The sequence below is a fragment of the Anabrus simplex genome, chromosome 4 (genome assembly GCF_040414725.1).
Source record: "Anabrus simplex isolate iqAnaSimp1 chromosome 4, ASM4041472v1, whole genome shotgun sequence".
NCBI classification, from domain to species: Eukaryota; Metazoa; Arthropoda; class Insecta; order Orthoptera; family Tettigoniidae; genus Anabrus; species Anabrus simplex.
This window is the reverse complement of record NC_090268.1, coordinates 33,578,334-33,706,422: the sequence shown is the minus strand read 5'-3', so window position 1 is coordinate 33,706,422 and position 128,089 is coordinate 33,578,334. Positions and strand designations below refer to the sequence as shown.

The 128,089-nt window shown below is 40.1% G+C and overlaps 1 long non-coding RNA gene across 1 annotated transcript; it reads right to left on the bottom strand.

Moving 5' to 3' along the window:
• Positions 1 to 8,508: 8,508 nt before the first annotated feature.
• Positions 8,509 to 67,532, bottom strand: LOC137500525 (uncharacterized). Its single transcript, XR_011018062.1, has 3 exons — positions 67,361 to 67,532; positions 24,839 to 24,930; positions 8,509 to 8,777 (listed from the first exon to the last, which is right to left on the bottom strand). It is a non-coding gene; the product is annotated as an uncharacterized lncRNA (long non-coding RNA).
• Between the last annotated feature and the right edge of the window lie 60,557 nt (positions 67,533 to 128,089).

Sequence of the window (128,089 nt, the reverse complement as noted above, 5' to 3'; positions counted from 1 at the left end):
ACTACAGGATTAAGACACCCCTAGGTGAAAATAAAATACAACCCCAGTGTTATATCGCGTTGAATTTATTGACATCTTTGGAAACTTCATAGTGTATTAGATAATAACAAACAGAAAAAAAGCGAACCTATGCAGAGAATATTTTTGTGACACAAAACACCCGTTTCACCTTCAGTTCTTTATTTTTGTCCGGCCATGTGTGATTTGACAACGTTAGACCAACACGGTGAAGGGAAGTAATAAATTTGTCAGCATTGATAGCATTGAAGAGAAGAGTGCCAAAACATGTTAGCTCATAAAAATATCTGAGGAAAGGAAAGGCGAAAGTTCAAATAAACACAGCGCTTAGAAAATGTATGTTAGCATAGGTGTTGTCGGAATGTAATTTTCGCTGGTATCAGGGTACAACAAAGTTAATAAGTCAAAAATAAAATACAGTGGAACCTCGATATCTGGAATCACCTCGAGAGCTAAATTTTATTTCGAGTTATCGAAATTTCAAGGTATGGAGAATACCGTTTTTGAGCGTGCATAACACATAACTTAATTGAATCGTATGTATCTAAGGGCTTATACTGAATGGACTAGTGATTAAGTGGACGCGCATTTCTTTGTCGGGTAGCGAGTTCGCGGTAACTCGAAGCTTGGAACGCCACAGAATATATTTCCCCAAAAGCACAGCTAGGGAATCCCTGGATGGAAAGGAGGGAAAAGTTATCCGCACCACATGTATTTTGTGAGTGGGAGAGGTACACTTTTTAGCATCGCAATATGGGAACCATCTTTAAAACAGCACGACCAACTTCGTTTTCTACATTAAAGGAATTAACTTAACGATTTTAAAAATACTGCATTGTACAATGATTCGAAAGAGCTGTTCGTGATTTGTGGATTTATTTAGTGTGTGTTATGTCCTCTATGGTGATAATCTTCTTTTAAAAGAAGGAATATGTGATTACATAACAGAGGAAAGTTACAGAGGCCATGTCTTGACGCCCACATGACAGGGGGGAACCCCGTGAGCGAGCCGAAATTTGAAGACATTTATTCATTTCAGGGGATTCTGCGATCGGATTTCGTCCGGGTGAGTTTTAATCATATTATAAGATCACTGGTCACCTTATTATCGCACTATTGTGTATCAAATATACCGAGAATATGGTGTATAGGAAATTTGAGAGGGGGAAGCTTCTCAGGACAGTCTGTGTGTTTGTCTCGTGAGAAACAGACGTGTGACCGTCTCTAGTAACAGAGTCCTTTGTATTCCAAGCTTTATTTTAAAGAATAATAGTTAATATCTTAAACGGTGTATGAGGAGAAGTGATATCGGAGATATATGCGAGTGCGCGTTCGGGTTATCTGTCATACTTCTGAGCACGGACTCGAACTGTTATTACTATCATTATTGTCATCGTCATCACTCGAAACAAAGAAGGGACAATACCCTGATAATAACAGTTATAGTGAGCAGAGACACACGGCTTGACACTAAGACGTCACTGCTAAAATAAATTTGGGTGTTTAATTAATAAGCCTGTATGTGTATTTCGATCCCGGGACCTTAATCGAAAATCGGGTCGTAAAGTGCGCGATTGAAGCAGACGTACGTAACGGGCCTAACTATGTGTGTTCTGTGCCATAGACCAAGGAGATTCCAGTGCCAGGGATTATGGAATTTCATTCTAGGAGTTCCAGTTCGGACCTGGTCATCAAAGCAGTCGACATGGAAGCTATGAAGCAATAAATCATTACGATGGACGTTTTATACACGAGGTGTCAGGAGGATGAAGCTAAATCCCCTTATTTTATTAGCATGACTCGTAGTACAACGGAATATCCATTTAAAGTTACCGTAATTAATTTGTAAATAATAAATTAATAGGGTTTCTTTCTTTTAATATGTAAATGTGCTGATTAAGGGCACAGTGTTCAATTAGAAACAAATCTGAGTGAATTAGATTTTGTAACTAGTAGATTTTATTTTATTTATTTTATCCTTCATTTTAAATCATTTTTGAAATTTTCTCGGATTTGCTTTTTTAATTTTTTATTTTTTTACATAGTTTGATTTAGAGTGGAATGGTTAGTGCCAGTAGTGTCCACTGGAATGTTTTTCTTATGTTGATTGGCACTCGGCCAGTGGTATCATCATGCATGCGAGTAGTATTTTGACGCAGTTTAGTCGTCGGTTGGAAGGAGCGCCGGAGTGAGCCGTCGTGAGGTTCGAACTTTGTCCTCCCATGTAGCTAGACGAAGGACAGAGATTTTAAATTCATTCATAAATTAAATAAATGGCTGAGTTGAGAAGGTAGTAATGTCATCCTAAGAACTTAGCAGAGAAGTATTTTAATAGCTAAGGAAGGGGGAGGGAGAGTGTGTGTGTGTGTGTGTGTGTGTGTGTGTGTGTGTGTGTGTGTGTGTGTGTGTGTGTGTGTGTGTGTGTGTGTGTTTTGTGTGAGCCGAAACTATCCAGGGTTTTAGAGAGTTGGGTCCCATCTCCAAGACAAGTGGTTTATGTGTTATTTGACTCATTAATAAATCCATTCTACCACCTATATTGTTTCTTATTCACGTAGTTATGTTGCTGTTTACCCGTCTATATACCCTGGTATTTGTTTCTTTAGATGTTAGTTTTATTTATTGCACTATTTTTCATTTCGAACTTTAACCATGAAGCTCTCTGACGGCGCTGGTATATTTTTCTAGGACGGGAACGGCACAGTACATAGCTCTGAAACATCGGTTTGGTTTTGTCCTGAATGCAAACGAAGCTGAGGATGCACTCAAGATAGCAGTTGTGATACAGACACAGACCGCAACAGACTACTGCTCCTACAAAGAGTACAATGGCGCGTAAAAGTAAAAACACAACCGTTGATTTACGTCAGCTGATAGTTGATCATTTCAAGAAAGGTAAAACATACTGACAGATTAAAGAAATCACGAGAAAATCTATTTCGACAATCCAGTCAATCATCAAGAAATTCAAGAAAGGAAACGGGCTTCAAGGTGAACCAAAATCAGGACGTCCTAGACTATGACTCCAAGAAGTGAGCGATTTATTGTAAATCTATATATATAAAATAAGAGTTTTGTCTGTACATTGCTCAGAATTTGAAAATAATGGTATTTCTGTATCGGTCATGTCCATAGTAACAAGAAAATGCACTTTTTACTTTTCCGTAATGTCTGTCTGTCTGTCTGTCTGTCTGTCTGTCTGTCTGTCTGTCTGTCTGTCTGTCTGTCTGTCTGTCTGTCTGTCTGTCTGTATGTATGTATGTATGTATGTATGTATGTACACGCATCACGAGAAAACGGTTGAAGAGAATTTAATGAAAATCGGTATGTGAAGTCGGGGGATGAGCCTCTACCATCTAGGCTATAAATCATTTTGCTCACGCTGAGTGAAATGGTAGTTTAGGGGAAGGCCTAAAATTGAATTCTCAACTATTTATGTTATTAGTGGTCTAATGAAAATCGGTATGTGAAGTCAGGGGATGAGCCTCTACAATCTAGGCTATAAATCATTTTACTCACGCTGAGTGAATGGTAGTTTAGGGGAAAGCCTAAAATTGAATTCTCAACTATTTATGTTATTAGTGGTCGTATTCTAAAGAAAATGGATATGCAAAGTTGGGGAATAAGTTGCTACAATCTAGGCTATCAATAATTGTATTCACGCTGAGAAAAATGGTAGTTTAGGGGAAGGCCTAAAATTTAATTCTCAAATATAGTTGTTATTAGTAGTCCTATCTTGATGAAAATCGTTATGCAAAGTCAGGAAATAAGTCGCTATAGTCAAGGCTGTAAATTATTTTATTCACGCTGAGTGAAATGGTAGTTTAGGGGAAGGCCTAAAATGTAATTCTCAAATATTTCTTATTAGAGGTGTAATCGATGAATGCTACATAACTAAGGTTATATAGTATCAAATTTCCTATTATTCATGTCTTATACATTGTTACCGTACTGGCTATGATCACAAAGATATTCATGAATTTGGTTTTTTGTTACTAAGTCCATATCAGCGCCGAGTAACGAGAAAATGGGTAAACAGCATTTAATGAAAATCGGTATGTAAAGTCGGAGAATAAGAAACTACAATTTATGGTTTACAAATCACAGAGTCGAAAGAAAACTAAATGTGAAGGCCTACAATATAGAAAGATCATAACATTGATCAACAATAACATTACATTGACCATTGTTTGTCGTGATGTGCTTTGTGTCTTCTGTTGCCCCTCATCTCCGGTAGATAGGATTACTGCTGCGTACAGAGTATTTTTATTTGATTTACGTTACACCGACATAGATAGGTTTTATGGCGACGATAGGATAGGAAAGGGCTAGAAGTGTCTTAGGCCTTAATTAAGGTACAGGCCCAGCATTTGACTGGTGTGAAAGTGGGAAACTACGGAATACCATCTTCAGCGCTGCCGACAATGGGGTTCGAATCCACTATCTCTCGGATGCAAGCTCACAGCTGCGCACCGCTAACCACACGGTCAACTCGCCCAGTCGTACAGAGTGTAACAGCCTGTCTGAATATTGATGGGAAGTAGCTGGAGAGTTAGATAACTTTCTTCTTTAGCATGCCATTCCCCTGGTTTATAAATTTTCTGATACAACTGGTACGTAACACACTGGATCATCATAGCATTCGGGCTATTCAATCCCTACTCTGAGGCACTGATTGGAATGAACAGTGTGCATATTTAGCGGAATAATGGCAGATGAGTGTTCATGGCAATCTGCAGCCTGGTCATCCCAGCTCTGGAACTTTGGACTATTAGATTGGCACCGCACCGCAACCTAACCGCAACTCTGTTCGTTAAAAGTGATAAAACGTGCGGCTTTCCATTTGATCGAGTATTTTATATGATAGCATTCATACTACATTCATACTTACGTTTTTGTAATGACCTATGTTGATTTCAGGTTAGGAAAACCACAAAGTCAGTCTTTCTGTGAATCCCGTAGCGAAGCACGGGTACATCAGCTAGTAAAATATAATAAAATCCAAAAATGAGTCCCCCCCATGATTGCTTCTAGCTGTGACAACAATATTGGTGTAAATGTAAGTGCAGAAACTGTAAGGCGAATGTTAAGGAGGAACAATTATAATGGGAGAGTAACTAGAAAAGAACCGTATATCAGTCAAATAAATCGCGAAAAGAGATTGGCGTTTGCTGTGGAACAAGCAATGAAAACAGAGGACTTTTGGAAGGGCGTTGTATTATTGATGAAAGTAAATTTAACATTTTTGGGTCAGATGGTAGGCAAATAGCATGAAGAAAGGCACATGACGGACTAAGTATCAACAATCTTAGTTCCACTGTGAAGTACGGGGATGGTTCATTACTAGTATGGGGTTGTATGTCTTCCTCTGGTGTTGGAAATCTAGCCTTCATTGAAGGCACGATGGACCAATAAAAGTGCGTAGACATACTGAAGAATAATTTAAAAGAAAGTGCTATAAAAATGGAGATAGAGAGCAGTTTCAAATTCTATCAAGACAATGACCCGAAGCACATGTCATTACTTGCACGAACTTGATTGTTATATAATTGCCCTAAAGTACTGGAAACACTTCCCCAATCGCCGGATATTAATCCTATAGAAAATTTGTGGTTTCACCTTGGGAAACAACTTCGAAAACATTATATTCGAAATGCGACAGAACTTAAAGAAAAACTTCAAGAAGAATGACAGGCTATTTCATCGTCAATAACAAGCAAGTTGGTAAAATCAATGCTTAAACGGATACAAAGTATAATACAACAGAAATGTTGTCCTACCAAGTACTAATTTGTAGAACATTCGTGCTGTATGCATACTTTTGTGATGCGTACGAATACTTTTGTGATAGGTACGAATACGTTTGTGGCACTGTATCGTTATGATTTTGTGATACTCCTTACCATTGTCAGAAATGATTTAAGTTCATATGTACAATCTGTACAATCATAAATAATATCACAATTCAAACATTAAATCTCTTTCATTTATAAATACCCCTAGTGTACGAATACTTTTGTGAGTAACTGTATATAGAATTGTAGAATTTATTGCATGTATTGTTACACCACCGCCGTCTCAATCTCTATATACTGCCTGCTCTGTGCCGCGAGAATTGCGTTTACAGCGACATTGCAGATGGCAGCACTTACCGCACCCAGAGCATATGTTGGTTAAATGAGAGTTGGTCCATGGCCGGACTTTACTAAGGCCGTGACATTGGAGATCCGACAACGTCGCTTGGAGTCAAGCATATGACTTCTGTGTTCGTAATTTGTAAACAAGTCTAACGTGGTGTATCATTATATTTTGTGTTGAGCATGAATTAACTTGATGGCACTGTTTAAAATTCAAAGTATACTGAAGATATTTTATGTGTTATAGTTTAAAAAATTAATCTACACGCTATTTGGCATCCTGGAACGGCATTAATTTACGGCAAGGCGAGGTTTCTCATGTTGCAGTATGTCTAAGAGTGACAATCCACGCCGTTGTTTTAAGCCATTCTGTGTTTGTATTTTTAAAATTGAGTAGTTAGAAACAGCAGAATGATTGTGCTATTTTATTTTACGTTGCACAAGTATGACAATAACAACTAAAGCTAGGCTTAATTTCAGATGCCAAGGCATTGCTGTGTTCCTTCGTGCTCCAGCAACTATAGATGATTCTAATAGACAGTTGTGTGGTGCCAATTATAATGTATCTGTTTTACAGGTTTTTGGAGCTGAGAAGAATATAAGAGTGCAGTGTTTGCTAGGATTAAGGTTTGCAAAATATAAAGAAATATATTTAAGCAAGGACATGTTTGAATTAGATTCCGATTCATTGAACATAACTGACGAAACAGATATATGCATTGAATTTTCCAGTGTGCTAGTGAAAGTAAATGAAATAGAAGTAGACTTTAATAGCATGTTTCCTGTCATTTACATTTCAGGTTATGTAGCTTTTAAGCTAGCCAGTAAACTTAATTGCAGGTACTGTATCTCGAACATAGCAAATGAAACAGTGGAAAATGGCATGTTTAATAGCTTAAACAGAGGTGGGTTATCGGTCACATCAGAATTGCTCTTAAATGTGTGTACAAGTATATATAAGATCATGCAGATTTTAATCTCTGAGGAATATGAAATAGCATTCTTTTAGAGTAAGAATCAGAAATGTGTATTGATTCAGCTTGCTAGGCAAAGTGTAAGTGATACAAGGGAGTGCTGTTCATATTGTGAAAAACCTCTATATTAACTTATCTGCCTATCTTTGCCCTATTTTGCAAATATTTTGATCAACAACTACACGAAACATGTTAATGATGCTGATGCCATGGTTAAGAGTTCTGGCAAGAAAAGGAAACTGATGACCCTGGAGTAATTTGATTCCCAATGTTAGAAATGTATTTTGATGGACATAGGATTGTATTGTTTTTTCTAGTTGTAGCCATATGTTTGTTTATTCTCATCTTTACCTTGACGTATTTATTTCAATTTTCACCTTGTTTTATATGTATCCAATGAAAAGTGCTCTTCCAGCAACGTTTTATTTGAGAAAACATCATTGAAGGTTAACTTCCAATATGTTACAAGTAAGACCCCAAGGAGTAACAGTACAGTGTTGCCAAGTTTCAGTATCACGACCTTTAGTAAAGTCCGGCCATAGTTGGTCCGTAACACCAATGTAAAATGAAAAATAATCCTTAACATGTCACTAATTGAGAAGATAATGTACATACAGAAACTAACATTTCACATTTGAGCTTGGCTTAAGATATAGAAACGTAAAATATATAAAATCTTACCAGTTACAGTAGATATCCCACTGCTGCATGGTACATACAAATTTCAGAATGTTCTTCACCTTTTCAGTCCTTTATTCACTGTTATTTACCAGCAATGGACGAAAAAAAAATTCCTATCACTATTTCGCTGACCTTTTGTTCATGACCAGATTTCAGGATACGTTTTATAGCACATAATGCAGTGCGTGCGTTCGTCATGTCATTAAACCCACCACCCAATCTCACTGAACTAAATAGAGCTTCTATTGCGTCTCCAGAAAATCATCTAGTGAGAACATAAAATAATCGATTTTGTAACAGATAGGACACACATTCCACTGTAGATTTCACAGTTAGCGAGATAGCATCTGCCGTCTCATTAGTCAGACACTTCAGTGTTTCACGTTTTGATTCCAACCGAATTATTTTAACGTAATCGATGAAATCATCATTCAACCATTGTAAGTATTTTATCAGCTGGTGAATAGAAATACACACAATCTGAATTGTTTTTCCGAAAGGCATTACAGTAATAATTTATGAACTAAAAGAGATAGATCGGAGACTCCTAAGCCTTTAACGAGGAAGTAGGCAATTAGGCATACACCTATTTCAGCCAAAATAACAAATTGTTGTTTAAATAAAATTACTCTTGCCATCGTTTGCAACATGTATTTTATTGTGCACAATGATTAAACTACATACAAATATGTGCCATGTTCAATACAGTCACGTAGTTCTAAATATAACCGCTACGTATAAGGGCGTCAGAGGAACAACAAAATGTAATAAATTTTAGGGTCATTTTTCAAAGGTAAATTGCAGTTTCTTAGGTGTATACTTTATATACAGGCGGCTTTCTTTGTTCCGCATGGAACAGTTCTCGTCAGCATCATGCACACCAACCGTAGTGAGAAATAATACACCACTTCCACGGCACTAATTATGCTACAGCCGAGGAAGAAGGCTGCAATACCTCCATACGACACTGAAACAAAGAAATCAACGTACGCCACGATTAATAAGCTGAGATGTGTTAGTGGTGGTGATTACTATTTTAAGAGGAAGTAAAATTGGGCAACCATCCTTTGTTTACGCTAATGAGAGGGAATAAAATGGAATAGGTCTAACACTTCGAGAAATGAAGGTACAGTAGAACCTCATTAAGCCTCAAGCACACGCAACAGATCTTAGGACACAGACACATGCGTGGGGGTGCTTTCCACCCCACATATCATTGTATTGTAAAATATGAATTACTGTATTAATTGGAGATTTTAGGATGGATTATGTAAGAATGACTCTTTCTGGGGGGATCCAGCCAGAAAGGTACAAGAGCGGGGAAAGCACAGAATTTTTTTTATACATTTCACTAGGAAATGAAATGACCTGGGGTGAATTCCACCCTATACGTGTGTGTTTGAGGACTAATCGAGGCTGTAAGTTGTCCGAATGAATGAAAGTCCGGATTAAACAAATAACTTATGAAATGAGCCAAGGTACGTATTTAAACACTCTATTCAATAAAAAGAACATGTTGTAAGTAAGTAAATGCCTTTATTTTCCTCCGATCTACAGCATTGAAGCCTTATTGATCTATTAAGGAGAAAAGTAATAATGCCCAACCTAGGCAGCTTAATCTAACATACACATATAATAATTCCTGTAAAATAAACATATCTGACACCAAAGCAAGGAAAAAAGGCCATATTGATATAAATAATAATAATAAAATGGCAACGAGGCAGAATGGTCTGTTGTCCCTAGTATAAGACAGTATGGCAGTCTGGCAATGGAAAACTAAACTGGTAATTGCTATGTAGAGTACGATGTTGTGTCAGATTTGCATCTGCACTTTAAACAAGACAGTATGACAGTATGGTAATGAGAAGCTAAACTGGTAACATATTGCTATGTAGAGTACGATGTTGTGTCAGATTTGCATCTGCACTTTAAACAAAGAGTATATCACTTCCGGCCGGGTTCGCACTCAGCATATTCTTTCTTGAACACTGACCTCTCTGGGTTTCTACTTAAGTTGCAAACTTGGCTTCGTATTTCCTCCACTGTAGTGCCGGTGTGCAATATTTCACCTTACGTTTCGTTACTGTTGACCACTATTTGAACTCTATTTTCTCACTATATTTATTATCTTTAGAATCCAGACAAATCACCACCTTAACTGAAACCACATTCACTCACCATTAACTTGGACCCTCAGCTCATATACCAACCATCTCCACATATTAGCTTTATCCTTAATACCTATCCAATTTACAATCACTCTTCCTCATTCACTGCACATTTTACCGCCTACGAATTTAACTATTTAATCACTCTTGTCATAGTTACGAGTAACACACGAACTCCGCTATTCTGATGTGTACACCAATTTACTTTCTACTGCAAATTGCCTTTTTTGCTTCTTGTCACTATACCTTCGTCCAATTTGTTCTTCTTACCCCATATCTCCCTTAGGCTCAAACTTCTCCCTTTCGCCAGGGTACCTCTTGCTTCTTCTTCCTGCCTCCCAGCCGTATTTTCACGTCCTTTGTGTGCTCTTGTCACATCTTGTGTTTCCGCCCCCACAATCACCTCCTGTATCTTCCTTTCTTCTCTCCCACAGGCCTTCATCCTCAGCTCCTTAATTAATGCCCTGGTCTCGCTGGTTTCCTTCCTTGTTTCCCTCCTCATCTCAGCTGTTACCTCTCTGGTTCCTTCTTCGATCGATTTATAAATAGCATTCATGTCTTCTTCTGTCAAGTTAATTTATTCTTGCTGCGAGCTTGGGTCCAGTGTCTTATTTTCTCTGGTTCTTTCTTTATCTCGAGGTCCGTCTTCACCCACTTTACTGTCTCTGACTTGTCTTTCTTCCACTCTTTTCCCCACTACCCCTTTGTCCTTCCTATTCTCTTCCATTTCCTGTAATTTCTTCGCTGTCCACACTCTGGTCCATAGTCCATTCGATACTACTAGTTGTTGACCCTTAATGTAGGCTCTTAACCCTTGTATTTTAGCCCTGACTAAATGTTTTTTCAGCGTGTTTATATTCTTTACCCCTTCTCTTCCCATGTCTCTTTTAATCCAAATTGTTGTGCTACGTATATTATCTGCGCCTCTTATCACTACTTCCGCCATCAGGGTGGAAAACAACTTCAGTTTTATCGGCCTATCACCCCGTTTTTTACCTATCCTTTCCACATCATCAATATCAACTTCACTAAAGTTAATTTTCATCATTTTCTGAATAACTTCCACAACTTTGTAGGTTGTCAGCACTTTGTCTTCCCCTTTGTCTTCCGGCACTCCATATATAAATAAGCATTTCTTCCTGCGTTCTCGGTTGCCGTCTTCAATTTCTGTTTTCAGCTTCACACCTCTTCCTCCATCTCCTTTATTTTTGCCTTTAGTGATATCATTTCTCTCTCGTTGATTTCCACTTTGTTCATTGTCTCGTCTGTTTTTCCCTGTATCCAACGCCTCATATGTTCAAATTCCTTCATTTGTTCTTTCATCATATTTTTAATCTGCTCAAACGGACATACTTCTTCTACCACTTCTTTTACCACTCTTCTTATGACCTCCACGTCTTTCCAGTTCATGTTGCCACTGGAAGTCGGGCCGGAGTTCACCTCCACACCTCCTATGGCTAACAGTAGGCCTACCGTAATCACCGCTGCCACCAGTATCATCTCGCCCATCATTCTTGTCTCCACTTTACCTCCTTTATTTCTAACTGTTTCCTTTTTCCATCTTCCCTACCATCTTCCAATAGCTGCACGATATTGATCCACACCAATCATCTTCCTCTTCCCTCCCGTCTTACTTTTCCACTCACCGGTCACACTCCACACCGGCTCTACCGGCACCTCACTCAGCATGCCTGTCACCGAACGCTGACTAGGTTAGACTGAAAAAGAACATGCACAGTACAGCATTTTAAATGTAATAGAATACAGTATTAGGACCTACAAAATACAGAATAAGTATTGCAGTACAGCATTAGAACATGGCAATCAAGGCGCACCTTCATTGACAAACTTGACACACTTACTGGTATGAAGAAACTGCTGATCTTCTGTTGTCTTCCTTTGACATTAACATCTTCAATAAGTAACTCACGCAGATGCCTCAAATGTCAGTTTCTTTCTTTCTTTCTTTCTTTCTTTCTTTCTTTCTTTCTTTCTTTCTTTCTTTCGTTCTTTCTTAATCCGTTTACCCTCCAGGGTTGGGTTTTCCCCCTCGGACTCAGCGAGTGATCCCACCTCTACCGCCTCAAGGGCACTGTCCTGGAGCGTCAGGCTCTGGGTCGGGGGCTACGACTGGTGAGGAGGACCAGTACCTCGTATAAGCGGCCTCACCTGCTATGCTGAACAGGGGCCTTGTGGGGGGATTGGAAACTTGGAATGGATAGACAAGGAAGAGGGAAAGAAGCGACCATGGCCTTAAGTTAGGTACCATCCCGGCATTTGCCAGGAGGAGAAGTGGGAAACCACGGAAAACCACTTCGAGGTTGGCTGACGAGGGAATCGAACCCTCTCTACTCACTTCACCTCCCGAGGCTGAATGGACCCCGTTCCAGCCCTCGCACCTCTTTTCAAATTTCATGGCAGATTCGGCAATCGAACCCGAGCCTCCGAGGGTGGCAGCTAATCACACTAACTATTATACCACCGAGGCGGACTCAAATGTTCGTAATATGCAGATACGTTTTCATCGTTGTTATCTTCAACGTATTTAATGACACTGTTCAGATGTTCTTTAATTTCATCAACTTTTGGCTTAGGGTTAATAATATCACCTGCTTCATCTTGGTCATATTCATTCGTTTCAGGGATTTCTGCGGCGATCACACTTTAAACGAACTCCTTCCCTTTTAAAATGTGATAACCTGGATCACCTCCATCTGCTTCTAGCCACAACTCACTGTTTTCCAGTGTTGCTGAATTTTCAGCACCTTGGTGGAGGTATTGTGAAAATGCTCCAGCCGTATGTGGTTCAACCTCTTTATTTATTAAAAGTTCCTTTCGCGAGTTAATCAAAGTTGATGGTTTTATATCATTGATAACAGACGCGAAATTGAAAATCATGGATCTGAAATTGTACTTGCATTTGTGAAATAATACCGTGCGGGTTAGAAAAGGACAAGAGTTGACCAAGGGAGATCGGTTAGGGAAAATGAAGGAGAGGAGCCTGACAAAAGTAGAAGCAATGCCTGACTCAACTGTAGCTCATTCCACGTTAAGAAAACAGTATTGTTCTTATGGACCTACAAGAGTGAATACACCCCCTCTGAGATACCCATAATTCCTAGTGATTAAGGGATATTATACCGTACTTTGTAATATATTAAGAAAGATGGATTAAAATGATGAGGCATTCTTTTCCCGCGAGTTATTAAAATAACTGCATAATATTTTCTTTTTCATATACATTTGTAGGGAGGAAGCACAATGGCACGAACAGCCGTAGCTTCGTTGCCTTCCTTGATTTTCCTTCTGCTGTGTTGCCTCGTGTAGTCCCTCACTCCATGAACCGCCGGCAGCTCACTTCTGTAGTGAAGTCATCTACAGTGTTAATTTGTTGCTTGTGTGTTTTTAGATTTTAAATTAGTTCGTAATTGTCTTGTGCTGAGTGAGTTATGCGATGAGCCTACGTGTGTGATTTCTTTCTTTAACATTAATACTGTGATCTTTTGTAGAGTTATGTACAGTATTTATTTATTGCGTCGTTTTCTAGCTTTTATTGTCTAGAGAAATTTATTACATGCAATTAAACGCATCCCTCGTCCCTCAAGCCCATAAAAATTATTTGTCTATTTTCTCTTCCAATTTGACGTACACTTCAATGCTGAGTTTTTTATGTGCCGTAGTTTACCTCTGATTCTGTACAAATCAAAAATAGCCCCCGTAAACCCCTCCGTCCCATTTAGTTCTTAAAATTAATTTGTAGCTTACTTTCTTCCACTTATTGTCTTAAACTTAAATACCGAATTTCTTAAATTTACTTGTATGGGCCTCCGTTTTCCCATGATAGTGTTGAGCAGAGCCGTTCGATATGGCAACCCTGTTGTCATACGAGCAATACTGTTTTCTTGACGTGGAATGAGCTTATAGGGCAACCGTAGTCACCAATCCACTCGCAAGTCGACAGCACCTGGGGCCTTTTTAGTCACCTCTTACGACACAGCCGAAAATAAGCTGACAAAAGAAAATCATTTTCAAAAGGAGGCGGTGAACAGATACGACACTGAAAGGCAAGTACTGTATAGAAAGGAAGAAAATGGTGTTGAATTGTGTAAAGTAAAGGAAGAAATGCAGTTTAGGGAATTAGGTAATGAGTTGGAGGTTAAGTTTTATACATCAGTAGGAGTAGAATGCCATACGCTATAATCCGTTGCAATAACAATGATAGCGTCATACCTACAGCATTTTGCATAATTGGTAAAAAACACAAAAGGGAGGGATGTCAGTGGAAATATTTCACGAAGTGGAATAGTCGCTAATTACATTGATATTGCTCCTTCACACAATATGCTCATTTACTGTTGTTGTTTGATTTTTCGTCGGTTCGTTTTAGTCTACTAGGGTCCACGGGGCTCGTCTTATCTCTTAGCTGTGGTCTTCTGCTTTTTCTTGGCCAAGTACGCTTTTATTTTTTGGCCATGTACCTGGTTTCTTCCATCCATCCACTTGGGTTTGGTGGTCCCTGTACTCATTTTGCTTGTGAGGGACAGTGGGAAAACTCCCTGTTCCAGTGGTGACTCTTGATTTCTGGTTTAGGGGATGTACCGAAAAAATAATAATTGCAAACACCAACGCAAATAGACCGTTATTCCAAATACATTTTTCAAGAAAAACCAACAAACAAGGCCAACAGAAAACTTTGTTGAAGATCTCAGATCCACTAATCCAATGACCTATTTCGTAATAAATTATGTTTAAATGACGAACACACGACTTATATTGCGTAGTTTCATTCGGAGTTGGACGCAGTTGTCCTTTACTTATAATTATGCTTTTCTCCAAAAGTATACTAAATGGTTCTCTTAATAATCGTTCGATTACACCATGGTTAAAATTCATTTCGGATTGCGCGGTAGAAACACGTGACCCTGGCGCTTGTACAACCATGCCTGCTGAACTACTCTCTGATCGGTGTAATGTAATTTCAAAATCGCATTTTCTTTGTTTGATATTTACACCAGAAGCACACGAAACTGAATCATTTATATTACTACAACAAACATTTGTCATCATAATTTACAGCACAAGAAAAGAACCGCTCACAAGTAAGAACTCCAGTATTTCACGAAATAACAAATAAATCCCGGCCACATGCGATAACGTACAAGATTCCACTTTGCACCGCCCTCTTGACGTATGTGGCTGTTCGTTTCGCATTCCAACCACACGAAAGACATCAACAACCAACAAGGGTACAATGCTCGTGCTGCCATCTCTGGAGTAGTTTGGCAATAATTAGCAGTCACTACCCAACCGTCCGACTCGTTGGCTGAACGGTCAGCGTACTGGCCTTCGGTTCAGAGGGTCCCGGGTTCGATTCCCGGCTGGGTCGGGGATTTTAACCTTAATTGGTTAATTCCAATGGTCCGGGGGCTGGGTGTATGTGTTGTCTTCATCATCATTTCATCCTCATCACCACGCGCAGGTCGCCTACAGGCGTCAAATAGAAAGACCTGCACCTGGCGAGCCGAACCCGTCCTGGAATCTCCCGGCACTAAAAGCCATACGACATTTCATTTTTTTTCACTACCCAACCAAGCTCGTTTCATCCAAGACCAACTACAATTACATCAGACCGTAATCCAGGAAAAAAACAAAAACATGACGGACATGGGTGTGTGATATGAGAGGTTGAGGGGAAGGTTATGCATGTTTATTCCGAGTCACCTAAAGAAAAGATCACAAGTCGAGGCCGCCTAAAATTTAGTTTTTAAATACCTATCGAAAGGTACTATATAACTAAAGTTACAGATAATACAATTTCCTATCTTTTGTGTCTTATTCTGTTTTACCGTACCGACTGTGATAAGAGTGGTATTTCAGAGTCGGAATAAAACTAAATGTGAAGGCCTATAAAATCTGTTAAGCCATTTTCTCGTGGCTCGGACTTCGTATACCAGTTTGCAATGAGGTAGGACCACTAATAACGTAAATATTTAAGAATTAAATTTTAGGCCTTCTCCTAAACTACCGTTTCACTCGGTGTGAATAAAATTATTTGTAGCGTAAATTGTAGCGACATATTCTCCGACTTCGCATACCAATTTTTATTAAGATAGGACCACTAATAACATACATTTTTTAAAATTAAATTTTAGACCTTCCCCTAAACTACCATTTCCTTCAACGTGAATACAAATTTTTATGGCTTAGATTGTAGCGACTTATTCCCTGACTTTGAATACCGATTTTTATTAAATTCTCTTTAGCCGTTTTCTAGTGATGCGTGTACAGACAGACAGATAGACAGACAGACAGACAGACATTACGGAAAATAAAAAGTGCATGTCCTTGTTACTGTGGACATGGCCGATACAGAAATACCATTATTTTCAAATTCTGAGCAATGTACAGACAAAACTCTTATTTTATATATATAGATTAAACACCAAAATTCGCGTTACCGCGTATTGTAAGTCTAAATGTAACTTCAGAGGGGAAAATAACGAAGGGAGATTATTGTATCAACGTCAGGTTGAAACAGACACAGAGTATAAAAACATTATCATATAGGCCTATGAAACCCCGGTCAGCAAATAAGACATATAGGTGTCAACAAAGAACATTATTACCTTACATGAAATACTATGCAACACCACCATTAACCACAGACCATTATGTAAAACACGCAAACAAATTTCTCCAACAAAATGTCAACCCTCCAAAATCCACCTGTGTAGGTACAAGCGATATTTGTATGATACACTTCACCATCTAAAGCACTCGTCACCTTAAAACTCACCAGAATTGATGGCACAATAGATGGCACTCACGGGATTTGGGGTTAGGTTTAGTTTACGCACGTTCGTTGTAAAACGTTGAAAATTAATTACATTATTCTTGCACCTCCGTTTAAGGTCTCTAAATCATAAATCTTGGTCATCTTGGTCATGATTTTCCTGATCTTTCCGGGACTGATTTTATTTTCTTTGTAGTAAGTACGTTGGCTGATAGGACAAATGCTAGAATAGGCATCATTAGTTTTAACTTTGGAAGTTTGCGCGGCACTCGAATTATATCACCACCTTCTGTGGGTATGTAATATTTTCCCTAACAATAAATTTGATTTCGAAAATGATAAAATGATTAATGCACACAACATTATTAGGCCAATCATTCGGTTCGAAGATTTCCTTACGAATGCTATTAACCTAATTTTGCCTTAATATCAGGTCGTTTGGAAACGGGAACACTGAAACTTGCGCCCTACCTGTTACTTACATCCAGGCACACAGCACATTAAACTGTAAACATACTGCATAGGTTAGGTAACTAAAAATAAAGAAAATACTTTCAGAAAAGAACACGAGAATCAACATTAACCTAATTTGAATAAATAAGCTCAATAAATAAGAACAAACAGCTTCTTACGGCACTGAAAGAGGATCTATAACCTTCTTAAGACCATAAATAAATATAATGTACGATTAATAATATTCAAATTTACGTAAATATTTGGTAACAACACGACTTACACAAATCAAAACAAACGCATGCTAGCACTCCAGATGCCGCAATTACGGGCAGTTTCGATAGGCCGGTCTGAGGTATTGTAGTTGGTCTTGTTTCATCGTTTCATTCCTTTCTAAATATCGATAACTGTGCGATTGAATTTTATACGAATAACTTCCATTAAAATATGAACAATGCATATTTACTTTTGGTTGAAAATGCAAGGAATGTGACACATCAATCGCATGTATGGGAAATTCGCCACTGCGGCCTGTTGGATGGCCTGTCGGTACTGAGATCGGTTCTCTGTGATCTCTAATGGGATCAGTGGTTCCGCTAGGTCTGATTTTACTGAAGTGATCGACTTGGTCTTGGAAACCTTTCCACTAGTTGTCACTGTGAGGATTCTGTAGGTGAGCCTGCAGGGTTTCAGGCGGGTCATGTCCCCGTAGAAGGTCAGTCGCCTTTTCCTCAAACACGTGACTAGGTCTTCCTGATGTTCGTAGAGCTTGTTGTTGTGCCTGATCCTGTGAGTACCATCCTCCTTTCTTATGAGTCCTAGTATCGTCCTCCTGATATTCCTTTCTTTAAGGTCTAGTTTCCTGAGCGGGCCCTTTCGATTCATCAAGAGGCACTCAGAGGAGTGGAGTACAGAGGTTCCTACTACTGAGTTGTAGAGATTCAGCTTCAGGTTCTTGGAGAGGTACTTGGAGGTGCAGATGCTTTTACAGGAAAGACTGTAAAAGCAGTTGGTGAATCTGGTGTCTGTCTAAAGTTTCTCTTTCGCTTGCTGAGATCCATTCTTCTAAGTACTTGAACGCAGGGACTTTACTTATGGTGCTATTTCCTGGTGGGATTGTTTTTATTTTACAGTACATTTACTGGTGTTGTGAGTTACCGAGGCGGTTCCGCTGTCGCATTGTGAAACCAGCCTTGGAGCTGAATACCCAACGTACAATACAACCTCTCCTGGTCCATTTTCAGCATGTGTCCGAAAAACACGCTCCTTCTTTTCCGTATGATGTCGGAGATTTTCTTTATCTTCGTACACAGTTCTTCGTTCGCTCGTCTTCTAAACTGACGGTCTTTTGTTCTTCGCGGTCTCAATATCTTCCTGAGAATCTTTCTTTCCACCATTTGTAATGTTTTAAGTACCCCTGTTCTTACTAGGTTAAGAGTTTTTGCGCTTCAGGGCGGATCACTGGAGCAACTTGAGATAAAGAACCGTAGTCCGGAAACGTTCGAGTCAAAAGTTATTAATAATCCAAGTGTTTTAACAGACGTCGGGGTGTTGGAATTTCGTCCCTCAGTAGTTCTTTAACGTGCCGGAAGCCAACGACATGGGATTGTCACCTTTAAACGCCCTTAAAGCCACCAACCTCAGTCGGGTTTGAACCCGTTAACTTGGGATTGGTAGACCAACGCTGTATTCACTACACCACTGCGATGACGCCATGCCTGCATTGACACAGGGGGATGCCATTTCGAACATTTGTTATACATGGAGCAGCTTGTGAAACTTGTGCAGGTAAACGGACTAAAATGAGTAGAATTTTTTAACTTTTGACTCGATCGTTTCCGGACTACGGTTCCTTATCTCAAATCGATCCTTTTGCCCTCCCCCATCATCCCTGAAAATTTGTAACATCATGACGGATACACCCTGCATAACACTGTTTAACACCTAGGTCCGGTTTCTTCAACTTTGTGTTAAATTTTACTTAACAAAAGTTAACTAACAATTGTTATTAACTTAATACTTCGGTTAAAAGTACCCTGTAACGTTTGTTAGGAAACAATTGTTAAAGACAAATTAACACATTTCCGTGAGATTCCTGAACGCATTCGGCAGTGAGCGTCTTTTGTTTCTTTACATAAAGAGCTCCTAGCGGTATGTTGGAATAGTATTTTGTCACCCATCCTAGCTCAGTCCGGTGGTATTTGAAGGTGCTCAAATACGTCAGCCTTGTATCGGTAGATTTACTGGCATGTAAAAGAACTCCTGTGGTTCTAAATTCCTGCATAGCGGCCTCTCCGAAAACCCTAAAAGTAGTTAGTGGGACGGAAAGCTAATAACATTATTATTGTTATTATAAATTTGAAAGTATGCAAGTGTGCTTGAAAAATGAAAGAACGGACTGTTATATCTCAGCATTCAGTACATTCTTATACGAGTGCAATCTCAGGCTCCTACATCACCGGAAAAATGTGATAATTGATATGTCTTGAATGATTTTCGGGCATTCTTTTACTGCGGGGGAAATAATATAATGCCTTGTTAATGCTGCAATGGCAGCAGGAATTCTTTGCAGAATTCTACACACTCTTGTCTCGCACTCATGAATGTAGTCGCCTGCAATTACATGCAAAGAGTCTGAAGCATAATATCTAAGAACTATAAGCAACTGTTGCACTGGAGACACTGATAAGTTTCATTCTGTGGGAAACTCTAACCTATTTTCAATTTCTTCTAGTACCTTGTTCGTTATGGCTTTGGTATCTTTGTAGAAAACTTTCTTCTGACAACTCTAAAAAGGCGTTTCTCTTAGTATGGGCCGTCCTTTGCCTTCTTCAGTTTATAAATAGTCTTCAAACAGCAGTAAAGCTTCAAAATTACGTCTTCTACATGCTACCATTTTGAAATTTTAACAGCTGCTAAGAGGGCTGCTGCCATGTTAATTTAACAAAAGTATTAACAATTTGTTAGAGTTAACAGTTCTTGATGAGACGACCATTTTGTTAAATTATGTGTTATCTCCGTAACATCAGTGTTAACACTGAACATTTGTTGAAGAAACTGGGTCATAGAACAACAAGTACAAAAACAACGAAGACAATTCGGAGAATGGGTGCAAGTATTTATTAGGCTCAATTATCATGTTTAATGTAGTAACAGACTAAGTAACTCTAATAAGGAAAGCCATGTAAGTATTCAAAAATTTGTTTTACAATTAATGATTACTCTCTCCCCAGTTTCAGATGATCCGGAACTATGGGATGGGATGGTTCGATCCTGGTTCAGTTCGGTGGTATTTGAAGGTGCTCAAATACGTCAGTCTCGTATCGGTAGATTTACTGGCATGTAAAGGAACTCCTGCTGGACTAAATTCGGACACCACAGCGTCCCCGAAAACCGTCAACAAGTAGTTACAAACAATAACATTATTATTATTATTATTATTATTATTATTATTATTATTATTATTATTATTATTATTATTATTATTATTATTATTGTACCGGCTGGTACACCTCTACGCCGCACATTTGAATTTTTCGCCTTAAAGTACTCCTCTACAGGAGAAACTCTGAACTTTAATAACTGGATCAGCTCATTAGTTTCTCAGAAGATGTCACTACAGTAAATTTTGTGATTACGAAGTTGTCGATACTGTGTGGAGTTCAACTTGTTTTGTTTTCCATTGATCAAGAAGTGTGGACATTCTCTTATAGATGTCTCTACTAAAAAACTATGATCATGCACCCTGGTGCGAAGTGAATGAACTTTTCTTGAAGATATTTTGTACTCATAAGTTTCCCTATAACTGAATTTCGTTCTTTCATTTGTGGGTTGGCAATATTAATCTTTTCTTTCCGCCAGTTTTGAAGGTAGCCAATCAATTATTTCTGTAATTAATTTTTGGACAAATCGTGTCTTTCTTCTTCAATTTTGATGTGTAACTTTCAGCCAGCCAATAAAAACCTGTGGGTGTGGCGGTTTTAATAATGAAAGTTCTCGAATTTCCCTCGAGGGTATAAAAACTGCTGATTTTCTTGTCTCTCGGCCACATCATCAACATTTAGCTTAGTGTATGGACATGTAGCGGGAGGCGGGAAGCGCCTCTTTCTTCAAGCAGCAGCTCTTCAATAAGGTAATGGCCGCTTAACATCTTTATTTCTTGCTAGCTCAGCAGTTTAATCCGCGGGGAAGGTCCGAAACCTTTACTATGTAACCTATCTTCAAAAAAAAAAAAAAAATGTAATTTTCCGTCGCTTTTGTAAAACTTCGTGTATCTTTAACTTAAATCGGGGATAGAGAGTGCTTTACCCTCTCGAGCTCCCCTTCATTTTGGATTTGAGGTGACTACGTTTTCGTAACCGTTTTTCTACTCTTCCTTAATGTGTTAAATTTATTCTGTATACGAGTCACCTCCATAGCTTAGGAATAGCCCCTGTTCCATCGGCCTAGTGCCTCTTAGGTTTTAAGAAGTTTCATGTAGGAGTGCAGATTCACGCCTCCATTCAGTTTTGCATTTTGGACCATTAACTTAACCTATTATTTTTTTTACTAAGGCCCATTAGGTTGGGTACAAGATACGCCTGTTTCTATGTAAGTGTGCCTTGAGGGCAGTTAATGGTAAAGTCCGTTGTGGCCTTTGATAGGCTCAGAAAATTGAGACTGGGTCAGCTCTTTTATATGTGGTAAAAGTGCCTCTAGGAGGCCTGATAGGGTTTTTGGAGCCAAGGCTCCTTGAATGAAGGGGTTTTCTGCCCTTTGGTAAACATGTGGTTGTGAGCTGAGAGCTCAGAAATTGTAAAAATTAGGGCTTGATGCCCAGATTGTTAAATTGTCTCTAAATCTTGGCTTTCCTGGTCTTGTGCCTGATTTGACTTGTTGTTATTTGTTGAAATTTTATGTGAAAATTGTTAAGTTTTGATATTTTCGAAAATATAACCTTAATAAAATTTTAATTCATATCTCGGCTTTGTGGATAGACCCATTCCAGCCCGCACCTTCTTTCACCTCTGCATTCCACGGGTAGCCCCGTAACAATTATTACTATTATTATTATTATTATTATTATTATTATTATTATTTTGCACACTTTCGTGGTAATGATATTCGAGCTATTGCACAGATTTTACGAAATTAAAGCACAATAAACAATTTACACTACATTTTATGGTAGAATTTGAACCCATAAATTTTCGAACAATTCCAGTTGTGGCAATGACCACCGCCTTGTGCATGGCCTTGTAGATGTTGGTGTTGACATCCAACTTCTTCAGTCCTTCCACTAGAGTTTTAGGTATAGCAGCTGTACTCGAAAGGAGGATGGGTACAATTATCACCTCTTCATAGTGCCATAGTTTTTACTATATCCTGTTAGTGGTATATACTTGTTGTTTTTCTCGGTATACTTTTTTCATGGAGGTTCCCGGTGTTCCGGACAGCTATGTCGATCAGAACGGCACGTTTTATTCCCTTCTCTAACACCACTACATCCGGTCTGTTGTGGATAGTCCTGTCATCCGTGATAATTGTTCGGTCCCAGTATATTTTAATCTCGTCATTTTCGAGTAGAGTTTGAGGGTTGTACTTAAAATAGGGAAGTTATTATTATTATTATTATTATTATTATTATTATTATTATTATTATTATTATTATTATTATTATTATGGAAATGTTCCCTCCCCATTCATTGTGAGCAGAGTGGATACTACACTAGTGTCCAAAAGTTACGCATAAGTACGAGTAAGCAGGGCAACAGGAAATAGAGCACAAATCGCACTACATATGTACCTACCAACCTTATGTTTTCGCTCTGTATAGGAAAAGAGTGTTCCCTGCTTTGACTAGCGGCGTAACCGCAAGGTAAACACAGCCAGTGCTTGTGTCCCATATTCCGTCAGTTGGGTTTGCCCTGTTATAGTGTGCGGAGTGTAGCCTTGTGGTGAACGTGATAACATAATGGCACAACGACGCAATTTGGACCCCGTTCTGCAGGGTAAAATACTCGGCCGCCTGGAAGCAGGCGTGACACAGACCGAAGTCGCCGTATCCTTGAATGTGCCACAAAGTGTCATTTCCAGGTTTTGAAACAATTTCGAGACACGGGAGATGTTAATCTTAGGCCAGTACCAGGTCGACCAAGGATAACTACCCCACAGCAGGACCGATATCTGGCCTTAACCGCCCGACGAAATCGGAGTGCACCTGCAAGACAATTGTCGGCGGAGCTTGCAGCCGTCTCAGGGGTTCCCGTTTCCCGGCAAACTCTGTACCGGAGGCTCAAAACAGCAGAGCTGTTTGTCCGACGTCCAGCGGTGTGCGTACCGCTCACTCCAGCACAGAGACGGGCCCGTTTACTGTGGAGCCGTCAACATTGAAATTGGACCATGAATGAATGGAGGCATGTGCACTTCACAGATGAATCCCGCTTCAGTTTGCAGAACGATTCCCGTCGCACATTGATCTGGAGAGAACCGGGTAGCCGATACAACCACAGGAACGTCGTGGAACGGGACCAGTATGGTGGTGGCGGCATCATGGTGTGGGGCGTCATCACGTTGAATGCCCGTACGGACTTGCACATCTTCATGGGTGGTCCGAGGAACACTGTTAACGTTCAGAGATACAGGGATGATGTACTGACACCACATGTTCGACTCTTCAGAGGTGCGATTGGTCCAGAGTCCCTCTTAATGGACGATAATGCCCGACCGCATCGCGCTGCTCTGGTAGATGCATTTCTGGCTGGGGAAGATATTCATCGTATGGACTGACCAGCGAGGTCTGCGGATCTGAATCCTATAGAACATGCCTGGGATGCATTTGGGGAGGCGAATTGCATCCCGCAGACTCCACCAAAGACCCTCCAAGACCTTCGTATTGCCCTTTCGGAGGAATGGGATCGACTACCACAAGAGCTCTTGGACCATCTGATAAAGAGCATGCCACGTCGCTGCGAAGCATGTGTGACAGTTAGGGGTAACCATACACCCTATTAACAGCATATTTTCCTGTGGAAGACATTGCCAAGTTTTGTTAGTTGTTGTCAAAGGTGTACCTTAGCTATCAGAACCTTTCTGACACTATTTTTTTTGTACAAGTTGTGTGACATATGGTGTGTGAGTCAGGTTCCGTTTATTCAGCAATCCATCTGACATTCCTATAAGGCGGTACGGCCTCGTTTTGTGATTATGCTTAACTTTTGGACACTAGTGTACATAGGATTGTTCTGTCAGAAGTCGCTCTAAGGTCTCCTCTCAAGCAAAATATGATCACACACTCGCCTCCTACGTGCCGGTTGTCACTACTGTACGTGCAGTAGGTCTTTTTGAGATGCAGCGTGTGTGTAAATTTCATTCAGTGAATGGATGTTACGGGCGTATCCTTTAAGACTGACGTAGATAATTTCTATAGCTCTGATATCGTGATAATAGCTTAGGGTTATCCAATTTTACGTAAGATCCTCACTTGTATATTCGTTTGTTTGGTCGTTTCTAGTGTTTGCTAGAAGAATGGGTTAAAATCTCATTCACAACCATTCAGAGGCAAGTGCAGTTAAAAACAGAATGTGTAGCGTCTAAGTTCGCATAAGTGTCAGTGCATTTGAATATAATTACCAAGTAGGTCTTGAAAACTATAAAGTATTTGCCTCCTGTACTGGGTTACAGGATAAATGGTGACATCCCAGCCGATTACCGTGTCTTCTATGCTGAAAAGATATACAAATATTGAAATTAGTAAATCAATTGATTATTATTTAAATCAATAAACTACAATTATATTATTATTATTATTATTATTATTATTATTATTATTATTATTATTATTATTATTATTATTATTATTATTATTATTATTATTATTAAAATAGCCCCTCCCCATTCTTGGTGAGCAGAGTGGATTGCTCTGTCAGGACTCGCTCTAAGGTCGTGGCTGAAGACCAGATTCTCCGGTATTTTTTTCAAATTTAGCCACGCTGGGCATCTTTGGCATTTGGAGCATGATGGCTGGAGGAAGAGCGAAAATAAACTTGCCTCCTGACCAGAAAGAAACCATGGCTAGGTATTTCCTGTTTAGGATTCTCTGGTCCTTTTAGGGAGTAATATATCATAAATAGTGGCTTGTGCAGCAATGGCTCAGTGGCGGTTCGTGATATTTTACTCTGGCAGGGCTGTGCCGCCATCTCGTCCCTCTCCCCAATCGGTCGAGTTTTCACTGACCAGCACCACGATACTTTTAGATTAACGATACTTTTAGATTAATAATAATAATAATAATAATAATAATAATAATAATAATAATAATAATTCGATGACACTGGCTGAATAGAAATCTATTTTCACTACGTTAATTAATTAATTAGCTACACTATAATGGCATTTATGCACACACATTAATTAACAGGCTAACAGCTAATGCAATCCCGACCATTATAGCACTGAACTGTTTCACTGATCACAATCACAATTGATAATAACAACATTCATGAAAACAAATAAACAGTGCACTCCCGAATTTTAAAGCATGACAACGTATTTAACAATTTAACCACCCTACAAATAGCGCCGTCATGTTATGGTTACGTTTTGAACCTTTATTGTAGCTTTTTTATAGAACTGAATTGTTTAAATAGTCAGTATAATAGAATTCATTGTTTTGTAAAATGTTTTGGAATGAATCTCTAACAACAATTAATATATGACGTAGGGGAAAAAGTCTACGTACATTTTAAAGTGATTGGCAATGTTGCAGAGGGCTCCGCCGTTCAGCGCTTACACCCGCCTGCACTCTTCTTAACGCTGACAAGGACATATCGTTCTTCCAGGCTCCTCCCGCACGCCGCACAATTGCAAACTCTTTGAGGGCTCTGCCGGACAGATCATACCCGCCTGCACTCTTCCTTCCCCTGACAAGCCCACATCGTCTTGCTAGGCTCCTCCCGCACCCCGCACACTAGAGGTGTGACGGTCCAGAAATAATGTGTCACTGCTCCAACTGCTCCAGTGACACGATTGGAGCAGTGACACGTTGCCGGTCCAGTGACAAACCGGTCCAACCACAGATGGAGCTGAGGAGCATGGAATAGCATGCAGAGCGCGGTGACACGCTACCAGTCCAGTGACAAACCGGTCCAGCAACACATGGAGCTGAGGAGCATGGCTCCGCGGTGACACGCTACCGGTCCAGTATAGTTGGGGACAAATCATGACGACCTCGCCTCACACCACTACTTTCCAGCGGCAGCTCGGTGTCTATTAGCGACTAATAGGATTTACTACCTCTACTGCAGCAAGAGTTGCCAAATCGGCTACTGCACTCTACACGAAGAAAGGGTAAATATTACAGGGAATGAGGAAGAAAGTGGTTTGGCAACCTCTCCAAAACAAACAAGGATCACTTAGAGCTCGTTAACTCAGCAGGGTACAGGGTGTGATTGACTACTGGCTTTCAGCTCCCTTCCAGGAACTGAGGTCGTCATGTTTTGTCCCCGACTATAACAACCGGTACAAGCACAAATGGAGCTGGGGAATATAGCATAGTAGGCTTACGTAGTCAGCTGATGCACGATTTGCTCTTTTCTTCGATTATGTCATGATCACGCCTGTCTTATCTGATTCGATAATGGCACACTGGTGGTAGGTTGAAAGTATCGAAAATATTTTTTTATCTTCAATTAATAAATACATACGTAATAATGTTCATTGTTTTACGTCCCAATATGTACATTTACGGTTTTCGGAGACGCCGAGATGCCGAAATTTAGTCCCGCATGAGTTCCTTTACGTGCCTCTAAATCTACCGATACGAGACTGACGTATTTGAACCAAACCAAACATCTTTGACCTCAAACCAATAAATTCCTCAATGATTTTTCCACTACATTCATCCTTCATTTTTCCTAAAACTTTTTTATTTACGCGAGGCATCTCATAAATGTTATTTTCAGGATAGTCGCTTGTGTCAAAATGATTGATCATAGTTTTTACATCTTTGTTAACATCTTCAGTTCTTATGCTGTAACAGAGGGAATCCGTATCTCTATAGCATACTTCAATATTATCGCCGTATTTCGGTTTCATGACGTCGTAATGAAAGTCATACATGAGTGTTTTGGAAATATCCAAGATGCTAATTCCTTCTTGACGTATTTGAGCACCTTCAAATACCACCCGACTGAGCCAGGATCGAACCTGCCAAGTTGGGGTCAGAAGGCCAGCGCTGTACCGATCAAGCTACTCCGCCGGGCACAATTTTATTTCAAGAAGTGACTATTACAAGTATTTTTAAATGTAATCGTTACAAGTAATCCGATTACTTTTACCCAGTTATTTACAACTAGGAAAATGATAATATTTTGTGTGCAATTCTTCCCTAAGATTCTGACATGTGAATGACCTATAATGTTGTTTAGAAATCGCCGATGATCATTTTGAAATATCTGACGTTTTAAAAAGTATTCAGTGTTATGAATATAAAATGTTCATTGATCATATTCGCCAGATTAAATGATTAGTTATAGTATTAAATGTGACGTTTAACTATACAGTATTTTAACTATGTTAAGAAAAACAGTCATTAATAATAATCACAATAATAAAGTATTATTATTATTATTATTATTATTATTATTATTATTATTATTATTATTATTATTATTATTATTATTATTATTATTATTATTATTATTATTATTATTATTATTATTATTTGTAGAAACGTTTTAATGCTGAAGTAGATTACTGTGGATTTCTTTCGTTCACATGAAGTATTGAACACCATACCGGTAGCCATGTCTCCGTCCTGTTCTTGTCACACCTCCCTAACAGTACGGGACGACGACGGCTGTGTCACTGAACCGTTTGCGAATAGCAGTAACAACACTTCCCGGTACAGCAAACTGCCAGTCGCAGCGCAAGACCGTCACAGTTTGGTCACAGTAGCAGACAGCAGTGGACCGGTAGCAGCAAACTGCGAGTCACAGCGCAAGACCGTCACAGTTAGGTCACAGTAGCAGACAGCAATGGACCGGTAGCAGCAAACTGCGAGTCGCATCGCAACAGTGTCACAGTAGCAGTGGACCGGTAGAGAAGAGGATCCTGTAGCAGGTTGTCACTGCTCCATTCGGAGAATAGGTGACGCGTACCGGTACGCCAGTACCGACACACCTCTACCGCACACTATTCTGCGGACCACCTTTTGAGCAGACTAAAGCGGAAGTGACGCCATTGTCTCGTCACACTCGCCGTGGTTGCCAAATGAGCCGGCGCGCGATTCAAAGTTGTACTCCACCTCTATAATACAGCACAGCTCACGGATTGAACCTCGAATGAATTTAAAATAATTAATACATTAACGTATGCGTGTTAGAATCCCATACATTTTTTTAACGGCTTACATCTTTAAACAATTAATTTACTGAATTATATTTTAAATGTGAAAACCTACAATCTGTTTTTCAGTCAATGACCGGGTCAGGGATGGATTAAATGAAGCCCATGTTGCGGCGAGGACAGGAATTGAGCCGGCTGCCGAAGCCTGTTTCACTCATCTGGGGCAATGATTAATGACTGACAGATGAAATTAAATGATACTGGAGAGTGTTGCTGGAATGAAAGATGACAGGGAAAACCGGAGTACCCGGAGAAAAACCTGTCCCGCCTCCGTTTTGTCCAGCACAAATCTCACATGGAGTGACCGGGATTTGAACCACGGAACCCAGCATTGAGAAGCCGACGCGCTGCCACCTGAGCCACGGAGGCTTTCACAATTTTAATGTACTAACTACAATTTTACGCTTAAAGCATTGCGAACGAATTCTTTTGACATAAACAGTAAGCATTACATTCATTAAATTATTATTATTATTATTATTATTATTATTATTATTATTATTATTATTATTATTATTATTATTATTATTATTATTATTATTATTATTCTTTCGAATGGGCCACCAGAGGACCATGTGCCAATTTCAGTTCCTTCTTCTTTGTTCTTTCCTTTTCTTCCAGTACGCTTTCATCTGTTCACTATGTTTCTTCTTTCTGTCTTCAGACCACTTTGAACCAGTCATTTTTACTTTCCTACCTTGGATTCCTTCTATTTTCAATACTTTTTCCCGAAAGCCTTCTCTATTATTTATTTCTTCTGTTGTTATATTGTTTTTTTTTTTAAATCCTTTCTTACTTCATAGACCCAGCTTGTCGTTGATTTCTTACCCCACAAATATCTGAAAATCTTACTGGTTAATCTACTATCTTGCATTCGATATAAATGTCCAAAAAACACAAGTCTCCTTTTCCTCATTACATCTGATATATTTTCTATTTTTTGATATATTTCAGCATTACTTCGTAATTTCCAACCTTCTGCTGTGTTTTGTGGGCCTAATATTTTCCTCATGATTCGCCTTTCTAGTGTTTCTGGTTTATCTAAATTATAGTTTAATGCCAGACATTCGCTTGCATATAGGCATTCTGGCTTCACTACTGTGTTGTAATGCCTTATTTTTGCATTTTTGGATAGGCATCTTTTATTGTAGATATCTTTGGTGACACCATAAGCTCTCTCCATTTTATGTACCCTCTCCTCTACTGCAGATTTTTCTAAACCATTTTCTTGGATTATTTCCCCTAGATATTTGAATTTTTTTACCCTCTCTATTTGGCCAATATCTGTTTTCAGAAATTTTGGTGCATCCCAAATATTTGTTAAAAATTTTGTTTTTTCTGAAGAAATTCTTAAGCCAGTTCTGCTGGCGATTCTTTCCAAGACATTTACTTGGGTTATAGCAGATGTCACATTTTCAGAAAGTATTGCAAAGTCATTATTATTATTATTATTATTATTATTATTATTATTATTATTATTATTATTATCAATATACAGTATATATATAATATTTTATTATTTATTATTCACTATTATTATCTAAATATATGGCCTGATTTCTGATTGAAATGAGCTGCTACTCACGGGCGATTTATGAAAAAGCGAGAGAAGTGAGGATTATGTATGGGCCTACTCGTACTGGAATTAACTTGAAACTGACAGATGAAGTTGGGGATCCAGGAGAAAACCTGTCCCACCTCCGCATTGTGCAGTACAATTTCAATAAATTAGTTATTACTAGGGCCCGGATTTTTAAAAAATGCATATGCGCATATGCAATTGCATATTTTGACATATTTTGAGGGTTAGTGCATATTCTAGACGTAACAGCATATTCCAGTATATAATGTCTAAATTTAAGGATAATTACAAGAACTACTAAAATAAATCTGTTTTGTACATCACTAGCTAGTTGCCTATTTTGTGTGCATCCCTCGCTAGTTGGTATTTTCGACTGTCTGTGTAACGGCACTTTACTTTCACAACTGACAATGGCAACAGATAGCTTAGGTGTGGGAAGGCAGGCTGGACTTCCCTGAATTCCTTGGTCAGGACAGAAGTGTCTTCAGTTTACTAGTTACGTTCCATTTTAATGCCCTGCATCTCATTTCTAAAAGTGTTAGTTTTTCAACAATGCCTCAGGAAAAGAGCAGCAAAAGAGATTTACTAAATCAGTGGGTGTCGGGTAATAGGGACTATTCAACAGATGGTGTCATCTTGTACTGTCAAGTTTGCTCAAAGGAAGTGAAATGTGAAAAGAAATTTCAGCTTGAACAACATTCAAAAACAACTGCACATATTAAAGCAAAGGAGGAGAAGAACAGCACACCACAACAACTACTTCTTACACAGGTAAAGCCCAAGTCCTGTAGTCTTAATACATTTTCAAATGATCTTTGTAGAGCTTTCGTATGCAGCAACATTCCATGGAATAAATTAAACAATCCAGTTCTGCGATCATTTCTCGAGAAATATTGCGTAAATCAAAAAATACCAGATGAAACAACTCTTAGGAAAAATTACCTACCTCCGCTATATGAATCTACCCTGGAATTGATCCGTTCTGATATCGGAAGGAACTGTGTCTGGATATCGGTGGATGAGACAACGGATTCGTGTGGCCGTTACATAGCAAATTTCGTGGTTGGTAGATTACATCCAGACGAACCCGGTAAGCCACATCTTCTTGCTTGTAAAGTACTAGAGAAAACCAACCATAGCACAATAGCAAGATTTGTAAATGATTCTCTGCGACTATTGTGGCCATCTGAAATTGAGACTAATTGTTGTAAAGTGCTTGTACTGCTCACAGATGCAGCTTCGTATATGTTGAAAGCAGCAAAGGCCCTCCAAGTATTTTATCCAGAACTCATACACGTAACCTGTTTAGCGCACGGATTACACCGCATTGCAGAAGAAATACGCTGTTAACAATTTAATTGTATGTGGGAAGAAACTGTTTCTGAAAGCACCAGCTCGAGTCCAGCTCTACAAAGATTGTCTACCTGAAATTCCTTTGCCACCTGAACCTGTCCTGACTAGGTGGGGGACATGGTTATCTGCAGTATCATTTTATCAGGAACATTTTAATTAAGTGAAAGAAGTGGTTAAAAAACTTGAAGATGAACATATTGCGTGTGTCCGTGATGCAAAAGGTGTGTTTGAAACCGCTACTGTTTATCAAGATGTGAATTTCATTCATGCACATTTTTCTAAACTTCCAAAAGCCATTGAGAGCTTAGAATCTTCTGGTACTCCCCTCCATGAATCACTTGATCTCGTTGAAAAAGCTGCATTTTCGTTGAATTACGCTCCAGGCGAAATTGGAGAGAAGATTAAATGCAAGTTAGAAAAGGTGTTGAATTTGAACCTAGGACTGAAGAAGATTAAGTTAATTAGTCAATACTTTAGTGGAACTAGAGTATCCTTGCCAGATGTATGCTCCGAAACGTTGGTGCCCATGTATAAGTACCGTCCAATTACGTCAGTTGATGTAGAACGATCATTTGCAGCCTATAAACTCATTTTGACGGACAACAGACATAGTTTGTCTCCAGAAAACATTGAAAGACTACTAGTTACCTATTGTGATGCTTCTTTTTGCATTAAATGATACCTGTAAATAGGTAAGTGAATAAAATTGCATGTTTTAAGAGCATATTTCCTTATTTTCCGTGCATATATTGTAACTTTTTAGTGCATATTTGCATGCATATTTTCAGGTTTTTAGTGCATATAAATCCGGGCCCTAGTTATTACATATTATTATTATTATTATTATTATTATTATTATTATTATTATTATTATTATTATTATTATTATCATGCAGGAGGTTTCAGCGTCAGCTTACCTTGTGCCGCAGTAATTAATCTGTGTCACTATCGAGTGGCTGTACAAGTCGGAATCAGAACCGGGGTCAGCACACGAGGTAAACTAATCCCGCCGTCAATACTAATCGCTCGGAAATGGTTATAAACAGACAGAATCATATTTCTCTCGCCGGAAGTAAAAATCTTGCGTTTCTTCTTCAACTGATAACAGTCTGGTGAATTTTTGTTCGGATCCATCGCACAATAATAACCAATAACGAGTAAGAAGAAACCTACAAACGTACAAGAGACTACAAGAATTATGAATTAGCACACAATAGGCACATACACTGTTTTTGTAAAAGCGAAGCACACTGATAAAATTCTCTCACTGCTGTTTTAAACAGACTATGATTGAAACTGCACCCACGTAATATTAAAGCCTTTGACGTGTTCAGGACATCCACTAAGTGAGTAAGTATGGCAGCTCCACATTGACTGCACCATTGCCAAAACTCGCTCTGAGTAGCGCACCCCCTTGCCCCCTCACCTGCCGTGTGACAGCACCGTAGTCGCTGCCTCTGTCGCCCGCGCCATCCCCTGGTCTATACACTCACTTCCGCTTTAGTCTGCTCAAAAGGTGGTCCGGAGAATAGCAAAGTGATCGGACCTGCTGAGGGCTCTGCTGCTACCACACTCCGAGCGCCAAGGGAAAACATCGTGCTTGCTGGACAGCAGCCACGGTCGGAAAGCCTTTGTCATTTTCTTGAAAATAGAAAAGTAAAATGTAATAATAAAAAATAACATGGTATACCTGAATATCACACCACATAAGTTCGACTACGCTACATTTGTCCATTTCTTTATGTAATCATTTACAGTGAGAAACAACGTTAAATGTTTTTGAAAAGGCGGCGGGGCGGTGTCCAAAAGCCCTTCATTCACGAACCGCCACTGCAATGGCTGCAACATAAATCACAGTTCCGAGGTAACTGGTTAAACTGCAGTCGGTCTTTATGTCCTAATTGTTGTCCTTGATACTCTCTGGACTCAATTTCCATCAGATTAATATCAGTAGTATCGACCACAACTACGAACACTCCCTGACAGGCATGGCTTTATTTAAATCGATTTGTGAATAAATGTATGTACTGTGTAAGGAAAGTAGCTCTTTAAATCCGTAACAACAACGCTTCAAACCGTAACTCGTGATGAGATCACACTATTTTACAGCTGGTTCACACGTCATTGCTTCACCCGTTACGGCGCTGGTAGCGGTGCTATCAGCCTCAGCTGCCTCACGGTAACTATAGTTCTGTTTCCATGAGTTTCAACTTGACAGTTAACCGGAAGTCGGACATTGGTGCCAAATTGTTACAAGTTCAAAAAGGCTGATTCACGACACATAACACGAACGGAAGTGTATATACTTGAATATGATTAACAGTAACGCACAACATATTTAGGATAAAAATAGATCAATGCTCCAACAGATAAAATGCGAGAAAATGAAATGAAATGAGCTCGCGTTGTTAATAGATTTAATTTCTCCCAAGGAAGGAAAATAGTCTACAAAGGGAATACACCACTCATTTCTATGTGGTGAACACCTTTATGCCCATGCCTCCTGGCTATTTCATCCATCACGTAAGCTGGGTACTAAAACTTGTTTTGTTTCACAAAATGCATGAGATCCCCACCCTTCCTCATGTCATCGCGAACCGAAATATTGCACTCCTTTAACCACTCAATCAACTCATTATTTCTAGCCGCCATTGTTGGTGCTTTGTCAAGAATGACCGAGTGAAGTGACAAAGACCGCCTCTATCGGAGCGATCAGCTGCCTATGATTGGCTGTTTATTAATTCACTTAGCCTTCGCCAAAAAGTAGCGCTCAAATGTGAAGTTGAAACTCATAAGAACTGAACTATAGCCGCCCAACATGGTACCTAGTGGAAGACCTTAGAATAAACTGAACAAAATAATAAAACTATGCAGGGAAACTGGCAATGTTATAGAAACTATTGTTGTTCGGAAGGCCTTCAAATTGTACGCGTTGGAAAAATGAAATGGCGCATGGCTTTTAGTGCCGGGAGTGTCCGAGGACGTGTTCGGCTCGCCAGGTGCAGGTTTTTCGATTTGACTCCCGTAGGCGACCTGCGCGTCGTGATGAGGATGAAAAGATGATGAAGACAACACATACGCGCAGCCCCCGTGCAAGCGAAATTAACCAATGATGGTTAAAATTCCCGATCCTGCCGGGAATCAAACCCGGGACCTCTGTGACCAAAGGCCAGCATGCTAACCATTTAGCCATGGAGCCGGACATTGTACGCGTTAAAATGAGGGATCACACACTGAAATCTGTCCAGCTGTTTTCTCAAGACTTTCATTGGGAAAAAGGCTTATCAAATTATGTGTAAAGATAGATACTAACGTTTGTAATTAGATAAGAAAATAAACATTAACGATTCTAGACCCCATGGGATATGAGAATTGTTCAGTTCCATGCAGGTCTATGCAATATATACAGACGTATTGAGCCGTATCATGCCGGCCCATAAGAGATATTCAGATTATTATTTGACATAATATATAAATTTTATTCATATAAATATCAGTCATATATGGTAGAGTAATGAATCCCAAGATAGCTGAGACTGGAAATCTATGGAGCCATCAAGTCGCTGGATATTGCCCAACATTTCCTCGGGACCGTGAGAATAGCTTAGCATCACCAAGCGTTGGCACAAATTGGCAGTGTACAAGGTGCTGACCAAGCTAAATATTCAGCCAATGAGAACGTGAGGATATGGCAAACATGGAGTCTACATCGCGGGAAGTTATAATCCCAGGTTGACCAACGTGTACAGTTGCTTGAGTTAAATTCTGTCATTTGTCGGATTTCCACAGGTCTATAAGTGAAATATAATCAGGAATACGATATAAAAATTATAGGAAGAGAGTTGATACGATTTGATGGTAACAGGAGAAGAGGATGACAACGGATAGGGTGGATTGATGACATCAAGGAAGCCACGGCTCTCAATTTAGAAAGACTTCGGAAAATAGTATACGACAGGAAGAAATGGCGCACTTTGGTCTATGGGGTCACGGAGAGTCGAAAGCGACTAAACGACTAACAACAACATTATCAACGGCAAGCATTCTGATTGGTGGTTTGTCTAGACAAGCGGGAATTCCATAGTTGAAACGGCGTTACCTAAGCGTCCTGAGCACCCCAAGCTCTGGAGAGCATCATTCTGATCGCGGTAGCCGAGGTGATGTGAAGTTGTTCGGTGTGCTCTGAAAATTATACTTAAAAGTTGCCACGAGTATATATCAGTAACAGTGTGTGGTTTTAAACAGTGTTTCAGTCGTGCAGTTGGATAAAGTAACTGATGCAGAGTTAATTGCAGATCATATTTTCGTGTCGGTCGCGTTTCGCGAGGAACTCTCGATCCGTACCGCGTGCCGCTCTCAATAACTGTGTACATAAACACTTAAGTGTAAAATTTGTAGTGTATTTGTTTTATGTTAGTGTGTTGGCTGAGTGTGTAGCCAAGCAAGGGTTGTTCGGCACGTGCAGAATTGAGCGGTGAAGAGATATTCATCCAAAGCCTTCTGTGTTGCAGTGTTAAATAACTTTCAGCAAGAAGATGGCTTCGCCTATGGAAGAAGGAAGTGTATTTCTACGTGTTGAAGCAGTGATCGACATGGAGTCGAAACCCAATAAGGCAGAGATGTGAGCTGCTGCTATGTATCCAGAGAGTCGTCCAAGTTAAGATAAGACGCATGTGTTAATTATGGAATGTTATATGGGTTATGTTAGAATACTAGTGCAATTTAGAATAGGGATTTTATTTAACGTAAAGTAAGCCTGACGGCATGTGTTTATTTCACTTTGATCTTGTTGTATATACGGATAAGAGAGAAATGCATGTTCTCTATATTTTTATTTATGACTAGATAATTGGGATAATGAGGGATTTGTTAGGATAATTTTGTTGTTCATTTATGCATGATCATTTAATGTAGATTATTCCGATTTTTCCTTGTATATTAGTGCTAGGAGGATTAGATTGACAAGTTCATCCAAGTTCAAAGTTAAATACTTGCTACGTTATTTTATTTTGGTCATTTAGAGAGACAGTAATAGTTAATTGCATGACGCATGGTATTTCAGAAGCTGTACGGTACGTAAGGAGCTGCATAACGACGTTGAAAGAATAGGATCTTCGAATTTAGGTTGGAATCTGTTTTTGCCCAATGATTTGCACGGAAACGAACCGGGTCTCATAATGTAAAAGGCTGATGTGATTTGTGAGATATATGAGAAGTTATGATGCATGCGGAGTTATAATTATGCAGGCCGATTGCATGCCTGATATGTGAAAGAATAATGTGCAGTGGACATGTACATGCTATTGTCTTCTGAGAGAATATTATTATCAGAATTGACGGAATTGATTCCAGACCAATGACTCTGATGTGTGTTAAATTGTCAAAGCATGCTAGGAAGGAATACGATTACACGTGAGTTTGCGTGTCGCTGACGAGAGATGATATCTCGTTGCAAGCTGATAAATTGGCCGTGTTTATTAGACGGCGCGAATGAGATGGTATTTCCGTGTTACAATCTTGGGAGACAGAATCCAAGCCTTAGTACAGTGCTGAGTTCAACATTTCCTTTCAGCTCACAGCCCACTAGGAAATACTTGACGGATGACCGCGATTGAGCGCTCAAATGCAGCAGGAGAAGGCAATGTTGCTCATTGCTTTCTACATGATATTGATGGAGAATTATATGTTTTTCCCTTACAGGATGATGTTTTATGATGTTTCATGTTGTTTGAATATCTTGTCTCGTTGTTAATGGGGAACAGCCCGAGTGCTGAGTTATATTGATGGTCAATCTAGTTCTCACTAGATCCTTTGTGGTGAACCGCGATTCACGTAGAATCTGTGTAGTATGTAAGACACTTTCTCTTTATCCGATGTAAATAGATGTGTTATTTTGCTCATTTTGTTCATTGTAAATATAGCGTAGGTGAATGCCACTAGTATTTTTCATAATTCATATCATGACCCATTGCGTCTTAGTTTTTCTTTTCATCGTAACTTTTCTTTATATTGTAATTTTTCCTTTTAACGTTTAATTTTGTGACGGCTGTCATTCTAAATTAAATTCGTATCCCGTATCGTTGTGATGATTTCAAGGGTGACTCCATTCGGAATAACTACGTATCAGTGTATGCGTACATATGTTACCATATATCATGAACAATGGACAAGCAGAAGAAGATTATTTCTGAAAGTATGCAGGTATTCAATGTTGTGTTTGATACTTCATTTCACTTTTGTTTCTTTGAATAATTAACGTTGTTAATGTCCAGTTATTTCTTTAATTTTGAGATTTTTGTAATGACATTCTATTATTTGATTTATTTGATTTTCGAGTAGTATGATTCGGGGATATTTATGAATAAACTCATCCTACCCCATATTATTGTTTCTCATTCGAGTTATATCTCCATTTTCCTGTCATTTACTTATATTTAAGTGTAGAACTTCGACTTTTAGCCTGACCCAATTGACGACCAACCCACTCTCTGCCCAACCCTGAGTTAGTGGGATGTTCATACAGGAATGGAGGCATCGTCCTAGAGGGTACTTACCCCTGGGTACCGTACAGGATTATTTTAATTATTTACCTTTGGTCGTGGTGAAACTAGGACTCATGATCTTCCCTTACACGTTACATTAGAATATAAGAATGTAAAATATGAAGAAAAACCTTTAAATAATATTACATAAAATGTACAATTTAGGCTATGCTTCAATTTGATGATGCTTGTTGTTTTAAGGGGCCTAACATCGAAGGTCATCGGCCCATGCTTCGTTTTTAATGTTGAAAACATTTCACTACGAAAAACGTAAAATTAAGCAATTTCCCCATTTGTGCCAAAAGTTGGAAGAGCTAAAGGGTCCGGAATAGTTTCAACAGTTCCGAGAAAAAACAGCCTAAATTGCTTGTTTCATTATTAGTTTTCTTTTCGATTCAAATCCCAGTCAAATTAACTTATTTACGTAATTCTCTCTGTGATATGTTCTTTAGTTTTCTTTCTGTAATGTGTTCCTTAGTGCAATACCCTCAGGCGTTTTTGACTTTTAGAAAAATGTCCACACCGAATGTGGTTATAAGGGCTTAAGTAAACTCTGCATTGACAAACATTAGCGCTCGTAGTGGTTCTTAAGTGAAACAATGCATTGACTCACATTGGCGCTCGTGGTGGTAGAAAAAGTCAAACTGCTAATCTAATCGATCGGGTAACGATGATTAAGAAAAGGATTTTAATTTTTACGAATAAATAAAGAATATATTTTCATACTTTTACTATATTTTATTTACCTAAAATTCGTACCTCATATCCCTAGGATGTTGTATGCCTGAAGAGCTAGAACTGTGGATTTTGTTCTAAGAAGACCACTTCCGGAGGTGCACATGACTCTAAGGCTCACGCAGTACGGCCCCGCGGTGTAGGGGGCAACGCGTCCGCCTGTCACGCGGTGGCCTCGGGTTCGATTGCCGGCCGGGTCAGGGGTTTTTAATTGTAAATGATTACTATCCCTGGACTGGGGACTGGGTGTTTGTGTCGTCCTTAACGTTCCTTTCCTCACATTCAACACTCGACAGTTCCTCCATTCCAATTACACGCAGGTTCATATCACATGGTGCAAGTAGGGACAAAATATCTCTATAGGTCGAGGCCCCGAACAAATAGCATTTTTTTTTAAACCGTAGTGTTAAGCACTGGAATTACTTAAGTTGTATGTGCATTTGTACATGATGCTAGATTTAGAATATTAAACTAGTAGTATTTCTTGTAATATTTTCTTTCCGTGGTATTGCTTGTTTAGTCTTGTTGTTGTAGTTGTTGTTTTTGCTGTTGTTGTTTGGTAATTTTGTTTTAGCTTTATTTTTACACTATTGTAAGTGATCATTGCCACGTGATGTCTTTGATAATAATAATAATGATAATACTGCCGTATTCAAGCACTCTATGGTTATTCTCTCTCCTAAATAGTAAGATTCTCAGAGAAAAAAAAAAGAGGTTGCTGAAATTACATTCCGGGACTCCCATGTCTCCAAGAACCCAGGCTTCTTCAGAAATAGTGACCAGCAAAGAAGAGTTTACGGCAAACTCACGCAAGGCCCGCATAGCGAGATGACGGAAAGGACAGATTGTACTCCCCCATTCAAGGGACTATCAAGGAGCTAGCTACCTGGTGGGAGACGGCAGCTTCTCTATCCCACCCTCTGTCCTGTAAGACTCGGTCGTTAATAGAGCTCTGTGCTTGTGCTCGTGTGACACGAACTCGGTGATTGTGATTATAAAGTGCACACTAACAGTCAGTGGCGGTTCGTGGTATGTTGAGAGGGGTGTGCAACATATCTCTCTTTCATATCACGTTCTCTCTCTCTCTCTCTCTCTCTCTATTTATATATATATATATATGATACATTGTCGTGACATCTTTACATAATTTAAGTATGCGAAATAGCGTATGTTTGCGGATGATCTACACGATCATATACATTCTCCTGCAACAGATATCCATGATACTATTCAAAAGGTGAATGAAGACGTTGAAAGATTGTTACAATGGTGGGTTGATCAGAATTTGACTCTTGTTGTTATTGTTGTTTGAATCATCAGTTCGTAGACTGGTTTGATGCAGCTGTCCATGCCACCCTATCCTGTGCTAATACTTTCATTTATACGTAACTACTGCATCCTACATCTGCAATAATCTGCTTGGCATATTCATACCTTGGTCTACCCCTACCGTTCTTACCACCTACACTTCCCTAAAAAATCTACTGAACAGGTCCTCAGTGTCTTCAGATGTGTCCAATCTCTTCTTCGCGTCAAATTTGGTCAAATCGACCTACTTTCACCAATTCTAATTGGTGATTCGATCTATCCATCTCACCTTCAGCATTCTTCTGCAATACGACATTTCAAAAGCTTACATTCTCTTTCTTTCTGAGCTAGTTATCGTCCATATTTCATTTCCATACAATGCCACACTCCAGACGAAAGTTTTCAAAAAATCTTTCTAATTTCTATATCAGTGTTCGAAGTCAGCAAATTTATTTTCTTAAGAAAGGCCTTCTTTGCTTTTGCTAGTCTGCATTTTATGTCCTCCTTACTTTTGCCATCGGTAGTTAGTTTACTACCCAAGTAAGTACATTCATCTACTTCCTTTGATACTTCATTTACTAATCTAATATTTCCTGTATCATCTGACTTCCTTCGACTGCATTCCATTATTTTTGTTTTGGATCTCTCTATTTTGTTTCTTGTACTCCTTCCCCAAGATTATGTCCATACCATTTAGCAATTTCTCCAGATCTTCTGCAGTCTCGGATAAAATAGCAATATCATCGACAAATCTTAGGATTTTTCTTTCCCCTCCTTGGATTGTGATTCCCTTTCCAAATTAGTCTTTGATTCCATTTACCGCCTGACTCTTAATACCTCAAAAACGCAACTCATTCTGATTGGACATCCACCATTTAATCAATTCTGTTGTACGAAACTTACGTCCTGTATCAATCAATAACATTGTTATTCCAGCAGTAGTTCGTTACAAAACCTGGGAATGATAATGGACAGAACTTTCTTGGATTGAACACATCAGGATTGTTGTTAATAAAGCTGTCCCTATTGTTCATCAAGTTAGAGGAAACGTTTCATACATGCCATTAAATACACGAAAGCTACTTGTTCCGTCCCTGTATTAACTGTATTGGAGTATGGCTCAGTAGTATATAACGATATTTCGGAAATCCTTAACATCCAAATTCAACATATAAGCCCTACAGAATTATGTGTTAGATTAATTCTTGACATCCGTAGACAAGATCATGTAACACCTTATTTTATGCAACTTCAGTGGCTTAACACGGGGAAAATAGGCCAATATTCATTCGATTTTATATATGCTACAAACGTTGTTGACAAATGCTACACATATCCCAATATTGGCATGCTTCAGAGCAATCAGAAACAACTTCAATAATGTCAAAATTCTAATTATAACATTTTAAAATAAAATGTTCAAAATTTCCCACCTTTTTAACAACATATCACGGTTTCCTTCATAACTCTCTTACTGATTCACGAATAATTATGATTTTTTCAGAGTTTCCTCCCAATAGTGTTGTACTACAATCTGTACCTCATTCAGATCAATAGGATTTAAATTAGATTTTATATAATATTTTTATTTAAAAAACTATTAATATTTTCTGGTACTCGGAATAAAAACGCGACAAAAAATCCAAATCACAGTCTATGTAAGTGATTGAGGTTCATTTTGTAGCTGGAGGTTTGATACACACTTTAAAAAAGGAAAAGTACGAAAATTCTTATAAACTTGGAATTTATAAGGGAAACAGTGATACATTTTATTTTAAAATATTAAAATTATTAAAATTCTGACATTATTGAAGTTGCTTCTGGTTGCCAGGAAGCATGCCAATACTGGGATATGTGCAGCAATTGTCAACAACAATTGTAGCATATTTAACAATCGAATGAATATTAACCTATTTTTTCTTTGTTAAGCTGGGTCTCCCCCCTTAAATTAAAAGAGAGAATAATAATGATAATAGCGTTATTAACACTAAATATTATAAAACAAAAATCCCCCCTTACAGTAGCGTGACCAGGATCGGCCGATTGGGGGGGGGGGTTATAGTTACAAAATGATGGTAGAACACAATGACTTGTTATTATAAGGACAATGATACAAATGAATTACACATATGTTGGCTCTACAATTATGTATGTTTATATAGTTTATTGTCAGTTTCTGCTTATTTTCCTTTTGTAAAAGTTCCATGCGGGGTGGGGTTCTAACCCCCCAGTACCCCGCCCCCTCACCTGGTTACGCTCCTGCTCCCTTATCCATATTCTGAATTCTCTCGAATGGAAAATGTTCATGATAGGCACAACGTATTCGTACGATATACAATGCAGATACCGCACCGCCGGACGTCAAAGTACAATAAATCTCTTACTTGCTGTGCGGCAGGCATGTACAAAATCTACAATTTATATAATTATGAAACTTTACGCCGTTCAGTCATGTAGTAAGGAATCACCTCAATAATGTTCTACTCTCAGGTTTTGCATGATACCATAATTAAAATTACATTTTGTATTGGTCGAATTGTGTTCTTTTATAGTTTCCTTCTTCCCTTATTACATACCCAATATGTAAGTATGAATTACACATATGTTGGCTCTACAATTATGTATGTTTATATAGTTTATTGTCAGTTTCTGCTTATTTTCCTTTTGTAAAAGTTCCGATATTTATTGAGGAGGTAGTACGCAAGAAATGATGATGATGATGATGATGATGATGCTTGTTGTTTAAAGGGGCCTAACATCGAAGGTCATCGACCCACGCAAGGAATGAACATTGGTTGCAAAGGTACTCTTTTCGGAGTTATGGTCTACTACCACTACTATCAATGATCACCATCGCTTTGATCTACTCTTCACGACATATGCTCGACGTGACCGCCATCCATTGCAGCGTAGCCTTCCACTCAACGTCGCATTGGTTGGGACATCCCTGGCTGTTGCCAGATTGAAGCATAGCCATTGAACACGCGTTCTTGTAGTGTATCCACATCCCCTACGGGGACCACATACACCATGGTCTTTACATGTTCCCTAAAACAAAAATCTAAAGGGTTAAGTTCAGGCGAACGGGCAGGCCAGGTTATTGGCCCTCCTCGACCAAACTATCGCTCATGGAAGACCCGTGTTAGGTATCGCCTAATCCTATGATGAAAATGGGCCGGTGCCTCATCAAGAAGGCCAATGTTTAGGTAGGACCGTATTTCGGTCTTTCGTTACATAGACCCTTCGCAAATTACTCGAACAGTGAGATTAAGTGAGAGTGCATTATGCATGACTTCGGACTATTGTAGGTTGTGTAGCTAGGTTGTTGTACCTTCCCTCACTTTCCCCTTCATGGTTGGATGTACACTTACTAAAGTAATTAATAGCCTAGTGCATAATGGAGTATATCATCTTTATAGTCGGTTTATTTGTTCCAGTCTGAATTGTACTGAACTAATTACATTACTTCCGTTATTTTACTTATGTTTTACGGTACGGTACTGTATTGTAATTAATATTTTACCATCGAGAACAGATTATGTATATTAAATGGGGCTTCATAGCCCTACGTATTGTCCCCTTCAAAATTGGCAAAATCATTTATTGGAAAGCATTTATTTCTACTGTGTGTTAAAATATTATTTTATGAACCAGGAAGGGAGTTTTATCACATCGAGTTGACTGAGCGAGATACGCCAGGTGGCTGGGAATTCCACTCAAGGCCAGGCGAGGGGAGAACGCAGAGACAGCCAGCCAAATAACCTTGGAATCAGCCGTGAATGACACGTGACCAGGCTGAATGTGTGTCAAGTGCTCGATCGATAATTGTGAAGGTGCGTGACGTCTGACTATGGCAGCCAATCAAGCGATTAATTTGGTGCGAAGTTAATAAATTAACCAATCGCTTATGAGGAAAAGACGCACCCCTGTCTTAAGACAGTGAATAATGGATTTTCCTAGGGAAAATGTACTCAAAAATTTCTACCTCTGAACACGTCTTGTGGAGGATTACTCTAGCTTCAACAACGGACGGAAGAAGACGTATTTCGCTTACTGAGAAGAATTACTCTAGCTTCGACTACGGGCAGAAGAAGACGCACTTCGCTTGCCAGGGAACTTCGTCATTCAGAGCCTACAACTTATAACAACTGCAGTTCAGATATTTTCGGATCCCACCTATAATTCAACGGATTTCAAAAGTTAAGTTTCTTTACCATCTTATCAGACATCGGTGTGAGTTTTGGACCTTGTCTTAGACGTGATTTTTAGTTTCAGCTTCACAAGATTTCCAATGAAGAGGTCACCGGTTCGAGTCCGAGTCATCATGTCAGTCTTCTTTCTTCGTGAACGGTGTGATTTCCAGCGCGCCAGCATGTCTCCAATGCACGAGTAAAATGTAAGGCAGTCCAGACGGGCGTGACGAGGATCGATGGTGCGTAAGGTGCTAATGCACTAGGTCATCAGCCCGAGTTCTACAACCGACAGTCACCACCAAGTAATATTTAAACTTTGTTATTCTTTCTTTCCTTTTGTAAAGTAATTGTAATGACATAGCCTCTACTTATTTGTTTAGACATTTTCTATTAGTTAGAATTTTCCCATCTCTTCTTTCTTGGTGATGGTAGATTGAGGATGAGTGAGTATTTGAACCTATTAGTTTGTTTTGAGTGGATGTCTTCGAGAAGTGTTTCGACTGTCCCGAGTTCATTGTGGCAGGAGAAATAAGTGTAAATTGACCCCAACGTTAAACTTGGACTATTTGAATATTTTTGACTTTTAATAAGATCAAATGGGACAGAAATTCCGTGGATTCTATCATGTCAGAGTTCATTCTTCAATTATGCGACATATGGTTGAGTTTTGTGTGCAATAGAGTCATCTGAAATATTATTGTGTAGTAGCTTCCGCACGTATGATCTTGCGCGGCCAGTAATAATAATAATAATAATAATAATATTAAAAATAATTTAACTAAATTACCGCGTAAAAGAACACCTAAGGTCATGAGCATAATATTAGTTATTATTGAAAATGGTTGATGTGCGCTCATTATTGTAATTTAGGCCTGGGAAATGGCAGTATCTGACCGATACAATTTGTTATATATTTGCTGTGCTGTGATGATTAGTTGATTGATTGATGGATATTATTGAATTCAGCAGTCGAGCTGTGCATCCATTAATGAGTCAATGATGGAATAAATATGTTACTTGATGTAATGTCTTCGTTATGAGTGCAGATTAATCGAGAATCACAATTATAGTGGAGAAGTAAAAATAAATGTCGTAGCTCATGAACCGCGTGCGCGGAATGTTTATTCTGGCCTATGTTCAAGCGATTTATCGATGGTTTTTTGGATGATTTTGTGTTCGTAAATTTTCTCTAAACGTTGTCGTATAACTGTGTTCTATAATTAAGTGATAATCCTTGCTCTGTCACATTTCCCAGTTGATGAGAGAAGGTCACCACGATAGTGTCATCGTGAGAATAATTTTCCTAACTTTGTCTAAACATAAAAATTAATAATCAAGGGCTAGCGTTCGTGTAAATATGTATATAATATTTCCGTGTATCTTTGTGTGAGTGTAGTATGTGTGATTTGACTGTGTTTTGCTTAATGTAAGTTTATAATCCATATTTGTGATGATGCTCTTCATTATTTTGTGGAATTTTCGGCCTAATTTACGCCAACTTTAGTGGTTCACCATTTGAATGAATTCAAACCTTTAGTGAATTTTAATCGTTTTTAAGGAGGAATAGGATCTTATTTAACGAATACACATGAATAAGTATAGGCCATGTCAGTGGATTGAACTCACAAAGTCGAAAATTGTAAGAATAATTTAATTAATTGTTTCGAGTAACGGATAAATGTAAATTGACATGAGGTCAAGTTCCGAGCTATTATGTGAGAAGCAACTACTAAATAATTATAAAGTTGAGTTTATTAATTAATTTAAAGGTCAAGGAAGACGACTTAACTATAATTTTATAAGAGAAAATTTTTATTTAATTTTCAAAGAGAGATGAAAATGATCATTTTCAAATTTGTTTAAAATCAAATCCATGAAGGAAGGAAGTTTATTTTCAAATTATTAAATTATAAAAGAGAGAGATCATCTCAAATTAATTATTATTAATTATTTAATTAATTTTTCACTAAAAGTATGAATATTATATTTGCAGATACAGGCATTTCCTGTTTCGTTTACCGATGAAGTATCTATGTGACTACAACATAAAAGAAGACAATCATATAAACAGAATACCTAGATTTTGTTAATTATTGTATAATTTATGAAGAGCAGTAGTTGTAATAAATGTCTAAAACCTATTTAGCTTTCTCTCATTTGCCACTAGTTCATTATCTACCCCTGCACTTTAAAATTTTCGCACAGCCGATAAGCGAACGATCTACACCCTGGAGATCTTCGCTCACCGGCCGAGCTGAGCCCGGCATGACGGGTGCAGGTATAGATTTGGCGCCCAACGTGTTAAGGCCCGATTTATTGGCTGTACCAATAAAAGAACTCGATCTTGTAGTCCAGAATTTGGATGCAAACAAGATGCAGTGGCAAATTAAAAATTTCAGGTTTATTTTGTGACATTTATTAGCCCAAATTTTTGTGGCGAACTACGCTCATGTTAAAGGTTAGGAAGGGCCTTGGTGCTATATTATAAACAAAATCTGGATGATATTTTCAAAATTTATCTTTTGCGGCAGATTTCCGCATAGTTTGGACTTAAATTATAAGATATTATTTATGCGATAATAATCTTCTTTTATGACTGTGAATTCAATCCACACGTGACTGTCGATCTGAACTCGGGTATTAGACCATCGAACCTGGTCCGTCCAATGTCTGAACTGCTAGTTGTCTCAAATTAGAATGGGTACTGTTACTATGGAGGACCTTCGTAGGCTCCTAGAGGTAGTGACCGCGGACTTGAAGGACAGTTTAAAACAAGAGTTAAATGAAAACAGTAATTCATTGAAGCAGGAGCTAAAAGTGGAGCTAAATGAAAATAGTGACTTATTGAAACAGGAATTAAATGAAAACAATAACTTACTGAAACAGGAGTTAAAACGTGAGTTAGGTGAGAACAACGAACTATTAAAACGTGAAATTAGTGAGAATGTGAATGCTCAACTAGAACGCAAATTAACCGAAAATAACACTCAGTTGGAACTTACACTAACAGGAAAACTGAATGCAGGACAGGACAAACTCAAACAAGATCTTAAGGGTGCCCTAGAGGAAATTCAAGCTAGGACGGATGAAAACTTAGGGAAACTGCACATGGACGTTAAATTATTTAACGGAAAACTAGCGTCAGTCCAGAGTGAGTTGGTGTCCGTTAAGCAAAAATTTTCTAACCTGAAAGGGGAAATCCAGGCCGGAATCGATAGCTCCATGTCAGCTATGTCAAATGAGTTTAGCGAAAGGCTAGCCAAAGTACAGACGGGAATACTGCATGGACTAGATCAATACAAGGACGAAGTAAAAGAAAATTTTAGGACCATTGAAGAGAAAATTAGTGACAATGCCGAGGACTTGTCTGCAACTAAAACCGCATGGGGCAGGAAGTTCACCGAAATCTATGAAACAATCGAGGAAACCCAGCGGAGTCTTGAAACAATAAAAACATCCGTGGACAAGGAGATAAGTGAAGTTAGAGCCAGCTCGGAAGTCTACAAACAGGAATTACAGGGAGAAATACAGGAGCTTACCAAGGAACTGAAGCTACTCAAGTTACAAGGAGAGAGTAATAATACTGTAGCTAATTCTCTATTAGAACGGCAGGGACAACTGGAAAAACGGGTATCTGGGGAAGTTCCATTTTCAACTCCCAAGACCGATGAAAGGGTAATTCTAAACGTTCCCGTAAACACCACCAACCCATTTTTAGAGCCTGTTAGAGGGGAAACAAGTCAACTGAACACTTCTGGTCAAACCCAAATCGTAAATATAATACGATTGCATGAGGACCACCCAAAGAAATTCAATAATGTAAAAGGAATAACCCCCAAGAGTTTTATTAACGAATTGCAGGAGTTCTTCCGAGACAATAAAATCCCTGTGGAACGTCAGCTACGAGTAACTGAGAGATACCTGGAAAACTCAGTGTTGACGTGGTTCACAGCCTTCCGATACTCGTTTGACGATTTTGAAGGTTTTAAAAGGGCATTTTTAGAGAAGTACTGGAACTCAGATATTCAGGACCAACTTAAGACAGAACTGTACGCTAAGAAATATGCTCAGTCTACACCCACGCGCTTCTCAGAATTTTTTTCAAGTCAATTACGCAAATTGCGTGAGCTTGACGCGCCACCTACAGAAACTGAGCTCATAAAGGTCATAGTAAGACAGCTGCCTGCGGATATCCAAAGAATTATGATAGCCTCGAACGTCCAGACGGCAATTCAGGCAGAGGCTATTCTCAGACAGTTAGATATGACATCTAGGGAACCGTCTCGGCGAAGTACAAACCCAGAGCAACAGGTGTTCCATGCAACTGTCAATCGATCAGACGACAGGAACCTTACCAGCCAAGGGAGAATCCGGAATCGCGAAAATGAAGAAAGACCGTCTAGGGATCGTTCTCCAAGACCAGGCTATAGGAATGAAAGAGAATGGAATTACTACCGGCGGAACAATCGGAGAAGGCCGTATGAGAATAATAGAGATCGCTGGAGAAGAGAACCCAACGACCGCAGATTCGAAAACCGGAAGAGGAACTGGAGGCAAGAAGAGCGTGAAAAATATCTCCGCGAGCTCCAACAATCCAACCAAGAACGACGCAAATGGCACCGTGCTATCCACGACCAAGACGTCAATCCTGACATGGTCGGCGCCGAGAGCCTAGAATATCAGAGAGCTAAAGAAAAGGAGGAAAGGGAACGTCCTGAAAGGGAAGAACAGAGTCAGGGCGCTATTAAGAAAAAAAAAACAATCCCTGAACTAACGGGAGATAGCCGGAATTCTAGCCCTTGTATTGACAATACGACACGAGAATGGATAATAGTGCAGATTGATTCTTGGATGACAAAGTCGGAGGATTTACTAGAAGAAAATATGGATTCAAGTAGAATTTGTACGAGGACATTGCCAATAATTTTAGCCCGAGTGTGTGGTGTTAGAGTAAAATGTTTGGTCGACACAGGGTCCACCATCAGTGTCATCTCCAATTCGTTTCTAAATGACTTGAACGAAAGATATAACATTCCGATCATTCCTTCTAGGCCAAAACAACTATACGCAATGGACCTATTTGGACCTGCTCCGACATCGAAGCGAGGCAACCGGCATATCATCGTCACCATTGACGTATTTTCAAAATACGTAACTTTGTACCCGATCCAGAAAGCGAACTCGAAATCAATAATTCGGCGCATCACTCGCAATCTGATTCCAGATATGGGCAAACCAGAGACATTACTCACTGATCATGGGTCCCAATTTACATCCACAGAATTCCGTGAAGCCATGGAACAGCTTGGGATTAAGCATATTCTGAATTCTATCCGCCATCCTTCAAGCAACCCGGCAGAAAGGGTGATGCAAGAGCTAGCTAAATTCTGTAGGATTTATTGTGGAAATACACATTGGTTATGGGTTGACGTTCTACCTATAATGATGGAGTGTTTAAACAATACTGTACATGAGGCCACGGCACAAATCCCTGTCAGTCTCCATTTCAATCGATCACCAACTCGACCTTGGGATAGCATCGTTCAATGCCCCGGTAACTTAAGGCCAACACTGGAGGAAAACATTCAAAAGGCTGCTATCTCATTAAGGGAGCAAGCTGATCGCAGACAACGGAGGGTAAGAGAAAAGAAATTCCGTCGACCCCTGAGATTGAATGAATATGTTCTTTTAAAGAAACCAGCCATTTCGGAACCTACCAGCAAGTTCTACGCGAAATTCGCACCTCTTTTCGTGGGTCCCTATAAAATTATCCGAGTATATGGGAATAATGCCTATAAAATTCAAAGTCTTGATAAGAGCTATGAGGGAATTCATAATGCCTCAAATTTACGAAGCTACAACTGCCCTAGACCAGCAAATAATGCCCAAGTCAACACTATAATGAAAGAAGAAACGTCATGGGATACAAGTGAGGATGCAGTGTACCACCATGCATCGACCCAAGTCAACCTGCAAGAAGAAACCTGTGAGGAATGTCAAGCAATGCAGAACACTATAATGAATCAACTTCGACTACTGGGCGCAGCACTAGAAGCGGACAACAGGAGGCTACGTGCCGGAACAAGAGCTGAAAATATGGCTTAGAAGTGTTACACATGTTTGCCATTCAAATTTTTCAGGGAACATGTTAAAAGTCTATTTCCAGCATTAATGATTTCATCTTCCGACTAAATCATTAACCAACCAAGGGAGATGATGTCCCCTTCAAAATTGGCAAAATCATTTATTGGAAAGCATTTATTTCTACTGTGTGTTAAAATATTATTTTATGAACCAGGAAGGGAGTTTTATCACATCGAGTTGACTGAGCGAGATACGCCAGGTGGCTGGGAATTCCACTCAAGGCCAGGCGAGGGGAGAACGCAGAGACAGCCAGCCAAATAACCTTGGAATCAGCCGTGAATGACACGTGACCAGGCTGAATGTGTGTCAAGTGCTCGATCGATAATTGTGAAGGTGCGTGACGTCTGACTATGGCAGCCAATCAAGCGATTAATTTGGTGCGAAGTTAATAAATTAACCAATCGCTTATGAGGAAAAGACGCACCCCTGTCTTAAGACAGTGAATAATGGATTTTCCTAGGGAAAATGTACTCAAAAATTTCTACCTCTGAACACGTCTTGTGGAGGATTACTCTAGCTTCAACAACGGACGGAAGAAGACGTATTTCGCTTACTGAGAAGAATTACTCTAGCTTCGACTACGGGCAGAAGAAGACGCACTTCGCTTGCCAGGGAACTTCGTCATTCAGAGCCTACAACTTATAACAACTGCAGTTCAGATATTTTCGGATCCCACCTATAATTCAACGGATTTCAAAAGTTAAGTTTCTTTACCATCTTATCAGACATCGGTGTGAGTTTTGGACCTTGTCTTAGACGTGATTTTTAGTTTCAGCTTCACAAGATTTCCAATGAAGAGGTCACCGGTTCGAGTCCGAGTCATCATGTCAGTCTTCTTTCTTCGTGAACGGTGTGATTTCCAGCGCGCCAGCATGTCTCCAATGCACGAGTAAAATGTAAGGCAGTCCAGACGGGCGTGACGAGGATCGATGGTGCGTAAGGTGCTAATGCACTAGGTCATCAGCCCGAGTTCTACAACCGACAGTCACCACCAAGTAATATTTAAACTTTGTTATTCTTTCTTTCCTTTTGTAAAGTAATTGTAATGACATAGCCTCTACTTATTTGTTTAGACATTTTCTATTAGTTAGAATTTTCCCATCTCTTCTTTCTTGGTGATGATAGATTGAGGATGAGTGAGTATTTGAACCTATTAGTTTGTTTTGAGTGGATGTCTTCGAGAAGTGTTTCGACTGTCCCGAGTTCATTGTGGCAGGAGAAATAAGTGTAAATTGACCCCAACGTTAAACTTGGACTATTTGAATATTTTTGACTTTTAATAAGATCAAATGGGACAGAAATTCCGTGGATTCTATCATGTCAGAGTTCATTCTTCAATTATGCGACATATTGTTGAGTTTTGTGTGCAATAGAGTCATCTGAAATATTATTGTGTAGTAGCTTCCGCACGTATGATCTTGCGCGGCCAGTAATAATAATAATAATAATAATAATATTAAAAATAATTTAACTAAATTACCGCGTAAAAGAACACCTAAGGTCATGAGCATAATATTAGTTATTATTGAAAATGGTTGATGTGCGCTCATTATTGTAATTTAGGCCTGGGAAATGGCAGTATCTGACCGATACAATTTGTTATATATTTGCTGTGCTGTGATGATTAGTTGATTGATTGATGGATATTATTGAATTCAGCAGTCGAGCTGTGCATCCATTAATGAGTCAATGATGGAATAAATATGTTACTTGATGTAATGTCTTCGTTATGAGTGCAGATTAATCGAGAATCACAATTATAGTGGAGAAGTAAAAATAAATGTCGTAGCTCATGAACCGCGTGCGCGGAATGTTTATTCTGGCCTATGTTCAAGCGATTTATCGATGGTTTTTTGGATGATTTTGTGTTCGTAAATTTTCTCTAAACGTTGTCGTATAACTGTGTTCTATAATTAAGTGATAATCCTTGCTCTGTCACATTTCCCAGTTGATGAGAGAAGGTCACCACGATAGTGTCATCGTGAGAATAATTTTCCTAACTTTGTCTAAACATAAAAATTAATAATCAAGGGCTAGCGTTCGTGTAAATATGTATATAATATTTCCGTGTATCTTTGTGTGAGTGTAGTATGTGTGATTTGACTGTGTTTTGCTTAATGTAAGTTTATAATCCATATTTGTGATGATGCTCTTCATTATTTTGTGGAATTTTCGGCCTAATTTACGCCAACTTTAGTGGTTCACCATTTGAATGAATTCAAACCTTTAGTGAATTTTAATCGTTTTTAAGGAGGAATAGGATCTTATTTAACGAATACACATGAATAAGTATAGGCCATGTCAGTGGATTGAACTCACAAAGTCGAAAATTGTAAGAATAATTTAATTAATTGTTTCGAGTAACGGATAAATGTAAATTGACATGAGGTCAAGTTCCGAGCTATTATGTGAGAAGCAACTACTAAATAATTATAAAGTTGAGTTTATTAATTAATTTAAAGGTCAAGGAAGACGACTTAACTATAATTTTATAAGAGAAAATTTTTATTTAATTTTCAAAGAGAGATGAAAATGATCATTTTCAAATTTGTTTAAAATCAAATCCATGAAGGAAGGAAGTTTATTTTCAAATTATTAAATTATAAAAGAGAGAGATCATCTCAAATTAATTATTATTAATTATTTAATTAATTTTTCACTAAAAATATGAATATTATATTTGCAGATACAGGCATTTCCTGTTTCGTTTACCGATGAAGTATCTATGTGACTACAACATAAAAGAAGACAATCATATAAACAGAATACCTAGATTTTGTTAATTATTGTATAATTTATGAAGAGCAGTAGTTGTAATAAATGTCTAAAACCTATTTAGCTTTCTCTCATTTGCCACTACTTCATTATCTATCCCTGCACTTTAAAATTTTCGCACAGCCGATAAGCGAACGATCTACACCCTGGAGATCTTCGCTCACCGGCCGAGCTGAGCCCGGCATGACGGGTGCAGTATGTAATCTTGAATCAATCAATCAATCAATCAATCAAACCTCGCACATAATTAGAATAGCAGACTTACCCTTCCATCAACCGTTGACACTCCCCCCTCAAACGGTTTAGACCACATAGCGATTAATAAAGCCCATACTACGGTCCCTTTTTGCTGGCAAATTTATCTATTACCGGGAGCGAAGGAGATGAAAACGTGGGCGAGAAGCCGGGCATGATATCGTAACACACCTTTCGCTCAATAGGCCTGGTCTAGCAAGTATGAGAATTGCACCTGACTGGGGTTGAGTGTCTCCAGGAAATGCTGCACGCTGACGTTAGCCCGTGGTGATGAAAGTTCTTCCGATTGTGCGGAGATTTCCTTCACCACCCATTGCAACTAGCAAGAGCGCATGCGCAGTACCTATCGCAATTCATCCCCAAATGCCCTTAACGATATTCCATTCACAATGCAAACGTAACCGTAAACTTAGCGACGTAACGTAACCGTAATTATGTGGTATCCGAAATGGAGGGCCGTAACATGAATATAAAGAGTACACAGCAGCCAATCAAAACACTGCCATGTTATTAAGAGGAAAGTTGACTTTTAGGCTATCTCGTAGTTTTATATTTTAATACCATGATGGAATCAAACAACGTGCTAGCGGAATTCATATTACCTACTTCAAACATCTCTTGCTTTGCTCCTGGGAGCCGTGTACCTAAAAAGGAGAAGTAAACAACGGGGCAGAACATGGGTTCATCTCTTGAATCAAAGAAGGTTATCGCATGACGATTTCGGTAATCTACTGCAAGAAATTACCCTCATCAGGTCATTTTGTACATGCTGATAAAACCTGAACTGTTTGACACTATCTTATGATTTGTGTCCCTGTTTTTAATAAAGAGAAGTGTAAGGTCTCTTTTGCCGACATGTGCCTAGCTATCACACTGCGATAAGATGTTTTTGTATGATATCGTTTGCGGAAACTAGTATTATCCGCACACTTTATCTTGGCGCATTTGTGTACGGGGGTGAAGAGTAAGGAGGGAGCTGTCCCGGTATCGATAGTGCTGCCTGGTGCTGCCAACTGAATGAAAATGAAATCTGAATTAAAGCGAGAATATGAGCGATCGATATGAAATTTCTAAACCGTTATCATCTTAAGCCAACAACTATGTCACATACACATTATATAACAGTATAAAACATTTCTCGATGCGAATCTTGTTCCTAGCATGAATTCTATACTTTGGCTTTGTTGTGTAAACAACAACTGTACTAGTACGTAAAGTGTACGCCAGATGTCACACAACGATGCTTAAGCGATTCATAGTTTGTGTTTCAAAGGTTGCCAGTACGAATCTCGAAGATCGCCGAGGTCGACCGATTCAGCACTAGGGTGTAAATGCACCAAGATAAAGTGTGCAGATAATAGTCTGTCATAATGTTAAGAAACAGACAGGGACATTGCCATTGATGCTTTCACGGCCCATACTATAGACATGATATAGGCTTTTGGGCTTATGCCGTGTCAAGAAAATAAGGTGAAATTCTTTACGTTTCGCAGAGAATGTCTATACTGGGACATTGTTTTTTCTATGACGGTCGCCCAGATGCAAGTATTGCGAGCTTGTCTCCCGCCATTTGCCGTCAGATTTCATTACTACAGCAATTTATTTCCACGTATTCTCTTTCGTACAATGTCTTCGTAATTCCTTTTCCTTTTTATGATACGTACAAAAAAGAAATTGTTTTGAAAGAGAGTTACAAGTTTTAGTTGAAAAAAGTCATTATTTCGCGCACAAAATACAATGTTTACGGCTGCTCTGATTGGGAGGTTCTTAAACTTAACGACAAGAGCTTGGAGTTTGCAATCCCTTAATTTTATGGACTCACAGTTAAGTTTGCGTCGGCGCATTGTGAATGGTTCCATCAGATAACATGGCCGTAAATTTCTAGGTTATCGTTAACTTTAAGTTGACGTTACGTTACGTTACGTTACGTTACGTTTTAATTGTGAATGGGGGCTTTACCCGCTAGCAGCTTTAGCTCCACAAAGACACAGCACCGCTCGCATGAACCCGATCGGAACCTGATATTGCGATTCTGCCAGAAAACACCATGATCGTGAGAGGAGACAAAAGCAGGGGGAAGGGCGCACGTTTAAAACATAGTTTATATGATCACGAACTGAATGTTCTTTACTTTAAAATATATATCATGAGGAAAATTCTTCGTTCAGAAAAAACTGAAGACGGATACAGACTGAAATTCCGTAAAGCAACGGAGAAACTATCAAACCTGGCAGCAGATATAGAAAACGAAGATTGAAATTTTGTGGACACGTTCAAATACTTCCAACAACAAGGCTTACACACAAGATCATGACATACAGCAGAAAAGTGAAGAGTCTATCATGGATCCAAAAAGTCAAAAAGAGGACCTGGAGAAAGCCCAGATAGATACATCAGAAATACTGGACAGAACTCTGTTCCCACAGGTAGGCCATTCCGGGCATGTGTGCTGCCATTGGTCAGCGGCTTGTGACGTCATCGGGAAGAACACATCTGCGCTCTGTAACATTCTCTTGCATTAAATGCTGAATGCAAAGTAATATTTATCGTTTCTTTTGCGCTTTCAAACTGGAATGTTTTTCTTTCTTGACTTGGAACATATACTTAAATCATGAATTTGTTTAACGAATGAGAGAAAAATAGAAAATATTTATCGTAGGGCAAATTATAGTGCATAATGTATGTGCCAGCCTCGTAAACCTAAGTTAAGCACGTTTTTTGTTAATAATCATATTACAATGAATAGGTAGTTCTTAAAATTGTTTTAACATTTTTCTTCTTTATCGGACAAGACAGAAGTGGATTTCGCAAGGCTATCCTTCCACTATCTGCTACGGCGCTCAGTGGGCTGTTTTTGCCACGGTAGGTTTTAAATATCCTTCAAAAGTTGAAGTTAGCGACACTGTCACCGGCTAAAGCTTATTTTTTATGTTAAGGCAGGAAATGTAGTCTATGGCTGTTAAGGAGATACAACCCAGAGTGGGTTCTTCTTTACTGCATTCGCCTTCATTGCTTCCCATTTGGCCTTTTTGTTCAAATGTCTGATACGAATGAAAGTCCTTGTCCTTCCATATAAGGCAATGATTTTCCTATCGACTTCGGGAAATTTCGAGTGTATAGTTGTTTCCATTACTTTGTAGCACATTGAAATACAGTGCCCGTGGAAGGAAGCAAAAAAAAACTTCAAACTCCACTGTCGTAGCCAACCACTCAGGGGAAGAAGAAATGATAGAGATCCGGTCTTGTTCAGAGGATAGTATCGGATCAAGACGATATATATCCGTTTTTGTTCCCAACGAACTGTCAATGTTTTACACTTGTAGGAGACGTAACCTGCCAAGTATTTTAAAGCATCGTCGGTTACATCTTCATTGGGAATCGTTAAACTGCTTAGGTCAGTATCAAGTAGCAAGTTTTCTTCACTTCTATCAAAACTCAAAACATCGGACGGGTTGTCAGTCACTTCGATGCAAAGTTCGCTGGAAAGGAAATTCTGGAATTCTTCTTCAGTTCCTTCGTCAGGTGTCAGAGGGTCAGAAAATGTAGAAAGTTGACTTCTGTCCTGAGCAACAGAGGCTCCACGAGATAGAGGCATGTCGTTCGCGTTCCCAGTTAGTATTAAGAGTCGCATTCTGTTTTTCACTTCGAAAGGAGTGGGATTGTTATAAAATATACCGAGACCCCGAAGTCTAGAAATTAATTTTCCAGACAGTCTGAATCAGTCTGGAAGTCAAAATGTACTTTGCCCTAATGCCTTTCACATAGAGTCCAATAAGGGAGATTATGGATATTAAAAACCCTTTCTGGAACGGAAGGAGACTGCTTCTTTTCCCAAACCGCATACTCGAGCAAATTTCAAAAATCTTTTAAAGTGTTTTCTTGACTTCGATGTTTGAGGCCATAACCACTTCTAAGAGTTTTTTCCGTCGTTAGGGAACCTTGAGTTCAAAACAACGAATACATCATTTATTAATGATGTTTGTGTAGAATATATTTAATTTCTGGTCTTCCATTAATATATCTGGATCAGGAGCGGGTTTTGTGTTGGTTGCCTGGTCTAGTTTCAGTTTCTTCGGAGATAAGGAGTCTAATACTGTTACGGCCCTTTTCCTAACTGATCTCATGTCACCGCAGTGTTCTCCCTCCGTTATAACCTAAACAGAAAAGAAAGGTATTGTGGTTTCTGAGTATGGCACATTTTGTTTTACAATTGGCTTTACGTCGCACCGACACAGATAGGTCTTATGGCGACGATGGAATAGGAAAGGGCTAGGAGTGGGAAGGAAGTAGCCGTGGCCATAATTAAGGTACAGCCCCAGCATTTTCCTGGTGTGAAAATGGGAAACCACGGAAAACCATCTTCACGGCTGCCGACAGTGGGATTCGAACCCAATATCTCCCGGATGCAAGCTCACAGCTGCGCGGCCCTCAACCGCACGGCCAACTCGCCCGGTATATGTTATTATTAATAACAAGCATTTCAAGTCTGAATGTAATTTTAAATTTAAAAACATCAAAATAAAAGCCGAGATTAAGGAAAGTGAATATGACTTACTGCACTAGCCTCAGTTTTATTCTTTCTTCTTTTTAATCCCTTTACCCTCCAGGTTTGGGTTTTACCCTCGGATTCAGCGAGGGATCCCACCTCTATCACCTCAAGGGCAGTGTCCTGGAGCTTCAGACTCTGGGTCGGGGGATACAACTGGGGAGAATGACCAGAACCCCGCCCAGCCGGCCTCACCTGCTATGCTGAACAGGGGCCTTGTGGAGGGATGAGAAGATTGGAAGGGACAGGGAAGGAAGTGGTCGTGGCCTTATGTTAAGTACCATCCCGGCACTTGCCTGGAGGAGAATTTGGAAACCACGGAAAACCACTTCGAGGATGGCTGAGGTGAGAATGGTACACACCTCTATTCAGTTGACCTACCGAGGCTGAATGGACCCCGTCCCATTCCTCGTACCACTTTTCAAATTTCGTGGCAGAGCCAGGAATCGAACCCGGACCTCCGGGGCTGGTAGTTAATCACGCTAACCACTACACCACAGAGGCGGACCTCAGTTTTATTTCCATGCCAATTCGGTAATTTCTAGGATGGAACAGCGTCCGATTTCAATATCTTCCGTATTGGGAGACCCAGTAATTCATTTTTTCAAGTCTCGTTCATAATCATCCGAAAGAAAATGTTCTGAACATACTCTTGCATTATTAATATTTATCTTGTCCATTCGCTTGCACCGAGCTACCCATGTATTTTGGAGTCCCTCATTCTTTGGGAATCGATGGTAAACTATGACCTCAGTTTTGTAACCAATATTATTACACAGAGCAACGGCACAGTTAGTTCTCTTTTTACTCATTTCACTCAAATACGCCTGGTAAATGAGAAACGAACTGTTTACACCGGCAAGGTAGATTTTATAACATAGACTTTACTATTTATCACCCACAAATTCAACACAACCAAGACTTCAAAGCGAGTGGCGAGTTCAAAGCTCACTGTATCTTCCCAGTGACGTCACGTTAGTCTTGACTCATTTGCCACCAAATGCGCGGGAAGCCGGAATACACCCCCCTGTTCTGTTCCGTAAAGAAGTAAACAGATGGGTAATACAGACAGAGAATGAAGTTCCAAGGAGACCAGAAACCAAGCGTACTGAAGAAAGGAAGAAAGCCCACGGAGAAAAATGAAAGCCATATGGAAGACCTGAAAGGCGAATCATAAAAGTGCTGCGTCATCCAACAGGGTCCATTCGTAAATAATAATAATAATAATAATAATAATAATAATAATAATAATAATAATAATAATAATAATAATAATAATAAGTTAAGCAATTCGGGTGTGCCCTTGCGAGTATGCTGACAACCAGAAATCAAACTCTCTAACAGTTATCATTGAGGAACAAGTGTTTACTGTAGAAATGTATGTTTTAAAGAAATCGTACCAGTATGATAGGTGTGTGCGGCACTATTGCAAACGATTTTCGGAAAGTTCTGTATCATCAAAATCATATTTCCGTGCTTTGTTCGAAAAGTGGTGCGCAACTGGGTCCATCTCAACCAAAAAGTAATTTTATTATTAAAGGGGGTATCAGCCGAAGGAAAACTTGAAGATGTGCGAGGCAGACTTCAGGTTAAACCTCGTAAACCGTCTAGCCGTTTAGCATAGGCGTGTGGTATATTTTCCACCTCAGTGCTGAGACAGCTTTAATTTCTGAATATTTTCGCCGTAAGGTTTCCGTAGTGCATAAGTTAAATGTTGCAGATCCTATTGCTCGTGTTAACTTCTGCCTGTGGGTGCTACAATCCATGCATGACAGAAATTTAGATCCTTCGCTTTTTATCATGTCTGAAGAAACGTGGTTTCACCTCAGTGGATACACTAATTCTCACACTCGGCACCGGGGTACTGAAAATCCCCGTGCGATACACGAGGTACATCCTCATGACACGAAAGTGGGTGTATGGTGTGCAGTTAGTGAACGAAGATTAATTGTACCCATAGTTTTTTTTTATGAAACTTGGGCTTCCGAACGACACCTGGACACTATTTTGCACCATTTCTTTAACATGTTGACTGAGGAAGAGAGAGGGACTACGCCTACTTTCATCAACACAGTGCTACGTACCACACTGCATTTAATTCTATGGCTGCAGTTAGAAGTGTGTTCGGTGACCGGATAATTAGTAAGGAATTATGACCAGCTCATTCTTCAGATCTCAGCATAACCTATGTAACTTTCATTTATTGGAAAATTTGAAACAGAGAGTCTATCGGAACAATGCAAGATGAATTACGACGACGTCAACGACATTGAAAATATAGACTGCTAATCTGATGGTCATCTTTGAATCTACTTGAACCACTGGCAGCCATGACACTTAGAAGGCAAAACTTTTTTTCCCCTCTGAATCTGACATAGATAGGATCTGGAGAAGTTGTTGAGTGATGGAGTACGGTCGTTGAGAAGGCATGCAAAGTTAAAATAAATGAATGAATGAATGAATGAATGAATGAATGAATGAATGAATGAATGAATGAATGAATATAGGCTATGAATTCAGTAGAATGAAGTCAGGCGAGGGTTGACCAAGAGAGGACCGATAGAAATATTAATGTGGTGAAGCTGGTAGGATACCGTATGTGGAAGGAATCCTACACTCAGTCAGGGCTCCGGTGGTCTCAAGTTTAGAATCTGGGATTATGCCGTTTAGTGGCCCCTTACGACAGGTAGAGGATGCCGTAGTGAAATTCTACGCCGCAACTAACGGACGTATGTGCAGCTTGTTGTACAGCAGTTCTTAGAAGGTAGCCATAAATAGAAAAAAAAGCTTAAAACCTAACAAACCAGACCAAGAAGTAAAATTCATTTTTTCTTCTTTTTTTTTGCTATTGACTTTACGTCGCACCGACACAGATAGGTCTTACGGCGACGATGGGAGAGGAAAGAGCTAGGACTGGGAAGGAAGCGGCCGTGGCCTTAATTAGGGAACAGCCCCAGCATTTGCCTGGTATGAAAATGGGAAACCACGGAAAACCATCTTCAGGGCTGCCGACAGTGGGGTTCGAACCCACTATCTCCTGAATACTGGATACTGGCCGCACTTAAGCGACTGCAGCTATCGAGCTCGGTAATTCAAAAAATTATATCAGACACTGGCTCTGAAGGTATGTCATGAAAAGGCAGTGGTATCTTTCTCTACGTGTGTGAATTTCTCAGTGAACTGCTGAACGTATAACATGTCTTTATGTTCTGAATGGCTTTATTGTCACTGTATGATGCCGAATTATCCATCCTTCTACATATGTAATTCTTCTTGTAACCAAGCAAATACCTGCCATATTCACTGCGCTTGTTTCATTGTAACATTAATGCAACATTAAAAGTGTTTGAAAATGGAACTATAATTTGCAATAACACATAATCTCATCAACTCATTAAACTGATAACGGTAAGTCCCCAATTATGGCCCCCTTTTTGTTTATCGCACGTATGCGAAGACCTAACCATGATAAAAATTTGAAAACTAAAATACATGCAGTTCGGAAATCACTTTGTCCATAGCTTGTATTGGTTCCATGTTATAAGTAATGTGGAGTAAATCAAGTGTGTTTTTAAAAGATGAGAGATTTCGTTGAACACATAATATTGGCTCCAAATATGGCCCCCACCTAATTCACTCAGGGGGAAGTTATTGGTAAAATATTTAACCAAAACCATATACATAGTGTTACAAATTAATCATTATTTGTGGTGAAATAATCCGTTCGGGTAATATCTCATTGTTTTTCACAAATAGTTCATTTAAATCTTGCTGAGGAAATCCTTTATAGAAACCTCTGTTTTGGGAGTAAATGCACATTTAAATCCCTTTGGTAATATACTCCTGCTGTTGAAAATGTCAAATATTTATTAAAAATGTCTACAAATTCAGCTGTAGCTTCACAGTCTTTAAATAAATCATACCCTGAATTTTTCAAATACCTGAGTGCCTGAGCCATACCGTTGCTCAAAGTTTGGGCTGCTAATTTGACTTTCACCTTCTCCGATTCCCAATTAACATGGCATTTACGAATCTTAGTAGTGCACCCTACGGGTCAGGGTGACAACAGTATTTTCCCAACTAGTCAGTTACATATCTCAGGGTATTCATGCCTCCAGAAAAATGGTTAATTTTTCTATGTTTTGGTTTAACGTGTGTTCAAAGAGAAAGTAACGGCATCATACGCGGTTCAGAATTACGTAATTCAACGCTCAGTAGTGGATTTTGCGAACATAAACATCAGTCAACCTTTCGAAAAACACATCCGCATAACGAGAACCTTACTCACTAAGTACAACTACTGACTACCATTATAAATGAAAACTCATTCCATTCTATAAAAATTAATCAAGAGACACATTTATTAAACTATCAAGATTCGCGAAAGAAATGGTTAATGTCAAATATTGCTCATAATCTTCAAATTATCAACCTAATAAACAAATATTTTAATTACTGAATCAAATATTCTAGGTCAGCGCTGCCTTACTCCTAAACTAAGTTTACATATCTTAACATTCAGGGTCGCGTATTCCTGAAATGAATTGTTGCTTTGTTTCATCTTCCTATTAAAATTTACATCTGGTCACTTAAGTATATATTACATCAAAGTCTTCAGACCACGATCAAAATTCGGTATATCAATAAGTTATTCCATCACTCACGGTGTTAATTATATACCCTCATCAAAAATACAACCATTACATTGTTCAAGTTATCGCGGAAATGAACTGAATTTGAATAAAGTGTCCTGAATACAAATATCAGTGACCTAAGTTACATTGAAAATTATCTGAGTTCGTTGGTGCAGACTACAGTGAAGAAAATGAAATATTGAATGACGCACTAAGTTTCTCGGTCCGATTGCCACTTAAATTACGGCTCCTAACTAAATATTATCTCTAATAATATTTCAGATTAACAAAACATTGATGATATCCTACGTAAATCTCAAATAATTTCCCTACTCTAGCTAGATAATTTCTTATGTAACGTATTCCAGTTCAATATACACATAGTCACTAAGCATTTTTCATATATAGATGTGCAAATGCCTACATAAAGATATTTCAACACTACATTATCACACTAGTTGCATACAAGTTTGATCTTCCACGCAATTACCATTCATTCAGAATATGATACAATCATGTATTCATTTACCCATCACCGGTTGTTATTATTGTCAAACCACTTTCACACTTCATTAAAATATGCGTAATTTTACTGTCCATACCTTGCTATAGTTCCTCCCTGGGGCATACTTATATTCCGTAGTCGCTTTACATGTGCTCCTATATCGCACATTATATATATCATATACGTTTTACTCCCTGTTAATCTGCGCAATATATCATTTGAAATACCATATATACTTCCATTATTTCATTATTAACCTTCAATTCAACCCATATATAATTCATTTAACATCTATAATTACCGCGTTTAACCTCCAATATTAATTAAACACAACGATACGTATCTCTTCAATAGCGCAGAATTCGTTCCTCAAAACGCATTTTGTCATACAATTCAACATATAACCCCAAATTCAGTATCTATTCTTTCAATATATTCACACAGCAAAGAGTATGGTAATTTAACTTAACCAATTCAAACATGCATCCCTCTGAGACGTAAACTGGGTTTGACTGGTATTACATCACTCATGGATCTTTCTAACTAACCGGGTTTCTTTGAAAACAGCTGTTACACTATGTCACATTTTAAATCGTATTCCTTCATCTTTGGATAAGATAATGTAGTAAACACGTTACCATTCTGTCACGAGATATCGTCTTAAATATTTCACACTGCACTTTCTTATATTCACTGCACACTTAATTATCTCACGCTTAGGCTATTCAGATCTATTGCATATACTGGTAATACTCTACATAAGAAATTATACTACTTAATACTATTACTTAGCTCGCCATTCAATATCTCGGCCCTTAGTTGCTCTTCGGTCTGGTCGCAGGCCTTGGATTGAGAACTGGGCAGGCTCTCCACCACTGGAATCTCAGGTAGAGTGACCTCCTCCACACGGGTCGGGTGGTTTTAACAGCCAGGATGACATCTCCCTCCAGGTTGGTCTACGCCGATTTAGCAAGCCATCATCTGTTCAGGAACACAGTAGACAATATGCGTCGATTCTGGAAAATATGAATTCATCATGGTTCTGCGTAGTATATATATATTTTTTATAGTGATTGCTTCTTTATTTAGGCTGTCCTTGCTATTATTTCCACTTAATATAGCTCAACCTCGATCTCTCACGTCTCAATCAACTTCTTGTTTCCAAACGACTTTGCGTCTAAGTATTTGGACGGACTTTTCAAAACTTCTGGATTTTATTCCCTCTTTACGGTATTTCAACGTTTATCTCTTCGTTTCGTTCAATATTTCCGTCCTCTCAGCTTAAAATTTCACGTTAGATATTGCAAATCTTGCTTATTTTTGAGAGCGATGTTCGGGATATCTTGTCCTTCCCACGTCAATTTTTTAAGTCAGTTTTTAAATAATCTGTTTGATCCTTCTTATTTTTTTAAAAACAATTCTATCGATTCTACACCATTGTACACCGCCTTCATAGTGGTAGGTTTAAGTTAGTCATGGCCTTCTAGCATACATCAATATCGATACCCATTTTTAATACGTCCAGTAAATGCATCGGGTACAGTAGCAAGCGTTAATCTCTCTTCTAGTTGTATTTCCACTAGTTTTTCTACTTATGTCCATTTTATGGCATTTCCTTCACTGTAAATTGTGCCCAAAGAAGTCAAAGAATTCCTCACCAATTTCAGCATGTGGCACACATCTAGAAAAATAAACACTGGCTCTTTTGTCATTCTGTGCTCAAATGAGGTTTTCTCATTGGCTTGGCAAATATTCAGGCCCACAAATTTTACCAGTGACAAGTTGCTGGCTGCCCCATCAAACGTTAAACTGACTACATGAATACCAGTGTTATGCAATATGGTCAGAGCAGTGTTAGTAAATTTGCATAATCTTCTCCTGACAAGCTATAGATTAAAAAATAAGCTATGGGAACCTTCCAATGGCCATTGATGGCATTCGCCAGAAACACAAGGGCCTTTCTTGCTTCTGGGAGTGAATCATCATCAACATCGTCCGAATCGTTGGCTGAACGGTCAGTGTACTGGCCTTCGGTTCAGAGGCTCCCGAGGTTCGATTCCCGGCCGGAACGGGGATTTTAACCTTAATTGGTTAATTCCAATGGCGCGGGGGCTGGGTGTATGTGTTGTCTTCATCATCATTTAATCCTCATCACGACGCGCAGGTCGCCTACAGGCGTCAAATAGAAAACCTGCACCTGGCGAGCCGAACCCGTCCTGGGATATCGCGGCACTGAAAGCCATACGACATTTCATTTCATCATCAACATCAGTCCCCATGTCCACATGTGGCCTTTCCATCCCATTCTATCTTATTCCTGATGGACATTTCATCAACGATTAGGCTACGAAGGACTGGTTTATCTGTGACATTACCTTCTTCCACTTTAAGCTTTAGAGCTGTTAGAGCTTCTTTTGTGAAGCCAGGAAGCTATCATCATGTTGGTACCATTTCCTAAGTGTGCGTGGATAAGGCAAGCATACATTGAACATCTTTCTTGCATAGTCGTAAGTGTTTTCGGTGGATGGAGCATGCTGCTCAGTTGAATTATCATTACTAACAATTACCGGAAGTGAAGATGAAGTGCAAGAGGTGTTTCGATTTTTAGGTGGCTTACGAAGCCTGGAATATTTGCTCAGGTGTTCTGGGAATTCAAAAACAGTCGGAACTGATCCTTTCAGAGGAAATGGATGGCCAAACCTCTCTTTGTCGAAGCAGCTAGGTTCAAAATGCTTTGAAAAAAGTTGACTAAATGTTGATGGCTGAAAAACCTCTCTCTTCACATTTATGACCCATTTCTTCAGCAATTTGGGGTCTGAAGGGACACTGAAATAAGTGAATAACATAATCAGTTATGCTTAGAGAGGGTGACATCCAGCAATGTATTCCACACATAACCTATTGTTATTCCCCCTCCCCAAACATTTATATTTTAAGTTAAAAAAATGATGATGTTACTTCATTTGAGTGGCTTGGGACATATTGGCGATCATCCCCTTATGCTCATGTGTTTGTTGAATTTGTCTGATAACCTAGCGTGTTTAACTAGTTTTTAAGGTCTAGAATTCAGGTAGGGGAGGGGGGTGCTTTAAAGATAGTACCACCCCGGCATTTTCCTGGAAGGAGTATTGGAAAACCCGGGGAAAGCCACTACTCTAAGGATGGCCAGTCAGCACCGGGATTCGAACTTTCTATCTCCGAACATCCGGCTCAGCCGCGTAGTGATGGTGCGCGACTTACGGCTTTGCTGTAAGGTCCAGAAATAAATTTATGCTACCAGGAAAAACGAGTATGTCAAAAAAGTTCAAAGTAAGATAGTCTAAGTCCAGGATGTAGTTATAAGTCAGGCCTAATATTTCATTTGGTCCCAACGGTACAAGTAAACAAGTAAACATCTATGGAAGAAGAGTACAAGTCATTTTCTGACTTATACTCGTTTTCCTTGGCAGCCTAGATACTGTATGAAATCAAGACTGTCTTTTCAGTTACAGATTATAAACCTTACCTGTGAAAAGATATCTTACTTCCCTTTTCAAATCTCTGACTTCAATTGTAAGCAGAGCAAGATATGACCATTTTTGCTATATTCTTTCAGACTGGTGTACTTCACTTATCACATCAACGAAAACACGTTTTTTTATGTTTGTAACACGTTAAAATTGCATAGAAAAAGCGTGGTTTGTCGACAATGAATCCTTGAAATCTACGCCGATGGCCCGCGCAATTTACGATAGGTGCCCAACATCAGCTGATTTGTATCTTGGAGCCACGTTCTGCTGGCAGCGCCCCCTCTATCTATATGTATGTTCGAAGATAACGAGATGGTTTTCTATTTCCTTCTTGTTGAAGAGAACAGTGGCAGTCCCCAGTGAGGAGAACCGGTAAGGTTCTAAGGAGATACAGCCTGTTCCCGCCAGCTCGCTAGGCGCCTCACTTGAGTTTGCCTTCATTCTTCTTTGGTGCTCATTGTAGTATCGAATCACTTTCCAGTCACTGGTGGAGGTGTGCAATTTATAAGTGACCACATCTAAACCATCGTTATGTGCTATAAAGATTTCCCTTTCCGTATTTATTAAAACATGGTATTATATCCAAAATGATCTCGTACAAAAATCACTTGATGATTATCAGCTTGATCTTAAGATTATTTTAGTATCTGTCATAATTTCAACATACTTTGATGAGGTGAGTTCTTTTAGACCAGCGAGCAGGTAAGTGACAATATTGCAGGGGTAGAAACAGGAACATGGAATTCTGCGACCTTCTTTATCACTCAGCTTCTGCAGTATTTCTGAATGGTCAGCTAAACACGCCAGTCCTCTAGCATTACATATCTTGTTAATGGGAATTCCTGTTAAACAACAACATATCCGATTAATTTAACTAAGTACATGTTAGACAAGTCTTAACTTAAATACTGAATATTCGAATAACTACAAGAAAGTAAATGTCAAAGCCTCATTGTCAAAAGTTAGAATTAATATAAAATTAACAATTATTTCCAGTAAATAATAGGCTCAGACGAAATATATATTTACATAAGGCTGTTTGCGATATTGACCTGCATACTGCTCTTCAAAGGTTTTGAATTCTCTACACACTGAAACTTAAATACTCTATTATAACACATTGCTAAACATAGAAATTTGATCACTTCTTTAAAGTTCCTTACTACACTGTACGAATGCATAGTGGAATAGTTAAGGGGCTCTTACTGCAATAACATGTCCTGTTTTCATAACAGAGGGCTCCACTCTCAGCCAGATGTTTGGAAAGTGCCAGTGTCAGTAGAAAGGTACGAGTGCCTCGATTCAAAGTGTGTGCGAGGTTGGTTTGTGTGGAGTGTAGTGTTACCAAGTTACAGCACAAGCACTACAGGTGGACCTACAGCAGTCTTCTGGAGCACGAGTTAGTGACCAGACAGTCAGAAACAGGCTTTGAGAGACCAATTTATGATCCCAAAAACTCACTCAGCTACCTGCTAAAAAATCATCTGCACTAGCAGCTAAGACACTGACGTCCCGTGCTCTCTTCGGATGAATCCTATTTCGTGTTATATAGTTCAAATGGTCATCTGGAGAAGATGTGGGAAGCGATTTCATCAGGCAACTCTGTTTCTTATGAAGATGGACCTGTTACGATGTGCGCAGCACTCTTGACACGAAAACCGATCTCCAATCATTCTCATTGGCTCCTTAACTTATCGATGGCACGTTGATGAGTTCTTAGTGTCACACATCCATGTTAATGCATGATAATACTAGAGCATATGATGCTGACATCTTTCGGAGTTCCTGCAAGTGTGCAACGAATGGAGTGGCCATCCAGAGGTCCCGACTTGAATCCGATCGAACTAGTCTAGGACCAACTGGAGCAACGTATCCGAGTGAGAAATCCACCACCTCAAACACTACAAGCTCTTAAAGATGCCATTTTGAAACATGCGGCGCCTTCCAGAAGCATGAGAAGTTGTTATCCATGCAAGGGGTGACAATAATCCTTATTAAGTTGCTTAATTACTACCGGTACATAGCTTGCTCAATAAACGTCGTGCAATGACGTCGTGTATTGAGTGTCCAAACAACACTTATCATTTTAGTTCTAAACTGATGCAAAGAAGAGGGTTTGTTTTATGTAACCTATTAGTATGAAGACCTTTTTGTATTGAGATATCGATTACGGCAAGCATCTTAGCAAGACCAGCTACAATTAGATCAGACCGTAACCCAGAAGAAACATGGCGGACATCGGTGGTTGACATGGGAGGTTGAAGGGAAGATTATGCATCTTCATTCTGAGTCTCCTAAAAAAAGCATCACAAGTCGAACGTCATGAAATGCAACTCACTAGCTCAAAACATGAATACTTATACACAAAAGTAGCGTTATAGCGTAATTCTATTGCAAGTCTAATTGTAATTTCAGTGGGAAAAGAACGAAGAGAGAACTATTTTAACAACGTCAGGTTGAAATAGGCATACATTATAAAAAATTCTCATAAGAAACTATGGCCAGCAAATAAGGTAAATAGACGTCAACAAATAACATTATTAGCCTACCCTACGCCACCATTAACTACAGCTCTCCCGTTATGTAAAACATGCAAAGAGATAAATTTCTTTTTTTTGCTAGCTGCTTTACGTCGCACCGACACAGATAGGTCTTATGGCGACGGTGGGACAGGAAATGGCTGGGAGTGAGAAGGAAGCGGCCGTGGCCTTAATTAAGGTACAGCCCCAGCTGGTGTGAAAATGGGAAACCACGGAAAACCATCTTCAGGGCTGCCGATAGTGGGGTTCGAACCTACTATCTCCCGAATACTGGATACTGGCCGCACTTAAGCGACTGCAGCTATCGAGCTCGGTGAGATAAATGTCAAATTTCCAAAATCCACCCGAATTGTTGAGTAGGTGCAGTGATATTCGCGTGATACACTTGAATATCTAAAGCATTAGTCACTTTTTTTTAGAAGTTGCTTTGCGTCCTACTTACACAGATAGGTCTTATGGCGACGATGGGATAGGAAAAGGCTAGAAGTGGGAAGGAAGCGACCGTGGCCTTAATTAAGGTACAGCATTTGCCTGGTGTGAACATGGGAAACCAGGGAAAACCATCTTCTGGGCTGCCGACAGTGGGGTTCGAACCCACTATCTCCCGAATGCAGGCTCACTATAACCCGCTGTGGATGGGGGCGGTAGAATAACATCCACGGTATCCCCTGCCTGTCGTAAGAGGCGGCTAAAAGGGGCCCCAGGGACTCTGAACTTTGAAACGTGGGTTGGCGACCACGGGGGCCTCAGCTGAGTCCTGACATTGCTTCCACTTACTTGTGCCAAGCTCCTCACTTTCATCTAACCTATCCGACCCCCCTTGGTCAATTCTTGTTCTTTTCCGACCCTGACGCTATTAGGTTTGCGAGGGCTAGGGAGTCTTTCATTTTCACTCCCTTGTCTTTCTTTAGCCGATACCTTCATTTTTCGAAGTGTCGGGCCCCTTCCATATTTCCCCTCTGATTAGTGTTATATAGAGGATGGTTGCCTAGTTGCACTTCCTCTTAAAACAATAATCACCACCATCAAGCTCACTATAGCTCATTCCATGTTAAGAAAAGAGTATTGCTCTTATGGACCTACAAGGAGTGAACACACCCCCTCTTAGACACTAATAGTTCCTTGTGATTAAAGAATATTATAATGTACTTTATATCGTTTTATGAAAGAAAAAATTGATGAGGCATGTTTTTGCCCGTGAGTAAATTATATTTAAATTCTCTGTTTAATAAATACATTTATTTATTTATTTATTTATTAATGCCTTTCTGTACATGGCGGGGCTCAGGCTATGAAGCCTGCTATTATGCCAAACCATATAATTATGCACCTGCATAAACATAATATACTGAACATTATAACTACTTAAAAAATAAGTTAATTATAATTTAAAGTTAATGTGAAATGTAATTTGTATGAAATGTAAAGCATCATAAAAATCATTTTAACATTTTAAAATTAATTTACAATATTTACTATTATTAAAGCTATATCTCGAAAAATATAAACTATAATGTTTCTAACCTTACATTGACGTTTTATTCATTTAACTTAATAATCTAAAATTTAAGGGTACTTCTAAGAGTAAATCAATCTGAGTGTAGGTAAAATTTCCAGCACATTCTTCTGAATAGCTTGAGGTTGCTTATGTCTCTAATTTCAGCCGGGAGAGAATTCCAGGAACGTATGGTCCCCGGTACAAATGACTTGTTATACGTACTACTGTGATGAGTGGGGATGGACAGCAGGGTTTGTACTGATGACCTTGAGGGTGTTCTGCCTGAGGGAGAGAGGTAGTTGAAATCTATTCTCAAATAATGTGGTTTACCTGTTCATAGTATTTTGTGAAGAAGAGAAACAGCATGGTATTTACGTCTATCACATAATCTTAACCAGGACAGCTGATGGAGGAATGGGCTGATGTGGGAATGGAGCGGAACATTTAGAATGAATCGAATGCAGGCATTATGCGCCCGTTGAAGTTTAGAACCAAGTGAACAACTTATGTTATTATAGACTACATCACCATAATCAAATATTGGTAGTATTAGTCCTTGAATGAGCAGTTTCCTGGTTTTGACAGGTAGAAAATCTCTCAGTTTATGTAGTGAGTGTAATGAACCGAATACACGTTGACAAATTTTTGTTACGTGCTCTGACCAACTTAAATACTTATCAAAAATTATTCCAAGGTTCTTAACCGAGTCTTTCAGTGCTATAGGTGTTTCATTGATCTTGACAACCGGTACGTTGATGCTTTCTAACTTGGCATGCGCTTTTCTAGATCCTATTATGATGGCTTGCGATTTTAATGGGTTTACTTTCAGGCAGTGGCTACTAGTCCATTCGCAGGGAGGAAGCACAATGGCGGAAACAGCCATTACTTTGTTGCCTTCCTTCATTTTCCTTCTTCTATGTTGCTCTGGTACATGTAACGCGTAATCCATTACGCTATGAATCGCTTATCAGTGATCACTGTTTATTTATGTCTCTGTTCTAATATTCTTGTAATGTTCAGCAGTTGTTACTGATGATTTTTGATACTGTGGTGTGCAGCGATACATCACGGTATGACTTGTACTGATACAGAAAATTATTATGATTTTTATCTGTGCTGTTTTCTTATTTAGCTTTTGATTCTTAAGCGCATTTTATTTTTGCCACATTTTTACCAATTTTTCACAAGCGCATTTAACTGTTACCATTTATTTCGAGGAGCGATATGACGGCACAGTACTACCTGACGTTGCCTGGGCAATTAACCGCATCCCCCATCCCGAGCCTATAAAAATAATTCATTGTCTATTTTCTTCAGTTTGCCTTCAACTTCAATACTGAGGTTTTGTATGTGCAGTCGTTTACCCTTGTTGCTGTAAAAACGTACATAACCCCTCCCCTGCCCACTTACAACCCTTTTACTTTAGATTTTTAAAAATTGCAGCTTAGTTATTCCTCCTTTTATTTTGAACTTAAACACTGAGTTTCACCAAAATATACGCCACGGTTTTCCTGCGATGCTGTTGAGCAATACTGTTTTCTTAACATGGAATGACCTATAGTCACTTTAAAACTCAACGGAATTGATGGCACATCATCCTCCTGTAATTTATAAAAGAAAGAACGTAATCCCAGTGGCGGCTGGTGCAGAAAATCAGTTGTGTGCTGTAACCCATCCCCCCCCCCCCACCTCCTAAAAGTAAAAATATTTAGAAATATACCGGTATGTGGTTTTCAAGAGGCTCTCCACTCAGTTTTCCAAACTGAACAAACACGCAAACAACTTAACACATATACACATTCCTCATCAAAAGAACTATATAATTAAACACACAATAACACCTGCAATGGCAAAATATTCACGAACTCAAACACTTGGTGTGAGAGCGCAAAAATTGAACTTCCCAGTGTCACCAACATTATTGAAATAAAACCAGCAACATCGTAATGCAAAATTACATGGTATGTTTTTATAGTGACATTTAAAAACTAGCCATTTTAATTAAAGAAAATCACAACATCATGTCCTTATTTTGACAGCGTAAAACGTACAATTTTTATAGTACATCGATTTACAAATGTGGCTATGGAATAGGCAAGTTGGTGTATTCTATCCTCTTTGGTATTAAAAGACCTGGCGCCAACGAGCTAGAAAGAGGACTATAGAGTGGCTAACACGTCTGCTACAGCGCTCTAGGCGGTGCCAAGGCAAAATAGCGACGCCATATTATATCCGCCCGTGTTTTACGGTTTATTCTGGTTATTGTGTGTTCTTATCGTGGTTTATTTGCACTGAATCTGATAAATTAACTGCATAAATTATGCCGCCTATATGTGCAGCAATCAACTGCACGTTCCGTAGAGGCAGCTCAAAGGATATATCATATTTCAGGTAAGTTTTTTTTTAGTAAAGAATGCAATGTTTGGTCATTACCAGAGTATGTTTCCCCGTTGTCAGTGTTTGTAAATCAATCTATGCTTTTCTCTCTAGGTTCCCTCTGAAAGATAAGGAACTCACGAAACAATGGGTAATAAATATGAAACGTGATAAATGGTTTCCGACAAAGCACAGTTTCCTGTGTTCACGACATTTTGAAGAAAAATACATAGTGATCAACAATGATAGAAGACGCTTGCTGTCCAGAGCCATCCCTACAGTTTTTGATTTTCCGAGTCACCTTATGAAAATACAGCGTACTAGACCTCCACCTACGATACGAAACAATATGAGAGCCTCCAGTCCTACGCCGCCACTATTCGAATCTTCGTCCACAAATATGGAATTGAACAATTCAGGTAACTATGCGATTTAACATAATTGACATTAACACAATAATTATTTCAAATGGTTTAAAGTACGAAGTGTTCGGTCTAGGCCTATCATCATTATCGCTATGGGATGGTTTGTTACAGTATTCGGTGTAAAACTTCTATAACCGGTGTGTAAAAGTGAGGTTAGAGATGGCACATGTAACACTCGGCAGGCTTGCCAACTTACACAATCTTAGTGACAAGACCATTGGGCTGGATGGGTTATGTCCGAGGAGCGACAAAACCATTGGTCTGGATTGGATAGGTCCGGCTAGTTACTAGACCATTGGCCGGGGGACGTGCAGGTTAGAGTCACTTACCAGCCCTTAGGCCTTTAGTATCCTGCGTGACACCACCATTGATCTGGATAGGTTACGGTAAGATAGTGACAAAACCATTGGTCTGGATATGTTAGATAAAAATTTCAAGAAGCGAGAGTGAAATTGATGGTTCTCTCACTTTTAGCGAATATGGCAGCCCTGTACTTGCACAAGATGTGAGCTCATCATTACTCCAGCCCGGTTGACAAGACTTTCACACCCGCATAACGACTGTCGTTTGTTTACATGCTCGCGGCCTTCTCAGGAAGGGTGTTGCCAAGCGGTGCTCTGTAGCCTACTGTCAACCTCTGTACTTAGGAACTGATGAGTGAGTGGTGCTTCGATAGCTGGTGGTAGTGATTATTGTTGCACGATTGGTGAGGAGTTGTTCTTGCCGTGCGGACATTAGGATAGGACCTGGACAAAACCAGTGATATAGGGACAGGCAAAGGGGATCTGGGGGGGTTCTTGTGTGCAAGTTTTATTTTTTCATTTTCTTCGTCTCGAAAAGCCAAGGGGGATGTAATACGCGAAGGGGTCTAATACATGAGAAAATACGGTAGGCTAACTATTTTAGTAATTACCAATATGTGGTCCTTTCGTATCATCATGGTTTTAATGTATTGTCTGTTAATACTTTCAAATGCTTTTGTAAAGTCTGAATACTGTATAGCTTTCCTTTAGCATGTTTCAAGTCATCAGAGATGTAGTCTCTCGGAATGCTGCTATATCCAGTAAATTGACAATTTTTTCCTTGTAGAAAGATCTAGTCCTTATTTGTCAATAGTAATGCTACTGGTAACAGTGGATTGTGTTTATTCGTTTGTTTCACTTTTACTTTTTTCTCCTCTTTTCAGGAAGTGCTGAACTGAAGATCATAGGAAATGATCATGCGTACTGTGTCCCTAGTCCACGCAAAATGAAAAGAATGTATGACAATGCAATGGAAGTAAATGCCAATTTAAAGAAAAAAATTAAATGTCTTCAACAGAACATTAATAGAAAGAGGAGTAAAATAATTAATTACCAGCAGCTAATTTCAGGACTTAATAAAAGACTGTGTGAATCTGGCTCTGAAATTTTAGACAAATGTTTTACAGGTGTACTGAAGGAACTTCTAGAACTTCAGATCAAGGGTTGTGGACAGAATTATACTGAGGAGATAAGAAGATTTGCTTTGACGCTACATTTTTATTCCTCACGAGCCTATCAGTACCTCAGGAAACACGTTAAACTTCCTCATCCAAGGACTCTCCGTCGTTGGCCATCAGTTCTGGATGGTAATCCAGGCTTCACAGAGGAAAGTTTCAGGAAAATTACACAGGAGGTAGAGGGAAGTGCCGAGCCTATCCTTGCATCTCTAATGTTTGATGAAATGGCAATAAAGAAAGATCTTGTGTGGGACGGTAATCAAATTTGTGGTTATGTAAATTTAGGACAGGGTTTTATTGGAAGTGATGACTGTCCCTTGGCCAGGGAAGCTCTTGTTTTTATGGTTACGGCTTTAAATCGTAACTGGAAGATACCTGTTGGTTATTGCCTTGTAGATGGCACATCAGCTTCTATGAAAGCTAATTTAATAGAGCAGTATCTTAGGAAACTGCATGAAACAGGAGTCAGTATAGTAAGTGTAGTCTGTGATGGAACACCTACAAATAAATCTGTTATGCAGAAATTAGGTGTAACTTTTTCTGGTGATAACGTACAGTGCTGGTTCCCTCACCCATCTTTTCAGCAGAGAAAAGTGTATTGTATTTTTGACGCTGCACATATGTTAAAGTTAATGCGGAACTTGCTGGCAGAAAGGGAAGTTCTTGTTGATGGCACTATTCAAGGTGGTGACGAAAATAAGATTAAATGGGAGTATTTTTGTAGTCTAGTTACTCTCCAGGAAAACGAGGGTTTACATGCTGCAAATAAACTGAGACGGCGACATATCTACTATGAAACCCAAAAAATGAAAGTTGCCCTTGCTTCTCAGACATTTAGCAGGTCAGTGGGTTGTGCTATGTCTTTCTGTAATGCATTAGGGTTTCAGGAATTTGCAGGATGTGAACCCACTGTTAAATTTGTTAAGATTATTGATTTAATATTTGATATTTTGAATTCCTGTCATCCATTGGGTAAAGGCACAAAATCTCCTATTTCCAGAAAGAACAGAGTAACTGTCTGCAATCAAATTAAGGACTGTATCAATTATCTACAACACCTGAAACTTTCAGATGGAACACTTGTTTGCAACTCAAATAGGAAAATGCCAATTCATGGGCTCATTGTTGATCTTGTGGCTGTTAAGGAGTTGGCTGAGGCATATGTTTGGAATGATGACCCTATTATGAAATATTTTCTGACGCGTAGGTTGAGCCAAGATCATTTGGAATTATTTTTTTCTTCTTTACGCTCTAGAGGTGGGAACAGGAATAATCCAAATGCTTTGCAGTTTAGGTCGGCGTACAGGAAATGTTTGATTGCACGTGTGCAGCCATCTGAAAGTGCAAATTGTGAACTTTCTGACTGTGATGTCCTTGTCCCCGCCAGTGGTATCAGTTCTCTTCAGAATACAATCGACAACAGATTTATGTTAAATGCACTGGAACTGGATCACGACTATTTTAGTCGTAACTATGATTCTATTAGTATATATGTTGATAATGTAGTTGAGTACATTGCAGGGAGTGTAGTTCGTCAGGCATCTAAGAAGTTGAAATGTTTACAATGTTTGGAGGTTCTATTGGCTAATAGCAGTACATACGGAAGCAGATTAGCAGTAGAAAATAATGTGAATGGTTCTCTTGTGAATCCATCTCAGGATGTAGTAAAACTATGTAAAATTGCTGAAAAAGTTTTTAGAAATAATTATGAACTACTGGGAAAGCATGAAAGAAAAGTAATGTTAAAACTTCAGACTGAGGTGTTAAGTTTGTTGCCGAATTGTTTATTTTTTGAATTTGATCATTTGTTCACTGCCGTGGAACCAGGTGAGGAATCTCATTATGCCTCGCTCATTAAATTAATTTTACATCAGTATTTTACCTGTAGACTGCATCATGTTTGTAGAAGCAGATCTGAGAAGGAAGGAGGAAAGCAAGTGAGACAGATGTTTACTAAATTAATATTATTTAAAGGGCAGTAGCTTGGCCTGTACCATGTGAAATGAGAGAGATTTTCTTTTTCTGTAATATCTTCTAGGCTTTTCCAATCTTTGTCAAAATACAGGCAAAGTTTATTAATTCTTTATTAAATAAACTGTTACCAGTCACAAGTTCTACAGAGGGATCCAAAAAAATGTAGACACTTTGATAGTTAATATCTTTGGAACAAATGACATATCATTGCGATTCTTGCACAGTAGCGTAGTCCATTGTATTCTCAACAGAATGGCGCAACAATCTTGGCTTGCGTTTTCCAGCAGATGACAGTGCAGCAATGAATGAAGTAAGATTGTCGTTTGAACAACGCAAAGCCATATTGAAGTGGTACTGGAAGTATGAAAACATGGAGGTACAGCGGCAATGGCGTACTCGGCCACCAACATGTACAGCAATTTATCTTATTTGGGATAAATTTGAAGCCGACGGTACTGTTCAGGATGTGCATAAGAAAAGGTCTGGCTGACCGAAAACATCAACAAATCCAGCTTCCAGCGCTGCTGTGTTGCAACATTTTACCAGATCACGTAAAAAATCTGTGAAGCAGGGTGCACGTGAAGGCAGGGTAAGCCGATTAACCATGCGATGAATTCTGAAGGCTGTAAAGTGGAAAGTGTACGTTCCAAGATCGTTGCACGCTATGAACGAGGACGACCCGGATCGAACGATGGAGTACTGCGAGTGGTTTGAAGGCATGCTTCATGAAGATAAACGGTTTGCAGGGATGATTGTCTTGTCAGATGAGGCGCAATTCAAACTGAACGGTACTGTAAACCGCCACAACTGCGTGTACTGCGCTTCTGAAAATCCTCACGTTCACGTGGACAACATGTTAATCTACCTGGTGTTAATGTGTGGTATGGTCTGTCATTGCGCGGTTTGATTGGCCTGTTCTTCTTTCAACGTACCGTAACTGGTGAGGTGTATCTTCATGTGCTACGAACATCAATTTTGCCTGCCTTCCAAGAGGTGTTTGGAAATGAAAGATATTACCTACAACAAGATGACGCTCCACCTTACTACCACAGAGATGTCAGAGCCTACTTGGAGTATTGAGTACTCACCACGGCCTTCAGACCTTACAACTCTTCTGCATATGGGGGATGTTGAAAAATGAAGTTTATCGATAGAAGCCAACTATACTGAACGAGCTACGAGAAGCCATCGAGGCTTCCTCATCCTGTGTGGCTATCAGACTGGCAACCCTGACGGCCGTAGTTCGGTCAGCAGTTCAGTGGCATCGACGTTGTTTGGCTGGTAATGGGGGTCAATTTGAACCCGGAAAATGAACTTACCTCCATGCAAGGATTGTAAGGTGTGTCATTTTGTTCATTAATATTGACTATCAAAGAGTGTCTACATTTTTCTGGACCCCTCACTCTGAAAAGATTTGCTCAGTCTTTGAAATACATAGGGGAGTAAATCATTTAAGAAAACTTGTGGCTGGAAATAGATTTTATTATTTTATAAGAATAAATTCATGTACAAGGCCTTTCCTAAAAACATGGTTATGTTTATAACATTATTTATCTTTTGAAATACTTTGAATCAATAATGGCTCCATCAATTCAGTAGAGCGAATGTGTTTACTTCTCATGCCCTTTTTTAACAGAGACTCATCTTTTTGCTCACTTTCATCTTTGAATCTGTAGTTTCTTAAACCATACACATTAACACAGTACCTGTTCATTTCCTTGACCGTAATGTGTGTGAAATTAGAAACTGCTCTAGATTTCTAATAGTCAAACTTTGAGATTCAGCTGATTGAGAAACCGATTGTGTGTTTTCTTTGCAACTCTCTTAGCACTTTCATGCACTTTTATTGGCAATGTTTTGCGACTACTTTGGCATGTTTTTGTTATTCCAACAAGTTGATTTTCACACTTAAATTATTGTTGCCTTTGAGAGTTATACGGAGTATTATGCTGAGGATAAGTGGATTTAATTGGCTTTTGAATATATAGGGTGGTTGTTAACAAAGTGAACCAGGTGCATTAGCATTATAGTATTGGCCATACTGATAAATAATTCCATATTCCTCACTGTTGTCAGTTTAGCAGCTGCCGAAATTAGCAAATCAATCACGTCATGGGCAAATTCAAATGGGCTTTAGGAGAAGGTGTTACTAAATCTGCACATGGTTAAGACCAGTTTGACAGCACCAGTTGATGAATCGATGCTGACAGGACGGCGGTCGATACTGACTAGGTTTGCGTTACAGTGCGAGTCCATGTCCACTACTGCTTAATGAACATTTTCTATTGCCCCTCAGGTACCAATGATGAGAAATCATCATCAAAGACACACACACCATGGATTCAGCTGGTGTCACTTTAGCATAGTTGCTATGGTGCGATACTGTCCGCTCAGAATTTCAGGGTCTAATTCCTCCCCTAGCAAATTTTTTTCTTCGATTGGTGCTTTCAAGCAGTATCAAGTTGTGTGGAGATTTAGCGACTCTGCCTCGCATAGCCCATTTGAATTTGCTTGCGAAGTGACCTTCAACAGCTGATAAAAGGACTACGTGAGATACTGAATTACTTTTTTCAAAATATTTATCAGGTTGACCAACATTCAAATGCTCATGTTCCCGGTTCATGTTGTTTTCGACCACCCTATGGTGTATCTCATGTATTTACATCCCATAGGCATTGCCTGGTAGCAGTATAAAGTCTTACCAGAATGCTTGCAGGGAATGAAAAACATTGCACCCATGAGGAGCTGAATAACTGGCTATTGTATGTCTGTCACCACCTGACCTTTTCCTCTTTTTTCGATTGCCTTTGTCACACCTACACAGATAGGCCTTTTGGCGACGATGGGATAGGAAAGGGTAGAGGCACGCGGCTGTGAGCTTGCATCCGGGAGATAGTAGGTTCGAATCCCACTATCGGCAGCCCTGAAGATGGTTTTCCGTGGTTTCCCATTTTCACACCAGGCAAATGCTGGGGCTGTACCTTAATTAAGGCCACGGCCGCTTCCTTCCAACTCCTAGGCCCTTCTCATCCCATCGTCGCCATAAGACCTATCTGTGTCGGTGCGACGTAAAGCCCATAGCAAAAAAAAAAAAAAAGGAAAACAAGAGAAAAACCATCTTGTGGGCTGCCAGCAGTAAAGTTTGAACCCACTACCTCCCAAATGCAAGCTCACAGCTGCGCGCCCCTAACCGCACGGCCAACTTGCTCAGTCCCTTTTTCCTTTTCGTGCTTCCTGTATTAGCTTCACTTATTAAAACAAGAGCAGAAATTTCAAGTAGCCTGGACACCAGGCACGTCATTGCCACAATGTGGTCATCTAATTGCAGTCGAAAAGACTGTTACCTCAAAGCCAAGTGTAACCGAAAACATGCCTGTTTGATTGAAATATTGCCTTTACTTGATTTTCTAGTGAAGAATCATGTTTAAAATCAAAGTAACCTCACAAGTTGAAAGTCCTTAATAAGCTGAAAATAATGCTTGCTGTACATTACTTTTTTTTTTTTCAAATAATATTTTTGGGAGAAAATATTATTTGAATGTTCGCTCCACGTGTGCATTTAACAGTTTGTTATTGGCAGGTGTAATATAATTTTTTGTTTGTAAATTTAGTGTATGTATATTTGAACTTTCATGTTTGCTGTAATATTTTCATTCTCTGTAAATATTGTATTGCTGAATGTACTTAATGCTAGAGTATTCTGTAATTAATTATTATGTATATATATAGTTAACGTCTGTGTAAAAATACACACCAATCAAAAAATATTCAGTATATACCAGATTCTGTTGCTTTCAAGTAGAACCGATATCATATTGCTTCATGTGAAACATAGAATAATAAGTACAATGAAAATATACTCAATAACTTAGGATCCAGTGAAAATTAAAACACTTGGTCTGTAACTAAACCCCACAAATTAAAGATAGTTTTTAATGCATCCACAAGTCAATAGAGTGTTTGTCCTCTACAAACCCTGTGGTACTCTTGAATGCAGCGGGACATGTTCAGTACCAAATTATTGAACATTTCTTGAGGCAAACAATCCCACCTCTTGATGGCAGCATGTTTTATGACCTGAATCGTTAGTGGTGGATGTTGATGGTTTGAAATTCCTACTCTAAGAAGGGATCATGCATGCTTTATGCAGTTCCTGTCCAGGGAAGACGCTGGCCAGTCCATTCTGCCGATCACATATCCTTCCAGCTATGTTCACAGCTGCTGCACGATGTGGACAAGCATTATCGTCTTATAGAGTAAATACATCTCCTACAGTCTCTGCAAAATGACTTGCTATGGGTTGGAGTGTGTTGCATTGTACACATCAGCCGTCACGTAGAACGTGAACCAGCGGTGAAACAATGCCTGTCCAGGATAGCGCCGAACCTCCAAGATGTTGGTGACATTCTACCGAGAATCATTCATTGTAACATTCCTCTCTTGCCCTCCACACACGCGGGGAGGTATCATCAGGGTGTAAACCAATTCTCACTTCATCAGTGAACCACATTCTGGATCATTGATCTCGTGCCCAAGTCTGATGTGCTTTAGCCCATCGAATGCAATCCACCATGTGGAGGAGTCCTGAGGGGGTTATCTTGATTAGTTCCCCACCATGGAGTCTTGTGCACAGTGTGGGTACTTATAATAACTCTTCTGTTGTCTCAAAGCTCGTGTCACAGAGTAGCAGCTGTGTGTATACGGTGTTTCCATGCTTAAATTCATATATATTGCTCTTGAGGTGGTGGTATTTGCATGAATGGCCTGCGCAGTGCCCATCTGTTACTGAATGGGGGTCTTGGAACTTTTCTCGCAACTTGGAACCAACACTTTGATTCATGTCAACAATGTTATCATCAGCTTATCTAGTGTGATACGATCTGCCGTAGACAGTGTAGGATGAGGTATTTCAGTTCATAGAAGCGAGTCACACTGACAAGTTTGCTTGTACGCCACTTCAGTTCTAGTGTACTGGGTTTGTTTACCAATTCTTAGTCAAATGCCCCTAGCTGTGAAGAAGGCAGGGCTGCCATGATTCAGAGGTGCCAACTATTTCGGATTGTCCGTAATTATTACGGATTTCACCTCACAATAACGGAGTTACCGTCAAAGGGGAAATAATTACGGAAAAGCTGACATTATGACGAAAAAATAATTTTTGACGGAAACAAAAGAAAAGGAAAAATTTTGAGTCCTTTCGAGCCTTTCTCCTAAATCGACTTTATTTCAGTGCTTGTGAGTTGGCAACGTTACTTATTCGATCGTGACTTCCTTTTGCTACCCATAAGCGTTGTAAAATTAATTGTGAATGAAGGAGCTCCTCTACAAATCCTTCAGTAATGTTGTATTTGCTGTGTTAAGTGTACCTGACAGTTGACAGAAAGATCTGCACTGCACTGGTATCGCTTATGGTTCAGAAAACGAAAATGTCATCACAGTTGGAAGGATGCTTCAAGAAAAACTACACTGAAAAGCAGCTGCTGCGTGAGAAACAAGCTACAAGGAATGTTTTATCATAGAACCAACAGGTTGCGTGCAAATGTTATTGTGTAATATGATATACTTTTCGATAGATTGCTAGAGGGAAGGGCAAAAGGGGTGTGTCATTATCAAGAAGGAAGGCGTATGCTTTGGACTTGACTCGAAATTTTTCTTGGGGGCGGAGGGAATTACTGATAATCCACTTTAAAGTTGGCACCTCTGATGATTTAAATAATGTACGTTATAATAATAGGGATGTACTGAAACACTACCGATAGATGTCTCACGTGTAGTACCCGGTGTGCGCTTGTCGATCGTCATTTGTTTTTATGTGTTTTTAATGGAAGTTACCTAGTTAAATGCTGAAGTTAAAGATTTAATATATCGTTACGACAACAAAGACGACAAGAAAATTGTGATGCCTGAATGTTGCTGTGTCCCAATACCCCAAAATCTAGGTCGACCGAATTCATACCATCATTTTCCTAAGCAAGATGCTTTCCGTAAAAAGTGGTTGCATGCGATTCGTAGGCAGGACCTGCGTAATAAAAATATAACTCCTAATATCAAAGTCTGCTCGAAACATTTTACAGTTAAAGATTATGTCATTACTGAAACTGGTAAGTCAATTAGTACTAATTAAGAAATAACTTTATAATAAGGTAGTACATTCTGAAAAGTTAATATGACCTATTTCAATAATTTTAGGCGAAAGACGAAGACTTAAAGAGAACGCTGTACCTTCGATATTTGCATGGTGTGGCACAGGTACCTTGGAAATAATTCAGAGAGCAAGAAGATATAGAAGTGGGAAAACAGCTATAAAACCGTGTGCGGTACGGTACCCTGAATCACACAGTGACCTATAATTTGACACTGGAGCACCATCAACTTCAGACTTCCTGAACAGGAAATAACTCATTAATTCCAAATTTGAAATTTTTTACCGGTATTTGCCCTATGGTCCGATACAAGATCCTGAAACTCATGCGCTACACGGAAATTAAGTTCAGTTGTACTGGATGTAGCCCCAGGCACTGCTGTCATAACCAATGTCGTGCCTTATGTACGCCTATAACCGACAAAGAAAAGAAAAAATACCATATTAGGAATGTTTTCAAAATGCTATTTGTACTTTAAGAATTCAATCTTAACAAAAACACTAAAAGGAGTAGTTGCTGCATTTATTCCTTACTGGTACCTTTCAATCAACTCTTGCATTTTTCCGGATATTTTTTCGCCCCTTTTCTTCAATTCTGCATCCAAATGCGCAATCGTCATTGCACCTATACCATTTCCCGTCTTGTTGAAAACAGTATCAGAATATGGTAACTCCATTTTAATGCATTTAAAGCAAAAGTTTCGTTTCGATGATCGCAGATGTAGGAATACTCCATATAAGTCTCATGTAAAACAATCGAGCAGCGGAAAGCGCATACCGGGTACTACCATTACGCTGCCTAGCGGACAAGTTTTGCGTGATACATCCCTATTATGTTGTGTGACCTCCGAAGAGGCCTGATGCAGGTCTTTTAACTTGATGCCTGTTAGGCGATTCGCGTGTCTGCAAGAATGGGGCCTTACCTATGATGAATTCTAATGCTAGAGATGGCACACACATGCCCATCCCCCGAATCATGGGAATTAACTGTTGAAGGTGAACACCCCGGACCCTTTGGACCATGCTAACTATTTAGTCATGGAGCTGGACAATCCATTGCCAGTCACAATTTTTACTGAATCTTCTTCACAATGTATTCCAGTCTAACCATAAATACAGCATAAATTGGTAGGTAAACTGCAAATATCCTTAACATTTTTGATGAGTATATTATGATTTTTTTTCCTTTATGTAATAAGCAATTTTGTATTGTTACTGCTTTCTAAAAATATATTAGAGACTTTACTGTTTTCCTAATGAAGAAAATTTTGTACTGTTCATTTTTCCTGCACCTTGTGTCCTTGATTCATCACCACACCCATTTGTTTTAGGTCCTTAAAATACTGATGAGCCTGTGCGTGTGGGTAGGTTGTCAACTGTTTCACAGTGTCAGAATCAAGATTAAAGTTCATAACCTTCGTTCAGTAGATTCCAGTCATTTTACTACTGTTGTAATTCACATTTTACTTTGAAATAAGTTCACGGTCCAACTAACACCTGTCTTGGTATTTGCAATATGAAGCAAGCAAATATCTTCCTCTTTCTGAAAAGTACTTTTTGCTTGGACATTGACTGTCTCTGTGACATTCTCTATGTAAAACTAGCAGTATCTTGTTGAAGTACTAGATAGGTGTACCAAATAAAACTGCATCTCTTTATTAATATTTATACATACATGCAGACAGATGTGTCAGTTATAAGAACACAAGCTGACTGACTTACTTTCTCCTTAATACATTACATTAAAGCATATTGATCAACACAGAAAATGTAAAAATTTCACAAGACTCTAAATCTCATGATTTCAAGATCATCAAGCTACAGTTTCATTCAAAATCTTGCATGTTACTGGCTCAAGATTTGAAGGGCAGCTGCAAAGGTGAGTGAAAAACTTATGTCAAAACTGAGCCAACAGGCAAGGCTCAAAATGAGCAGCATGTCACTACGATAAACAGTGCCGGTACAAAGCTATAAAATATGAAATTATAAATATGTTACAATTATGGCCATCAGTCTGATGACTTCTGCTTAAGTGGTTTGGTATTTGCAGTTAACTAGGGTAAGTAGTAGGAAGGAAACAGTCAATGTATTAGCAGATTATTATAAAGGCACCATGCTTTCACTGGGGATGAAATTGGAATTCATTCTAATCCATTACATGATGTTATGTGGTCTCTGGAGAGGCCAGAAGCAGGCAGGACTTTCTAGCTTATGCTCATGGGCGACTTGTGCATATGCGTATGACGAAGGTAGGGATAGGATGAAACCCGGTGTTGGCACTTATCTTACTCCTATCAAGGGGTCTGAGCAAGCCTGACATCCCCATCCAACAGATGAGTCACCATCAGCAGAATCATATGCCCTCACTCAACATATAAACTGCTCTAAATGCAAATTAATGATGATTGAAATTAAGGTCTCCACAGCTAGCACACCAGTAGTTGGATTGGTTCATCATGATCTGTATTGCATTGAAATAAATGTAGCCTACTAAAAAGAACTATAGATGAAGGAATTTTTGTTCATGGCTCAAAATGGTTTTACATTGATTTAACATGGTAAAAATGTCATGGTACCTGGGACGTATTTACAGTATGTACTATAGGCCAATATCTGAGATACACTGAGAATCTAACCCCAGATCAGGTTTGGTATTTGTCTGATAGGCATTTGTCTTGTCCATCAGTTCAACATCATCGCTTGTAAGGTTGGTGGTATATAGACAGCACGTGTAGGACTTGGGTAAGCATGGCAAGAGTACCCATTTCTGCTACTGATCATATTCAAATTGTGACACGGATGTGAAAGTGTGTGTCGCTAGTGTTCGAGTGAGTGAGAGTGATTTCTTCAAAATTTTAAAAAGTTTCAGGGAGAAATAAACTGTTGCTGGTCGACAAAGTGAAACAACTCGCTGGAAGAATCGGTATTTGTTGCTTTCAGCATGTCATATGCCCATGCTACTGCCACCATATTCCATCAGGATCATCAGAGATGCACGTGAGTGAAGGTGTTAGATCGCCCAAATGGCAGCTTCCCTATCAATAGTATACCTAGCCATTTGTCCAATGTTTTCAAAAACTTGGAAATTTATTGAACATTTCCCTTTTGCCCGAGTCCTAATGTGCCGCAAATTTCACAACTTTGAATGTATGAGCGACAAAAGGTTGCCTTTGTAATAAACCACCTAAATCATGACCAGGCAATTTATAATGTTTTAAAAGATAGGCCTATGTCTGTTTAATAGAGTTAAATATAAAACCATTTTTCTGGAGAACTTTAAAATGAACATGAAACGCCAGTTTTACTTGCGAAGAAGAAAGTATATTCCATATTTTGTAAAATAAAAATACATTTACGAGTCGGTTATTGACAGGCACGAGGTATCAAGAGGTGTCTTCTTTCTAAATCGTTGGGCTGGCCTAATGTACATTTAATAACGGTAATAGGTTTATTGCGGGGCGCGCGGCTGTGAGCTTGTATCCGGGAGATAGGGGGTTCGAATACCACTGTCAGCAGTCCTGAAGATGGTTTTTCCATGTTCACACTAGGTAAATGCTGGGCTGTACCTTAATTAAGACCACGGCCGCTTCCTTCCAACTCCTAGGCCTTTCCTGTCCCATCGTCGCCATAAGACCTATCTGTGTCGGTGCGACGTAAAGCCACTAGCAAAAAAAGGTTTTATTGCAGCTAATGTACATTTAGAGTTTATCTATTTCGTACCTTCAGTGATTTTTTGTTCTATTATTTTCATTCTCCGTGCGTTGTAATGCTTAATGACAGTGTAGGCCTAATCTGATTCCTATTGTAATTATGGAACCGTACTGGAAATTCATTGATTTCTCTTCTTTGTTTAATGCGTAATTATGTATGCACTTGCAGAATACATTATGCTCCTTTGAGTACTTTCGCAATGAAGAAATTGTGACGATTACTTTTCGTGCACTTTGTGTTCTCAATCACCAACGAGTTGTAGCTCGATCGCCACGCCCACTTGTTTTGATCGCTAATAATATGGCGGACGCGGCGTTCAAGAAGATTCAAATATGGCGGTCGAATAGCCACTCTATAGTCCTCTTTCTAGCTCGTTGCCTGGCGCGAACAGCGCTATAGTATTTTGTTTTCCCGTCTGGTTTGAGCGATCCCCTACCGCTGAGTGAAGAGGGTGCCACCTGCTTGCTATCTGCTCATATCGGTCGTAATACAACAAGGTCTGTCTAGGGAGGTCTGGTCACGCTACCACAATCCTTTGCGGTGGCAGCCATATTGGGTCTCAAATATCGTTGTTATGTGGGTGTGCCCGATGTAATGATGCGAGTTATTAATTGTATTTTGAAGGAAAACGGGATACTGCGCCGCACCAAATTGTCAAAATAAGACAACTGACGGAATTAGTGTTTCGCTTCCCGAGAGATAAGCAGAGGCGTGACAAATGTCAACCTACAGATAATTCTTCTTGTGCTAGGTTAGTGAAGTTATACATTCGTATTACTCCTGAATACTAGTATGTTTGTATCAACGATGTTTTATATTTATAGGTTTTATGTATTAACTTCTAGCATAATTTTGAAGAATCGCAATTTGAACTAAAGAGGGCAGATGGACGGAAAACTACTCAAGTGGAATTCCATCCCAACAATTTTCAACGTCCCTAATCCACGTAAGCCTTTGACATATAATAGGAAACTCCCCAACGAAAGAGAATATTGTCTTTCAAAACAAGCAAGAAAAGTAACAGGAAGTGTGTAATAGTAGTATTGATGTTTATGAAAATTTCATTTTCATGTGCCCGGCTCCATGGCTAAATGGTTAGTGTGCTGGCCTTTGGTCACAGGGGTCCCAGGCTCGATTCCCGGCAGGTTCAGGAATTTAAACCATAATTGGTCAATTTCGCTGGCACGGGGGCTGGGCGTATGTGTCGTGTCGTCTTCATCTTCATTTCGTCCTCATTACGACGCGCAGGTCGCCTACGGGAGTCAGATCAAAAGACCTGCACCTGGCGAGCCGAACTTGTCCTCAGACGCTCCTGGCACTAAAAGCCAAACGCCATTTCATTCCATTCCTTTTCATGTAAACTACAGACAGTATCTTTCTAACCCTACATGCAACGTAGAAATGTTTCACAGATATTTGAAATGCTTGTTCCTGTTCATTTACCAATTATAATCACAACAAAGAATAAGCCGATCACTTCAAACCAACAATTTATGTCCAGCTGGCCATCATTACAACAATTTTATTGATAATAGCAGTCTTATACTGTACTGTAGTTATTATTTACAGCTAAATTTCATTCATCTTAAATGATCTATAGAGTACATTATATGGCTGGACAAATACTTAAAGATCACAACACTCGCTTCACTCGAACTAACCAACTACTGTAATTTAATGTACCGTAGCCTAACATAATATCCTAATGTAATCCCTAAAATAGCATAACCTAGGTTAACTCAACTTAATAGCGACTGAATTTCTATTTCTGATGGAATCGTGTCTACCAATGGCTTTAATTTTCTTAACCATTATTATTATTATTATTATTATTATTATTATTATTATTATTATTATTATTATTATATGCATGAATATTAGGACTCGGCTAAGAGCCCCGTGGTCGACAACCCACGCTCCCTAGTTAGGAGCGCCTGACGCCCCTTTCAGTCTCCTCTTATGACAGGCAGGGGAGACCGTGAGTGTTGTTCTATTGCCCCACCCACGGGGGAAAATCTATTTTGGGTTGTGACTACGAGGCCCTTAGCTGAGTCTTGACATGGCTTTCACTTTTCTAGCCCATCCGACCTCCCCTGGTCAACACTTGTTCTTTTCCGACCGCGACGGCATTAGCGCATTCGAGGCCACGCACTTTGTGGCCTTCATCTTTCTTTTGGCGATACCTTCATTTTTTGAAGTGTTGGTCCCCTTCCATTTGTTTTCTTCTGATTAGTGTTTATAGAGGATGATTGTCCAGTTGTAGTTCCCTTTAAAACAATAATCACCACCACCACTTTGTACTATATAGCTGCATGGGTTATCAATAAACTAGTTAAGAGTAGCTAAGAACATCACTCTTGTTGCATATGTGCAGAATATTTTTGCCTTAGAACCCAAAGAAATACCATATGAATGGATAACAACAGTTACCATACATAATTTAATGCACTCAACTGAAGAGGCATTCAGTTTTGTCAACATACTGGGGTAACCTTTTAGAAACGCAGTAGATATCGGAAATTACTTTCTCAATAAAGAAAACGCTGAAGGTAATTTACTACAACCGTCGTTTAGTACTTTAAATACAGTACTTCAAGTTCAGTATTTCATGTACCGGTAATCATAATATGACACAGGTACTGTACAGATTTCTATGTTTCTGTCAATAAGATTACGTATTTGACAGATGATATTAATAAGAAACACAGTAAGACCAAATTGTAAGGAAGTAAAAGAGAAGAACATGACCTTTTCTGTTGATTCTTGTTTCTCAAAAAAGAATTTCAAGCTCTGTTAATTATCTTCCTATTCAAATAGCTGTGAATATATTCATATCATTTAAGTGTTATACAGTTATATATACATGACCAGTAGATGCCCAATCATATTTATTTAATGAAAAACAGTTGGTTTTTTGTTGTTATTTCAATGTACGGTACCGAAATCCTCTAAATTCGAATACGCTTACCTTTGGTTACGCTCACTTAAAGACCCAATATGGCGGCTCCATAAGTAGCATTCGTGACTTGACCTCCCTAGACAGACCTTGAATACAAGTGTGACTAGTGCTGCCTTTCTGTGGTCGAACGAAGAATTGCTGTGAAGTGATGTCTTGGCTGTTGTTTCCACAGCCTATCGGAAGAGTTGGACACCCATGCGCAAAAGGCAGAGTTCCTGGTTCCTGGCTAAAGGCTCAGGTATTCTTGTCTTGTCTTGTCTTGATAATTTGATGGGCTTCGCTTGGGAGCGGTATACCCAGCCACGTTCCCTTAGATCAAGTATTTTTTTTAAAAAAGATGGCATAGGACAAGGTAATAAAACGTAAGGAGAGAATATGGAATGTAACGATACACCTACAACACAGGAGAAAAACAAGGACACAAGATACTAAGCTTCACGCCATAGCGACCGAAACTTGGGACTTTCTACCAATCACATACAAGACCGGGTCAACACTAAGAGGAATAGAAAGGACCTAACCTACAGGAATATTATGGTAACCGAAAGAAAAATTGGAGAAGGCACCAAAAAAAAAAAAAAAAAAAAAAAAGGAATGAGATCGTATGATTGTGTAACGATATTATTTACCTACTGTGGGCGATTTATCTTTTACTGAAATGGAAGCTGCTACTTGATTTAGGATTGCCAGAAGTTCTTCACGCAACATGCTGAGCATTTTGGACCAATGTGGGTCGTCTTCAGCCGCTCGTACATAGGCAGCGAGTTTGTCAGAAGCGACAGGAATGAGGTTCACAAACGATTGCAAAGCCCGTGACTTGGCAGGCTGCGATGTCCCAGCCGACTCAACTGTTCTGGAAGGAATCGAAACTTTCTGCTCGGATACGGAGACTCTAGGAGCTGTTTTAGGTGGGATCACGAGAGGCATTTTAATAAGTTCACGATAACCCTGAATATCATAACCGGGCGACCTATCCGGACGCGGGGGTGGAGAGGAAACTACCGCCGTAAATTTGCGGTTTCTGGGTAATTAAGGTTGAACAACCTGAGGGGCACTCCGGAGGGGAGGGAATTGTTGTAGAGATAAAAGTGGGCTGAATCTGTTGTTGTTCGAAGTGAAAAAATAATCAGAGGAGAAAGAAACGCCCTCCAAGGCCTGCCTTTTTCCTCAGTTCCTGTTGTCTCTTATGTTCCGGACATTGCAGCGATCCGACTGAATGTTCCCCTGAGCAATTGAGACATAGTTTGGTCGAGGTCTGACAATCGGTTGATTCATGCCCCTGGGCGCAATTAGCGCATCTCGGGTGTTGAGCCCTACAGTTCTTCCTAGTGTGTCCATATCTTTGACATCGCCGGCAGATCGTTGGGGGAAAAACAAATGGTTCCACCGGAGTACGCGCACTATAAATTGAAATGAAAGCCGGTAAGGTCTGACTTTGAAAAGTTAGTTTAATGGTGCCCGTTGGAAGATAAAGAACCTTGCCCTCCTGAACTGCTCGGCGTTTCATGCGCTGAGCTTCTACAATGGGGGTAGTCGATTCAGCTACCTTACAGATTTCCTCCACTGACAAATCCTTATCAACCCCACGGATCACGCCCATCTTAAATAACGCTGCGGAAGGTATAAACGCTTTGAGATGTTTTTCCTTTAGGATCGGGTTGGTGAGGAATTGATTAACTTTATGTCTATTCTGGAATTCAATCTGTATCCTCTGGCGACCACGCCTAGCAATTTGAGTGACACCTTCAAATTTTCGATCATAAAAATTTTTCCCTAACGCCATGGGATGTATGCTACCCAAATTCTTACTGGCATCTAGGGCCTCCACGAAGACAAAATATGGACCTATAAAGTTATCATCATAGAGCTGAGTTGCCGGTTTTAAGGAAAATGACTCAGCATTGATAGTTGAAGCATTTTTACTATTAGTTGGAGGGGGTGCGGGGATCACCAACGTATTTTCCATCGAGAACTCCTGACTATCTACTTCAATTGCTTCCTCCTCCATTCCCAGACCCCCACTAGACTCCGCCATGAGGTCTGTAGGGAGTTGGGAAGTTAAAACATAGAATACTCACAACCGCTCACCGCTCCCAAGGAAACAACGAGAACAACACAAATGAACACGCACACCAAACTGAACCTACGCACGTACGACACTGTATAACGCTAGAGCCGCTCGTCACACGTCCACTCACCACGAGAACGCACGTGAAACTGCAGATCCAGGTATTCCCACTGAGCTGTGATCGCACAGCCACCCGGCGTGGAGCGCATGGGTATTATAGTTACCTGATTGTGAGGGAAGTTCAATAATTTCCTATTCTTTGGCCGAAGTCTTTTTCAATGCACTGTATTTGAATGTAGATAATATTTTTAAAGTAATTTATTTTTCAAATAGGCAATGTGCTGCAGCACTTCAGCACATAAGGTACAGCCGTTACTGCGTAATCCTCATTTTCACTCACGAGAAATGGAGTAATGTTTAGTTTACGCACTTCCGTTGTAAAACACTGAAGATTATTAATTAGCCCACATCACTACCCCTCTAGTTAGACTTACGTCCAGGTACACACCACGTTAAACTATATACATACCACACAGGTAACTGAAAATATCAAAAAAGATCCTTTCAGAGAAGAACACGAGAACCAACAATAACCTTATCACCACCTACATTGCTTAAATAAATAAGTTCCTTAAGAACAAAGATTTGTAGTGAAGTACACAGCACACTGATTCCACCTTAGCTACACTTTAATTTTGCACCACAATTATCGTTACATTACATAATATACAAAAACAGCTCACTCCATCTTTACTTTTTCTGCCGCCTTTCTCCCTCGACAGAGATTGTTTATCTTCGGTCTTTAGTTCAGTCAAAGTCCACTAGGGGCGATCTTCAGTTTCTTATGGCACTAAAACAGGCTCTATAGCCTTTTTGAAGACTACAAGTAAATATAATTTATGATTAATAATTTTCAAATTTAGAGCCTCCGTGGCTCAGGCGGCAGTGCACCGGCCTCTCACCGCTGGACTTCGTGGTTCAAATGCCGGTCACTCCATGTGAGATTTGTGCTGGACAAAGCGGAGGCGGGACAGGTTTTTCTCCGGGTAGTCCGGTTTTCCCTGTCATATTTCATTCCAGCAACACTCTCCAATGTCATTTAATTTCACATATCATTCACTAATCATTGCCCCAGAGGAGTGCGACAGGCTTCGGCAGCCGGCACAATTCCCATCCTCGCCGCTAGATGGGGGCTTCATTCATGACATTCCTGACACGATCGAATAACTGGAAACAGACTGTGGATTTTCAATTTCCATATTTCCTGAAATACCTGGTAACAATACCAGTGGCGGCTCGTGGCTGTAAAGTATGGTCAAGAGCTATTACCCGTTCGGTTTCGAGCGACAGATTTAGGAACTTCTTTCTTTCTTTCTTAATCTGCTTACCATGGGCGCCCGCAGGATCTTTTCCAGGGGGGGCACATTAACAATTTTCTTGAATATAAAAACCAATATAACGTCAGCAACATTACATTATTTACAGAAATTTCTGCTTATAACAGTTCCTAGATGACTGTCAGTAAGTTCAGTTTATGAAATAATCTGGTATGATATTAAACAATTGAACATCAACCATTTTAAAATTCCAGGGGGGGCAAGCGCCCCCCCTTGCGGGCGCCCATGCTGCTTACCCTCCAGGATTGGTTTTTCCCTCGGACTCAGCGAGGGATTCCACCTCTACCGCCTCAAGGACAGTGTCCTGGAGCTTCAGACTCTGGGTCGGGGGATACAACTGGGGAGGATGACCAGTACCTCGCCCAGGCGGCCTCACCTGCTATGCTGAACGGGGGCCTTGGTGGGGGATGGGAAGATTGAAAGGGATAGACAAGGAAGAGGGAAGGAAGCGGCCGTGGCCTTAAAGTTAGGTACCATCCCGGCATTTGCCTGGAGAAGTGGGAAACCACGGAAAACCACTTCCAGGATGGCTGAGGTGGGAATCGAGCCCACCTCTACTCAGCTGATCTCCCGAGGCTGAGTGGACCCCGTTCCAGCCCTTGTACCACTTTTCAAATTTCGTGGCAGAGCCGGGAATCGAACCCGGGCCACACTAACCATTACACCACAGAGGAGGACAAGATTTAGGAACTACGTTTTGTTTTTGGTTGTTTTGTACTCGTACTTCGTACCTGTGACTGGCGGAGGGTCCAGCACGTGACCACGATTTATTGAATTTAATGTTTCATCATGACCACGAAAAGCTAGTTCTTGCTTACTTAAATAGAGCACTGCATCAATTACCAACTGAAGGAAAAGCCTATTTAAATGTACATTTTCACTGAACCGTACAATTACAATATACAGTCTGGCATTTTCCTTCAGGACATTAGAGATCGTATTTTGGTTTGTTTCCAATGTCTTGAAATCTAGCTGCCGTATTTTATGTTCTGCAGAGTCTGAGTGCTTATGTAAAGAACGTGTTATGTTCAAAAGGGCTGAAAATCCTTCTTTATTCCAAACAAGCAGCACAGACGATGCGGTGATTGTGATCACGTCACGACTAAAAATCACAGATACCAGGAAATCACGATATCGCTCATCACTAATAGCGACAGGTACGCTTGGACTCGAATATACATATTCTAAGAGCACCTTAGTCGATTCCATCTCCATCACTACACTATCCTTACGTTTAAATATTCGTACAAGTTCCTTTCGGTGGAACTTACAAAAATTAAACAGAATAGGTGGGGTCTCGCGGTTAGCGGACGCCCTCCTCTACCGTACCACAAATTACTTCAAGGTTAAGAACGTTAATATTTATGCAGGAGCATTTGCCACACCATTCAGAGTGATAATAGCGGGATAGGAAATTTATAGAGAATCCTTCCTCAATTCATCCTAATGCTTCCTCTCTTATATAGCAAAATATTTTTTTCACCATTATATATAGCAAATTTACTCGATGAACATCATATAGTATCGCAGATTTCTAAAATCTAATACACATGCCATCAACACCAACGCTAGAAATCAGGCCATTGTCCCTTACTCAAGGATGAACAAACGAAGCGGTGTGGACAGGACGGCTGTACAGTGTGGCCAAGTCCAGTCCAGCCGCCATGTTTTAGCCAAGTTCTCAATCAGCTGATATAGAAGTTGATAAAGGAGAGTGACATTGTTTCAATAAAGAATAGACTACTTCAACGTTTTAAGATGTTATTTACTTGCTTATACTGTGTCCGTCTTACTAATAAAAAGTCCTTATACAGTTGTTTAACACTTGTATAGTTATACAGTATAATATATATGTATAAGCGTTTTATATTTTTCTTACTAATAAACGTGGTATACGCATTGTATTACTGTACAGTAGGGTTGGGCAGACCGGAACATTCAGTTGTTCCGCAACATTAGGAGCTTGGAGGCGGAGCGTTTCGGTACTGAGTGCCGCAACATGGGACGCGGGACTGTAACAACTGCATAGTAGAGAGAGAGACAACATGACATGCTCCGCGTCAGCTGGGATGTGCCTGTAACGAACGTGCTGTGTCGAAGGCGGCACTAGATAAACTAGTTGGCCTTGGCTGTGTGCAGTGGGCACTTCGGACGCGGGGCTGTAACTACGCACTGCGCAGTAGAGAGAACTTCGAGAGGCAACATTACATGCTCCGGGCCAGCGGGACTATGCCTGTATCAGTGTATCGAACGTGCTGTGTGTAGTTTCTAATGGCCATGGCCAGCATAAAGCTGCACGAAACGCGAACGAACAGTTGGAACACTGAAATTCGCGCACAATAATCTCGTTTAAAGGCTGCGTTTAGGTCAAGATTTTTTCGGTCAATACGAAATACAGATAACACAGTTACAATGGCAGTACAGGTGTTTAAAAGTAACTAATCTAAGGATATTTCCACCAGTTGAATGTATCGGCAGGTATTGTAATTAGGGCCAGGATAAAACTTCACGGCACGTGAAAATCTGAAATATGCACCCAGAAATATCATGTCTAAAATGTTTTTAGGATAAGAATGTCTTCATTCATTCTGAAATACACCTGTCATAATTACACTGGCAGTAGATGTGTTTACAAATGTCACAATGTTATTTTCACTAATTAAACATATACTCGCACAATTAAAGATATATTTACCGAGCTCGATAGCTGCAGTCGCTTAAGTGCGGCCAGTATCCAGTATTCGGGAGATAGTAGATTCGAACCCCACTGTCGGCAGCCCTGAAAATGGTTTTCCGTGGTTTCCCATTTTCACACCAGGCTGTACCTTAATTAAGGCCACGGCCGCTTCCTTCCCACTCTTAGCCCTTCCCTGTCCCATCGTCGCCATAAGACCTATCTATGTCGGTGCGACGTAAAGCCACTAGCAAAATATATATATATATATATATATATATATATTCGTCAGTACCGGTACTCTATTTACGTACACGATATTAAAGCAGAACACTAAAATACAAATTAAACAGTATATACTATACAAGGAGAATACGAAAATAAAAATAAAACACTACATACTGTACAAGGAGAGCACGAAAATAAAAATTAAGTGAAACTACCGACAAATGTTAATCTTCCAATAGGCTACAACACTTTAAATGGTGCTCAAAATGTTCACGGCATATTTTCATTCAGGAACATGATTTTAGAAACTTTGTCACTTTTCAGACGTGTACGGTTTTCTGTGATGGTCTGTCCCTGCTTTGAGAACACTCGTTCACAGGGAACTGATGTCGCCATAATGCAAAGTCTCTTCTTCATTAAGTCGTAGAGGGCTGGCAAGGTATCTTTGTTGTCATTCCACCATTGAAGAGGATTCTCTAACCTATGCAGAAGAGGCATATTTAAATACTTATCAATCTGTATGATACTTACTGTTTTTGGATTAACAGTTGGCGCTTGAACGAGCTCTTCAACGCCTGCATCAAAGTTTTTCCATAGTATGCTCGAAAATGATACTGTAGACCCATATGCCTGACTCTCATTTTATGAGGGCTCTTGTGTTCCACCTGATGTGTTAACAGCTGTCTGTTGGTGTGCAGTGCCAATAACGGTAGCGGCATCATTAATAAGTTTTTCCTTTATTTCTTTAAGTTTGCTTTCATCCTTCATAAAACCATACGTGGATCTAAAAGTGTTGCTTCCCACATTATATTTATATTGTGGTACTTATTGCAAATTTTACTTGTCAGTTCTTCACATATCTTGCCAAGGAGTCGAGAAATGGCCGGACTGTCATATTCCACCTCTCGCAGCTGTTGGTAATGAGTTCGAAGGTTCCTACTCATCAATCCAATTTTTGAAAGGATAACGTGCTTTTCACTGCTGACTTCCCTCGTCATTTCATCGAAGCACCGAAGAATTTCAACTGATTTCTCAGTTATGTACCAGTCTTCATTGTTTAAAACTTCCACAGAATTATTGTTCATTATTGCAAGAGTACTTTGTAGTGGTTCTTTGGTCTGAATCACTCTATTCAACATCTTGTATGTCGAGTTCCACCGTGTTGGACAGTCCTGCTTTAGAGTCAGAACAGGATAACCCATCTGTTTTTGAGTGCTGTGAAGTTTCTCCAAGGATTGTGGGCTCCTTTTAAAGAATTCGACAATACGTTTTACCTTCTCTCTCGTTGGCCTTATTTCTTCCAGGCTTGATTGTGCTACTAGATTCAAACTATGCGCTAAATACGGAACGTGCCACCAGTTGCACTTCTGAACCGCACTAACCATATTTGAAGCATTATCTGTTGTGCAGGCCACGATTTTGTCCTGAAGATCCCATTCTATTACCACTTTCTTGATTTCTTCGGCAATGTTGTCTGCTGTGCGTCTTCCTACAAACTTTGAGCAGGACAGAAGCTTTGAAGAGAGTGTGCCATCACTTTTACATATGAAATGAGCGGTAACTGCTATATAGTTTTCATTTTTCAATGAAATCCACCCATTTGTTGTAAGGGTACATATGAAGCATTTTCTGACATGTTAGCCTTGACATCTTGCAATGTTGTGTCATAGAGTTTATTCAAGAGACTATTCGAAAGTGTTTTACGGCTTGGGATACTATAATTAGGATTCAACATCGATAAAAACTTCTGAAACTCCTCAGCCTCAACTATATTGAAAGGTAAAAAATATTTTGCAATCCATTTCAACAACTGTTCAAGTTTCTCTTTCTTAGTTGTTGACATAGGCCTGGATGAATAGGCTTGTATTCTATTTTGTTTCAATCTTTGTACCTTCCCTCTGCTTAATGTGCTTAACTCGAGTGTATGATCGGACGTACCTGTTGTAGTAGTAGCAGTAGTAGTGTTGGTGGTAGATGATGAAACAGCTTGCATTAGCGACACAGGAAGATAGGTTTGTCCAGTTATTACTTGAACAGATGTGGCAGGCACAGGACTCGAAGCTTCAGTTGTTGCCTTTTCGTCTTCTGAGTCATGAAGCACCGATAAGAAACTACTTTGATAAATGTCTGTTGTGGGATGTTTAAGTCTGAAGTGTCTCGTCATTGTGCCGGTTAATTTAATTTCGTGTGGCTATTTCTAGCCGAGTGCAGCCCTTGTAAGGCAGACCCTCTGATGAGGGTGGGCGGCATCTGCCATGTGTAGGTAACTGCGTGTTATTGTGGTGGAGGATAGTGTTATGTGTGGTGCGTGAGTTGCAAGGATGTTGGGGACAGCACAAACACCCAGCCCCCGGGCCATTGGAATTAACCAATGAAGGTCAAAATCTCTGACCCGGCCGGGAATCGAACCCGGGACCTTCTAAACCGAAGGCCAGTACGCTGACCATTCAGCCAACGAGTCGGACATTGTGCCGGTTGAAGATCCCTTTGCACACAAAATAGAAAAACATATATTGTATTTCACTCTGTCGGGTTTTATTCTAGTAAAAAAGTCCCAAACAGGACTCCGGTGCGACGTCATGGAAAGTTTACCGTCCTTTGTACGGTGTATATTCCTAGGCTTCAATGAAAACACACTTATAGAACAGTTGAACACAAAACAGAACACATTAAGTTATTCGCATGTACCGATTTACTACCGAAGGCCAGTGGCAGGCTGCAACGGAACTCACAGAACAAAGAGGATATGACAGAACACGGAACACTCCAACACGAGCAGCACATGGCGGGACTGGCGGCGGCACGGGCACACTGCACTTCCGTCTAGCGCCTGACACTCAGGAGCCGTCATGAGCCGTCATCGGCTATATCCGCTGTCACTTGACTCATGGTGCCGAACGCATCGTGTCGTCACAGGTCCCGCTTACCTTTGATTACTGCGAATCTCGAAGTGAAACCAATTAAACTAGTGTATTATTTAATTGTAAAATAGCCAAGTATAACTTCGTGTGCCCAGTACGTTGTACCCGTACTTCATTTTATTATACACAAGACTTTCTTTCTTTTCTTTCTTATAGTGTAAGCATTCTCGAAGATCCCGCGTGAAAAGATGCTTCCAATCAGTTAACTGTAGCTTGCGGTAATGAGGTGAAGTTTGTTAAAACGTGGACTTGAGTTTCTTTCTTTCAGAATGTTCAGTGAAATCATCACTTAAGCTAGTGAAGTGTATTATTTAATTCTCTAATAGTTGTGAATAACTTGGTGGGCTCAGTATGTCAGAATGTTCTACATCCTTTAATTATTATAGGAAAACTTGAATTGTCATTTTAAGACGAAACATTCAGGTGAAGAAGTGATATTTACAAGTCATGTAGATGTAAGTGTTTCAGAATAATATTAGCGACTTAGTTTCTCTTTAAGGTGTTAGAAATAATGAATGTGTACCTAGTAGCATTAGAACCGATTACAAATTGGGCAAGCGATAGCATTGTGAGCGTTCAATTATATCACTGAGCCTGTAATTCTGTTCACAATACACTCTGAACTCGAGGAAAGTGAAAATCATAAGTTCTGAAAAGCTCAAGCAGAGGGAGAGTGTGGTGGCTAAATATCCTGCTACGCGATCATGCACAAACTTAGCCGATAAAAATGAAATGGCGTATGGCTTTTAGTGCCGGGAGATCCCAGGACGGGTTCGGCTCGCCAGGTGCAGGTCTTTTGATTTGACTCCCGTAGGCGACCTGCGCGTCGTGATGAGGATGAAATGATGATGAAGACAACACATACATCCAGCCCCCGTGCCAGAGAAATTAACCAATGATGGTTAAAATTCCCGACCCTGCCGGGAATCGAACCCGGGACCCCTGTGACCAAAGGCCAGCACGCTAACTTAGCCGATGACGGTTCCTGAGTGTCAGGCGCTAGAACAAAGTGCACACGGCCGGTATCGACAGTCAGCTAGTAGGCGAAAGGGAAGGGCGCTTCTGACGGGATAGCAAGTCAATATCTCGGTCTCGCTTGAGAATGTTTCGGAGCAATTGACACTCCGTGTTCCGGAACAGCGGAACATAACGGTGCACCGGCACAGTGTCCCGAAACAGGGACATAGTGCCCAACCCTACTGTACAGCACGTATACACCCGTTCCAAGGCGTAGGAATCTCTTTCTGCAGTTCACTGGAGTTTTTCGCACATTCACCGCCTTCAGGGTCGCTTCTGCTGGTTATCTACGAGCAAAACTTTCCGGAAAGTCGCGCAGTAACACGGCATATCGAAAGGCAGTGGCAACACAAAGTGAAACAGCTGGAATTGGCTTATACTGATATCAACATTTCTTCAGCTTGCTTGTGTAATGAACGCCAAAAAATAAATGGAAAAAAGAAAAGATCAATAGCTCCTAACTGGGATAGTACGGAAAACTTAGGCAATTGTAATCGAATCGGCGAGTTGAAAAGGGTACGGTACCTACACATTCCAAAATCCTTACTTTTCAAGAGAAAGAAAAAACTGTTTTGTAGCTTAAAAGAAAGGTTTGATCAAAAGAGTTTCTATTAGGCATTTGTACACCATATTTCTGCGTAGTCAACTACAAAGTATGGATTCCTACGGTTTTCAAGTTATACCAATTTTTATGTCGAGGAATATGTCCCTTGTTATGATACTCAAATTTGATAAAGATCTTTGTAGAGGCAAATAATGTACAATATACTCGCAATTTTAAAAGTCTGTCAAGCAGTAACACATTATTACACAAAAATACGCCCAACCATCATTTCTTTTATCGTTATTTATTGTCATTCCGCGAGACAGCTGGAAATAGGCTTATCTTGATATCAACATTTCTTCAGCTTGCTTGTGTAATGAACGCCAAAAAAGAAATGGAAAAGCTTAAGAAAAGATCAAAAGCTCCTATCTGGGATAATTCGGAAAACGTAAGCAATTGTAATTGAATCGACGAGTTGAAAAGGGTACACATTCCAAAATCCTTACTTTTCAGGAGAAAGGAAAAACTGTTTTGTAGCTTAAAATAAAGGTTTGATGAGAAACGTTTCTATTAGGCACTTATACATCATATTTCTGCGTATTCAACTACAAAGTATGGAAATCATATTACCCACGGTTTTCAAGTTATACAATTTTTTATGTCGAGGAGTATGTCCCTTTTTAGGGTACCGGTACTCAAATTTGATAAAGATCTTTGTAGAGGCAGATAATCTATACCTATATATAAAATAGCAAGGTACCCGTGCTTCGCTACGGTATTATACTGAAATTTATAATTGAATGCTTATTGTTTTAGATATATAATCCGCCGTAATTCGCGATCTGACTCGTTTTCTATTATTTTACGGCACGTTTCCTCCCATTTTTCAATCTTCCTTTCCAGCAATCGATTTCGTACTTCCCGCGCTAGGCTCAGTTATTCCTCCCGGTCAGTTGGGTCCGTAAATCTTTGCCATCTTTTCCTATAATCATTTTTAATATGGATAAAATCCTTCAGGGGATCCGGCGTGGTGTCATATTGGGTGCCTTGGCGGCACTGAACCCGCGGCCGGACTGCATTCTTAGTCATTACCCGTCCAGGAGCCGTTTCCAGCGCGGTCCGCACATTTGACGACGGTCCGGAACATTATTATTATTATTATTATTATTATTATTATTATTATTATTATTATTATTATTATTATTTGTTGCTGGAATGGCTGATGACAGGGAAAACCGGAGTATCCGGAGAAAAACCTGTCCCGCCTCCGTTTTGTCCAGCACGAATGTCACATGGAGTGACCAGGATTTGAACCATTAAACCCAGCTGTGTGAGGCCGGCGTGCTGCCGTCTGAGCAACGGAGGATCCTTATAAGTACATTAATAACAGTAAAATCAATTGGTCTCACCTGCTTCTACACCCCACCGCCGTTAAGTTTATTTACCGCCAACCCCCACCCCCCAAAAAATTAAAAGAAGGGTTGTTTCTTTATGTTTAAGGGAGATTCCAAACACCAATGTTCACGTCTATTACCTTCAGTTTTGAGATATAAGTATCCCCATAAAAATAATTTACTTTTTTCACTTCATTTCACACTACTACCCCCCCCCCCCCAAGTGAATTTTCCCGCAAAAAATACTTGTTTCTTTAATAGTACAGGATCCTCTAAATACCAACTATCACGACTTTATCTTCTTCAGTTTTTGATTTATGTGTCCTCATGAAAGGAATTCAACTCTTTACACTCCCGCCCTCCAAGATGGTTTCCCCTCCAAAACGCGTTTTTTTTTTGTTTTTTTGTTTTTAAAGGAGATCCAAATACGAATTTTCACGTCTGTAACAACTTTAGTTTTTATTAGATGTATGTATTCTCAGACAATTAAGTCAATTAATTTTTCAATTCTTTCGCCCCCCCCCCCCCCCCGCCACTTCATTGCATTTTCCGAGAATACGTTTCTTTACTTTTAAAGCAGATTGCAAATATCAAATTTCACGTCTGTAAAATCTTCATTTTTGAGATATCAGTAGCCTAATTAAAATAATTCAACACCATTTTCAGTCACTTTTACCCCCCCCCCCCCTCCACCCAAGTGGTATTTACGAAAACTAAAAATACACGTTTCTTTATGTTTAATAGAGATAAAAAATACCATTTTTTACTTCTGTAACATGTTAAGTTTTTTTTAGATATACTGTAAAAATTCTCATTTTAAAATTTCACCCCTTTTGAGTTCCCCTTATGTGGAGTTTCCAGAAACAAATCACCTATGTTTCTTTACATTTACAGGAGATTCCAAACACCCACTTTTTACGTCTGTAACATTTTACGTTTCCAAGATATTCTGTAGATATAGTCTTTCAAAAAATTCACCCCAATTTGTCACTCCTGTTTAACCGCCATTAATTGGATTTTCCAAAAACTAAAAAATACGCGTTTCTTTATTTTTAAAGGTGAATCCATATACAAATTTTCAGTTCTGTAATATCTTTCGTTTCTGAGATATATGTATCCTCATTAAAGGCATTCAACCCATTTTCACAATTTACCCCTCCTATTGGGATTTACAGGAAACAAAAAATACGTGTTCCTTTATTTTTAGGGGAGATTCTAACTACCAATTTTTACATCTGTAAATTTTAAAGTTTTAAGACGTAGACACACTCATTTTAAAAATTTCATCCCCCCTTTTCACCCCCCAATATTTGGATTTTCCAAAAACGAAAAAATACGTGTTTCTTTACTTTTAAAGTAGATCCCAAATACCAATTTTCAGGTCTGTAATATCTTCAGGTTCTGAAATATAAGTAGCCTCATTAAAGGCATTCAACCCATTATTCACCCTTTTAACACCCTTCCCTCTTGGGATTTTCCGAAAACAAAATAGTACGTGTTCCTTTATTTTTTAAAGGAGATTCTAAATACCAATTTTTACATCTATAAACTTTAAAAGTTTTGAGATATAGATACACTCATTTTAAAAAATCACCCCTTTTCATCCCCCATTAATGGGATTTTCCAAAAACAAAAAAATACGCGTTTCTTTATTTTTAAAGGAGATCCCAAACAGCAATTTTCAGGTCTGTAATATCTTCAGGTTCTGAAATATAAGTAGACGCATGCAAGGCATTCGACCCCTTTTTCAACCTTTTCCACCCTTCCTATTAGGATTTTCCGAAAACAAAATATAAGTGTTTCTTTATTTTTAAAGAAGATTCTAAATACCAATTTTCTTATCTATAACCTGCCTCTGTGGATCCGTGGTAGAGTGTCGGCCTCCGGATCCCAAGATAGCGGGTTCAAACCCGGCAGAGGTAGTCGGATTTTTGAAGGGCGGAAAAAAGTCCATTCGACACTCCATGTCGTACGATGTCGGCATGTAAAAGAACTCTGGTGATACATTTGGTATTTACCCGACAAAATTAATTAAATCTCAGCCATAGACGCCCAAGAGAGATCCGGTTTACTCTAGGTCCGCTAGATGGCAGACAGAGTAAACCGGAACGTCGAAATTGACGAGCAGACAGCCAGATGGCGTCAAATCGAAATGTCTGCAAACGGTAGCTGAGGCCATACGATTATTATTATTATATCTATAACCTTTAACAGTTTCGAGATATAGATACACACATTTTAAAATATTATCCCCTTTTCACCCCCCCCCCCTTAATTGGATTTTCCAGAAACAAAAAAATAGGTGTTTCTTTATTTTTAAAGGAGATCCCAAACACCAAATTTCAGGTCTGTAATATCTTCAGTTTCTGAGATATAAGTAGCCTCATTAAAGGCATTCAACCCTTTTTCACCCCTTTTCACTCCCCCTATTGCGATTTTCCGAAAACAAAAAAATACGTATTTCTTTATTTTTAATGAAGATTCTAAATATCAATTTTTACATCTGCACACTTTAAGAGTTTGGAGATATAGATTCACTCATTTTAAAAATTAACCCCCCTTTTCACCCTCCGATTAATTGGATTTTCCAAAAACAAAAATATATGTGTTTCTTTATTTTTTAAAGAGATCAAATGTACCAATTTTCAGGTCTGTAATATCTTCAGTTTCTGAGATATAAGTACCGGTATCCTGATTAAAGGCATTCAACCCATTTTTCCTCATTTTCACCCTTTTTCACCCCTCCTGTTGGGATTTTATGAAAACAAAAAAATACGTGTTTCCTTATTTTTAAAGAAGATTCTAAATGCCAATTTTTACATCTGTACACTTTTAAAGTTTTGAGATATAGGTACACTCATTTTAAAATTTCACCCCCCCCTTTTCACCCCCTTAACGACGGAATATCCAAAAATCCTCTCTTAGCGAGCACCTACATCTTAATCTGAATGTATCCACAAAATTTCATTCCTTTATGTCCAGTAGTTTTGGCTCGGCGATGATGAATCAGTCAGTCAGTCAGTCAGGACAAGTTATTTTATATATATACTAGCAAGATACCCGTGCTTCGCTACGGTATTATACTGAAATTTATAATTGAATGCTTATTGTTTTAGATATATAATCCGCCGAAATTCGCGATCTGACTCGTTTTCTGCGAGAATCCTCCAAAACTCCCGATCTGACTCGTTTTCTATTATTTTACAGCACGTTTCCTCCCATTTTTCAATATTCCTTTCCAGCAATCGATTTCGTACTTCCCGGGCTAGGCTCAGGTATTCCTCCTGGTCAGTTGGGTCCGTAAATCTTTGCCATCTTTTCCTTTAATCATTTTTAATATGGATAAAATCCTTCAGGAGATCCGGCGTGGTGTCATATTGGGTGATTTGGCGGCAATGAACCCGCGGCCGGACTGCATTCTTAGTCATTACCCGTCCAGGAGCCGTTGCCAGCGCGGCATCCTCCTGTCCACATATTTTTTCGGTTGGGTGGTGCTCCTCTCATCGCCGATTTTTGCTCTCTCAACCGGCCCAAACAACACGAACTGGGCAGACGCCTCGTTGGCTGTCGCCTCCCCTCATCATGTCTGCTTCCTCTTGTTTGATCAAGAATGTGGACAATGCCTTCTCTCCGGACAATATCAGCACCTGGTTGTGTCAAGATGGTGTCTACACCCGCCTGGTTCTTCGTCTTCAAGATGCCCTATCCGGTCAACCCTCTCCGGACGTTGTGGTCTTCTTCCGTTCTGCTGCCACTGCCGAAGCCGTCCTTGCTGACGGCGAGATCTCCCTCTTTCGTCGCTCCTATGTAGTCCTCCCTACTCCTGACCATATTTTACGCACGCTGGCCGCTGATCCTGCTTTCCCTATTCGCCTTAATGACTTACACTCTCGCTCCATTCCCTCTCCCGTAACTACAACCACCGTCACTACTGCCCTTACCACCACATCCACTACTGTCGCTCTTAGTTCTCCCTACCTTTCTACGACTCTTTTGACGTCCAGTCATCCTTCTCCGTTACCTTCCACTCCTCCCACCTCTCTCCTTACCACGGTCCCGAGTTCCCCGCTACCCCCTGCCGACTCTCTCAATACTACTCCGCCAGTCTCCATCCAGGCGTCTGGGGCTTCTACGGCTTCTCCCCTGCCTACAACCTTCAGTTGTGTACTTCGTGGTGTTGATCCTGTCATCGCAGAACAAGACCTACTGCACGATCTTCGCCAGGCAGGAGTTCCAGTTCGGCGAGCTTTTCGAATCTTTAACGCCAACGGACCGACGTTCATGGTTCGCCTTCAGTTTTCGACCTTCGACGAAGTTAACCGTTTGCTCACCACTGGCGTTCGACTCCATCGGCGAACCTATCGCGTGGAACCTTCCCGTTCCCCACCTCGTGACGTAAGCTCTCCTCCCCGTCCTCGCTCGCGTCCCACGCCGCCACCCACCCCACCACTACACACCCTCCATCCCCCCGTACCCCAGCATCCCTTCAGTCTACCGCCACTCTCTATCCTAGAAATTCTCCGTCTCCTGGCCACTTCCATTACCAATGTCACGACTAATCTGTACTATCTCCTTCTTCACTACTACCCAAATCCTTCCCCTTATGCCTACTTTTCAAACCCCCTCCCTCTTCCTCAACAGCATCTGTAAATATTTTGTATCTTCTCTGTTCTACTTTTCACTTCTGTAATGCGCGCCCGAGATGCCTAGCAGTGTCAATAAAGTTTTAGTTTCTGGTATTGCTGGGGATCGTTTGGGGGGGGGGGGGGCCGTGCGGGTCCTCCCTGGGTTCCGCCTTGTTGGTTGTGGTGTCCCCGCGCCTTTTCCGTAACTTCTCTTTATATTGTATGTACGGTACATACTCCACTGTGACCAACTTTCTCATATTTTTCCTTACCGAAGGCCGAAGAGCTGCTTAGTTCCCCTCTGGGAAGGAGTGAACCAACCTTGTGATGATGATGATTTTTTATGCCAGCGCGGTCCGCACATTTGACGACGGTCCGAAACATTATTATTATTATTATTATTATTATTATTATTATTATTATTATTATTATTATTATTATTATTATTATTATTATTATTATTATGTGTTGCTGGAATGGCTGATGACAGGGAAAAACCGGAGTATCCGGAGAAAAACCTGTCCCGCCTCCGTTTTGTCCAGCACGAATGTCACATGGAGTGACCGGGATTTGAACCACGGAACCCAGCTTTGAGAGGCCGGCGCGGTGCCGCCTGAGCAACGGAGGATCCTTATAAATACATTAATAACAGTAAAATCAATTGGTCTCACCTCCTTCTACACCCCACCGCCGTTAAGTTTATTTACCGCCCCCCCCCCCCCCCGCAAAAAAAATTAAAAGAAGGCTGGTTTCTTTATGTTTAAGGGAGATTCCAAACACCAATGTTCACGTCTATTACCTTCAGTTTTGAGATATAAGTATCCCCATAAAAGTAATTTACTTTTTTCACTTCATTTCACACTACTCCCCCCCCCCCCCCTAAGTGAACTTTCCCGAAAAAAATACTTGTTTCTTTAATAGTAAAGGATCTTCTAAATACCAATTATCACGACTCTAACTTCTTCAGTTTTTGATTTATGTGTCCTCATGAAAGGAATTCAACTCCTTTACACTCCCGCCCTCCAAGATGGTTTCCCGCCCAAAACGCGTTTTTCTTTGTTTTTAAAGGAGATCCAAATACGAATGTTCACATCTGTAATAACTTATAATAATGTATGTATTCTCATACAATTAAGCCAATTAATTTTTCAATTCTTCCCCCCCCCCCCCGCTTCATTGGATTTTAAGAGAATACGTGTATTTTTACTTTTAAAGCAGATTGAAATTCACGTCTGTAAAATCTTCATTTTTGATATATCAGTAGCCTAATTAAAAGAATTCAACACCATTTTCAGTCACTTTTACCCCACCTCCTCCACCCAAGTGGTATTTACAAAAACTAAAAATACACGTTTCTTTATGTTTAATAGAGATAAAAAATACCATTTTTCACTTCTGTAACATGTTAAGTTTTTTAGATATACTGTAAAAATTCTCATTTCAAAATTTCACCCCCTTTTGAGTTCCCCTTAAGTGGAGTTTCCAAAAACAAATCACCTATGTTTCTTTACATTTACAGGAGATTCCAAACACCCACTTTTTACGTCTGTAACATTTTACGTTTCCAAGATATTCTGTAGATATAGTCTTTCAAAAATTCACCCCAATTTGTCACTCCTGTTTAACCGCCATTAATTGGATTTTCCGAAAACAAAATATACGTGTTTCTTTATTTTTAAAGGAGATTCTAAATACCAATTTTCACATCTATAACCTTTAAAAGTTTTGAGATATAGATACACTCATTTTAAAATATTACCCCCCTTTCACCCCTCCCTTAATTGGATTTTCCAGAAACAAAAAAAATACGTGTTTCTTTATTTTTAAAGGAGATCCCAAACACCGATTTTCAGGTCTGTAATATCTTCAGTTTCTGAGATATAAGTAGCCTCATTAAAGGCATTCAACCCTTTTTTTCCACCCCTTTTCATTCCTCCTACTGCGATTTTCCGCAAACAAAAATCTACGTGTTTCTTTATTTTTAATGAAGATTCTAAATACCAATTTTTACATCTGCAAACTTTAAAAGTTTGGAGATAGAGATTCACTCATTTTAAAAATTCACCCCCTTTTCACCCTCCCATTAACTGGATTTTCCAAAAACAAAAAAATACGTGTTTCTTTATTTTTAAAAGAGATCAAAAGTACCAATTTTCACGTCTGTTTGTTGTCTTCAGTATATTTTTCAAGGCTGACCACAGTTGCTTGAAGGTCATCTTTGTTGTTAGAACCTATATCTAGGTCATCAGCATATAAGTTCAATTTGGTTGAGGTAATCATTATTTCTGTAACGTCTGCTGTTGCGATACTGAATAGAAGTGGACTGATAGATCACCCTGCAATACTCCACTGCACTGTTTAATAGGATCTGAAGCTGTTTTACCATCATGAAGTCTTACTTCATTTTGTGACAAAATATTGTTTATTATTTAGCTGCATATTACTGATCATGTTTCCCGGATTGGTGTACATAATCTCTTGCTCTAGAATTCTTACAATGGCGCCTTTCACAAAGACTAGGTCAGTGGTACTGTAATGTTCGGGGCTATATGTCTTTTTCATTGAGTTGTTGATTACTTTGTATCCTTCACTATTTAGTAATTCTAGTAATTGATCTGGTTTATCAACTCTGCAGCTTAAGTCACCTCCCTTCATTTTTCACTATATTGATGGCTTTTATTATGTGCTGAACTGCATTGTCCACTCTTCATTTAGAGGATGGTTTGAGGTCGGGAGTTCTGGTGGTCAGTGATCTACGTTGACTTGGTGTCTGTACAGGTGACCCTGGGGGAGCTTGGAGTGACCAGGTTGGCTAAGGAGAGGTGAACCCAGCCCAGGGAGGGGGGAGGGGAAATCCTAACATTTGAATGTACCATTTTTAATTTTTGTCCAATTTCCTCTCAGCATGTAGGGGATCTTTTCTGGAGTCAGTGAATATCAAATTTGCAATTACAATAAGATTTTCTTCATTCATTTCAACCTCTGTGGATCAGTGGTAGAGTGTTGGCCTCCAGATCCCAAGATAGCGGGTTCAAACCCGACAGAGGTAGTCGGATTTTTGAAGGGCGGAAAAGTCCATTCGACACTCCATGTCCTACGATGTCGGCATGTAAAAGATCTCTGGTGACACATTTCGTGATTATCTGACAAAACTCATTAAATATCAGCCATAGATGCCCAAGAGTGTTTCGGTTTACTCGGTCTGCCATCTAGTGGGCCTGGAGTAAAACAGAACGTCGAAATTGACGAGCAGACAGCCAGTTGGCATCAAATTGAAATGTCTGCACACGGTAGCTGAGGCCATATGATTATTATTTATTATTATTATTATTACCGAACATGAATGGAGCAAAAACAGTTGTATGACATCTCTCAATACAGTTACTGTTAATGTATTCAAGTGCTTAATGAATTTAGGTGGACAATGTGCTCAGTGTAATTTTATTGCTGTTTTGCGTACCGTAAGAACCATAGAGGGATCGTAAGAACCATAATACATGTTTATGAATGACATAATGAGATCTGAAAAGCAATACCCTGCATTCACTGTAGTAGAGGGGAAAAAAATTATACCGTTCTTAGTGGGTTTTTTGTTTGCATATAGGTGTGCCACAACACGAGTCTGGTCCATGGCCAAGTCCTTCAGCTGCTATGACTGCTGCTGCTCCCACCACCTGCACCATCGGCACTCCTACTGCTTCTGCTATTACTACTATCACCACCGGTGCTGTTCCCGCCACCGCCATCTCCATGCCTGCTGCTGTTACTACTCCTACTCCTCCTCCTACTACTACTACTACTACTATGGGTAATGGTGCTGCTGCTATTACCACCACTGGTAGTGCTGCTACTACGACTAAAGCCGGTAGTGCTGCTGCCACAACCTCCACTCTTGCTGCTACTGCTTTTGCTACTAATATTACCAGTGCTGTTGCTGCTGCTACTACTACTACTACCTCTACAACCACTGTTGTTACTTCTTCATGTTTTCCTCCTCCTTCTTCTTCATCCTTCGCACGTCACATGTCCACACCTCTTTTCGGCTGGGTGGCCCTCATCTCTGCGCATATCCAATCGGCCCAAGAATAATCAAACGGGCAAATGCCTCATTAGCTGTTGCCTTTCCTCACCATTTTAAGATATTACCAAAATTTATTAGGATCAACCTATTCAATACAATAGAATTTACAAAGTTAGGACTTACATCCTATTAAACTAAAATTTGAAGGGACATGTTTCGCCCTTTAAAAGGGCATCATCAGCCTTTTTACACTCATACTCAAAGATAAAAATCAGGATCCTGATTGTCATGGTAAAAAATATAAAATGAGAATATAAGATTAGAGTGAAATTATACAATGTGAGAAATCGTTATGAGTTCTTAAATAATAATTTACAATTAAAACTTCATTTAAAATGTTTGTGAGGAAAAGTTGAAGTTGGTATGATATTACACTAGCAATTTTAAAATGATTTTATAAATTAGACAAACTAGGCCTTAACCACATAATAACAAGAAGGTCTATGGCTAAAGTTGCCGTATCAAAGTTCGAGTGAAATTCGGCTGGAAGCAACTTGATTTACATGTCGAAGAGAAGGTTAATGGAACTTTGTAGCCACTTAAGATGACATTGAAACTTTCTTGTTGAAAAGTCATAATATTAAACTGTAGTATGGTGCTATGTAGATTATAAAGTTGTATCCAACTAATCCATTAATCTCGTTATTTACGAAGTGGGTTCGTGGTCTCCGTAATTTTGTTGAAGGAGTTATAAAGAGTTCATAATTGAATGTTGCCGTATAGATCTTTGTTAACTCGTATACTGACAGTTAAATGGGAACATTCTTACTTGTTGTTGGCTGTAGTTTTGAATATAGATTAACTATAGAAGGATATATGGTGAAGAATATTCTCGATTTTTGCAGTATGAACTGGTTGTCTTCATTTAAAATGTTTGTGAGGAAAAGTTGAAGTTGGTATGATATTACACTAGCAATTTTAAAATGATTTTATAAATTAGACAAACTAGGCCTTAACCACATAATAACAAGAAGAATGAGTAAGATTAGAATGTCGTGTATTGTATCTGTGTGGAAATTTGTAACATGTAATAATTTCCTCACCATGCCGTCATTCTCATGCCTCATCAAGAATGTGGACACCGTTCATTCTCCATCTGACATTCGCACTTGGTTATGCAATTACGGAGTCGCAACACATGTGGTTCTCCGCCTCCAAGATGCTTCAGCTGGTCAGCGCCCCCACCAGACGTTGTGGCCTTCTTTCGTTATTCGGAAGCAGTGGAGTCATTCATCGATAGAGGCGACATATTCCTCTTTGGTGACCTGCATGCAGCTCTCCCTACTCCTGCGCATATTTTACAACAACTGGCCTCCGATTCTGATTTCCCTCTCACGATCAAGTCCCCATGCATCGCTCCATCTACTACTACCATCACTACTTCCGTCCACTCCTCGCGTTCTATTACTACTACTACCACCACCACCGTCACCACTTCTGTCCATCTTTCCCCGTCTTCTTCTACCTCCACTATTATGTATAGTCATCCCTCTCCTATCATGTCTACACCAGCCACCTCCCTATCTACGACTCCAACTAGTCCCCAGCTGCCCCCTGCCAACCTCATGGATACCGCCGCCGCAGCTCCGCCCCTCTTCCATGGCAATGAAGATGCCTCCACTCCAGCAAGTCAACTGATTCAACCTCCGAGCTGCGTCATCTGTAGGATTGACCCTGCCGTCACCGAACAGGATCTACTTCACGACCAGCAACTGGCAGGCGTTCCAGCTCGTCGGGCGTTTCGCATCTTTAACAATGACGGCCCGACTTTCATGATTCGCCTCCAACTTTCCTCAGCTGCCGATGTAGACTATCTCATCGCTACCGTAGGCGAACATATCGAGTGGAGCCTTCTCGCTCCCCACCTCGTACCGACACCCCCCGCCTCGTAACCCTTCTCCTAGCTCTACATCTGCCCCGCCACCCACCCCACCACCGCACACCGTCAACCTACCCGCTCCACAACCAAATTTCCTTTTACCCCCTCTCCAGATTTTGGACCTTCTTCGTCTATTTGCCACTTCCGTCACCAATATGACCACCACCCTATACTACCTTCTCTTACAGCACTACCCTACTCCTTACTCCAACTTCCTCCTGCACCCACACATTATACCATCTCAATACATGTAATCTGTTTATGTAATTCTATGTAGCACTCTTTTGAAATGCGCGCCCGATACACGTGAATACAAATAAACGTCCCGTTCCCTCTCCTTCTGGTACTTGTAGGGGATAATGTATTTGTAGGATTTGAGCACATTCCTTCCGAATATATTAACAACTGAAACACTTATAATCCTCGGCATCGCTTGCAATATCAGTTTCAGGAAATTGTCAGTTGACTCGCAGTGTGGTATTATTTTTAAGCGCGCGTTCAAAAAAATCGTGGTACACGGGACTCTCCTAGAATAGTAACAAACATGTATTTCTCCTGTATGTTGGAATGCCCGGGGGCATATTGTCACTGGAGCTCAGTATTAGGAGGCAAGTTGACTGAAATGGCGTTTTCTAGAAAAAGGAAGAACAGTGACCTGTAGCAGTCCTTTAAAGAAGTGGATGAAAATTTCACAATATGTAATATGAGCAAACAGAAATTGTCTTAAAAAGAAGTACTTCAAATCTGAATAAACATTTGGAATGCAAGCACCTCTCACTTGCTTTGCCAGAAAGCAGTAGTCAACAATCGGCATGTATCTGATGATACAGACCTGGGATTTTAGACTCTAAAAAAATGTTTTAGGCACCTAAAATGGCCTTTTAAACAAGTAAATAGGTTTTTAAAAGAGAATATAGGCACTTCAAATATGCTTTAAAAATAGGCAGAAAATCGACTTTAAAATATGACAATATAGACCTACACTGTAATGTGATTTTTTTTTTTACGTCAAGTACAGTAATGTGGTATAGGCTACCCTTTCTAAATAGGAATAGTTGCAAAATGAAGGCATAATTAAACAGACGTTTATTACAAACAGCTATGGATTAGGAAACAAAAAAATTTCATCAGTACTGTACTAAAATTAAATTAAATGCGTAGTACTGGTATGCGTATTTATTTGTGAGGAACATTCCTACTGCACTTTTCAGTCGTAGTTTGCTTTACAGCACATAACAATAATCTTCTCCAAATTTTCCACAGTCAGGCTGCGTCTTTTGTCTGTTAAAACAATTTTTAAAGCAGAAAAAATGTGCTCTACACTCACAGATGTTGGAGGGGCATAGCAAAATTTACCTACATTTTTCAGTTCAATTTCACTAGGTAGGTCTACTTTTCCCCATCCATTACCTGATATATCCTTTCCTGCACTGAATTACCTAGATTCTTCTGCAATACACTAGCCCACCTGTCTTTTATTTTATCCCTTACTTTACCCCTAGTACTTTGTATAATATTCTCAGCTTCCTCAATTACAAAATATATCTGTTTGAGACTCTACTTTTTTTCCTATTTTTGTAATGATTGACTGGAAGAAATGAAAAATGTGCCTGAATATATGCAATGTGTCTCTGAACACTGGAATAATCCTTTAGCAGATCTTTGCCCATATGACACACATGCAGAGTTGTCTGTTAAAGGCATATTGTCTATCACAGATGTTCCATATAATACAGGGCAGCTTCCATTGAGGAACCCCAACGGCTGATGATTGGCTGTGGTGGAAAAGAATAGAGGGGAATTTCTCTCAGAAGATGGCTATTCTTGATGGAAACTTACAGAACACTCTCTTCGTTGTTGAAATCAGATTATTTACTGCAGGCAACTTGGCCCTAACTATTTCTGTGAGTCTGTGCAAGGCATGGACCATGCAAGTAACATGAACATTAAAGAAGGGTAGAAAGTTTTAATGAGAGGTAGAGTAGCAATCATGTAGGAAGCAGCATTGGAGACAAGGAGAAGGTCTTTATAATCATCAACACTCCCAGGATACAACAACTGGAACCCCTTGTACACAATGCTTTGCTCTATTTTCTGAAGCTGCTTAGAACAAAGGAGAGCAGTAAATGCCAATTGGGTTCCAGTTTTCCTGCTATAAGATTAGCAATGTACCTGCCTACAGAGTTGCTGGTTATGTCCACATACAACCCTATGTAAGGACTCCCAAATATCCTCTGTGACTGGCAAAATTACCTCCTATATCTAAGTAGTTTTTCTTTAATGTAGATGTTTAAAGTACATGTTGGTGTATTTCTGTAAATAAATCTCTGAAAACATGGCTATGCACAGAATTCCAGGGGATATTTTCAGCAACTAGGGCTCTAAACATATGAGCATAGAAACTACTGTGGATTGTGGGAGGTATACTTTGTGTGCGCAGAGTCTGTCCAATGTTACTTTTCATGGTTGATTTTGCTTTGTGACTAGCACTATCAGCATGCTCTTGTGAAATCTAAAACACAATAATGTGATGAAAATTAGACTAAGATAAGGAATAGCTAATGAATAAAATTTGTAATTTTGAATTATTTCATTTAAACCACTACTGCTCTAAAGTTAATTAAGAAGAAGAACACTCCAGGCCTCGAAAGGTCTTGGCTTTCATTTACAGCTGCTGCGCAGCTCTAGGCTTGCAGATATTAGATAGCCGCGTGGTCAGCACGTCACATCCCTCAAGTGTATTGCCGTGCCTGTGAGACCGCTGCTCATTGTAGCTTCCCAATTGCCCTCACGCAGCTGGGTCAACGCCTTTCCATACCATATATTTTTCTAAATTACTGCCGGTACTGGTATCTAGGGAAAGGTGCACTGGTATCGTTAACCCAGGTGGCTGGGAATAGTCATTCATCATTATATTTTTCACTTGTACCAGATAAATGTGTAGAATTTCATTTCCTAGCACATACCAAATAATCGGTTACAGTATAAAACACGACTGTTACCAATGTTGATCCTATTTTTTCCTTGACATATTGGTTGAACTTCGGCATGTCTACAAAAAAACGAATGTAAATAATAAAATGATTATGTTTGTACGCCTAGAAGTAAATTGGCAACGACCGTGTCTGTAATGCAACCAAAATGTAGGCTGTTTATTAAATGTAAACCCTTAGGTGGCTGATTTTCTTATAAATGTTTACACAGAGATAGCCTAGTCACAATAATAAGGCATTCTCTTGATCACAAGCTACAAATAACAAGCACTAGGGATGGGCCACTCGATCGCCTGCTCGAGCAGGCTCGAGTGCTGACGTCATGAACTGGTGTGTCGAGCGTGGTCGAGCCAGATCGAGCAACACGGAATTCCCTCGTGACGTAGGCTTGCATGTGCGCTAAGCAGGAGTGTGTGTTAGGGCTTGAGCTACAATTCCGTCTGCACTCATTCACGTTGATATTCACCTTCCGGCACTACGCGTAGAGTAGAAGTAGAATCATTAGCGATAGCGTCCATTCTACAGAAATACATACGTACCGTAAGTCATAGTGGACGCATCAGTTTATTAAATCCATATTTATGCCAATAATTACTTTTTTTTTATCAAATAGAAGTGACTGCTCGACATGGCGATGAGCTCTGCATAGTGATTATATTTGTGTGGTTTTCCTTTCGTTACTTGGTCGCTACTTCCATTTTTGGTTCTTCTGAACATTGTATCATTTTGTATCATTTTAATAATATATTCTGTTCAGTTTTATTATAATGCTATATTTACTATTTCTCCTACATAATAAAAAAATGTGAACAGACCTTAAGTCCTGCGTCCGATATAATATAACTGGGTTTTTTGCTATTGGTTTTACGTCACACCGACACAGATAGGTGTTATGGCGACGATGGGATAGGAAAGGTGTTAGGAGTGGGAAGGAAGCGGCCGTGGCCTTGAGTTAGGTACCATCCCGGCATTTGCCTGGAGGAGAAGTGGGAAACCACGGAAAACCACTTCGAGGATGGCTGAGTTGGGAATCGAACCCACCTCTTCTCAGTTGACCTCTCGAGGCTGAGTGGACCCCGTTCCAGCCCTCGTACCACTTTTCAAATTTCGTGGCAGAGCCGGGAATCGAACCCGGACCTCGGGGGTGGCGGCTAATCACGCTAACCACTACACCACAGAGGCGAACTTACTTACATATTACGCCTTATCATTTCTCAGGCGATAATATTACTCTAGGATAACAACCATATAATCCATATACTCCTATGTTGTGTAAGGGATTCAATGTATTCCGTTAATAATGTTAAGGCGTTATCATTATAAATATTATTTTCATGATACGAAATGTAACAAGCTATTTCTGACATTGCCGGGTGAGGATATAGTTTGTTCAGTTGTGTTCCTGTACACACACTGGTTTCATTTCATTAGTAAACACGTTGAGTGCCATGCGACCCCATTTGGGTACGTGAGAGTAGTCAAGTTTTTGAACTTCACGTCCCCATATGGGGTCGTACGTTCGTTCTAACTCGAGAACTGTGCGAACCCATTTGGGTGCGCAGTAAGTATGTGTTTCGAAGCTCTATAAAGTCTCTTCCTGCCATTTGCTGGTCGTCTATTTAAGTACGTGCATAGTCCACCTTCCATTCCTGAATTTCTGTTTTGGTGCGGCCCCATATGGGTACGTTAAAGTGCTTTGTAGGGTGACAAAGTCATTGTCTATCTCGCGCACGGATTGTTTATGTAAGTGTGCAGAGCTGTGAGTTTCCTTTTCTTTTTTAAGTCGTTACGAGTAAATCGAACAGTAAAAGATTTAGTGCAGATAGTCTGGACGATATATCGAACAAGTCGGACAATGATGATGTAGACGAAGTATATAGTTACAGTGATTTTGAACCCAGTACAGAGCAAATAGCGATCTCGCACGTTCATCCACATTGATGTTACTGTCTTCAGCATACGTATCCCCACTGTAATCCGGGTTTCTAAGCCAGCTGTCGCAAAAATTATGACCGTCTTCAACGATATAGTCACTGGTTTCCCATGTTGCACAATCATCGCTGCTAGGTTCTCTTACTCAAATTAAAATTTATACAAACAAAATTATATACTTGTTCAGTATTACTTAACTACTAATTCTTCTTATATTATTATTCTGTTACATCCTAATTTACCAAATTCACATGATTTTCATCACTTTATATAACTATATTGTATCCGAAAATTTCCTAACCTAAAATCGGAAGATCTTCGTTAAACATTTCCTCGCCTAAAACCGGGGATCGTACGTTTTTACGGCTCCAGTATGAAGAAGCTAACACATCTCCCATAATCAATAGCATGTAACGCGTCCCTGCAAAGGAAAAGGTAAATATTACCGAGGTTCATGTCAGTAACTACTGTATAAGTACGGCCCCATATGGGGGCGCGTGTACGTGTACAGTTCGTAATGACCAATACGACCCCATATGGGGTCGCAATATTTTACCTAATATACATAATCATTTAACCTAATATATCATAAATACATCATCATTTCAGCGATCGTTTGCTTGGTTAAGCCTGTGAACGTTTTGGCACCAGGGAGTAACTCGATGTTATTAGCTCACGGCATTGGACGGCAATCCTATGAAAATCGGTCTGGCACTCAAGCAAAAAAGATTGCCATTCATCTGATTTAGTACAAGGTAATCACTCATAGATGGCAGGCCATACTCCTGCTCGAGTGCTGCTCGACCTTGATCGAGCAGTGACGTCATCAGCTCGAGCCGCTCGAGCTGCGTTCATGCCCATCCCTAACAAGCACCAAGCAGCACGGACGATGCGGTGATTGTGATCACGTCACGACCAAAAATCACTGATATCAGAAAATCACGATATCAAATCACGGTATCGCTCATCACTAGTACTGAATGCTGCACGACCACGTACTCCTGTAAGCCGCAGAGTGATGACCACCGCCGTCTCGATCCTCCTATACTGCCTGCTCTATGCCACTAGTTTAACCGTTGCCTACGAGATAAGTAAAGGCCTCTGCATGCGCGGTCATTTCAAGTACTAAATTGGCAGAGTAGCAGTAGTTCAAATAGAGCCGCCAGATGTCAGGCTAGCCCTCCATTCCTCAGCACGGTTCCAATTGGCATTTACGAGAATAACTTACACATAGGAGCACATTACAAAGATAAAACATTGCGTTTTGACCAGAAATGTGTTATTTCTACGACGTTTAGTAAGGAAAAATAAATGTATCACACATAATTCAAGAAGAGCTCATACGAGTCAGATCGTATAGTTGCGACTGGAAAGAAGTCAGACTAACAAGGTGACCTGGGAGGTGTCTGTGGTTTTTCTTCTTCATGTCTGTATCTACCTTTCTATTCTCACCTTCTTAAATTTAATTCCTCTTACTGTCTAGCCAACCTCTCTGCTTCGTGTAGTAAACCCTGTGGGTGGGGTGGTAGAATAACAGCTACGGTAGCCCCTGCCTGTTCTAAGAGGCGACTAAAAGCGGCCCCTGGGGCTCTAAACTTGCTTCCACTCACTTGTGCCACCTCCTCACTTTCGTCTACCGGTATCCTATCCGACCTCCCTTGGTCATCTCTTGTTCTTTATTGTCCTCGACGGTATTAGAGTATTCGAGGCCTAGGGTGTCTTTCATTTTCACGCCCTTCGTGGCCCTTGTCTTTCATTGACCGATACCTTTATTTTTCGAAGTGTCGGATCCGTTCCATTTTTCTCTCTGATTAGTGCTATATGGAGGACGGTTGCCCAGTTGTACTTCCTCTTAACCACACCACCACCACCCTCTTCGCTCCACTTGTACGTCGTTCGAAACATTTGTATTTGCCTGCGAGAATGCATTTCCATAGCTTCTTTTCTTGGGCAGCTTACGCGTTTTATTATGAAATACGATGGATACCCTGAAAGAACTGTTGGAATTGAATTTGGAAGAAAGCGCCTGGTTTTAGCAGAAATGCTAAAGCACGTGCTTTCAAAAATCGACTACATACTGCAGATTTCGAGGAAGGTTGTCACATGCTATTTTTCTCGTTATTTGGCCCATTTTTCTTGTCATTTTGTATTTGCTGGGAACTCGTGGAAAGAAATTCTGCAACCTTTGAGAAGTTTACTTTTGCAGAGTGGTTCACAGCAAAAAACAATTGTCGAGGACGCGCAATAGACATCCTGTGAATAGAATGTTCACAATAAATATTCTTCTTTTTCTTTTTTTTTGTTTTGCTAGTTGCTTTACGTCGCACCGACACAGATATGTCTTATGGCGACGATGGGACAGGAAGGGGTTAGGAGTGGGAAGGAAGCGGCCGTGGACTTAATTAAGGTACAGCCCCAGCATTTGCCTGGCGTGAAAATGGGGAAACCACGGAAAACCATTTTCAGGGCTGCCGACAGCGGGATTCGAACCTACTATCTCCCGAATACTGGATACTGGCCGCACTTAAGCGACTGCAGCTATCGAGCTCGGTTCTTCTTTTTCTCTACCGCTTTTCCCCACAGTTGTGAGGATGCGGGTGCGAACTATGTCGCACATGTGGATCTGGTCCTGTTTTACGGCCGGATTCCCTTCCTATCGCCAACCTTATATGGAGGGATGTGGTGGTTGTTGGTGTAGTATGTTGTGTGAAGAAGAAAGTGTTGGGACAAACACAAACACCCAGTCCCCGAACCAGAAGAATTTAACATGAAATGCGCGATTAAAATCCCCGGCCCGCACGGGAATTGAACCGGGACCCTCTGAACCGAATGCCTCAACGCTGACCATTCAGTCAAGGAATTGGACGTTTACAATAAATACTCTCTCGGCGGTAAATATAGAACTTCGTATATTTATAACTATGCACCAAACATTATCTTAAACTTAGAAAGTATATACTCCCTACAAGCTGAATACACAAATCAACGCCTTATATAATTATTTTTAAGGTCTACCTGACCTAAAAACTCACTAACTTAACATTTTGATTCACAATTTCTATATACGTCAGTGTTAAACAGTGGAGGACTAACACGCATTCTAGCGGCGACTCTGGAACTAGAACGTATTTCACGCTGTGTAAGCTGCCATGCGGAGGCCTTATTACTGATCACGTAGGCAACGGTTTAACACAGGAAGGCGCGACTACCGACATTTCCCCAAGTCGCCGTAAGAGTGCAGCAGTAGACGCACAATCTTCGCTGTCAGTGTGGGTGTAGCACTGTATTATTGGTGCATGAATGTGTGTGAAAATCTGAGTTATTTCGTACAATGAGTAAATGTGTCTGGTCACTTTCGTTCGTACAAGAGATATTTTGTATAGAACTGTGAAATGAATTAATCATGTTATGCTTATAGATATCTCAAAAGTGATTTGAAGGTGTTGGTACTTGTTTCTTTCCGTTCGTGCAAGGTATATTTTTCATAGAACTGAAACTTCAGATTCTTTCCCCGAAATATTCAACTGTTGTGTACCATTTTGCCGATCTCGGCAAGGTGGTTCGCAGCCAGAAAGGATACGACTCCATGAAATACCGTCTAGTAAAGCGGCTGTCGGCTTTATCTAGGCAAGGACCTAATAAAGGAAGTAATTAGATATCCTCAGATTACTCTCGCATCTGTGCCTTTACACCTTATTTCAGAATGTGATGGAGCCTCCGCGGCTCAGGCGGCAGTGCGCCGGCATTTCACCGCTGGGTTCAGTGGTTCAAATCCCGGTCACTCCAAGTGAGATTTGTGCTGGACAAAGCGGAGGCGGGGCAGGTTTTTCTCCGGATACTCTGGTTTTCCCTGTCATATTTCACTCCAGCACCACACTCGAATATCATTTCATTTCATCTGTAATTCATTAATAATTGCCCCGGAGGAGTGCGACAGGCTTCGGCAGCCAGCACAATTCCTATCCTCGCTGCTAGATGGGGGGCTTATTCATTCCATTTCTGACCCGGTCGAATGACTGGAAACAGGCTGCGGATTTTTTTAGAAGGTGATTAAAGCCGTGGAGGATAGTGGATTCCTTGTGATAAGAATTGTGATGGACAGTCACAAAACAAACGTCTTCATGTTTAGACATTTTGGACAACCTCAGATATCCGGTCGATAATATTCCAATCAAACTAGAAACAGGACATCAAATCCTAATTTGGGGGTACTGGGCTCGTGTTGTTGAAGAGAGGATGGAGTGTGACATTTGTGTCAGCAACATCTCACTGCCTAGAGCTTCGACAACGCTAAATGGAACTGATTATGCATCAGGACAGAAGAGGAGTTCGATATCCAAAACCTCGTTTTGTTGCTCTGGCGAAGCATCTTCAGGAGTTCGCTTAAGCTGCTGTGCCCTATTGTCGACGTCCTTCAAACGTACGAGCGTAATACGAAGACTTGCGACGTCTTCCGTTTCAGAATACCAGGCGAGTTGGCCGTGCGGTTAGGAGCGCGCAGCTGTGAGCCTTCGTCCGGGAGAAAGTGGGTTCGAATCCCACTGTCGGCAGCCCTGAAGATGATTTTTCGTGGTTTCCCATTTTCACACCAGGCAAATTCTGGGCTGTACCTTAATTGAGACCACGGCCGCTTCCTTCCCATTCCTAAGCCTTTCCTATCCCATCGCCGCCATAAGACCTATCTGTGTCGGTGCGACGTACAACAACCAGCAAAAAAAAAAAAAAAAAAAAAAAAAAAAAAAAACCTTTCAGAATGTGTTTTGTTACAGTGTGAGGTCAAAGAACATCAGCAAACTGTTAGTGATATTATCCTAACCAAGTTCGTAAGACCTCTATTTTTTAATATTGCGTTGGCAAGAACACGAAAAGTACGGTACCACTCCAAGCCTTCGTCCAGGAAAATCTTTAAATTGTGCAAGATGAGGCCAACTACGACTTCATACAGGTAATTTTGCCGATATTTAATATTACTGATGTAATTTGCGAGCTCCAGTGAACATATGACCATACTGCATAGTGTTTTGTAGGTTGTCATCATTAGAAAAAGTTTAAAACATTGTGCGTCTATGTCTGCCATCTAGCGGAGAAATTATGTTGCAGCGTAGTCGCAAAAAGGCTCGCATAGAGCAGGCAGTATAGGAGGATCGAGACGGCGGTGGTGATGACGGTCATATTTCGAGTGGCATTGTATCCCAGGTGGCGTTGGCTGAATCACAGTTAAAAATCACTGCTACTTCAAAATAGTAGAGATGTGCATCACAATCACGAACTGTTAGTTACTCACAGATACCAAAGAGTAGCAATCACAATATGTGATTGATGGAGCAAAATATCTGTGATTTACAATTTTTCCGTCCTGTTCGAAGAATAACTGTAGTCGCTGTAAAACATGCATTAAACTGATTTAAAACATATTTGTATTTAAAATGTGCCGAATTAGGCAACTGAAATGAACTGGTTTGGAGTATTTATAGACATTCTCGTAGCAACGAACTCGAGTGGCAACATTAAAAACTATTATTGTGTGACCACGGCCGACTAGATGCGTCGCTCTAGCTAGCTCTAAGGAGCGCAGCGAGGAATCCGGTCGGCCGTGGTGTGACGCTGCTACTAGCGCTCGTGATAAAGTTCGACGCAGCAGAGAGCCTGGGACTGCTACCGGCCGACCAATTGCAGTCGATCTTCTGGCTTAGCTGTGATTGTGACCGTGCAGCCAATAGGATTGTAACTTTGCAGACGACCTTCCCGCTTAGCTGTGATTGCTACCGTGCAGCCAATAGGAGAGGGGTTCTTATATCTGCTACCCAGAGGCCCGTCTGTCACCTTATCGAGTCAAGAAATTCGCCCCGGGGCTCCCACCTACTTGCTTACAAAAAAAAAAAAAAAAAAAAAAAAAAAAAAAAAAAAAAAAAAAAAAAAACTTTGCAGTCGACCTTCCCGTTTAGCTGTGATTGCTACCGTGCAGCCAATAGGAGAGGGGTTCTTATAATCTGCTACCCAGAGGCCCGTCTGTCACCTTATCGAGTCACAGTGCCGTGCACAAGAGTAACTTCGCATTCTTATTCTTTATTCAAATAGTTATTTCATTCCTGCCCGGTAAGGGGCAGGCGGGCCACCAGCTAAACATGTAGCTCTTTGGCCGGTGAGTGAGTACATAAAAGTAGAATTTTGAAACACATACATAGAAGTATGTCTCGTACATACTGAGAACAAAACATAATCAAATACAGATTGAAGCAGAGAAAATAAAAAACATAAACAAGTATATAACAAGGAAATATTATGTGATTTCTTCCATGTCAGTCTATTTTTCATTGATTTCGATTGGCACACAAAGTATAAACGCACAACACATCGTACTGAGAGAGAAATGTCTTCAGTTCATCTTGACGTACGATACGAAAAACACTATGGTGGAAGCAGAAAGAAATGGACATACACTAGTGGAACAATGAGGACGCGAAAAACACAGAATGATTGAAAATGAACACGGATAGAGATGACACTGGTAGTGTCGTAAAGCACTCAGACACAGATATTGGAGGCCGGTACCACTGCCGCGAGGAGCATCGTAATATCCAGTAAAAGAAAAATTAGAATAAAAAGGCAGTGGGACAGGGGGGGAAGTTACGTGATAGGGGTGGGGAAAAGGTAAGAGATAGCAGGAGAGCGGTCATTATTAAGGATAGCGGTGGCAAGAGGAGAAAGGTTGAGGGCTTCTTTAATCGCAGAGTGATTGATGGCTAGGGCAGATTGTAAGTATTTGAGACGAAGATCATGGACATGAGTAAGGATGGTGGGGAAAGAATAAAGAGGTTGGAAGTCAGCAGAAGGGGTGTCAAAGGGGAGATGGTATGCAATACGCATAGCATGTCTGTCAAGTTTAAGCAAGGTCACGTATTGTTGTCTGTCAGCTGTGAGCCAGGTCAAGGAACTGTATGTTACGACAGGGCGAATAAAAGATTTATAAACTGTGAGGATTTGGGAAGGACGGAGGCCCCACGTTTTACCAGTGAGAATACGAAGGGCTCGGAAGCGTTGAAGGGCACGTTTGTATACTTGTGTTAAATGATGTTTCCAATGAAGGTTGTTCTGGAATTGAATACCAAGGTAGATTAGGGTATTAGTTTCTGTTAGTGGAGTATTATACAACGTTAAAAGAACTCGGTGACGGGGTCTAGTGAGGCGGGATTTTTTCCGAAATACAATAAATTGGGTCTTGGTGGGATTAACAGCAATATGCCAGGCGTCGAACCAGGATTCTAGAACGGAGAGGTAGGTCTGTAAATAACGGGTAAGAGTAACAGTAGTAGGTGTGAGTGCAAGGATAGCCAGATCATCGGCATATTGATAGAGTCTTAAAGGGGGGTCGGGATGTGGGATATCATAAGTATATAAAATATATAAAAGTGGGGAAAGTGGGGAACCTTGGGCTACGCCCGCAGTCATACGAAAGGAATAGGAACGGGTACCACGGATGAGGATCTGTGCTGATCGATGTTGAAGATAGTTGAAAATAAATCGAATGATAGTGATAGGAATGGGAAGATGGCGTAACTTAAAAAGCAACCCAGCATGCCAGACTGAATCAAAAGCCTTATTCACATCGAGGCAAACTAAAGCGGCAGTTTTACGGGGGCGAAGATAGGCATTGAGAGAAGAGGATATGTGAAAGAGGTGATCGTGAGTGGAATGATGGGATCGAAAACCGGCTTGAGAGGATGGAATAAGACCTAGAGAGTCGAGATAGGAGGAAAGTCTCCTACTCAGAATCCCTTCTAGGATCTTGCTGAGGACAGGGAGTAAGGAGATTGGGCGATAAGACCGAATGTCAGATGGGAGTTTATGGGGTTTTAGGAATAGGAGAAGATTGGCGTTACCCCAATGATCGGGGTACGCGCCTGTATAAAGAATGTAGGTGTAAATAATGCTAAGAAGATAAAAAAGAATAGGAGGGGCTTCTTGAATATGACGATATGAGATGGTATCGGAGCCAGGGGAGGTGTTTTTCCGATGTTTCAGGAAAAGCCGGATATCAGTGGGTGTAATGGGAGCATTTAATGGATGAGTATAATCAACATGAGAAAAATGGAGGAATGAAGGTTGAAGTTCAGGGAGGTTAGGATCAGAGTAAGCAATGATGGTAGGTTCGTGAGGATGATGGAAATTAGGGGCGTGGGAGGGGGAAAACACAGTTTGATAATAGTCAGCGAAAAGATTAGCCTTGTCTTGGTCAGTTTGTGGATGAGTGGGGGGATGTGTAATAGGGTAGCGAGGAAGAGGGTTGGTAGTTTTGGTTAGTTTTCGAAAAGTCGTCCAAAAACGTCGAGGGTCGTGATAATCAGCTAGCTCAGTACACTTGTCCATCCACATTTTACGTTTAATAGCTTTAATATATGAGCGCGCGTGGCGTAAAGTTCGGCGGTGTTGTTGGAGCGTAGTAGGGTCCTTAGTTCGAGTATATGCAGTAAAGTAGTCATGAGCTAGCTGCAATAAGCGGAGAGCTGTGGGGGGTATAGGAGGTTTAGAGGGGTGGTAGGAGTGACGAGGAATATGAAGAGAATCTGCGGTAAGGATAGCTCGCTCTATTTTAGAAATTAGGGCGAATAGAGTGGGAATATTAGTAGGCGGTACAGCATCACTGAGTAAGTTAGTGAGAGTAGTGCGATAAGTATTCCAATTAGTGTGATTGAAACGACGAGTAGGGGGAGGGCGAGGAGGGGGTAAGGTCTGACGGGGAAGAACACCAGGAAAGGTGAGAAGGGCTGGGGCGTGATCGCTACCTATAGAAACGAGCTGCTGGATGGTGATAGATGTGGCAAGGGAGGGAGAAAGAAGGAGGACATCAGGGGTGGAATTATTGGCTGGGAGGGTGTGGAAAGGAAAATGGAAGCGCATGCCCCGGAGAGACGTACATAAATTAGTGAACTCGGAGATTTGAGTAGGGGTATATGAAGTAACATTAAGGTCTGCAACTATAATATATTCAGAAAATGTAGCGTCTATGTATTTAATAAAATCAGAGGGAATGAAAGGTTTAGACGGTATGTAGAGAGTAGCTACCGTAATGGTTTTCTGAGGAGTAATTACTTCGAGTATTAGATATTCAGAGAAATTAGTAGGGAAGTGAAAGTAGTGCTGAATAACAGTAAAATCCCGTCTGACGCCGATAGCCACGCCACCACGGCCTTGAGTCGGACGATCAGCGCGATAGAAAGTAAACCGGGGAAATTGAGGCATTTGGGCCGGCGTCAGAAATGTCTCATTCAGAACAAAAATATCCGGGGCATACAATGAAAGGGAGGTGTCCAGCAGCGGCCGATTGGACTTAAGAGATCTTATGTTGGCATAGTAAAGCTTCAATACGCTAACGCATAAAGTGAACAGTACTTAGGGGAAAAAATGCAAAATGCATTTTATTCCCCGAGTACGCCACGTCGACATGAGTGTTCAAAACCAATCGAGCCGCTAGCTGGATCTGATTTAGGATGTGTGGGCGATGGAAGGGGAGGACGTTCTGTAACACCATCGTAATAAAACGAATGATGTTCTCAGAACTCGGAGGGAGGAGGAAGGAGGAAGAGGCAGGGGTAGGTAGGTCTTGAGATTGAACGGGGACAACGGTTTCAGGGTGATCAGGTTCAGGAGCAGGTTTGGAACGACATTTATAACTGAAAGCAGGATGATTTTGATTACAATTAACACATTTTGGATTCGACTTATTGGGACAAGCATGAGTAGGATGCTCCTCACGTGAACAGATGGCACATACCTCCGGATGAACACATGGTGTCCCTGGGGCGTGGTCGAACCTCTGGCACGTCCCGCAGCGGATCTTCTGAGGTGGCGATGTTCTGGAGGGTTCCACCCGATGGCGCCGGGCGTAGATCATGGCGCCGTCACGGAGCAGGGCGTCGAGCGTCGAGACGTCGCGTGATAGAATGCGAACCAAGGAAGTGGGTCCTTGAGCGTTCCGAATACGGATGACTCGGTAGATGTGGTGACCCTCGAGTTGGAGTTGAGCAGCCACCTCATCGTCGGTGTAGTCTCGGTCGACTCCATAAGCAACCACAGATAGAATTGTTGCTGGTCGGGTGGGCGGTGCAGGACGTTGTGTTGGACGCTGTGTGGTGACATTAGTGGCCCGTGCATGTGTCCCCAGTTGATGAGCTCCGATGTTATTCATGAAGTGATGGTAAAATGGTTGGCAAGTTTTAAGATTATAACCATCTCTCGACCGTTGGATTTCAAGTTTATAATCCTGAAGATTGGGCGTAAATTTTGCAATTAGTTGATAGATGCACCTGACGTTGGCCTTGGTGATGTCCAGATTTGTAAGCTTTATCAGATAGAAAGGCGGTTGAACAGTTGGCTGGAGCGTTGGAGTAACAATACTGCGCTGGCGAATATTAGGTGGTATTGCTGGGTTTTGCGCCGCCTGAGCATAACTACGTACATGTGCAGGCATGTACGTTGCAGGTTGGTCCAACAGGTTGGGCAGTTGGTGGGCGGTCGATGGTCCAGGGCCCAGCAAATGA